Source organism: Suncus etruscus, chromosome 11 (genome assembly GCF_024139225.1).
Source record: "Suncus etruscus isolate mSunEtr1 chromosome 11, mSunEtr1.pri.cur, whole genome shotgun sequence".
In the NCBI taxonomy this organism is placed as follows: Eukaryota; Metazoa; Chordata; class Mammalia; order Eulipotyphla; family Soricidae; genus Suncus; species Suncus etruscus.
Genome location: NC_064858.1, coordinates 85,880,098 through 86,023,840, shown reverse-complemented (window position 1 = coordinate 86,023,840; position 143,743 = coordinate 85,880,098). Strand labels below are relative to the sequence as shown.

The 143,743-nt window shown below is 40.7% G+C and overlaps 4 protein-coding genes, 2 non-coding genes and 1 pseudogene across 7 annotated transcripts in view; 3 read left to right on the top strand and 4 right to left on the bottom strand.

The window, feature by feature from the left end:
• Positions 1-27,861: 27,861 nt before the first annotated feature.
• On the top strand, positions 27,862-31,783 carry LOC126023019 (retinol dehydrogenase 7-like). The gene is made up of 4 exons (XM_049784063.1): positions 27,862-28,174; positions 29,193-29,451; positions 30,614-30,777; positions 31,566-31,783. The coding sequence occupies exons 1-4, from the start codon at positions 27,862-27,864 to the stop codon at positions 31,781-31,783; spliced, it is 954 nt and encodes a 317-aa protein (XP_049640020.1).
• Positions 31,784-52,765: 20,982 nt separating this feature from the next.
• LOC126023009 (retinol dehydrogenase 16-like) lies at positions 52,766-69,796 on the bottom strand. Its single transcript, XM_049784052.1, has 4 exons — positions 69,484-69,796; positions 67,852-68,110; positions 53,673-53,842; positions 52,766-52,977 (listed from the first exon to the last, which is right to left on the bottom strand). Exons 1-4 carry the CDS (start codon positions 69,794-69,796, stop codon positions 52,766-52,768), a joined length of 954 nt encoding a protein of 317 aa, XP_049640009.1.
• LOC126023010 (myeloid-associated differentiation marker-like) lies at positions 64,832-66,102 on the top strand (annotated as a pseudogene).
• Positions 69,797-77,141: 7,345 nt separating the features above from the next.
• On the bottom strand, positions 77,142-77,248 carry LOC126023509 (U6 spliceosomal RNA). The gene has a single exon (XR_007500626.1). It is a non-coding gene; the product is annotated as a U6 spliceosomal RNA (small nuclear RNA).
• Positions 77,249-84,986: 7,738 nt separating this feature from the next.
• Positions 84,987-85,093, bottom strand: LOC126023688 (U6 spliceosomal RNA). Its single transcript, XR_007500781.1, has one exon. It is a non-coding gene; the product is annotated as a U6 spliceosomal RNA (small nuclear RNA).
• A 20,768-nt stretch (positions 85,094-105,861) lies between these two features.
• On the top strand, positions 105,862-110,916 carry LOC126023020 (retinol dehydrogenase 16-like). 2 transcript variants are annotated; one of them, XM_049784066.1, is made up of 4 exons: positions 105,862-106,174; positions 107,522-107,780; positions 109,920-110,083; positions 110,708-110,916. In XM_049784066.1, exons 1-4 carry the CDS (start codon positions 105,862-105,864, stop codon positions 110,914-110,916), a joined length of 945 nt encoding a protein of 314 aa, XP_049640023.1. The 2 variants fall into 2 exon arrangements, with proteins under 2 accessions (XP_049640023.1, XP_049640021.1); XM_049784064.1 differs by having other exon boundaries at positions 110,699-110,916.
• A 27,299-nt stretch (positions 110,917-138,215) lies between these two features.
• Positions 138,216-143,743, bottom strand: part of LOC126022162 (frizzled-6-like) — a 21,392-nt gene continuing 15,864 nt past the window's right edge. Inside the window, 2 exon segments of the mRNA XM_049783008.1 lie at positions 138,216-138,258; positions 139,062-139,186. Of these exon segments, the coding sequence (XP_049638965.1) occupies positions 138,216-138,258; positions 139,062-139,186 (168 nt within the window).

Genomic DNA, 143,743 nt, shown 5'->3' with positions numbered 1-143,743 from the left:
TGGGTATAGTATTCTGGGTGAAGCATTCATTTCATTCAGTCTTGTCACAATATCCCACCACTTCTTTCTGGCATTGAGCGTTTCTGGTGACAGGTCTGCTGTAAATCTCAGGGAAGCTTGCTTGAACATGATTTCCCCTTTTGATCTTGCTGTTTTCAGAATTCTGTCTCTATCTGTGGGATTTGTCATTGTGACTAGGATGTGTCTTGGGGTGGTTTTTCTGGGGTCTCTTTTGGTTGGTACTCTTCGGGCATGCAGGATTTGATCACATATATTCTTTAGCTCTGGAAGTTTCTCTTTAATGATGTTCTTGACCATTGATTCTTCCTGGAAATTTTCTTCCTGGGTCTCTGGGACTCCAATGATTCTTAAGTTGTTTCTGTTGATCTTATCATAGACTTCTATTTTCATCTGTTCCCATTCTTTGACTAATTTTTCCATTGTCTGCTCATTTGCTTTAAGTTTTTTGTCCAATCTCTCCTGCTGTATGGAATTGTTATGTATCTCATCTTCCACAGCACCAAGTCTATTCTCAGCTTCTGATACCCTGTCCCAGAGCTTATCCATTTTGTCATTCACTTCGTTTACTGACTTTTTCAGTCCTGTTAGTTGACATGTTATTTCAGTTTGGAGTTTTGTCATTTCTGCCTTCATATTTTCTTGGTTCTTATTAGTGTTCTGTTCAACTCGATCCATGGTTTCTTGGAGTCTGTTGAGCACCTTCCATATTGCTAGTCTAAAGTCCTTCTCTGAGAGGTTGATTAGTTGTTCAGTCATTATCTGGTTCTCAGAATTGTCATCTTCATTCTCTATGTCTGATGCTGGCCTGCGTTGTTTCCCCATTGTCACACTTGTATTGTGGGTTTTTCTACGTGTTGTGGTGGTATTCATTGTCTATATGATGTAGGCAGCACACTCCTCTGGCTCCTCCCTTTCTGGATGGGCTGACTTGCCTCTAAGGGAGGGGAGTCCTCCGTGGATGAAGCCTCACACTGGGTCAAATCTTAGGCCCGAGCATGCAACAGAGAAGAGAGTCCAGAGAGAAATGTTTGCTTCTGTGATATAGCGCCGTTCATAGTGTGATTTTTCCTTCTTGTTGCAATGGAGTTCTTTCCTTAGAAAGAGTGCACGGCCGCGTAGCGAAGCGGAGCGGCCGTGCTCCTCTGAGCCTCTTTTTGCCCCACTCGCAAGAGTTTCACGCAAGAGGACAGTAGACAGACATAGACAGGTCACACTCACAGTCTTTCACAGCTGAGCCCCACTGGGCTGGTGTACTTTCGCGGATTTTCCCCACCTGGTGTCACACACAGGGAGCCAGCTTTTGCAAAGGATAGCCGGTTTTTATGCTCTGAAGTCCCTCCCTGAAAATGGCGTCTGGGCGAGCGAGGTTTCTGGAGGCTCTTTTTGCCCCACTCGCAAGAGTTTCACGCAAGAGGACAGTAGACAGACATAGACAGGTCACACTCACAGTCTTTCACAGCTGAGCCCCACTGGGCTGGTGTACTTTCGCGGATTTTCCCCGCCTGGTGTCACACACAGGGAGCCAGCTTTTGCAAAGGATAGCCGGTTTTTATGCTCTGAAGTCCCTCCCTGAAAATGGCGTCTGGGCGAGCGAGGTTTCTGGAGGCTCTTTTTGCCCCACTCGCAAGAGTTTCACGCAAGAGGACAGTAGACAGACATAGACAGGTCACACTCACAGTCTTTCACAGCTGAGCCCCACTGGGCTGGTGTACTTTCGCGGATTTTCCCCGCCTGGTGTCACACACAGGGAGCCAGCTTTTGCAAAGGATAGCCGGTTTTTATGCTCTGAAGTCCCTCCCTGAAAATGGCGTCTGGGCGAGCGAGGTTTCTGGAGGCTCTTTTTGCCCCACTCGCAAGAGTTTCACGCAAGAGGACAGTAGACAGACATAGACAGGTCACACTCACAGTCTTTCACAGCTGAGCCCCACTGGGCTGGTGTACTTTCGCGGATTTTCCCCGCCTGGTGTCACACACAGGGAGCCAGCTTTTGCAAAGGATAGCCGGTTTTTATGCTCTGAAGTCCCTCCCTGAAAATGGCGTCTGGGCGAGCGAGGTTTCTGGAGGCTCTTTTTGCCCCACTCGCAAGAGTTTCACGCAAGAGGACAGTAGACAGACATAGACAGGTCACACTCACAGTCTTTCACAGCTGAGCCCCACTGGGCTGGTGTACTTTCGCGGATTGTCCCCGCCTGGTGTCACACACAGGGAGCCAGCTTTTGCAAAGGATAGCCGGTTTTTATGCTCTGAAGTCCCTCCCTGAAAATGGCGTCTGGGCGAGCGAGGTTTCTGGAGGCTCTTTTTGCCCCACTCGCAAGAGTTTCACGCAAGAGGACAGTAGACAGACATAGACAGGTCACACTCACAGTCTTTCACAGCTGAGCCCCACTGGGCTGGTGTACTTTCGCGGATTTTCCCCGCCTGGTGTCACACACAGGGAGCCAGCTTTTGCAAAGGATAGCCGGTTTTTATGCTCTGAAGTCCCTCCCTGAAAATGGCGTCTGGGCGAGCGAGGTTTCTGGAGGCTCTTTTTGCCCCACTCGCAAGAGTTTCACGCAAGAGGACAGTAGACAGACATAGACAGGTCACACTCACAGTCTTTTACAGCTGAGCCCCACTGGCTGGTGTACTTTCGCGGATTTTCCCCGCCTGGTGTCACACACAGGGAGCCAGCTTTTGCAAAGGATAGCCGGTTTTTATGCTCTGAAGTCCCTCCCTGAAAATGGCGTCTGGGCGAGCGAGGTTTCTGGAGGCTCTTTTTGCCCCACTCGCAAGAGTTTCACGCAAGAGGACAGTAGACAGACATAGACAGGTCACACTCACAGTCTTTCACAGCTGAGCCCCACTGGGCTGGTGTACTTTCGCGGATTTTCCCCGCCTGGTGTCACACACAGGGAGCCAGCTTTTGCAAAGGATAGCTGGTTTTTATGCTCTGAAGTCCCTCCCTGAAAATGGCGTCTGGGCGAGCGAGGTTTCTGGAGGCTCTTTTTGCCCCACTCGCAAGAGTTTCACGCAAGAGGACAGTAGACAGACATAGACAGGTCACACTCACAGTCTTTCACAGCTGAGCCCCACTGGGCTGGTGTACTTTCGCGGATTTTCCCCGCCTGGTGTCACACACAGGGAGCCCGGTCCTCATTTTTTTATATTTCTTATTTCATCGCCCGTTTGTGCAACTCACTCTCCCTGAAGTGAATTCATTGAAGTCCAGCTGGTGCTGCTGACAAAAGCCACCGACAACAGTCAATGTATCCAGTCATGACCATTTAGCAAGATGATCTTCACAGTTACTTGGCCTTTTCTGTATTTACTAGTATTGTTTCAGGTTGACTTCTCTGAACCATGGACTGATAGGCCAGGTTTATCTCCAATATACCAATTGCCTCGTGTGCTACAGAAATGACAATTCCCAGTAATTTTCTCAGGAATTTCCAACTGTGACCTAGGGATAATTCGTACCCATATCTTTATGCCACAATAGGTATAGGACAAAACACAACTATTTTGGACTCTTTTTACTAGGTGTTCTCTAATGAAGCCTGAGATTAAGTTTGGTCCATTCAGTTTGAGTGCACTTCCTTTGACTCTGAGTTGGCCGCTACTATAAGCCTGACAGCTGGAATCAACTTTAAGGGCAGGAGACAGACCTGAGGGTCTGAACTTGTTGAGGTTGGCTAATATTGTAAGGCTACATTGGTGGAGATGTGTCTAAGAATTAATGCTGAGTGGTACTTACTCCAGAATAGCCCTAATACTATTTGTTTGGCTTAAAGATTCCCAAGTTTCTGAAGTTCCTTATATCCAATAAAAATGTGTAAAAATTTTAATTAATTAGCAGAAATATCTCTCTCTCTCTCTCTCTCTCTCTCTCTCTCTGTCTCTCTCTGGTGTTGTGTATGGGGGGGATTGAGACTGGGTTTTCAGCTCAGAGGAATGTTGGGGTGGAGCCATTAATGCAATCAAACTGAGCCTGGCTCACCTAGGAAATCTCTTACAGAGGAGCAGCACACAGTCTTGTGCCATGGACACCAGATTCCAGGCCAGTCTGTTTCCAACTTAGAAAGTGCTATATAAAATTGAGATTCTGAAAAGTCCACTGTTCATAGTCCTTCTGTGCTATTTGTTATATTTTGTAAGGCAATGGGATTGTGGTCCCTTTTCTTTTTTCACACTTTCTCCTCCATCCACCAGGGGTCACACTCCTAGCTCTGAATTTCTGTATTCTGCCTTCCACGAGTTAAATCTCTTAAATGTGAAGACAGTTTTCTAAAGTGTATTTTCTCAGCATCAGTAACAACTCTCACTTGATACTGTGTTCATTTTTTATGATGCTTTGTGTTGATATTATAGATATAGTCATGAAGACCCGCCTGGCGTGTTGGTCATAGTTGTTTGTGTAGGCATGAGCTGGGGACCGAGAGGGTGTCATTCAATGAGGAGCTGGATGGTGGTGTTGGGGCAGAAGGTCAGTCTTGGTGTCTACCAAATTAGGAACTAAGGATAAGGAGGGTTGAATAAGGGAAAGATAATGGTTCAGGGTTTGGGTATGAGTAGGTAGGAGAGACAAAGGGGTGAGGGGAGAGGCAATACATAAAAGACTAAATAATAAAGGTCAATTTGAGTGTTTTGTCAGACGCTTGAGCATCCTGATTCTATTCCTAGGAACAGTCTAGGATCAGGAATGTTTTTGGATAATGATTAAAAAAGTATATTTGAAAAATAATATTACTAGCAAGCAAAACAGGGGTCCAATATACATAGAGGAGGGGTTTTCCTCCTCCGACCGCCCCCCAGGGCCCGAGTTGCCAGGGCTGGCCATGAAGACCCGCCTGGCGTTGGGGGTCCCAGTCTCCTGGAGCAAGTGTTCAGCCCAGGAGATCTGTGGCCCGCTGTCCGACCAGCGACCCTAACATACCAGAAAAAAAAACTTTAATATAATTTTTATTTTGATCATAGTGACTTACATATTGTTGACAATAATATTTTAGGTACATATTTACATAAAATCAGGAGGGATTCTCATCACCAATTTGTCCTCTCTACACCTCCGTTTTTGTCCTACCTCCCATATCCTCTTCCCTCACCCCCAGGGCTGCTAGAATATGTGGTCCCCTCTGTACCTAGCCTACTACTTAGTAGTCTTGCACCTGTTTGGTCTTGGTGCCTCCCTTATTTCCCCCTCTAACTGCGAGGCAGGATTAGCTAGTTCAAGTTCCGTGGTTTTGTTTGAAGAAGAGAAAAGTAATAAACTGGGGTAAAAGTCTAATACACCAAAAATGGGCGGAATCCTTCTAGAGGCTCTCATCATCGGTTTGAGAGATGAAGGAGAAAAAGAAGGTGAAACACTCCACCAGTACAAAAAGAAGTGTCAAATATCCAGTGAGGACTCTAACAATAACGATAAGCACCACAAAAAACAAACAAACAAACAAACAAACAAAAAACCCGCCATGGTCTTGAGATAAGAAACATGGCATAGCACATAAAGAAAGAAAAGAAAAGAAGAGAAAAAAAATAAGTATAACTGGGGACAACAACAACTTCAATAACCACACCCAAACAAAGAAATCAACCAAAATAGATAGGTAAATAAAAAAACAATAATAAATGAAGATAAAAAATAATATATAAAAAATAAACAATGTTTTGTGCTTTTTGCTTTTTTTTTTTTCCCCTCCTGCCCTGGCACAGTAAATATTGGGGTCATTTGAAAAGGAATTCACTTGGCCTAAGAGATATGGGATTTCTCCGTCCTTGGAGTATATTGTCATGGGATTAACTATAGACTTTGTTCAGGGTCATTTACTCTCCCGGTGGGAGAAGCTCTGTTCTTAAGATATTATGCCTTGCATGCACTAGCCTAGGATGGATCGTGGTTTGATTCCCTCCTTGTCCCATATGGTCCCCCAAGCAGGAGCGATTTCTGAGCACATAGCCAGGAGTAACCCCTGAGTGTCACCTGGTGTGGCTCCAAAACAAACAAACAAAAATAAATAAATAAATAAAAAGATGTTATGAGCCAGTCCCTAAAACAACTATGTTTAAGAATGTAAAAATGCTGAAGAAAAATGTTCACACAGAATTGACATTAAAAGGAAAATCAAGGGGCCAGAGAGATAGCACAGCTATGGGCATTTGCCTTGGAGGCAGGCAATTCAGGTTCGAATCCCTGCATCCGATATGATCCCAGATGCCTGCCAGGAGTGATTTCTGAGCTCAGAGCCAGGAATAATCCCTGAGCTCTGCCAAGTGTGACCCCAAAACCAAAAATAAATAAATAAATAAATAAAAGGAAAATCAGAAGAACATGCAGATTCACACACATAAAGATTTCTATATTTATACTCTAAGGAGTTTTAGAAACTTGTGTGAGGATTTAAGTTCTGGACACAATGATGAGTTCTCATTAGGAACAGAGTTTTGATGACAAGTACCTGTGACCTAAAACTTGAGCTATGCTCAAGGAGCCAAACTTGCCCTTCCTTTCTTCTTCCCTCCCTCTTGTCCTTCCTCTTTCCTTCCTTCCTTCCTTCCTTCCTTCCTTCCTTCCTTCCTTCCTTCCTTCCTTCCTTCCTTCCTTCCTTCCTTCCTTCCTCCCTCCCTCCCTCCCTCCCTCCCTCCCTTTCTGCCTCCCTCCCTCCCTTCCTTCCTTCCTTCCTTCCTTCCTTCCTTCCTTCCTTCCTTCCTTCCTTCCTTCCTTCCTTCCTTCCTTCCTTCCTTCCTTCCTTCCTTCCTTCCTTCCTCCCTTTTATTCTCTTTATCTCTCTTCCTCTTGCTTTTGTTTCCCAGAGGGGTTAATGGGCCAGTTCTGCCTGCCCTGAATTGCTGAGATTGAGTGCAGCCAAAGTTGTGGGGGGAAATAGAAGAGTTGGAGAGGGAGATGGTGGGGTGAAGGAGTTCTGTCAATGGCCTGGAATGTCTGGTGGCTGCCACATTAGGCAGCTTGTCTAGGTTCACTGCAAAAGTCTGCCAAATGTGAGCCCTGGACCATGGCATTCTTCCCTCAGAAGAGCCAGTCTCCTGTGATAACTCTACCAACATGTTATAGATGGCTTTGTAAGCCATGATGGTCAATATGAGCACATAGTTCAGGACCTGAAAAACAGGCAGCATAGTTTGCAGCAAGACTTAAGGCCAGCTGAGCAGCTGAGGGGAGCACTGGGTCTTGTACAGAAGTGCATCTAGAAGTACCTTGAGTCTTGTAGCAGAGCATAAGACAGAAAGAACATCACCCCGAGAGCCAGGATCATGGCAAGGTGCTGTGGATCACTAGTCATGCAAACAGCTAGCTTACCTAAAGTTGGTTAAATAAAATAAATAAATAATAAAAAAAAGAAAAGAATATGTGCTCTGGGGCCCGGAGAGATAGCACAGTGGCATTTGCCTTGCAAGCAGCCGATCCAGGACCAAAGTTGGTTGGTTAGAATCCCGGTGTCCCATATGGTCCCCCGTGCCTGCCAGGAGCTATTTCTGAGCAGACAGCCAGGAGTAAGCCCTGAGCAACGCCAGGTGTGGCCCAAACACCCTCCCCCACCAAAAAAAGAAAAAAAAGAATATGTGCTCTTATAAAACTAACTCATGATAAGGGAAAGGCACAAGTTGTGTATCCAGTCTGACATTTTTTCAAAACAGGATTAGCCAATAGCACCAACCCTTAGAAAAACAAGACCTGCAAGCCCAGCTGACATTGTCCTTTTATGAAATGATCCCTTTTGGCCAGCTTTGGCAACCTGAAGTCCATATAAACCCCTGTCTTTCAATAAATAGGGACTGCTCTGACAGAATCCCCCTGCAGTGTCTGTGTGCATGGTCTTTCACACCACGGCTGAGGAATTTTCCATCCTCCTAATCTCTGTTAGGAGTAGTGTCGCTGAAGAGGCTTCTGAGCCCCATGAGTTCCAGATCCTCCCTTGCTGGCCAAGTTAGTGTTGGGACTCTCTAGGAGGGTAGCAGACATTTTGGCATCTAAATGGGGTAAAAGTCACCTCCGGCCCACCCACAATGGAAGCGGCTAAGTATCATGGGAAGCTAATCTGTGGCTTTTCGTGAAAGATTTTCAGTGTCACTAAGGACACTATTGCAGAATTTTATTTCTCAAGTGTACCTACCATGTGGGAAGTTCTTATCATTATCCCTGGCTGGTTTTTTTTTTTTTTTTTTTTTGGTTTTTGGGTCACACCCAGCAGTGCTCAGGGGTTACTCATGGCTCTATACTCAGAAATCTCTCCTGGCAGGCTTGGAGATCATATGGGATGCCGGGATTCGAACCACCGTCCTTCTGCATGCAAGGCAAATGCCTTACCTCCATGCTATCTCTCCTGCCCATCCCTGTTTGTTTTATTAGTGCTTCACTTTTACTGCTTGTTTACTTTATTGACATATTCTTTCACTCTGCCTCTGCCTCCATATTCAGCTTATTTTTTTTCTCTTCCTAATCTGCAGACTTTGAACTTATTTCCACCACCTTCTTCACTTTCTCCCCTTCTTAATTTTTCAGAATGACTGAGTCCTAAAAAAGCCTTATGGGCAATTAAAAGCCATTAAGGCATAGGCCAGTGGAAGAAACAGTGACAGGATGAGGGAGTCGCAGCAGCCCGAGTCTCCCAGATAGACTTGTCCATCTCAGAAGAAAATCTGTGCACTGGTCAGGCACACTAAAATAAATAAAAAAAGGCAAAACATTTCCCTGTGATTTAGTAGGACTCTGTTGGTCTCTTTTACTTTCACTATTATGGGCAACTCGGTCGCCCAAAGTGGACCGTGCTACTCTTAAGGCTCTCTGCTATCTGCTAAAGCTGTGGCGCAGGTGGTAGGGCATTTTCCTTGCAAGCGCTAACGTAGGAGGTACCACGGTTCGATTCCCCGGCATCCCTTATGGTCCCCAAGCCAGGAGTGATTTCTGAGCGCCTAGCCAGGAGTGACCCCTGAGCGTCACCATGTCTGGCTTCCAAACAGAAAACAAGCAGGATAACAGGCTTATTATGACTGACGCTAAGGTTGTTAAGATTTGGAATGCAGTCCTGCAAGAGGCTACCTGGGTCCCTACCGAAGACCTCTTTACTGGAGACACATGGCATAGGGTGGAGCGTTTGTTTTGTGATAGAGAGAGAGAAAAGGGCATTAGCCTCCCCCCCCATATAATTTTGTCAGTGCTTAAGTCGTGTTTTCCCCCAGGGAGGTTCTGATGATGAAGGGGCTTGAGGCCCTACCTGGTGGTAAAGAACAATGGCCCACAAAGGAGTTAGAAAAGCCTAAGAGTCTCTTTGAAGGTGACCTGCCCTTTTCAGGACCTAGAACAGGTTTCCCAAGACATTTTTGGAGGAGGAGGTGCGCCCCAGCCAATGGCCCTGTCTCTGCAAATGGCTAACTTGGCCGGTGCTGACATCCCAGAAGGCAGGTCAAGGCTGGTCCTGCTGGCCCCAGGACAAGCTTGCTTCCATTTTCCTTTTAAATTCCCTTGGGCTGATACTATCCTATAGGCAGGGTTTGGCACACCAGCCATGAACCATCTCAAATTGGAAGTCTATGTGCAACGCTGTTCTATCTAATAACCTCTATATCAAGTGGTGTGTCCTCTTCTAGGAGAAATGTCACACACAGGCAGTAAAACATCTGGTGCAAATATGTAACACATATGTGATATATATATTATATATTGATTCAACAACTAGAAATTCAAAGAAATAAATAAAATGCTTCTATTTTTATATTCTTTTTATTCTTCAAAGCTATTAGGTAATATTAATTAAAACCAGCTGAAATTCTTTTAAAAGGTTTTTCCTTTTTGCTGATAAAATGCCAGCAAAAGAAGTTTTACTGGCTGGGAATTTGGAGGCATCCAGATTTCCCATATTTTTCATCTTTCTTTTTTTTATAATAAGAATATGAATATCATTTTATTCTAAGTAATTTGCCATTAACATTTTGCTTAGGATACAAATTTTTTCCCCTAGACTTTATATCACTCATAAGAAACTCCATGGGATTCTACAGAAGTGCAGAGATTAGTTATGATTACACACTGAAGATTCTTTATTTTTAAATTTATTTAAACACCTTAATTACATACATGATTGTGTTTGGGTTTCAGTCATGTAAAGAACACCACCCATCACCAGTGCAACATTCCCATCACCAATGCCCCAAGTCTCCCTTCGCCCCGCCCGACCCCTGCCTGTACTCTAGACAGGCTCTCCATTTTCCTCAGACATTCTCGTTATTAGGACAGTTCAAAATGTAGTTATTTCCCTAACTAAACTCATTACTCTTTGTGGTGAGCTTCTTGAGGTGAGCTGGAACTTCCAGCTATTTTCTCTTTTGTGTCTGAAAATTATTATTACAAGGGTGTCTTTCATTTTTCTTAAAACCCATAGATGAGTGAGACCATTCTGCATTTTTCTCTCTCTCTCTGACTTATTTCACTCAGCATAATAGATTCCGTGTACATCCATGTATAGGAAAATTTCATGACTTCATCTCTCCTGACAGCTGCATAATATTCCATTGTGTATATGTACCACAGTTTCTTTAGCCATTCGTCTGTTGAAGGGCATCTTGGTTGTTTCCAGAGTCTTGCTATGGTAAATAGTGCTGCAATGAATATAGGTGTAAGGAAGGGGTTTTTGTATTGTATTTTTGTGTTCCTAGGGTATATTCCTAGGAGTGGTATAGCTGGATCGTATAGGAGCTCAATTTCCAGTTTTTGGAGGAATCTCCATATCGCTTTCCATAAAGGTTGAACTAGACGGCATTCCCACCAGCAGTGGATAAGAGTTCCTTTCTCTCCACATCCCCGCCAACACTTTTTATTCTCATTCTTTGTGATGTGTGCCATTCTCTGGGGTGTGAGGTGGTATCTCATCATTGTTTTTTTTTTAATGCATAATTTTTTTTATTTAAACACCTTGATTACATACATGATTGTGTTTGGGTTTCAGTCATAAAAGGAACACCACCCATCACCAGTGCAACATTCCCATCACCCAAGTCCCAAATCTCCCTCCTCCCCACCCAACCCCCGCCTGTACCCTAAACAGGCTCTACATTTCCCTCATACATTCTCAATATTAGGACAGTTCAAAATGTAGTTATTTCTCTAACTAAACTCATCACTCTTTGTGGTGAGCTTCCTGAGGTGAGCTGGAACTTCCAGCTCTTTTCTCTTTTGTGTCTGAAAATTATTATTACAAGGGTGTCTTTCATTTTTCTTAAAACCCATAGATGAGTGAGACCATTCTGCGTTTTTCTCTCTCTCTCTGACTTATTTCACTCAGCATAATAGATTCCATGTACATCCATGTATAGAAAAATTTCATGACTTCATCTCTCCTGACAGCTGCATAATATTCCATTGTGTATATGTACCACAGTTTCTTTAGCCATTCGTCTGTTGAAGGGCATCTTGGTTGTTTCCAGAGTCTTGCTATGGTAAATAGAGCTGCAATGAATATAGGTGTAAGGAAGGGGTTTTTGTATTGTATTTTTGTGTTCCTAGGGTATATTCCTAGGAGTGGTATAGCTGGATCGTATGGGAGCTCGATTTCCAGTTTTTGGAGGAATCTCCATATTGCTTTCCATAAAGGTTGAACTAGACGGCATTCCCACCAGCAGTGGATAAGAGTTCCTTTCTCTCTACATCCCCGCCAACACTTTTTATTCTCATTCTTTGTGATGTGTGCCATTCTCTGGGGTGTGAGGTGGTATCTCATCATTGTTTTGATTTGCATCTCCCTGATGATTAGTGATGTGGAACATTTTTTCATGTGTCTTTTGGCCATTTGTATTTCTTCTTTGTCAAAGTGTCTGTTCATTTCTTCTCCCCATTTTTTGATGGGGTTAGATGTTTTTTTCTTGTAAAGTTCTGTCAGTGCCTTGTATATTTTGGAGATTAGCCCCTTATCTGATGGGTATTGGGTGAATAGATTCTCCCACTCAGTGGGTGGCTCTTGTATCCTGGGCACTATTTCCTTTGAGGTGCAGAAGCTTCTCAGCTTAATATATTCCCATCTGTTAATCTCTGCTTTCACTTGCTTGGAGAGTGCAGTTTCCTCCTTGAAGATGCCTGTAATGTCCTGGAGTGATTTGCCTATGTGCTGTTCTATATATCTTATGTTTTGGGGGCTGATATCGAAGTCTTTAATCCATTTGGATTTTACCTTCGTACATGATGTTAGCTGGGGGTCTAAGTTCAATTTTTTGCAAGTGGCTATCCAATTGTGCCAACACCACTTGTTGAAGAGGCTTTCCCTGCTCCATTTAGGATTTCCTGCTCCTTTATCAAAAATTACGTGGTTGTATGTCTGGGGAACATTTTCTGAGTATTCAAGCCTATTCCACTGATCTGAGGACCTGTCCTTATTCCAATACCACGCTGATTTGATAACTATTGCTTTGTAGTACAATTTAAAGTTGGGGAAAGTAATTCCTCCCATATTCTTTTTCCCAATGATTGCTTTAGCTATTCGAGGGTGTTTATTGTTCCAAATGAATTTCAAAAGTGTCTGATCCACTTCTTTGAAGAATGTCATGGGTATCTTTAGAGGGATGGCATTAAATCTGTATAATGCCTTGGGGAGTATTGCCATTTTGATGATGTTAATCCTGCCAATCCATGAGCAGGGTATGCGTTTCCATTTCCGTGTGTCCTCTCTTATTTCTTGGAGCAGAGTTTTATAGTTTTCCTTGTATAGGTCCTTCACATATTTAGTCAAGTTGATTCCAAGATATTTGTGTTTGTGTGGCACTATTGTGAATGGGGTTGTTTTCTTAATGTCCATTTCTTCCTTATATCTATTGGTGTATAGAAAGGCCATTGATTTTTGTGTGTTAATTTTGTAGCCTGCCACCTTGCTATATGAGTCTATTGTTTCTAGAAGCTTTTTGATAGAGTCTTTAGGGTTTTCTAAGTAGAGTATCATGTCATCTGCAAACAGTGAGAGCTTGACTTCTTCCTTTCCTATCTGGATTCCCTTGATATCCTTTTCTTGCCTAATCACTATAGAAAGTACTTCCAGTGCTATGTTGAATAGGAGAGGTGAGAGAGGACAGCGTTGTCTTGTGCCAGAATTTAGAGGGAAGGCTTTTAGTTTTTCTCCATTGAGGATAATATTTGCCACTGGCTTGTGGTAGATGGCCTTCACTATATTGAGAAATGTTCCCTCCATTCCCATCTTGCTGAGAGTTTTGATCAAGAATGGGTGTTGGACTTTATCAACTGCTTTCACTGCATCTATTGATATGATCATGTGGTTTTTATTTTTCTTGTTATTGATGTTGTGTATTATGTTGATAGATTTACAGATGTTAAACCAGCCTTGCATTCCTGGGATGAAACCTACTTGATCGTAGTGGATGATCTTTTTAACGAGGCATTGAATCCTATTTGCCAGGATTTTGTTGAGGATCTTTGCATCTGCATTCATCAGTAATATTGGTCTGTAATTTTCTTTTTTGGTAGCATCTCTGTCTGGTTTAGGTATCAAGGTGATGTTGGCTTCATAAAAGCTATTTGGAATTGTTTCTGTTTGTTCAATTTTATGAAAGAGTCTTGCCAAGATTGGCAGTAGTTCCTCTTGGAAAGTTTGATAGAATTCATTAGTGAATCCATCTGGACCTGGGCTTTTGTTTTTTGGCAGGCATTTGATTACTGGTTTAATTTCATCAATGGTGATGGGGGTGTTTAGATATGCTACATCCTCTTCCTTCAACCCAACCGTGGAAGATTATAAGAGTCCAAGAATTTATCCATTTCTTCCAGGTTCTCATTTTTAGTGGCGTAGAGTTTTTCAAAGTAGTTTCTGATTACCCTTTGAATCTCTGTCATATCAGTAGTGATCTCTCTTTTTTCATTCCTGATACAAGTTATCAAGTTTCTCTCTCTCTCTTTCTTTGTTAGGTTTGCCAGTGGTCTATCAATCTTGTTTATTTTTTCAAAGAACCAACTTCTGCTTTCGTTGATCTTTCGGATTGTTTTTTGAGTTTCCACTTCGTTGATTTCTGCTCTCAGCTTTGTTATTTCCTTCTGTCTTCCTATTCTTGGGTCCTTTTGTTGAGCATTTTCTAGTTCTATTAGCTGTGTCATTAAGCTACTCAGGTAAGCTCCTTCTTCCTTGCTGATGTGTGCTTGCAAAGCTATAAATTTTCCTCTCAGTACTGCTTTTGCTGTGTCCCATAAGTTCTGATAGTTTGTGTCTTTATTGTCATTTGTTTCCAGGAACCTTTTGATTTCCTCCTTGATTTCATCTCTGACCCACTGGTTATTGAGCATGAGGCTGTTTAACTTCCAGGTGTTAAAGTGTTTCTTCTGAGTCCCTTTGGAGTTCACAAATAATTTCAGAGCCTTGTGGTCAGCGAAGGTAGTCTGCAAAATTTCTATCCTCTTGATCTTATGGAGGTATGTTTTATGTGCCAGCATGTAGTCTATCCTGGAGAATGTCCCATGTACATTGGAGAAGAATGTGTATCCAGGTTTCTGGGGATGGAGTGTCCTATATATATCCACTAGGCCTATTTCTTCCATTTTTCTTCTCAGGTCTAGTATATTCTTGTTGGGTTTCAGTCTGGTTGACCTATCCAGTGTTGACAAAGCCGTGTTAAGCTCCCCCACAATTATTGTGTTTTTGTTGATATTATTTTTCAGATTTGTCAACAGTTGTATTAAATATTTTGCTGGCCCCTCATTCGGTGCATATATGTTTAGGAGAGTGAATTCTTCCTGCTCTACGTACCCCTTGATTAATATAAAATGTCCGTCTTTGTCCCTTACAACCTTCCTGAGTATAAAGTTTGCATTATCTGATATTAGTATGGCCACTCCAGCTTTTTTATGGGTGTTGTTTGCTTGGATAATTTTTCTCCAGCCTTTTATTTTGAGTCTATGTTTGTTCTGACTATTCAGGTGCGTTTCTTGTAGGCAGCAGAAGGTTCGATTGAGTTTTTTGATCCATTTAGCCACTCTGTGTCTCTTAACTGCTGCATTTAGTCCATTGACGTTGAGAGAAAGAATTGTCCTGGAATTTAACGCCATCTTTATTTCGAAATTTGGTGTGTCTTTTGGGTAGTCTTGTCTTAGATTAGGTCTTTCAGTTTTTCTCTTAAGACTGGTTTTGTGTCTGTGAAGTTTCTGAGCTGTTTTTTCTTTGTGAAACCATGTATTCTTCCGTCAAACCGGAAAGTGAGTTTTGCTGGGTATAGTATTCTGGGTGAAGCGTTCATTTCATTCAGTCTTGTCACAATATCCCACCACTGCTTTCTGACATTGAGTGTTTCTGGTGACAGGCCTGCTGTAAATCTCAGGGAAGCTTGCTTGAACGTGATTTCCCCTTTTGATCTTGCTGTTTTCAGAATTCTGTCTCTATCTGTGGGATTTGTCATTGTGACTAGGATGTGTCCTGGGGTGGTTTTTCTGGGGTCTCTTTTGGTTGGTACTCTTCGGGCATGCAGGATTTGATCACATATATTCTTTAGCTCTGGAAGTTTCTCTTTAATGATGTTATTGACCATTGATTCTTCCTGGGAATTTTCTTTCTGGGTCTCTGGGACTCCAATGATTCTTAAGTTGTTTCTGTTGATCTTATCATAGACTTCTATTTTCATCTGTTCCCATTCTTTGACTAATTTTTCCATTGTCTGCTCATTTACTTTAAGTTTTTTGTCCAATCTCTCCTGCTGTATGGAATTGTTATGTATCTCATCTTCCACAGCACCAAGTCTATTCTCAGCTTCTGATACCCTCTCCCAGCGCTTATCCATTTTGTCATTCACTTCGTTTACTGACTTTTTCAGTCCTGTTAGTTGACATGTTATTTCAGTCTGGAGTTTTGTGTTTTCTGTCTTCATATTTTCTTTGTTCTTATTAGTGTTCTGTTCAACTCGATCCATGGTTTCTTGGAGATCTTTGAGCATCTTCCATATTGATAGTCTAAAGTCCTTATCTGAGAGGTTGATTAGTTGGTTGGTCATTATATGGTCCTCAGAATTGTCATCTTCATTCTCTATGTCTGATGCTGGCCTGCATTGTTTCCCCATTGTCACACTTGTATTGTGGGTTTTTCTACGTGTTGTGGTGGTATTCATTGCCTATATGATGCAGGCAGCACATTCCTCTGGCTCCTCCCTTTCTGGATGGGCTGACTTGCCTCTAAGGGAGGGGAGTCCTCCGTGGATGAAGCCTCACACTGGGTCAAATCTTAGGCCCGAGCATGCAACAGAGAAGACAGTCCGGAGAGAAATGTTTGCTTCTGTGATATAGCGACGTCCTTAGTGTGATTTTTCTTTCTTGTAGCAATGGTGTTCTTTCCTTAGAAAGAGTGCACGGCCGCGTAGCGAAGCGGAGCGGCGCTGCTCCGCTGGAGCCTCTTTTTGCCCCACTCGCAAGAGTTTCACGCAAGAGGACAGTAGACAGACATAGACAGGTCACACTCACAGTTTTTCACAGTTGGGCCCCACTGGGCCGGTGTACTTTCGCGGATTTTCCCTGCCTGGTGTCACACACAGGGAGCCGGCTTTTGCAAAGCCTTGCTGGTTTTCTTTCTTTTTTTTTTTTTTTGGTTTTTGGGCCACACCCGGTGACACTCAGGGGTTACTCCTGGCTATGCGCTCAGAAGTCGCTCCTGGCTTGGGGGACCATATGGGACGCCGGGGGATCGAACCGCGGTCCGTCTCCTAGGCTAGCGCAGGTAAGGCAGGCACCTTACCTTCAGCGCCACCGCCCGGCCCCCCCTTGCCGGTTTTCATGCTCATTTTTTCATCTTTCTTCTACCTTTTTGTCTGTTATTTTTGTTTGTTTGTTTGTTTTTATTTTTTGGTCATACCCAGCAGCACTCAGGTGTTACTCCTGGCTCTATGCTCAGAAATCACTCCTGGCAGGCTCGGCGGACCATATGGGATGCCGGGATTCGAACCACCGTCCTTCTGCATGTAAGGCAAACGCCCTACCTCCATGTTATCTCTCCAGCCCCGGTTATTTTTCTGTTGTTGTTCTTGTTTGTCAGTTGTGTTCTGTGTTAATCTGGAATTTTGTTTAAATTTTGTGCTGGAATTGTGTTGTGCTTTTTGCTATGTTTATGATTAAGTGTTGTGTGGATATTCCAGATAACATGGAGAGAAATTCTAGGAAAAATGTCACCCTTTCTTAGGGTTGGTGGAATTTGTTTTGAGTTTAGCAGAAATTGTGTATTGTGTTGGTTTGTGTGTCTTTGTGTAACTTGATTTGTAATTCTGATATTTCACTATTAGAGACAGGGTAGGACTAGCAGGGAGGGTTATAAACTCCACTTTTCTCAATGGCCATCAGTACATAAATTTGTCCTGGAGAAAATCTGGTCTTTGTGACCATCTCAGCCACTTTCCTGCTATACTTAGTTGAGGGCAGAGGAAGATGAGGTTATCTGCATGTGAAAATAGAGAGGGAAGGGTAAAATCATAATAGATCATGGATGTTAAATTTGCCTTGCCAATTTTTAGGTTAAAAATTGGCTGGAGAGAGAAAAGAAAAAAAAAAGTGGTTGTTTTTAAAAACCAAGCAGCATAGAACTTCCTTGCTATCTGACAAGGGAAATCACCCTAGGAAGCTTATTATCTGTATGCTTATAGGTAAACTGACTAATTAGGGAAAGAAAAAATTTGGGCTTTTAAAAATTTATACTGAAAATAAAGAGCTGGAGTAGTGACGTGGAGCGATAAGGCGCCTGCCTTGCTTATGCTAGCCTACAGCAGACCCTATCCCTCTGCATCCCATATGGTCCCCCAAGCCAGGAGTGATTTATGAGAGCGTAGCCAGGAGTAACCTCTGAGTGTCACTGAATGTGGCCCAAAAACCAAAAACCAAAACAAACAAACAAAAAAACAAAAAAGAGAAAAGTTTCTGATTTTAGACATTTCTAAAAATAATTGGGTGACTACTGTTGCAAATTATTGTGGTTAACCTTTTTAGATAATATTGTTAACTTTGTGAGTGCATGATATTGTTGAGATAACTCAATTTCATGACAGTTTTAAAGTTTAATGTTGGTCATAAGATAGCTTTATAAAGCATAAAAATATCAATGAGTTCATGTGGCGCTAGGCAGGTGCCCAGAGTGTAATCAAACAGAGATCAATTTACAAGTATGCTGGTTTGGGAAGGCATGAAAGTGAACACCGCCTGGAAAGTGCAGTTCTAAATGACTGCAGCATGACTAGATGGGTCTGTGCTACTAGAGACATAGGGACACCACAGCAGCAGAGCCAGGTGCTGGCCTCCGCCATTCAGTCTCAAAATGAGACTGGCAGAAACTCTTGCTGGAGCTTTGCAGTCCCAAGTGGAAACTAGGTCACAAACTTTGTTAGAAGCTTTTGCCACTTTTGGCATGGCTTTGGGAAAGGGCTCCTCCAACTCCATCAAGAAGGAAGGCACCCCAATTAGTGCTTTGCGTGCTGAGGGACAAACCATTTCAGTTAAAAATGTCCAAACCAGCAAGTTGGGGGCCAATGGAAAGGCTCTCTCCACTCCATGCTTAGGTGCAAAAAGGGGTTTCACTGGTGGGCTGACTGTAAATCTAAGTTTGATAAGGATTGGAAGCCTTTAAAATAGTTTGGGGCATCCCTCAGTCCTGTCATCCCAAGGAGGTAGTACTAAAAAGGCTGCTCCTAAGGATAAACCAGAGGCTTATCCTCAAATCTCTTGAAACAGGATATCCTAGATCAATTAGAGGCTTATATTCTGCAAAAAAAAAAAAAAAAAAACCAAAACAAAAAGAAAAGTAAACAAAACAAAAAACCTAAAGGTGGTGGCGAGGCCCATCTCAATAGTAGAGGCTACTGCTCCTCAGATCATGTTAAAATCCTGGTGACTGGGAAAATCAGTGGAGCAGTGGTCACTCTCTCAAATAAAATTGGATGCTTTAAAATTGATAGTAACTGAGCAGTTTCAACTGGGACACATTAGACCAAGGGTCTCAAACTCACGTCCCGCGGGCCATTTTCGGCCCTCTGTACAACATTTTGTGGCCTGCAACCTGCCTTCAAATATTGCAGTATTTGCAATTTTCGCTTACCAAATACTCTCAATAAAAATCGCATTATAAGAAAAAAATCGCATTAAACATTCGCATACCTTGAGCAGTTCTGTTTGAGGTATGCAAATGTTTAATGCGATTTTTTGCGATTTTTTCTTACTAATGCGATTTTTATTGTGAATATTCGGTAAGCGAATAATTGCGAATACTTTGCACCTAGTGCAGACGTCATTTCTGCTGCTCCTGTCCGCTGTCCCTTGCATTATCGGAGGCCTAAGGGAAAGAAGGGAGAGACGTTTATTAAAGAATTAGATTTTGTCATACCTTCATCATGACTTCATCAAGCCTGTAGTAAAGAGAAAGATTGATGACGAGCACAGACAATTTCAGGAAAAGTGGGAGATGCAGTATTTCTTTGTTAAGTACAGGGGCATCCCCACATGTCTTATTTGCTCAGAGAAAGTTGCAGTACACAAGGAATACAACTTGAAACGCCATTATTCAACTAAACATGCTGAAGAATGTGCAAAATATCAAGGAAATGAGAGAGTCAAGCTGGTTGCCAGTCTTAAAGCATGTCTAATGAGGCAACACAATTTCTTCAAGAAAGCAACCAAAGAGAATGTTGCATCAGTTGAAGCTAGTTACATGGTTAGTGAGATGATTGCTAAGGCAGGGAAACTATTCCCAGAAGGAGAGTTTGTTAAAAAATGCACGTTACAGGCTGCAAGTATTATCTGTCCAGAAAAGAAAGGTCAGTTTAGCAAAATCAGCCTTTCTGCCAACACTGTGGCAGAGCACATTTCTGACATGTCAAGTACCATCTATCATCAACTGTGTGAGAAAGCCAAATGCTTTGATGCATACTCAATTGTTCTTGATGAGGGCACAGATTTAACAGACACTACTGCACAGCTCACAATTTATGTCCGTGGTGTTGATTGCAATTTTGAATTGACAGAGGTGCTGCTCACAATAATTCCAATGCATGGCCAGACCACCGCTAATGAGATATTTCGGCATCTATGTGATGCCATTAAGAATGCAGGTTTGCCATGGAAGAGGTTTGTTGGAATAATAACTGATAGAGCTCCATCAATGACAGGGAGGAAAAATAGACTGGTGGCACTTTGTTCAAAAAAATACTTGAAGAGGAGGGTGTAGAGAAGGCCATTGCTCTTCAATGCATTGTTTATCAGCAGGCCCTTTGCAAAAATGCCTGCCATGTGACAATGTGATATCTGTTGTTGTGAAATGCATCAACCAAGTCAGATCCAGGGGCTTAAAGCACAGGAGGTTCCGTGCTTTTTTTGAGGAAATGGAGTCAGAATATGGAGATATGCTCTATTTCACCGAGGTATGTTGGCTCAGCAGGGGAAATGTCCTGAAAAGATTTTTTGAGTTGAGAGAAGAAGTGAAAGCCTTCATGGAGAAGGATGGGAATGCTGTTTCTGAGTTGAGTGATCACAAATGGCTCATGGACTTAGCTTTTCTTGTTGACATCACTCATAAGCTGAATGTATTAAACAAGATGTTACAAGGCCTGGGGCAGCTTATCAGTGCTGCCTATGACAAGGTAAGAGCATTCTCCACAAAACTTGTGTTATGAAAATCCCAGCTCTCTCAGACAAACCTTTGCCATTTCCCAGCATGCAAGGAACTTGTGGATGCAGGCATACCATTCAGTGGTGAGAAATATGTTGATGCTATTTTTAAGCTAGAGAAGGAATTTGATCAGAGATTTGCAGACTTCAAAAAGCACAGAGCCACTTTCCAAATTTTTGTGGACCCCTTTTCCTTTGATGTGCAAGATACCCCTCCTGTGCTTTAAATGGAGCTCATTGACCTGCAATGCAACTCTGATCTCAAAGCCACGTTCAGGGAGATTAGTGGAAAAGCAGACATGCATGGGCAATTTTTGAGAGAATTGCCCCCCAGCTTCCCTGAGCTTTCCCGAATGTTCAAGTGCAGCATGTGCCTTTTTGGAAGCACATATTTGTGTGAAAAGTTATTCTCCACATTGGACTTCAATAAGTCAAAGTACAGGTCTAGACTTAATGATGATCATCTTCAAGCCATACTGAGGATCTCAACTGCTTCCTCTCTAAAGCCAAATGTGGTTCAGATTTGGGAGAAGAAGCACTGTCAAGTCTCTAGCAGCAAGAAATAAGCAAAAGATGTCATGCTCATAAGAACTGTTCATTATCTTCACTCAATGTTCTATTCATGTTCAGAAGAAATAATTAAAACTGTTAATAATGACATTTGAGGACTTTTTTTTTTTTGTGCAATCCCTCATGTGGCCCTGCCTCACCCTGACTTTGCCTCCTGCAGCCCCAGGTAAATTGAGTTTGAGACCCCTGCATTAGACCTTCCTCCAGTTCCTGGAATGCCCCTGTGTTTGTCATAAAAAAGGGGTCGGGTAAATGGAGGACTTAAGAAAGATTAATGAAAGGATGATCATCCAAGGGACCTCCTTAAGGAGATTGCCATGTTTGACATCCTTAATTCCCACTAATTTATATTTTTATTGACATTAAGGATTGGTTTTTCTCCATTCTCCTCCAATTTGAGGACTGTGAAAAACGTGCTTTTTAGGTACTAGTCTTAAATTATTAAGGTCCAATAAAAGGTATAAATGGACTGTCCTTCCTGAAGGGGTGGCTAACAGCCTCTCCTTTTGCAAAGAAAAAATTTGTCTATCAATTATTAGAGCCTATTTGTGCTCTCCCTGGGATTACAATTATGTGTATATGAATAATATTATTTTTTAGTGCCCTTAGCCAGAGAGTAAACAACCTCTGTATAAAACAATAGGTTTTATACAGCTTAAGGAAATCTTAACAATTTCCCCAGAAAAAGTGCAAAAAGTTTTTCCCTTTAAGATACTGGGAACCTGCCAGACTTTGGATAAGGTAAATTCTCTTAAGCCACAACTCTCCATACAGAAGAAATACCTACTTCCAGGATTACAAAGGCTTTTGGGTGAAATTAATTGGGTAAGGACCTGGATACCCTTTACAACCAGTCAATTGACCCCTCTGTTTTTCCTCCTGTGAGATCCAGACCCTGCAGATATTATTTTTTAAATTAATTTATTTAAAGAAAATGCATTACACATTTGACATAACTGATAATAATACATTTTTAGGAACACCAAAAGCATGATTTCTTTTGTAAAAATATAGAAAATTGAAAGAAAACTAAAAAGATGTAAGAGAAAGGAAAGAATATTTTTGAAAATTATTGACTCAATGAATTCATTGAAGCACCAGCAGAAAGCTCTTCTTCTTCTTCTTCTTCTTCTTCTTCTTCTTCTTCTTCTTCTTCTTCTTCTTCTCCTCCTCCTCTTCTCCTCCTCTTCCTCCTCCTCTTCTTCTTTTTTAAAAAAGGATAAAAGTTAAAAAATATGTAATAATGGTGTCAGAGTGGCAATTGTTGTTGTTTGCATAGGCTCAGCAAAATATGGGTAAAATGTAGAGAAAAAAAAGCCTTGGTTTAAATACAAGGAGACCTTATTCCTGAAGTCTTCTGGCATAAGACTGACTCTGGGTTCCAGGCATACTAGGCTGTCCATCCCTTGAGTCATTTTCTGTGGTCATGGTGAAAATTTTTTCACACATTATTTGTTGTTGGTGTCTGGTGAGACCCTGTAGATATTATTAAGCTTGATATTTCCCAACAAAAGCTCTGGCTTGAGTACAAGATAAACTTGATAAGGCCACTTAATTCGGTATGACTCCACCCTCCCTTCAATTTATGGGTGATAGCCAGTCAATAGACCTTTGTGGCTGCCGCGGTGCAAGAAGGGATGCCTCTCCAGTGGACACATCTCCTTAAGAGGCTGACCCCTCCCCTCACCCCTCCACTTTACTCAAACCAGAAACAACTGGCAGACTTGATACAAAAGGGAAGGGAAACAGCTCTTAGACATTATGGAAAAGAACCTGATCAGATTGTAGTTTTCTACAGATTAAGTGATTTGGAGTGGCTCAAGAGAAATAATTCCCTGGTTGTGTTGGCTTTGGAAGGGTATTTGGGAAACATAAATTGCCATTTTATGGCTTGGACCAAGTAAATGGGCCACCTCCTTTGGTCAGCTAGAAAGAAAGACCCCATCCCTTTTCTCATCTACCCCAATACCAGAGGGAATAAATGTGTTTAGTGATGGAGGCAAAAAAGGGGCATCTTATAATATTTAAGGAAAATGTTGTGCATTTTAAAAATAAACGTGTGGGTTTTGCTCAGTTTAAAAAAATTATTTGCTGATGGGAATGTTGTACTGGTGAAGAGGGGTATTCTTTACATGACTGAAACCCAACCACAATTATGTTTGTAATCAAGGTATTTAAATAAAAATTTAATAAAAAATCAAAATAAATTATTTGCAGTCACCATGTATCTTACTCTTGTTGAGTCACCTATGAATTTGTTCTCGGATTCTTTCTATGTTACCAACCTTTTACCTGGTTTGCCTTTTTCATACATTCTGCTGAATAATAACCCTATCACCCCCCTCCTTAATAATTCAAGCTAGAGCAGAATTGCAGGGGCAAGAGTCTCTTGATTGTTCACCATTAAAGGGGACATCAAGACTTGTCAGGCTTCCTTTTAGAAAGCAATGCCTTTACAGACCAGGTGGCTTCCTGGGCAGTACAAGAGGAACCAGGAGGCCTTAAAAGGGCTCAAAATCTACCTAACCTAACACATCTAAATTGGAGGGGATTGCATGCTAAATACTCCTTTATGCCTATAAAGAAACTTAAGAAAATTGTTAGAACTTGTAAATTATGCCTGCCTTTTCTTCAGAAACCACCTTTGCAAACTACTGGGGTTAACCCCAGGGGCCTTAAGCCTGAGGTATTGTGGAAAACTAAATGACAAAATCAAACATTAAAAAATCAGCTTTAAGAAAGGTGGAGGGGGGAACCAGTCTACACCAGCAGTTAGGTATGGCTCTTTTCACACTAAATATTTTAAATTTTTTAAAAAATGATGGGCTCTTGCCATTCCACAAACATTGGGCAAGTCTCACACCCAAACCAGAGGTCCTGGTGCAATGGAAGGACCCTATGATAGGTGCCCAGAGAGGGCCTGATCCCTGACTAACAGTAGGGAGAGGTTTTGGATGTGTGTTTCTTGCCAATGAGCACAATATGAGTCCCAGGTAGATCTCTCAAATATGCATTAATCTCTTGTCCCAGGAAGCTGGAAAGCAGCCCTGAGGAGTACAGTTTGTGTTTTATTCCAGAATGCTGCTATTAATCCTGATCCTGCTTGGATCAGAAATTCTAGATGTTGCCATCCCATCTAAAGAACACCCCCCCTCCCCCCCGGCTGGCTGGAACTGCGATGAAAGCTGCCACCTTATGGACTGAGCATATTGCCCTCCAGAATCTCTGTGGAGCCATTGACAAAGATCTAAGAAAAGTAGAAGCCTCTCGTCCTATATAAAAGATTCCCTGCAGGCTCTAAGACTCTCTTTTTTATATTTTATTTAAACACCTTTATAACATACATGTTTGTATTTGGGTTTCAGTCATGTAAAGAACACCACCCATCACCAGTGCAACATTCCCATCACCAATGTCCCAAATCTCCCTCCTCCCCACCCGACCCCCGCCTGTGCTCTAGACAGGCTTTCTATTTCCCTCATACATTTTCATTATTAGGATAGTTCAAAATGTAGTTATTTCTCTAACTAAACTCATCCCTGTTTGTGGTGAGCTTCATGAGATGAGCTGTAACTTCCAGCCCCTCTCTCTTTTGTGTCTAAAAATTATTATTGCAAGAATGTCTTTCATTTTTCTTAAAACCCATAGATGAGTGAGACCATTCTGCATTTTTTCTCTCTCTTTCTGATTTATTTCACTCAGCATAATAGATTCCATATACATCCCTGTATAGGAAAATTTTATGACTTCATCTCTCCTGACAGCTTCATAATATTCTATTGTGTATATGTACCATAGTTTCTTTAGCCATTCGTCTGTTGAAGGGCATCTTGGTTGTTTCCAGAGTCTTGCTATGGTACATAGTGCTGCAATGAATATAGGTGTAAGGGAGGGATTTTTGTATTGTATTTTTGTGTTCCTACGGTATATTTCTAGGTGTGGTCTAAGACTCTCTTAACAAACCCTGAGACTCTGGGAATCTGAGATGGGTTGGAAAAAAGACAAAGGGAACGGGAGGAGAGAAGAACTTGGTTTCATAATTGGCTTGATTTATTTCCTTGGCTTACTACCTTGTCATCTGCACTAGGAGGGCCTTAAGTATTGCTCATGCTTTTCCTTACCCTTGACCCTAGTATTATTAATAGATTAGAAAGTATGATTTAAACTAGGTTTGGTGCAGTTGTCATGCTCTCGCATGCCATTGAGGAGTTGACTGATAAAAAAGACCATGAGCTGGATTGGGTGAGAGTGGCTATGGAAGAGATTCACAAGAAAGATGACATCTGCTTGACCCTGGGCTTAACTGGCAGTCAATGATGAATAAACTCCTTGGTGAAGGACAACCTAAGACAGACACAGGTCTGGGACCCATAGACATGGGGCAGCCAAAGATGGGAAAGACTCCTAGATAGGGGCAACCTAAGACAGGCACCAGTCCCTTTAGCCTCCTATACAACAAATAGGGGATGTTATACCCTCAGCTTTACAGCCCCAGTTCTCACCCCTGCAAAGCAAAGAGATGTGATGCCAGTCTTGCACCTCCTGCCCCCACCCTTGCTCAATAAGAGAATGTGCTCTGATAAAACTTGATAAATCAGGATAAGGGAAAGGTACAAGTTGTGTATCTGGTCTGACTTTTCTTTTTTTAAAACAGGATTAGCCAATGGCACCAACCCTTAGAAAAACAAGAGCACGCTGCAAGTCCAGCTGACATTGTCCTTTTATGAAATGATCCCTTTTGGCCAGCTTTGGCAACCTGTACTCCATATAAACCCCTGTTTCTTTCAATAAAGTTGGGACTACTCTGACAAAATCTTCTCTCACACCACAGCCAAGGAACTTTCCATCCTTCCAATCTCTTTTAGGAGCAGCATTGCTGGAGAGGCTTATGAGCCCCCTGAGTTCCTGATCCTCCTTTGATGGCTGAGTTGGTGTAGGGACTCTCGAGTGTAGCTGACATCACTTGAGACTCAATAGAGGCCCATTCCTCCTGGATCCAGAATAGGGATCTTGGGCAGGGAAATGTGATGGATCAGAGCAGGGACTGAAATATGTCAATAGAGAGTCCAAGGGATAACACTGGGAAGGTGTATTCACCCCTTGTTCTGCTGCCCTGAACCTTTCTGAGGAGCCTGCTATCTCAAATCTTACCCTGTGCAAAAGCCATGCCTTGTACCTGAAGATAGGACTAGAGATTTTTGGGCGCTCTTCAGTTTGTGTGGACTGCATCTCTATGTACACAAAGACTCTTGCACAGTTAACTCACACATGCACTTTCTACTACTCCTGTCTTTCTCTGTTGGCTTCTTCAGAGGAGCTTGCCTATTGAGAAAGAAAAGCAAAGATGGGGACAATATGTGCTTCCAGATTGTTTCCAGTTGTTGTACCAGAGCATATCTGCTATTAATACATAGTTTCAACAGAGGCCAGTAGCTTCAAATCCAGCAGGCACCTGGCTCACCATTTACAGTTAAAGTCGGCTCAGGCAATGGTATAATGATAATATCTGTCAGCACTCCACAGAGACTTACAGAGACCTCCCTTGACACCTCAGAGCTGTCTCAGAAGTCCCGAGAGATCCCAGGTGAGTGAACCCTCTGTGTTTACTTCTGTGGGAGAAGGTTTGCAGCATTGAGCACTATGTTTGCAGAACCCTCTCCCCTTTCTACCCACTCTGCCCCCACAACTTTCTTCCTTGAGAGCATAGAGATGTGCGGATAGAGAGGAGATGTCTTGTATAGATGATTCACTCCTGGGATGGTTCCTGCCTCATGCCAGCATGGTTGTGTTTCCTTTCAGAACCTGTCCTTCCTCAGCTGATCCCACCCCAGGGACAGATGTCTGAGGGTCGAGGGTCAAGTTCTAGTCTATTCTTAGAGACCTGAGGATACAGCCCTTTCCTCCTTTCCTTCACCTGATACGAACTTAAATCACTTCCCTTTGGGATATAGCTCTCCCTTTTTTGGTGAAGTTTAAAAATCCCATCACTGCTTCTTACTTTCCTTCAAATGCTGACAGTGACACCTTTCTTTCAGGGGCATTGTGTGCTGAGTCAGATGGAAAATCCATATGCATGGGGAGCCTCCTTCAGTGCCACACAGTAATAGTAGTTTGACTGCATGTATTTGTTCAATGTTAGACTCTTAATTGTAATAGAGTCTTTGTTCCCTATGATGAGGAAAAAGCTGAGAATTTTCTCAACATCAGAACTGGAAATAGGCTTTAATATATATGTGCTTATATGGAGTTTCAGTTGTAGAGAAGAGATAAAGTGAGAGGATCTGAGGGTTTTGAAATAGCCTCAGAATTCTTGTGAAAATAGCTTGCACTATTGAGAAATGGTCTCATAGAGGGTCCAGAGAGATAATACAGTGAGTAAGAATCTTGCCCTGCATTAGTAAATACAGGCTCAATCCCTGGTACAACATATGATCTCAATTGCAGAGCCAGGAGTCAATCTGAGCACTGCCAGGTATGCCCCCAAACAAAAACTAAAATAAAAGAAATAACCTCATATAGCATAGAGGGGTATCCCAGAATATACTAAAGTGAGAAGCACTTGCTGGAGAATCTGCAGTGTGGCCCAAGGAAAACACCTTCATGTTTATCTTAGTTTTTCCTGTACATAGGCTTGACTTGGTCTCAACTGGTCTGTCTATCTGTCTCTACACATCATGTGGTTGTACCTGGTGGCCCTGGTGGGCATGTACCACCTTGTGCGCTGGTACCGGGAGAGGCAGGTTGTCGACCAGCTGCAGGACAAGTATGTCTTCATCACGGGCTGTGACACAGGCTTCGGGAACCTGCTGGCCAAGCAGCTGGATATGAAGGGCTTTAGGGTGCTGGCTGCGTGCCTGACTGAGAATGGGGCCGAGACACTGAAGACACAGACTTCAGAGAGGCTGGACACAGTGATCCTGGATGTCACCAAGTCAGAGAGCATTGCTGCTGCCACTCAGTGGGTGAAGGAACACACAGGTGACAGAGGTACGCTGAGCCGTTCATGTTTATTTCTATGTCTGAAGAGGAGACCCCAAGTATTCTCTGTGAATAACATCCTGGGACTTTTAGAACTGATTCCCATGAATTTTTCTTAGACAAGAGCTCTCAAAATGAGTCTTTCTTCCTTGTGCTGTCCCCCAATCCTTGTGTTTTGGGTGCTGGGAAGACTTTTTCATCATGAGCTGTGTTGTTCTCAAGCTCTTGCCTATATGTGTCTTCTCTCAAAAGGGGTTCTACTTTCTTTATGATGATATTTGGGTTTCTCAGGGTGCTTCTGAGGGGATATAGGACAGAGATCCGACTTGGAGGTTTTTGCATGTAGAGCTGGGGTCAGTGCTGGGACTTGAACTGCATTTTTTTATTTTTTTACTTTCTTACTTTCAACTGACTTTTTTAAGACTTCTGCAATTTTGGGAGTAATTCTAAACCCTCCCAAAATTGTGTTTTTGTTTTTTGTTTTCTTTTTTTGTTTGTTTGTTTTTGGGCTCAGCGGTTACTCCTGGCTATGCGCTCAGAAATTGCTCCTGGCTTGAGGGACCATATGGGATGCCGGGGGATCAAACTTCAGTTCGTCTTAGGCTAGAATGAACAAGGCAGATATCTTACTCCCTATGCCAGCTCAGGTCCCCAATCGTGTTTCTTAATTCATTGAGTTTATCTTCCTCTTTTTCTTTGCCTTATCTCATTCTCACTTTAATGGATAGTTTCTTTGCTGGGACTATGCAAACACTGGGGAATTTAGAAGAATATTTATAATGCTGCAGCCCCTGCATTAGGGTGTGAGAGATTCAAAAGTCAGGCCCACAATTCCTCCAGCATTTGACAATTATCTGACAAACATTTGACAAGCATTTGAGTTGCTTGTCTTGCAGGTGGCATATTGGTTTTTATTTTGCTCATTTTCATGCAACCTCTTCATGTCTTGGGGAATGGTCTGGTGATTACAGCAGTGACCTCCATCTAAGACATACCACACTCTTGCTCTCCCATTCTTTGTGTCCAGGTCTCTGGGGCCTGGTGAACAATGCTGGCATCTCAGGGCTCATGGCTCCCAATGAGTGGCTGACCAGACAGGATTTCATGGAGGTACTGGATGTGAACCTGCTAGGGGTGATTGACGTAACTCTGAGTCTGCTACCCCTGCTGAGGAAAGCCCAGGGCCGGGTGGTCAATGTTTCCAGCATTGTTGGTCGTATTCCCCTGGTTGCTGGTGGCTACTGCATCTCCAAGTTTGGTGTGGAGGCCTTCTCAGATTCCCTCAGGTAAGGGCCAAAGGAGATGTTCCCATGGGGCTCCTGCAGCTGTGCATCTAAGGACCCTTTTCTGGGAATAGTTGTCATTCCATCACCCACTTTCAGGCTATTTCTTCTTGATATCTCTGAATTCTTAGCACCACTTTCATAGGAAGTATCTTTCTATATTCTGGTCATAGGGATAGAACACAGGCCTGTAGACTCTAATTCCACATCGCTTCTCTGAAGGAGGCCTCAAACCACAGGGTCTGGAGAGAACTGGAAATGGAAATGGAACAATTTGACTCTGAGTCCCAGGTCATCAGCCTCCTAATATTCAGACTCAGGAAAATTTTTGTTTGTTTGTTTGTTTTTGGGCCACACCCGGTGACACTCAGGGGTTACTCCTCGCTATGCGCTTAGAAATCACTTCTGGCTTGGGGGATCATATGGGATGCCAGGGATTGAACCAGGTCTGTACTGGGTCAGCTGCATACAAGGTAAACACCCTACTACTGTGCTATCACACCAGCCCGAGACTCAGGAAAATTTTAGACAGCTTTGGGCCTTTGATTGTAGATGGATATTTGTAGGAACTTTTTAAAGTACGACTAAGTATATGAAAAAGGATATATTTATTTATTTTTAACTGTTTTGTTTCCTTTATTGTTTCACACCACACTGATATTCTGGGGTCACTTCTGGCTCTGCACTCAAGAATAATACACAGGGTGGGATCAGGGAACCAAATGGGATATTGGGAATAAAATCCCAACTGGCTTCTTGTAAGACAAGCACCTTATGCACAATAGTATCTCTCAGGCCACTAAATATGTTTTTTTTAAAGGATTGTTTCATGGCACAGAACATAGGTGACCAGAGATTGATTAGAGCAGAAGGGAGGGACGATTGGAAAGATGAATTTGGAGGACCAGTGATGGTATAGATAGGGGTCAAAGTAGCAGGAGATAACATCAAGTATGTTGCATTTAGAAGCACTTAGACATAATGTGTTTGTATACATTAGATATTTGGAGAAATGTTCAAGCTTTTTTTAGAGACTTTATCAGCACTATTCAGGCTTTCAAATTTATCCTGTATCAGTCCTTTATCAAGTAATTGGCTTATGTAACTTGCATTCTTTGTGTGTGCTTTGTTTCCTAAGATATCTAAGTTTACTTTTTATTTTCAGGAGGGAGCTCTCTTTCTTTGGAGGGAAGGTGGCTATAATTGAGCCTGGTTTCTTCAAAACTTCTATGAGCAATACTGAGAAGCTTGGTCAGAATTTCAAAAATGCATGGGATCAGGCCAGCCCAGAAGTCAAAAGCACCTACGGGAAAAATTTCCTGAAATCCGGTGAGTGAGGTCTGGAATAGAGAGAGGGAAAGAAAACCATTATAAGAATTTGGGTCCATTCTTTGTGCTACGATATTTTTTTGGTTTTGGGTCACACTTGATGGTGCTCAGGGGTTATTCTTTGCTCTGCTCTCAGAAATCGCTCCAGGAAAGCTCAGGGAACCATATGAGATGCCAGGAATCAAACCTGGGTCGGCCTACGTGCAAGGCAAAAGCTCTACTGCTTGGCTATCACTCTGCACCCCCTGTGCTACCATAGTCTAAGTCCACGTTCAGGTTGCATTAACCACAACATATTATTCCTAATTACACATGGCTACAGTAAGCAAAAAAAAAAATTCAGGCTGTTTATTTTTCTACCAGTGTTTCAGCAGAGTCCATCATTAATGGGGAGATCTGGAGCTAGAGATGGAGACCAACCTTGACTCATAGCAACCTTTCCTAGGGAGCTATATTTGTGGACACCTACTGTGTGAAATATTCTTTGAAATGGAGCCACTATGGGTCTCATGTGAAGAGTGTTGCTTGGATAAACTTTAGCAAACACTCAGATAAAATTTATAAACATCACTCGAGCACATATTAAGAATAACTTTATAATTATCATCATATTTTGAAATTATTTTATTAAATATGTAAATTTATAAAATATATTATTAAAATAGTATATTCTTGTTACTGTATTTTCTTGAAATTTAATTACCTTTTTGAAAATTGTATAATATTTTCTAGTAAGTGATTCAATGGGAAGAAAGAGTCTGTTTCATTAAGTTTTTCTTTCTCAACAGTTATAAAAATACTTCAAATCTTACAACCAATGATGTCTGAGGATCTGTCTTTAGTGGTAGGCTGCATGGAGCATGCTCTGACCTCCTGTCATCCTCGGACCCGGTATTCAGCTGGTTGGGAAGCTAAACTGATTCTCCTCCCCTTGAGCTACATGCCCACCTTTCTGGTGGATGCCATCCTCAGCTGGAACATGTTAAAGCCTGCCAAGGCCCTGTGAAGCCTAGATGGACATCATTGTGTGGGGTTGTACATTAAGTGAGTTAAGGGAAGTAAACAGGAAAGGTGGGAGCTACATGTACATTGGAGAAGAATGTATATCCAGGTTTCTGGGGATGGAGTGTCCTATATATATCTACTAGTCCTCTTTCTTTCTTTTCTCTTTTTGGGGCTAGTATATATTTGTTGGGTTTCAGTCTGGTGGACCTATCAAGTGTTGACAGGGCCGTGTTGAGGTCTCCCACAATTGTTGTGTTATTATTGATATCTTCTTTCAAATTGGTCAATAATTGTATTAAATAATTTGCTGGTCTTTCATTGGGTGCATATATGTTTAGTAGTGTGATTCTTCCTGTTGCACATATCCCTTGAATAGTATGAAGTGTCCATCTTTGTCCCTTACAACTTTTCTGAGTCTAAAGTTAATGATATTAATATGGCCATCCCATCTTTTTTAAGTGTGTTGTTTGCTTGGATGATTTTCATCCAGCCTTTGGTTTTGAGTCTATGTTTGTTCTGACTATTCAGGTATGTTTCTTGTAGGCAGCAGAAGGTTGGGTTCATCTTTTGGATCTATTTCGCCACTCTGTCTCTTAATTGGTGTATTTAGTTCATTGACATTGAAGGAGATGATTGTCATAGGATTTAATGTCATCTTTGTGTATAAGTTTGGTGTGTTTGTTGGTTTGTCTTGTCTTAAAGTAGACCTTCTGTTTTTCCTTTAAGGCTGGTTTTGCATCTCTGAAGTTTCAGAGCAGTTGCTTATCCGTGAAGCTCTGTATCCTTCCTTCAAACCTGAATGTGAGTCGGGCTGGGTGCAACATTCTAGGTGAAGCCTCCATTTCATTCAGTCTTGTCACAATATCCCACCATTGTCTTCTGGCCTTGAGGGTTTCTTGTGACATGTCTGCTGTTAGTCTTAAGGATGCTCCTTTGAATGTAATTTTCCTTTTTTGATCTTGCTGCTTTCAGTATTCTATCTCTATCTTTGGGATTCGTCATTGTAACAAGGATGTGTCTTGGGGTGTTTTTCTTTGGGTCTCTTCGAACTGGTACTCTTCAGGCATGCAGGATTTGATTGCATGCAATCTTTAGCTCTGGGAGTTTCTCTGTGATGATGTCTTTGACTGTTGATTTTTCCTGGGGATCTCCTTCCTCTGGGACTCCATGATTTTTATGTTTTCTTCTGTTGAGTTTATCAAAGACTTCTATTTTCATCTGTTCACATTCTTTGAGTACTTTTCCCATTGTCTGATTGTTTGCCTTAAGGTTCTTTTCCAATCTATTATGCTGTATGGATTTGTTCTGCATTTAATCTTCCAGTTCACTGATTCTGTCCTCAGCTGCTTTTACCATGTTGGAGAGGCTTTCCATTGAGTTTTTCAGTTGAGCTACTGTGTTTTTCAGATCTGTTATTTCTGATTTCTGTCTTTGTGTTCTGTTCAGCTAGAGCTATGTTTTCTTTGATTTTCATGAGGATCTTTCATATTTCTATTCTAAACTTCTTATCTGAGAGGTTAATTAGTTGGTTGGTATTTTTTGGGTCATTAGAGCTATCATCTTTATTCTCTGTGCATGGTGTTTGCCTGTGAGGTTTTCCTAATGTCACGCTTGTAGTGTGATTTTTTTCTGCATGTTGTGGTGGGGTTCATTAGTTAGAAAGAGCACATGGCCATGAAGCGGAGCAGCCATGCTGTTCTGGGGCCTCCAGGAAAGAGTTTTATTTGGGGCCTTTCCTAGCCCTCTGAGGAGAGCTTCAGGAGATCAGAGAAGAGAAACACGCAAAGCCAACAGGTTCCCTCAGCTTCTCCCTGTCAGCAATCACACAGCAGGGCGGACTTCTCCACAGACAAAAGAGTGCGCTCTCTGCCTGTGTACCTGATTGCCTGTTTTCACTCTGTCTTTCTTGGCCTTTCTGCCTGAGTGGCTCCAGGAGGCAGTTTTTTTTTGGGGGGGGGATGCTCTTCCTAGCCCTCAGAGGAGAACTTCAGGAGATCAGAGAAGAGAAATAAGCAAAGCCAACAGGACCCCTCAGCTTCTCCCAGTCAGCAATCACACAGCAGGGCTGACTTCTCCACAGACAAAGGCAAGTAGTAACATTTCTTACCTCATAATACATAATTAAAGGTACTATATATATTCTGAAAAAATAAGCTCACTTTAGTAAGAATTATATATCTTGTTTACTTTCTCACTACAAAACATGAATTAAATAATTTAAAATGATCTTAGGTGGAAGTTAAAATATTCAATTATAAGAATATTAATATGAGCACTATGATTTGTAGTATATTTAATTTTCTTCTCTCCTTTATATTTTATTGTTTTCTGTAGTTTTGCAGAGCAAGTATAAAACAATCTATTTTTCTTTAGAAATTTGATATAGACTCTCGAATATGATTGAAAAACTTAAATTAATACTTGAATATTTTAGTTCCATCATTTTATACCAGATGTGTATTTAGTTAAGATTAAGATAAAATATTTTGCTTTTTCTATGTCCATAAGTGAAAGGCCATGAGACACACACAATTGAGTTATTAGTAAAAGATGTGTAGAGTGCACATGGCTCCATTCTTTCTTCCAGGATAATTTTGGCAGTGAACAATTATACAATCACAGAAAGAAATTATGCATATAATGCCATATTTCTTTTTTTTAAATAAGAAAGTATTACCATTCTAAACTCAAACACATTCAATGCTTAGTATAGTACATCAAAGGTATATCTTTCTCTTTAAGTTCTCTGAAAACATTATAACATAATGACAGGATACACACAAAATTAAATATATCAGCATGATGCAACTATCCAGTACTGTAAGTTCTCTGAAAACATTATAACATAATGACAGGATACATACAAAATTAAATATATCAGCATGATGCAACTATCCAGTACTGCATACAGTGCATTATTTATAAGACACCACAAGGACACAATTCTTATAAATTAACATGGATTATTGTTCTCAGGTTTGTGCTATTTATACCTGTTAGTGATAGTGACCATCAACTTTTTTTAAGGTTTGGAGTCAAAGGAGCACTGTAAAAACAATGTTACTGTGGCAATTATCGTTTGCATGGGCCCACCAAAGTATGGGAGTCATGGAAAGAAAAAACTTTGGCCTAAGTACAAGGAGACCCTACCACTGAAGTTTCCTGACAGAAGACCATTTCTAGGCTCCAGGCAAACTAGTTTGTCCAATCCCGGTCATTGTCTGCAGTGCCCATACAGTTATATCTTTCACAGTCTCTGTTGTTGATCTCACACCTCTGCATTAAAGGTCCTGGAATCTGTACATCCCACATTGAAGTCAGGATGGTGGTGGAGCGGCCTCTAATTTTATCTCACAATTAACGAGCAATGCAGAAAGCCCTATCCAGTACGCAAGTCATTGTTGTTTAAATCTTTTCATCTTTAAGGGAAGACTCTTTTGAGTAAATCAATGTCAGAGCAGCAGTAGGGTAGATCCCTGGTAGAGGATTGCTTCCAGGTGGTGTCATAAACAATGTTGAATATTTTATAGATGGCTTTCCTGGTTCAGGGGTGACTGGAAAATGCCCAAACTTTTGAGGCCTGTGCCAGGTTATCATGTCAATGTTCAGGGTTTGTAAGGTTCCATTGCACCACAAGATTAGTGTGTTCCCATCTCTATTAGATAAGAACTTATCTATAGATAAGAACTTGTTTGTATGTATAGTATTTTCCATTTTAATGTGCCCATGAAAACAAGGAATAATGCCACCTGGCATTATCAGCACATAAAGGGGCTGCAAGAATAAGTCCAACAATCCCCGTGACCTGGTTCAAACATAAGCATTAAACTGAGGGACTCTTTCACCAAAATTTCTTATTGAACAGTTCCCAGCAAGATTGGTGCCTATGGAGATGCTAGAACAAGTCCAATAATCTAATTGATTTGGTTCTTATATATACATTAAATGGAGGGACACTTCTACAAACTTTCTTATTTAACAATGAGCCAGGTCTTTAAGACAATGTTCAGGGTGTAAGGTCCTACTGCATTACAAGATTTGTGTGTTACCATCTGTATAAGATAAGAATGTGTTTGAATATAATTTCCCATTTTAATGTGCCTATGCAAAGGAAGAACAGTATCACATGGCGAAATTGGTGCCAATGGGAATATTAGAACAAGTCCAACAATCGAATTGACTTGGCTCTTATATAAACTTTAAATGGAGGGACACTTCTACTAACTTCCTTATTTAACAAATAACAAAGGGATAAAAAGTGGGGAAAATAAACAATCTAACTTAAGACAATAGTCACCGTATGTGGGAACTAATCAGAAACCTAGTATGGTAGCAAACACAGTTACACAGTGAAGAAAGGAAGAGGCCAAGAAGCCGCTGAGAGTGAACAAGTAGAAAAAGAGTACTGGCCTCTTCCCAGCCTGAGAGTCCATCTCATTTTTATTTTGAATATATATGGTACCCCACACAAAGTGGTCTCCTCCCAGCCTGAGAGTCCATCCTCCCATTTTTATTTTGAATATATATGGTACCCACAGCAGGCCACCTGAGGTGGCACTCAGGCCAAGCCTAGAGTCCAGGGGGGAAATAGGGGAACTGCTGGAGGCCTGCCAAGCCTCCCAGCACCACCCCCCAAGCTAGGGAGAATGCCATCCGGCATGAGGCATCCCCTAACCCTAATACCTGGGAAGAGCTGGCCTCCAGGATCAAGGCACTGGAAGCCAGCTATCTGCCAGGCCCCTCCCTTTGCTCCTCCTCCCTAGAGTAGGGAAGGGGGGGGAAGCCTGGGGACCCCTAATAGAGTCCACTTGGAACCCATAGCAGGTCACCTGAGGTGGCACTCAGGCCAAGCCTAGAGTTCAGGGGAGAAATAGGGGAATGGCTGGAGGCCTGCCAAGCCTCCCAGCACCCCCCAAGCTAGGGAGAATGCCATCCAGCATGGGGTGTCCCCTCGCCCCAATACCTGGGAAGAGCTGGCCTCCAGGATCAAGGCACCAGAAGCCAGCTATCTGCCCGGCCCCTCCCTTTGCTCCTCCTCCCTAGAGTAGGGAAGGGGGGAAGCCTGGGGACCCCTAATAGAGTCCACCTGGAACCCACAGCAGGTCACCTGAGGTGGAAGATATTATGCCATATTTCTTCAGCAAGTCAAACTAGCATTTATTGCTAAAGAGAGTAGGAAGAGGTGGCAAATACACAAGAAGGAAAGTGGAAGTAGTCTACCAAATATTTTGGACAGTGTTTTGCTTTAAACACTAGCATCAAGGAATGAATTTTCTTCTGTAGGGGGACAGGCTTTATCTGGAGAGACCTGTTTATGATCCCTTATCCTGTCATGGGAGACTTTATGGCCACAGTCCCAGAGAACTTTATTTGGCGGTTCCATGCCTGAGGGGATATTCCAATTGCTTCCACTGGAGGAGAGGAATTGAGAGGCACAGCAGCTAAACGGAGAGCTGAACGGAGAGCCAGAAATGAAGGCTATGCAGGAAAATAAAGTTCCCTTGGCAATAGTTTTATCCTATTGGTCATTTTGTGAGGGTGTGGCTGACTAAGAGGCCTTGTATATGAAACAATTATGCAACAGAAAACATATTATAAAAGCTAAAAAGCTGTGTGAATTTTTATTCTACTCTTATTTTATGCTTCTTTTTTTGCCCTGTTCCACAGGGCCAAAAGCATTTCTTTATGCTAAACATTATCAGAGCACCTACATCATCTGGAACTGCTTTACACTTAAAACACCCTTAGGTCCAAGGGCAGGCATTCCAGCCTGTGGGTCTTCATCCTAGGGTAGGGTTCTAAAGCTACAGGCCTGAAAATAACTTAATCTTTATCTCTAAATCCAGTTACTTGCTTGCTATGGCCACCCTGCCCAATAATTTGTTTATTTCACTGGTAACTGTTTGCGCCTGTCAAGATTGACCTTTGGTAATTAGAATACTTAAGCAAACTCAAGCAGAATCCAAAGCCTAGTTAGTTCTCACATAAAAACAAAAAATTATTACATTATTCAAAGGAAAAACTTAATCATGGGTATAAGTAATAATATTTTTAAAATATTATTTTTAAAATATTAATTACATAAAGATGACCATAATAATACCATTTATATTATATTTGATAGTTGATTATTACTTATCATTGGATAATAACAACTAGTAATTACATACTGGTTAATATTAATATTATCATTTATTATGCATCAGACATAATAAAAAGTATTATGTCCTGAAATAAATAAGCTCGCTAAAATAAGAGTTATATACCTTGTCTTCTATCTCACTACCCAAACCTAAATTTATTAAATTAAAGTGGTCCTAGATGGATGATAAAATATTTATTCATGATAATACTAATAGTAGGAGCACTACTCATAGTAGTAAATTTTCTTCTTTTCTCTCCTTTATTTTTTATTGTTTTCTTTGTTTTGCAGAGCATTGCCTAAAAAAATCTTTTACATTTTTAGGAAATTAATATATGCTAACTGTCAAAGATGATTGAAAATTTTAAATTAATTCTTGAATATTTTAATTTCATCGTTTCACCAGATGTGTAATTAGTCTAAATTAGGCTAAAATAAAATGATTTGCTGTCGCTCCACTCTCATCTTTTGCCTAATAGTAAGACCTGCCCATTTCTGGGAGGGGTCTTTGGGAGGTAACAAAAAGTTTACTCGAGGGGCAGGAAGAAGAGTTGGAGGATTAAGAGAGACAGAAGAAGAAGAAGAAGAAGAAGAAGAAGAAGAAGAAGAAGAAGAAGAAGAAGAAGAAGAAGAAGAAGAAGAAGAAGAAGAAGAAGAAGAAGAAGAAGAAGAAGAAGGAGGAGGAGAAGAAGGAGGAGGAGGAGGAGGAGGAAGAGGAGGAGGAAGAGGAAGAAGAAGAGAAGAAGATGAAGAAGAAGAAAAGAAGAAGAAGAAGAAGGAGGAGGAGGAGGAGGAGGAGGAGGAGAGATGGTTGAAAGAGGTTGAGATGTCAGGGTTGACTATGGACCCAGAGTAAAAGGTTTAAGCTTAGAGACCACATATGTTGGCCAGGGCCTGAATAAAGCTGATGTCTCCTGAAGCCTGACTGCTGTGGATGATTTCCTCTCCGATATCCTGAATCCTCAGACCCACCGGCCAGAGAGAGTTGCAGGTGCATGGTCCGAGGTGGAGGAGAAAGGCCCCTCCATTCATCCCATCTTCATCTAGCTCCATTCAGGGCTGATTTATTACAACTGGCACTCGAATGTTGATTTGAACCCTGGACCAAGACAGCATGGTGAGATTCCTATTCTTGTGTTTGGTTTTGGCTCTTTTCAGATGGAGTGAGCCCAAAACCTTGGGCCACGTGGAGCCATTTTTAAAGATGGAGGCGTTCTCTTCTGGGGACAGAGAGGCCAGTGAAAGAGCGGATGTAAAAGTTTGGATCACCCCATATGAGGCCCAGGACTGCAACTTTGCTACAAAACGTTCTTTTTCCAAAGATCTCAGCCTCCTCAGAGACTGATGGGGAGCCCTGATTGGAAAAGGAAGAGGAAAAAAAAGACTTTATTGAGGGTAGACTGATTTCTGAGTATGACCTTCAGTATGAATTTCGACTGTGGAAACTTTGGACTTTGGACTCAGATGACCTTAATTGCTTAGAACACCCAAAGCCATTCCAAATACTGCCCGGAGGGGCGGAGAGCTGCTGAAGCATCGGTAACAGCTGCAGAGGCAGCGAACATCACCCTCAATGAAAAGCACTGGACTGCTCCCTCCCTGATAAGGGACAAATGGGCTGTGCTTCCGAGGCTGCAGCAGAGGCAGGGGAGTGCCCTTGCTGCGAGAAGTGCAGCGGAAAGCTCCCGATCAAGGCAGAGGTGGCAGGTGGTGCAGCCCACCTGGACCCACCTGCGGGGGGCCTGTAACTCCATGGAAATGAAGCCACTTGGTGAGCGGCTTGGGAGAGCCCACAGACTTTTCACGTCTGGATAATTTGGTGATGGGATAAATTCCACAGTGTATTCACATTTGGACAATTTGGTGGAGGTATAAAAATTAAAAAAGGGAGAAAAACAGCAAAGCCCAACTGGAAATTTGATTTTAAACCACCTGCATCTAACTTTGTTTCAGGTGTATCCCTTGATCTAAGTCATTTTCTTGCTGATTTAAATGTGCTTAATAGTTTTCCACAATTAATGTTCCCAATTGCATAATGTTTTACTGTGTATTTTAATGTAGTAGCCTGTTTTCAAGATGTATTTTTTGTATAAATGTTCTTGTACTTGTGTTTAGGGAAAGGTTAAATAGAAACAAGAAAGTTCCATAGAAAAATGCTTGATTAAATAGCATTAAGAAGAATAGGAACAAGGAAGTTCCAGGACAGTGCTTGGTAAATAAGCATTAAGAAAATTTAAGTTACAGGTCTAGTTTGCAGAAAAGTTATGTTTATGGAAAAGGCTGATATTTTAATTGTACACTTTAAATTTTGTTGCTAAGGGACTATTAGGTTCCCACCTTTGACTAAAGGCGGAAATCGGGAATGCAAAAGCTTATTACCCTTCATTAATATTCAGAGTGGGGGAGATGTCACCTCACCCCCATCTTCTGCCTGATAGTAAGACCTGCTCATTTCTTTTTTTTTTTGTTTGTTTTTTGGGCCACACCCGACAGTGCTCAGGGGTTACTCCTGGCTGTCTGCTCAGAAATAGCTCCTGGCAGGCACGGGGGACCATATGGGACACCGGGATTCGAACCAACCACCTTTGCTCCTGGATCGGCTGCTTGCAAGGCAAACACCGCTGTGCTATCTCTCCGGGCCCAGACCTGCTCATTTCTGGGAGGGGTCTTTGGGAGGTAACAAAAGGTTTACCTGAGGGGCAGGAAGAGGATTTGGAGGATGAAGAGAGATGGAAGAAGCAGCAGGAGGAGAGATGGCTGAAAGAGGTTGAGATGTCAGGGCTGACTATGGATCCAGGGTAAAAGGTTTAAGCTTAGAGGCCACACATGATGGCCAGGGCCTGAATAAAGCTGATGTCTCCTGAAGCCTGACTGCTGTGGATGATTTCCTCGCTGATATCCTGAACCCTCAGACCCACTGGCTGGAGAAAGTTGCAGTTGCATGGTCCCAGGTGGAGGAGAAAGGACCCTCCATCCACCCCACCATCATCCAGCCCCATCCAGGGCTGATTTACTACAATTTGCCTTACCTCTGTGTCCCTAATCGAGAGGCCACGTGACACACACATTTGAGTTATTAGTCAAAGATGTGGACAGTGCACATGGCATCATTCCTTCTTCCAGGATTATTGTGGCAGTGAACAATTATATAATCTCACAAGGAAATTATATGTATTATGTCATATTTAATCTGCAAGTAAAACTAGCTTTCAATGTGAAAGAGTTAGAGTAGCCAGAGTCGGCAGAAACACAAGAAGGAAAGTGGAAGCAATCTGCCAAATATTTGGGAACAGTGTTTTGCTTTAACCAATGTGTGCCTAGCATTGATGCATGAATTTTTTCTGTGGGGGACTGGCCTTTATCTGGAGAGACCTGTTTGTGAACCCTCTACCCTCCCCTTATCCTGTCCTGGGAATCTTTATGGCTGCTGTCCTAGATATCTTTATTTGGTGGTCCCATGCTCGACAGGATATTCAAACTACTGCAACCAAGAGGAATTGAGAGGCATAGCAGTTAAGTTCTAGCTGAACAGAGAGATAGTGCAGCGGTCGCATGTTTGCCTTGCATGCAGCTGACTCAGGACAGACCTCAGTTTGACTCTTGGCATCCCATATTGTCTCCCAAGACAGGAGCAATAGCTGAGGCATAGTCAGGAGTAACCCTAAGCATCACTGGGTTGGCCTGAAAACATAAACAAAAAGAGAGAGAGAGAGAGAGAGAGAGAGAGAGAGAGAGAGAGAGAGAGAGAGAGAGAGAGAGAGAGAGAGAGAGAGAGAGAGAGAGAGAGAGAGACGCAGGAAAATAAAATTTCCTTCACAAGTTTTTCCTGTTGGACATCGTGTGAGAATATGGCTAACCAAGAGGCCTGGCCTCTTAGACAATTATGCTACAGCATATATAAAAACTAAATAGAGGTGTGAATTATTTTTCTACTCTTATTTTATGCTTCTTATTTTGCCCTGTTCCACAGTAAAAGCATCTCTTTATGCTAAACAATTTCAGAGCACATACATCATCTGGACCTGCTTTACACTTATATCACACTTAGGTCCAAGTTCTGGCATTCCAGCCTGAGAGATAGTGGGGTCTTTATCTTAGGATAGGGCATCAATAGCTACAGACCTGGGCATAACTTAATTTTTATCTCTAAATCTAAATACTTGGTTGCCAGGCTCACCCTGCCAAATAATTTGTGTCTTTAACTGGTAACAGTTTTAGCCTGTCAAGATTGGCCTTTGGTGTTCTGACCTGCAGGACACTTTCAACATAGTATTCCTGGGGGGTGGGGGGAGTGTGCAAGTTGAGACAAACAAACACAGAACAAACAGACACAGAGACAGAAAGAAACTGGGAGAAGAGTCTGCTCTTTATTGGAAGAAATTCAGCTTATAAACACTTCTGAAAAGTGAGATTATCTTCCGACTGCAGAATTTTGAACTCAAGTAGGCAGGGCATACAGATTCATTGAGCAGGCAGAAATGCCTAGACAACAGGGGCCATCTCAGGCTGGTAGGAATGTACAGGTAATGGGGACTTTAGATAATGTTAGACTCAGTTTCCTGGGTTCACAATTTTATGTTCTCATTGTCTTTGTACAAAACTTAAATGGTTACATATAAGCTTACTTTTCTAGGCTCCCTGCTTCTTACAAAGCTCCCTACTTTTCACAGTGCTCCCTGCTCTCCTCCCTTATTCTAATAAAAAGCAAGATTAAAAAACTAATTTCCTAACTATAGTTGTGAAGTATATTACTACATAACTATCCTATATCCTAAATAATTTTTAGTCCTATTGAGTTGGTTAGCCATCCTGTTCCCAAGCATTTTACAAGGTCTTACATAGTCTTTGCCAAGTTTTTTGGTACTTTTTGCAGGGCTGGAAAGCTTCACAACTCACCACATCTATCCAGCTCATTTTTCTTTCTAGTTTTATAAAAATGCAGCATGCTCAACAAAGAGAAATAGAGGTCTGTTCCTCATGTGCAATGGTCCTGTTTTGCTGGGGAGAGGGGCATATAAACTTGCTTGTGGAGAATATGCTTTTCTCAAAGTTAAAAATCGGTTAGTGTTTCCATTGTCTCAGGATATTACTCAAGGCCATATGGTTAAATAGAACCTTGCTTTTGTGAATTTTGCTTTTGGCAGGTTCCTCACCACAGTGGCACCAGATCAGCCTGATCGTCCCACTGGGACTTTTCTCCCCTGTTCAATATAAGATTAGCTTGAGGGGATGGCGATGAAGCCACTGACTACAGAGCTTAACTCACGGGGCCACAGGGCATCTTCCCCTTTGTATATAATAATAGCAGAAGGAAGTCAATGTTCCCCAGGCAATAATACTTCATAAAAACCTCCCAAACATAGGAATATAGCCAACAAGTTATTGCTTAACAGAGAAGTCCAGGTGTCTAGTTAATGTTAGCCCATTTTGTATAGTAAACACTGGGTCATCCCATTTAATCTGTTCGGACTAGCTATAGCACCTTGTTATGCAGAGGTCTGGCAGTGTGAGAGCTATGTTTATAGTTTATAAGGAGTTTTACAGAGGTTTGTTTCCTATAGAATCCCACTGGCTATGAACAGTATCCCTGATAAACAGTCCCCTGATAAATCACTGTGCTTTACACCAGTGCATAGGTTCAGCCAGCATGGATAATGTTTAGTGCTGCAAATCCAAATCTCTGGGTCTGACTGTGCCTTTCCACAGTTAATTGGGCCCCATAGCCCTGAGATTCCAGCGGGGCCAGTGAGTGGCCCTACCATAGGATCCCGGGATGGAGGTGGGCAGCATTGTTAAACAACACGTGAAAAAAAATCTCTTTTTTGGTACTCCTCTACATTGCCTTTCTCATTGACTCGACCTTGCTACTCTTGGCCCACAGGCCATGCAGTGTTCCTTGGCATGCCATTTTTAAGGGCCCAAGCTGGAATTAGATATCATGCCAGGATGTTTCCATGGTTGTTCCTGTGTATGGCCTAATATATAATGCATACTGGTATCTTATTGCAGACAAAATAAAGTAAGGTTAAGGCCTTTGGATAAAGAAATCCATTAATTCTGTCCAAAGGGAACAGGGTGGCAAAACAGAAGTATATTGTCTCATCATAACCATAAGCATCAACAGAATCATGGAAAATACACAATTAATGTTTTCATCTTTAGGGTCAGTGTCCTCTGCAGTCTTTTTGAAGGGTAGTCTCCTTTATTCTGTGCTCTCTGGGAATGCCTGTTCCTTGGTGCTGTCATCTGGAGCTATTTCGTCCCCTGGGTGTCCTCTTTGGCATGAGTGATCTTGGTCTTCGTGTTCTTTGTGTTCTGTGGAAGGAACAGAGGGGGAACTCTCAGGGTTTGTTGTGGCCCTGGAGACAGTTTGATTAGTTTGTTTTATGTCTTCCCAGGAGCCAGCATGCAGCTTCTTTTTTTATGTCAAATATACACACAAATCAATGGTCCCAGATAAGTACTGGGTCTTGCCCTTGGCTACTTAAAGGATCTTTCCATAGTGCCAGGGCATACTGATTTTTAGTTAAAGTATGCCACTACTGAGTGAACAGACTGATCAAGCTCTAAAAAAAATTAATGACCAATAAGGCATGTACCAGCACATTTTTTGGCGAGCCTTTTATGGCAGATAATTGTTTCTTAATCATGTAAGGTTTTTAAATGAGAAATATTTAGTTGAGTTTAAAACTGAAATTTCAGGGGCTGGAGAGATAGCATGGAGTTAAGGCATTTGCCTGGCATACAGAAGGTCAGTGGATCAAATCCTGACCTCCCATATGGTCCCCTGAGCCTTCCAGGAGCGATTTCTGAGCTTAGAGTCAGGAGTAACCCCTGAGCGCTGCTGGGTGTCCCAAACACCAAAACAAATAAACAAACAAAAAATAAAACAAAACCAAAAAACAAACAAACAAAAAATCCCCACAAAACCATAAACAAACCAAAAAACCAAAAAAAAAGCCTGAAATTCCAAAAATGAATAAGGCCCTGAAAATTGTATTTTATCGGAAAGGTAGAGAAGCCAAATAGACATTTCAAACAAAACATAACAGTACTGAGCATAACGTTTCACAAAAGTGGCCAACACATTTACATTCAAACACACACATAAACAGACAAAAGGATCAATCTAAAGCTTACAATAGAAAAATTGACCCAGGTGAAATGGGACAAGTGCTTTTAAATATAGATCCAGCATGTTTGTAGAAAAACTCTTGTTTGTAGAAAAACTTTTCCAGCTTCTAAAAGTACTTGATGTAGATGGAGTGGAAATTTGCTGAAAATAAAAGCTTCAAGGTTTATCTTTAGCAGAAAAAATTTCAAAACTATCCTAATTTTGAAATTTAAAATATTAAGTAAAATGGTTAGTGAGCACTGCAGAAGGAGTCTTCACCTTGAAGTATGGTATCATCCACTTTAAATAAACAGGTTCTTCTCTAACCTTTTCTTTTTTGTTTACAACATACACTTTGAAATATTTTACACTTTGAAATATTTTCACAGTAGAACAGTAAGAAATCTGTAGTAAATTGTCAAATTTCCAATTATCAAACAAAAACTTAAATTATGACTATTTAAAGTATGAAAAACTGACTCGGAAAATCTACAAAACTAAGCCTGCCCAATGGGGCCTGACTGAAAAATTGTGAGTGCTGCCTTTGTGTGTCTGTCTACTGTCCTGTTGCATGAACCTCTTTGGAGTGGGCCGAAAAGAGGCTCCAGAAAACTTGCTCTCCCAGAGGCCGATTCTAGGGCGGGAACGTCAAGGAACTGCGCCATAACGTGAAAACCGGCTATAAGCAGTACTTTGCAGAAGCCAGGTCCCCTGTTTGTGACGTCAGGCTGGGAAAATCTATGAAACTACGCCTACCCAGTGGGGCCCAACTGTGAAAAATTGTGAGTGGTGGCGCAGAGACACGAACTACTGAGGCCAGATTTTGGAGGCCGCCCACGCCATTGGCTGAGAATTTAATTCTGGAGTATGAGCAGGAACCAGTTAAGTATATTCATTGTCCAACCCCCACTGGTTTGAAAGAAGACTCCAAATTCTTGGCAAGTGAATCTGTTGTTCTGTGGCCCCACTGAGCAGCACGTTGCGGCAGCAGAGGTGGCAACACAGCAAAACCCGGTGGCGTGGGTCCAGCTCATGCGGTGGGCGGCGAGGACCTTTGCTGAAGGAGGTAATGCTGGATGCTGTCGGCATCTCGCTTTAGCCAAGCAGCATTCAGCAGGATATTTTCACAACATTGCTGGATGGTCCGCTTGGTGGAGGGTGCTGGGTGGCTCTTGAAGAAAGCCTGGTGAGATCAAAGAACCCAGAAGCCGAGTTATTACAGCGAGAGGTAGCTGGTCAATCACAGAACAAGAAAAAAATCCTCTCATCCATGATAATTTACTACTGCTACTGCCAAGTAAAAACTATAAGCATGCAACACTCAGGACTTCACGTAGATTTTCTTTCCTAGATACCATATAGATAGATGCTTAAAGCCTGATTGAGAGGCTGGGAAAATCTAGGAAACTACGCCTGCCCAGTGGGGACCGAATGTGAAAAATTGTGAGTGCTTCCTCTGTGTGTCTATCTCCTGTCATGTCGCGTGAAACTCTTGGGAGTGGGCCGAAAAGAGGCTTTAGAAGAGCACTGCTGCTCTGCTTTGCTATGCGGCCGTGCGCTCTTTCTAAGGAAAGAACACCATTGCAACAAGATAAAATCACACTAAGAACTGTGCTGGATCACTGAAGCCCAACATTTCTCTCTGAACTGTCTTCTATGCTGCATGCTCAGCCCTAAGATTTGATCCTGTGAGAGGCCTCATCCACAAAGGACTCCCTTCCCTTGGAGGCAAGTTGTCCCACCCAGAAAGGGTGGAGCTAGAGGAGTGTGGCTGCGTACATCATTTAGCCAATGAATACCACCACAACACGTAGAAAAACCCACAATACAAGTGTGACAATGGGGAAACAACGCAGGCCAGCATCAGACATAAAGAATGAAGATGACAATTCTGATGACCAGATAATGACCAACCAACTAATCAACATCTCAGATAAGGACTTTAGACAAGCAATATGGAAGATATTCAAAGAATTCAAAGAAACTATAGATTGTGTTGAATAACACACTAACAAGAACCAAGAAAATATGAAGATAGAAATCACAAAACTCCAAACTGAAATAACATGTCAACTAACAGGCCTGAAAAACTCAGTAAACGAAGTGAATGACAAAATGGATAAGTTCTGGGACAGGGTAACAAAAGCTGAGAATAGAATTGGTGCTGTGGAAGAGGAGATAAATAACAATTCCATACAGCGAGAGAGATTGGAAAAAAAAACTTAAAGAAAATGAACAGACAATGGAAAAATTAGTGAAAAAATGGAAACAGATGAAAATAGAAGCTCAACAGAAACAACTTAAGAATCATTGGAGTCCCAGAAACCCAGGAAAAAAAATTTCCAGGAAGCATCAATGGTCAAGAACATCATTAAAGAGAAACTTCCAGAGCTAAAGAATATATGTGATCAAATCCTGCAGGCTCGAAGAGTACCAACCAAAAGCGACCCCAGAAAAACCACCCCAAGACACATCCTAGTCACAATGACGAATCCCACAGATAGTGACAGAATTCTGAAAACAGCAAGATCAAAAAGGGAAATTACATTCAAGGGAGCATCCTTGAGATTACAGCAGACCTGTCATCAGAAACACTCAAGGCCAGAAAGCAGTGGTGGGATATTGTGACAAGACTGAATAAAATGAATGCTTCACCTAGAATACTATACCCAGCAAAACTTACTTTCTGGTTTGATGGAAGAATACATGGTTTAACAGACAAAAAACAGCTCAGAAACTTTACAGACTCAAAACCAGTCTTAAGAGAAAAACCGAAAGACCTAATTTAAGACAAGACTAACCAAAAGACACACCAAATTTTGATACAAAGATGGCATTAAATCCCAGTACAATTCTTTCTCTCAATGTCAATGAACTAAATGCACCAGTTAAGAAACACAGAGTGGGGCCCGGAGAGATAGCACAGCGGTGTTTGCCTTGCAAGCAGCCGATCCAGGACCAAAGGTGGTTGGTTCGAATCCCGGTGTCCCATATGGTCCCCCGTGCCTGCCAGGAGCAATTTCTGAGCAGACAGCCAGGAGTAACCCCTGAGCAATGCCGGGTGTGGCCCAAAAAAAAAAAAAAAAAAAAAAAAAAAAAAGAAACACAGAGTGGCTAAATGGATCAAAAAAAAAAAAAAAAAAACTCAATCCAACCTTCCGCTGCCTACAAGAAATGCACCTGAATAGTCAGAACAAACATAGACTCAAAATAAAAGGCTAGAGAAAAATTATCCAAGCAAACAACACCCATAAAAAATTGGAGTGGCCATACTAATATCAGATAATGCAAACTTTATACTCAGGAAGGTTGTAAGGGACAAAGATGGACATTTTATATTAATCAAGTGGTATGTAGAGCAGGAAGAATTCACTCTCCTAAACATATATGCACTGAATGAGGGTCCAGCAAAATATTTAATACAATTGTTGACAAATCTGAAAAATAATATCAATAACAACAAAATAATTGTGGGGGGCCTCAACATGGCTTTGTCAGCACTGGATAGGTCAACCAGACAGAAACCCAACAAGAATATACTAGACCTGAGGAAAGAAATGAAAGAAAAGGGCCTAGTGGATATATATTGGACACTTTATCCCCAGAAACCTGGATACACATTCTTCTCCAATGTACATGGGACATTCTCCAGGATAGACTACATGCTGGCACATAAAACATATCTCCATAATATCAAGAGGATAGAAATTTTGCAGACTACCTTCACTGACCACAAGGCTCTGAAATTATATGTGAACTACAAAGGGACACAGAAGAAAAACTTTAACACCTGGAAGTTAAACAGCCTCATACTGAATAACCAGTGGGTCTGAGATGAAATCAAGGAGGAAATCAAAAGGTTCCTGGAAACAAATGACAATAAAGACACAAACTATCAGAACTTATGGGACACAGCAAAAGCAGTACTGAGAGGAAAATTTATAGCTTTGCAAGCACACATCAGGAAGGAAGAAGGGACTTACCTGAGTAGCTTAATGACACAGCTCATAGAACTAGAAAGTGCTCAACAGAAGGACCCAAAAATAGGGAGACAAAAGAAAATAACAAAGCTGAGAGCAGAAATCAACGAAGTGGAAACCCAAAGAGCAATACGAAAGATCAATGAGAGCAGAAGTTGGTTCTTTGAAAAAAAATAAACAAGATTGATAGACCACTGGCAAAACTAACAAAGAGAGAGAAACTTGATAACTCGTATTAGGAATGAAAAAAGGAGAGATCATTACTGATATGGCAGAGATTCAAAGGATAATCAGAAACTACTTTGAGAAACTCTACACCACTAAAAATGAGAACCTGGAAGAAATGGATAAATATTTGGACTCTTATAATCTTCCACAGTTGAAGGAAGAGGATGTAGCATATCTAAACACCCCCATCACCATTGATGAAATTAAAACGGTAATCAAATGTCTGCCCAAAAACAAAAGCCCAGGCCCAGATGGATTCACTAATGAATTCTTTCAAACTTTCTAAGAGGAACTACTACCAATCCTGGCAAGACTCTTTCATGAAATTAAACAAACGAAAACACTTCCAAATAGCTTTTATGAAGCCAACATCACCTTGATACCTAAACCAGACAGAGATGCTACGAAAAAGAAAATTACAGACCAATATTGCTGATGAATGCAGATGCGAAGATCCTCAATAAAATCTTGGCAAATAAGATTTAATGCCTCATTAAGAAGATTATCCACTACTATCAAGTAGGTTTCATCCCAGGAATGCAAGGATGGTTTAACATCCATAAATCTATCAACATGGTACACAGCGTCAACAGCAAGAAAAATAAAAATCACATGATTATATCAATAGGTGCAGAGAAAGCATTTGATAAGGTCCAACACCCATTCTTGATCAGAACTCTCAGCAAGATGTGAATGGAAGGAACCTTTCTCAATATAGTTAAGGCCATCTACCACATGCCAGTGGCAAATATTATCCACAATGGAGGAAAACTAAAAGCCTTCCCTATAAATTCTGGCACAAGATAAGGCTGTCCTCTTTCACCACTCCTATTCAACATAGCACTGGAAGTACTTGCTATAGCAATTAGGCAAGAAAAAGAAATCAAGGGAGTTCAGATAGGAAAGAAAGAAGTCAAGCTCTCACTGTTTGCAGATGACATGATACTCTACTTAGAAAACCCTAAAGACTACCAAAAAGCTTCTAGAAACAATAGACTCATATAGCAAGGTGGCAGGCTACAAAATTAACACACAAAAAATCAATGGCCTTTCTATACACCAATAGTAATAAGGAAGAAATGGACATTAAGAAAACAATCCAATTAACAATAGTGCCACAGAAACTAAAATATCTTGGAATCAACTTGACTAAAAAATATGAAGGACCTATAAAAAGAAAACTATAAAACTCTGCTCCAAGAAATAAGAGGACACACAGAAATGGAAACACATACCCTGCTCATGGATTGGTAGGATTTCCATCATCAAAATTGCAATACTCCTGAAGGCATTACACAGATTTAATGCAATCCCTAAAGATACCCATGACATTCTTCAAAGAAGTGGATCAGGCACTTTTGAAATTTGTTTGGAACAATAAACATCCTAGAATAGCTAAAGCAATCATTGGGAAAAAGTATATGGGAGGAATTTCTTTCCCCAACTTTAAACTGTACTACAAAGCAATAGTTATCAAAACAGTATGGTATTGGAATAAGGACAGGCCCTCAGATCAGTGGAATAGGCTTGAATACTCAGAAAATGTTCCCCAGACATACAAATACCTAATTTTTGATAAAGGAGGAAGAACTCCTAAATGGAGCAAAGAAAGCCTCTTCAACAAGTGGTGTTGGCACAACTGGCTAGCCACTTGCAAAAAATTGAACTTAGACCCCCAGCTAACATCATGTACGAAGGTTAAATCCAAATGAATTAAAGACCTCAATATCAGACACGAAAGTTTAAAATATATAGAACAACACATAGGCAAAACACTCCAGGACATTGAGACTACAGGCATATTCAAGGAGGAAACTGCACTCTCCAAGCAAGTGAAAGCAAAGATTAATAGATGGAAATATATTAAACTTAGAAGCTTCTGCACCTCAAAGAAAATTGCGCTCAGGATACAAGAGCCACCCACTGAGGTGGAGAAACTATTCACCCAATACCCATCAGATAAGGGGCTGATCTCCAAAATATACAAGGCACTGACAGAAATTTACAAGAAAAAAATCTAATTCCATCAAAAAATGGGGAGAAGAAATGGACAGACACTTTGACAAACAAGAAATACAAATGTAACTTGTATTGTGTTGTGGTGGTATTCATTGTCTAAATGATGCAGGCAGCACACTCCTCTGGCTCTGCCCTTTCTGGATGGGCCAACTTGCTTCCAAGGGAGGGGAGTTCTCCGTGGATGAAGCCTCACACAGGATCAAATCTTAGGCCCAAGCACGCAGCAGAGAAGACAGTCCGAAGAGAAATGCTTGCTTCTGTGATCCAGCAGAGTTCTTAGTGTGGTTTTTTTCTTCTTGTTGTGATGGTGTTCTTTTCTTAGAAAGATTCCACAGCCATGTAGCTCTGCTGGAGACTCTTTTTGGCCCACTCCCAAGAGGTTCATGCAACAGGATAGTAGACAGACACACACAGGCAGTACTCACAGTTTTTCAGTCGGGCCCCACTGGGCAGGCATAGTTTCATGGATTTTCCCAGCCCAACATCACAAACAGGGGACCCGGCTTCTGCAGAGCATAGCCGGTTTTTATGTTATGGAGTCCCGCCCTGGAATTGGCCTCTGGGAGAGTGAGTTTTCTGGAGCCACTTTTAGGCCCACTCCCAAGAGGTTTACGCAAAGGATAGTAGACAGACACACACAGGCAGCACTCACAGTTTTTCACAGTCGGGCCCCACTGGGCAGGCATAGTTTCGTGGATTTTCTCCATTCATTTCTATCGTGATAAGAGTTTTCATAACGAAAGTGTGTTGGACCTTATCAAATGCTTTCTCTGCATTTATTTATATGATCGTCTGCTTTTTATTTTTTGTTTTGTTGATATGGTGCATTATGTTGACTGATTTATGGATGTTAAACCATTCTTGCATTGCTGAGATGAACCCTACTTGGTCGTGGTGAATGACCATCTTGATGAGGTGGTGGATCCTGTTTGCCAGAATTTTGTTGAGAATCTTTGCATCTGTGTTCATCAGGGACATTGGTATGTAGTTTTCTTTTTTGCAGCGTCTCTGTTTGGTATTGATATAAAGGAGATGTTATCTTCACAAAAACTATTTAGAAGTGTTCCTGTTTCTTTAGTACAGAAGAATATTTGTATCTTCCAAGTCACTTCTATCTATTTTGATTCTTGCACAGAGATAAAACAGAGAAGACAGTCCATATATATCAGCAATGGCTGAGCCCCCATAAGCTATTCATATGCCTCCAAATGGGGATTGCCCCTGGGAAGGAGGATCACGATGCTCAAGTACTGTACTGAACACTCAAAGAATAAGTAGGAGATGTTCATTAGTGGGTCTCTATACTTCAGGGACAAAATGTAGATTTTTTTAAATATAGTAGAATAGTGTGTATTCCACTGAGGAATTGGAGGAGGGAAAAGAAGAAAATGTATTGGTTTTCTGAAGACAAGAAATTCCTCTTTAATCTATTACCCTTTTGATGCTTCTATTTTCTCACATGACACACAACCCTGTCCTATGATGCATCTTATCTAGGCTTCACATTGCCTTGGCAGGCCTTGCCGAGTTCCATTTTAAGAAGGCATCCACCAGAAAGGTGGGCATGTAGCTCAGGGGAATGTAGATAAATTTGGCATCCCAGCCAGCTGAATATCGTGTGCGAGGGTGACAGGAGATAAGGGCATGTTCCATGCAGTCTGTCACCAATTTCAGATCCAACTTTGCCTTGTATAATTGAAGACTTTGTATCACTGTGCAGAAGGAAAGACCATTGAAATATAATATTTCTTTTCAACCTCCCAAATTCTTCATAGCTTAAGAAACCATTAATTTATTAATAATTTAAATTATTATAATTTCATCTTAGGTTTTATGCCAGGTGCCAAATCTAAAATCATGCCTTTAATAACTCATATATTTCCTTTAAGAGTTCTCATTTATTTACACAGCAATACTTTCTTCATAAGGACCACCATGTCTTCCTCTGTAGAATCTAGAGCTATTGTTGTAAGCCTAGGAGAGTCCTAACTCTAGCTCCAGTTTACCTAATTTAAAGGGTGGTTCAAGGACAAATAGACCTGGATTCTTTTTATTGTTTGTTTGTTTATTTTGGGAGGCATACTCGGCTGTGCTCAGGAGTTACTCCTTGCTATATGCCCATAGATCGCTTCTGGAAGGCATGGGGGACCATATGGGATGCTGGAATTCAAACCATCTTTGGTTCTTAGTCAGCCACTTTCAAGGCAAATGCCCTACCGCTGTGCTATCTCTCAGGTCCCTAGATCTGGATTTTTATCTTTTTTGTTCTAACCACATTGAACCAGGATGTTCTAGGGCCCTAGTTGTGATGATTACAACCTGGGCATGGACATAAACTGTCGGAAGAACAGATGAAAGGCCTAGATTTTCAAGAATTGTTTTCTTCTCTCCCCCAAATTCAGTGCACACTTACTGTCTGTCAGAAACTTGTCTCCATAGATCTCCTTGACCTCTGGGCTGGCTTTATTCCATGCAATTTGGAGGTTCTGAGAAATAGTCATACTATGGCTTATTTCAGTCTTGAAAGCACCAGGCTCAATCACAGCCACCTTCACTCCAAAGAAGGAGAGTTCTCTCCTGAAAATATACAGAAGAGAGATTGTTCTTAATGTCTTGATAAAAAATGATGAAAATGGAGATCCCTTGCAAGAACAACTACTAACAAATCTATGAGGATGACATAGTCTTTGCATACAGAAGGCTTCTACATTTTTCCAAATATTTAACATATACAAAGTAGCTCTAAATTCTTCTACTTCTGCTTACTGGTACATTCAGATAGTCCCACAACCACCCATTCTATCACCAACATTTCTCTTTTTATCTGTACCACATCAACATTTTGTCCCTCCTTACACCTGCTCTTGTCATTATCTATGATTTTGTGTTTCTTCTCTAAGAAAGAGCTCTTGGTATAGAAGGTAGCTACAGGGCAAATACATGCCTTTGGGCAAAAATAAAGAGTTAAATCTGTGGTAATACTCTACTACATGGAGTACTTTTCATCCTTTGTATCCTTGAAACCACAGTCAAAGCTAAGTGTGAAAGCACCACAAAGAAAGGTGCTAGTATGGGCCTTCCAATAATAGCTAAGGAAAGGAAAGGGTATATCTCATGGTAGGGATCATTCCTCAAATTTTATTCATCTAGGCTCTAAAGTAATTTGGGTCTATAAATAATTGAATATTACTTTCCCTGTTGATTTTGTGCCATGAGTTCTGCTGCCATAGTAAAAAGGGTCACTTCCGGGGCCGGTGAGGTGGTGCTAGAGGTAAGGTGTCTGCCTTGCAAGCACTAGCCAAGGAAGGACAACGGTTTGATCCCCCAGCATCCCATATGGTCCCCCCAAGCCAAGGGCAATTTCTGACAGCTTAGCCAGGAGTAACCCCTGAGCATCAAATGGGTATGGCAGAAAATAAAAGAAAGAAAGGTCACTTCTTCCAGGAATCACATTCCTCTAGAGTTCACCAAATTCCACTACAAGCTTTCCTTTAATAATCGACTAGGCCATTATTGTGGGTGTCGCCATATGGATGCCTCAGCCTAGGCAGCCCTGGGAGGCTTTGTGTTGGGGAAGCGAGTACAAAAGGTCCAGAGGCAGCACATGGGGTGCCATCTTGCTGCCTCAGTCTAGGCAGCCCTGGGAGACCATGAGTCGGGGGACCTGTGACTAGAGGGGCACCATGCTTGCCCAGGAAGGCAAGAAGGAAGTGCAGGCTGGCTCCCAGGTGGGGAAATGGGGAGAGTAAATGACAGACCTGGATTCAGGGTGCAGCAGCGCTGGCTCCAAGGTGGGGGGGGGGCGACTGATCTAGGCACAATTGGGCATTCTACCATTGTGGTTAGGAGCTGAAGTGCACTGGCTGGCAGGAAGAGAGGCAGGGGTGATTGTCCCATGCTAGACTGAAGAACATGAGAGGGGCCACACTTCAGCGACCTCAGCCAACAGACTCACCGAGAGCCACACTTCAGCAAAGAGACCCAGTCCCACCCTACTGGTGGCAAAAGTGAGCTGAAATCTGAAGGCACTGCACTCCAAACCAAACCATTAAATGCAAAGAAATATGGGTAAACTAAGGAATAAATGAACAACTAGGAATATGGAGAAAAACCCTGCCAAGTTTCCAAGTCCACCAAAACGCACAGACCCAATAGATCAGGACCCAAAAACAGACATGACAAAAGAAATGCAAACCATGGTAAAAGAAATGAAAGAATCACTAGCCAGAAAGTAAAAGAAATCCATAGATGAACGAATCAATCAACTAAAAGAAGAACATTTACAGAACATAAGAGATTTCATACAAATGGAATTAAAGGAAATAAAAGAAAAAGTCTTAGAAAGCCAAAATAGCAGAATCACAGTTGGAGAATTGCAAGATGAACTTGAAGAAAAACTGCAAAAAATGACAAAGAAGCTAACAAGGAAATAAAAGGTAAAGCACTGGAAGAAAAAGTTTAGTATTTAATGAACAAAGAAAAAAGATAATAATCTAAGAATTGTAGGTACACCAGAAGGGGAGGTAATAGGGAAAGGGGAAGAACAAGTAGTCAAAGAAATAATAGCAGAAAACTTTCCCACCATCTTGAAAGAGGCTTCGGTGCAAATCCAGGAGGTGAAAAGAGTCCCTAATAAAATAGACCTTAATAAACCAGCACCAAGACATATAGTAATGCAAAAGGCAAAAAAAAAAAAAAGAGAAAGATAAAATCATTAAATCAATGAAACAGAAAAAACCCTCAAGTACAAAGGAAAGGACATAAGAATCAAACTAGATCTCTTATTTGAAACAATTCAAGCAAGAATACAGTGGAATGACATATTGAAATGATTAAATGAAAGAAATCTACCACCTAAAGTCCACTACCCAGCAAAACTCTCATTCATATGGGAGGGAAGACTAAAAACATTCTCAAACAAAAACACACTTGCATTATTTGCGCAATGACCTACTCAGAGACGAATTGAACAGTCAAAACTGCCGATTGTAACAACAACCACTCTACACAATACAATGCACAACAGCCCTCTTTGTCAATAATCTCCTTAAATTTCAAGGGACTAAACTCTCCCATTAAAAGACACATAATAGAGAGCTGGATTAGAAAACATAAACCTAAAGGAAGAAGTCAAGCTCTCGCTGTTTGCAGATGACATACTCTACCTAGAAAACCCTAAGGTCTCTACAAAAAAGCTTCTAGAAACAATAGACTCATATAGCAAGGTGGAAGGCTACAAAATTAACACACTAAAATCAATGGCCTTTCTATACACCAATAGTAATAAGGAAGAAATAGACATTAAGAAAACAACCACATTCACAATAGTGCCACACAAACTCAAATATCTTGGAATCAACTTGACTAAATATGTGAAGGACCTATACAAAGAAAACCTATTAAACTGCTCCAAGAAATAAGAGAGGACACACAGAAATGGAAGCACATACGCTGCTCATGGATTGGCAGGATTAACATCATTAAAATGGCAATACTCCCCAAAGCATTGTACAGATTTAATGCAATCCCTCTAAAGATACCCATGACATTCTTCAAAGAAGTGGATCAGGCAATTTTCAAATTCATTTGGAACAATACACACCCTAGAATAGCTAAAGCAATCATTGGGGAAAAGAATATGGGAGGAATTACTTTCCCCAACTTTAAACTGTACTACAAAGCAATTGTTATCAAAACAGCATGGTATTGGAATAAAGACAGGCCCTCAGATCAGTGGAATAGGCTTGAATACTCAGAAAATGTTCCCCAGACATACAACCACCTAATTTTTGATAAAGGAGCAGGAAATCCTAAATGGAGCAGGGAAAGCCTCTTCAACAAGTGGTGTTGGCACAACTGGCTAGCCACTTGCAAAAAATTGAACTTAAACCCCCAGCTAACATCATGTACGAAGGTTAAATACAAATGAATGAAAGACCTCAAATCAAACCCGAAACCATAAGATATATAGAACAACACGTAGGTAAAACACTCCAGGACATTGAGACTAAAGGCATCTTCAAAGAGGAAACTGCACTCTCCAAGCAAGTGAAAGCAGAGATTAACAGATGGGAATATATTAAACTGAGAAGCTTCTGCACCTCAAAAGAAATAGCGCCCAGGATACAAGAGCCCCCACTGAGTGGTGTTGCATGAAATAATTAAGGATGGGGCCAAAAGACACATGAAAAAATGCTCCACATCACTAATCATCAGGGAGACACAAATGAAAACAACTATGAGGTACCACCTCACACCACAGAGAATGGCACACATTACAAAGAATGAGAACAAGCAGTGTTGGCGGGGATGTGGAGAGAAAGGAACTCTTATCCACTTATGATGGGAATTCCGTCTAGTTCTACCTTTATGGAAAGCGATATGGAGATTCCTGGAAATCGAGCTCCCATACGACCCAGCTATACCACTCCTAGGAATATACCCTAGGAACATAAAAATACAATAAAAAACTCCTTCCGTACACCTATATTCATTTCAGTACAATTTACCATAGCAAGAATCTGGAAACAGCCAAGATACCCTTTAACAGATGAATGGCTAAAGAAACTGTGGTACATAAACACAATGGAATATTATGCAGCTGTCAGGAGAGATGAAGTCATGAAATTTTCCTATACATGGATGTACATGGAATCTATTATGCTGAGTGAAATAAGTCAGAGAGAGAGAAAAAGACACAGAATGGTCTCACTCATCTATGGGTTTTAAAAAAATGAAAGACATTCTTGCAATAATATCTTTCAGACACGAAAGAGAAAAGAGCTGGAAGTTCCAGCTCACTTCATGAAGCTGACCACAAACAGGGATGAGTTTAGTTAGAGAAATAACTACGTTTTGAACTATCCTAATAATGAGAATGTATGAGGGAAATAGAAAACCTGTCTAGAGTACAGGCGGGGATTGGGTGGGGAGGAGGGAGATTTGGGACATTGGTGATGGGAATGTTGCACTGGTGATGGGTGATGTTCTTTACAGGACTAAAACCTAAACAAAATCATGTATGTAATAAAGTTGTTTAAATAAAAAATTAAAAAATAAATGAATATGAAAGAAAATTATTTGGACTAAATCATAAATAAATAAAATATTTGCTTAAGAATGTCAAAAAAAGAAAAGAAAACATAAACCAGATTTCTGCTGCTTGCAAGAAACACACCTACAAGTACAGGATAAGCATAGGCTTAGAATAAAAGGATGGAAATCAATTATTCAAGCCAATGGAAAACAAAAAAGGCAGGAATGGTCATTCTTATATCAGACCAAATTGCATTCAACCTCAGGAAAATGATCAGAGACAAAGAGGGTCACTGTTTACTAATCAGGGGAACACTAGATCAAGAAGTACTAACCCTGGTTAATATTTATGCACCAAATGCAAAGCCAGCAAAATATGTAAGGCAGTTACTCGTAAACCTGGAGAAACACATGAAGGAATATGTGATCGTAGTAGGAGATCTCAATACTCCACTATCACCACTGGGCATATCCACCAGACAGATAATTTCAAAGAAATAAGAGCCCTAATTGAAAAATTAGAAGAACTAGGACTAATATAGGGCCCTCCACTCCTCAGAAAGAATACACATTCTTCTCAAGCCCACATGGAACCTGCCTTAAAATATAAATCTATCTTGTATAAAATGACAAATATAAGGATAACTAGAAGCACCCTATGAAATCACTATGCAACAGAGGTCAAAATTGACTGCAAGAAGAAGTAATGGAGAAAATTCAACACCTGGAGATTAAACAACATGCTACTCAACAATAGCTGGATCAAAGAGGAACTCAAGGAAGAAATAAAAATATTCCTTGAGACAAACAATAATGGAGAAACAACTTGTTCAAATCTGTGGGACACAGCAAAAGCAATAATTAGGGGGAGGCTCATAGCAATATAGGCCTATGTCAGGAAAGAGGAAAATGACAAAATCAGCAGTTTAAAGGGACATCTTAAGGAGCTGTAACAACAGCAGCAAAGAAACCCAATCACAACCAGAAGACAAGAAATAATAAAAACCTGAGCATAAATAAACAACATAAAATTAATAAAACAATACAGAAAATCAATAAGATCAGGAGTTGATTTTTCCAGAGAATAAACAATATAGACAAAACACTGGCAATACTGACCAAGAAAAAAAAGGGAAAACACCAAAATAAGTAGGATCATGCGGGTGTCCTGCAAGTCCCCCGAGGGGGCCCGACCAGCGGAGAGTAGATGAGAGGCTTACGGACAGCCGCACCTTTATTTTACGTAGCTCAGATCAAAACCGCACCTGTAAAAATCTAAGAGGTTAGTAAAGAATGGCCCAAGACATGAAAATTTTTGTTCAAAGGCCCTTTAATATGAGTCTGCACTCTCTTATATAGACAAGGTAAAGGGGGGCAGGCAAAAGGCAATGTCAATCATTCGTTTGGCGCGCAAACTGCTTCATTATTCCAAATAAGGTATAAGCCCAGTATAGATTAGGAGAAACAAAGGAAGTAAATCATTTTCCAGAAGGGAGGGGGGCAGTGAGACAATCTTGCAAGCCCTGCTAGATCAGCAGCTTTCAAGGAATTTCCCTATGACCCTGAGTAGGGTCTGCAGACCACTTTCCGGGACTCTCAGCAGGTTTTATGGTGGGGCAAGCTTTGTTGCATAGGGCAATGGGGTTTAGCTATTAACTCAGGAATGTAAGCTATGGGGAGACTTGGCTCCATGGTATCAGGCTGTGTCTTCCTCCCCTAGGCTGAGAAGTTACTTTATTACTTTGATGGTTGCCTTTTTCCTGTTGGCTTATGGGCTTATAGCAGACAGCACTTAGCACTGAAAAAATGGCAGGGAGTTTTGCAAAAGTAACCACTGAGTCAGGTCACGGTAGCCAACAGGATCACAAATGAAAGGGGAGAGATTACAACAGAACCCCGAGAAATACAACACATCACGAGGACTTATTATGAACAACTATACTGTTAGGCTAGAGAATCCAGAAGAAATCGACAAATTGTTGGTAAAATACCATCTTCCAAGACTGGAAAAGAAGGATTTAGAAAGCCTAAACAGGCCAATCCCTTCAAAGGAATTGAAGCAGTAATTTAAAAACTCCCCAAGAACAAAAGTCCAGGTCGAAATGGTTTTACAGGTGAATTCTATCAAACATTCCAAGAAGAATTATTACCACTAATCCACAGACTCTTCCAAACCATTGAAAAGACAGGGATCCTCCCCAATTCCTTTTATGAGGCTAATATCACACACATTCCCAAAGATGGCAAAGACACCACCAAGATAGAAAACTATAGACCAATCTCACTAATGAACATAGATGCAAACATCCTCAATAAAATCTTAGCAAACCGAATACAGCACGACATCAAAAAGATAATACAACATGACCAAGTGGGTTTCATCCCAGGGATGCAAGGTTGGTTCAACATAGACAAATCAATCAGCATCAGACACCACATCAACAACAAGAAAGACAAAAATCACATGATTATATCAATCGATGCAGAGAAGGCATTCGAAAAAAATCCAACAACATTCATGATGAAAACACTCAGCAAAATAGGACTGGGAGGAACCTTCCTCAAGATAGTTACAGCTATCTATGTAGAGCCCACAGCCAACATTATCCTTGATGGTGAAAAACTGAAAGCATTTCCACTAAGTCAGGAACTAGGCAAGGATGTCCACTCTCTCCATTTTTATTCAATATAATCTTAGAAGTCCTAGCAATAGCAATCAGACAAGAGAAGGGAATCAAAGGAACCCAAATAGGGAAAGGGAACTCAAACTATCTCTTTTTGCAGATGAAATGATGATATACATAGAAAACCCTAAAGAGTCCACAGTAAAACTCCTAGAAACAATTAACAAATGCAGCAAAGTGTCTGGCTTTAAAGTCAATACACAAAAAACAGTAGCATTCCTCTATACAAATAACAAAGTAGAAGAGAAAGAAATTAAGGAGATAATCCAATTTAAAATAGTATCAAAAATACCAAGTACCTAAGAATCAACCTTCCAAGGGAAGTGAATACCTAGACCATGAAAACTTCAAAAACACTTCAGAAAGAAATTGAAGAGGATCTAAAGAAATGGAAGAACATCTCATGCACATGGGTAGGTAGAATCAACATAGTCAAAAGGACTATCTTACCTAAACTTTTATATAAACTTAATGCAATCTCTATTCAAATTCAGACTTAAATTTTTAAAGACTTAGAACAATCAATCCTAAAATTCATCTGGAACCACAAAAGACCCAGGATAGCCAAATACATACTGAAAAACAAGAAGCTGTGGCATCTCTTTACCTAACCTGAAGCTATACTATAAAGCCATAGTTATCAAAACATCATGGAACTGGAACAAAGACAGAGCCTCAGACCAGTGGATTAGAACAGAATATCCTAAGATAAGCCCCCAAATATACAGTCAACTTATTTAGACAAAAGAGCCAAGAACTTGAAATGGAACAAAGACAGTCTCTTCAACAAATGGTGTTGATACCATTGGAAAGCTACTTGGAAGAAATTGAAAATTCATCCATACCTCACTCCTTATACAAAAGTCAACTCAAAATGGATTAAGGATTTTGAAATGAGACCCGAATCTATAAAGTTTATTGAGGAAAAAATAGTCAGTATACTCAAAGACCTATATATCAAACATGTTTTTGCAGATAGAATGCCAATGGCCAGAAATTTAGCATCAAGCCTAAACAAATTGGACTATATCAAACTAAAAAGTTTCTGAATGGTGAAAGAAACCCTACTTAACACAGAAGACAGTTAACGGAATGGAAAAAAAGTTTTGCGCTCAACACGTCAGATAAAGGGCTGATATCTTGAATATACAAAGCACTCAAAAAACCGAGCCCACCATAAAGAGTGATGAGTGCTGTTAGAGAATAACTACATTGAGAATTATCCTAACAATGTGAATGAATGAGGGAAGTAGAAAGCCTGTCTCGAGTACAGGTGTGGGTGGGTGGGGAGGAGAGAGATTTGGGACTTTAGTGGTGGGAATGTTGTACTGGCGAAGGGGGTTGTTCTTTATATGACTGAAATCATACAACTACAATCATATTTGCAATCACGGTGTTTAAATAAAGAAATTAAAAAGCCAAGCCCCCCAAAATCTAATAAAGCCTAGACTACACTTTATACCATAAAGAAACCAGCAACAGCAGATACAACAGAGTAAAGAGAAAATAGGCATATAAACAGCCTTTTACTACAAAGGCCTATAATAATATCTTAGGGATCTTATACAGGATTACAGGTAAAGAATATGATGGGAAGTCAGTGACTCCAGAGAAAGCATTTCATAAAAATGTTTTAATGCCTTAATCTTACTATATAAAAAATAACCTCTCAACTTTTCTTTCCACAGTGGTTCTTGGATACAAAGGGCAGACAACCCAAGTTGACACCTTGGTGCTCAGTAACACTAGAGACCATACTCAGTTTGCATTATGAAAATGTCTTGATAAAACACTTCATTATTCCCTTTATCTCTGGGTTATGGCCTCTATTAGGAGCTGAAGCATGTGATCAGCCAGACCACTAAAGTAGTCAACTGTGACCAACAGACTTATATTATAGGACCTATTCATCAAACATGTTTAGGCAATTAACATTTCTTTTCTTTTTTCTTCTCTCTTCTCATTACTTCATTTTTTCTCCCCTTTCTTCTACCTTTTCTTCCTCATTGTCATCAATTTAATCTAGGTCAAATAAAACCCACACTGTTACTTTCTCTTTAGGAAAGGAAATTTGATACATAAGATGCAGCAGACAACACTACATAGGGTAACCACCTACAGAGATAGGCCTCACTAACACATTGTTTAGTACTCGAGATGCGAAAACTATGTGTATCCTACATTGCTCTAGACATCAACTAATCATGAAACCCTCATTCAGGAAGGCCCAACCACATCACTAACAAAATTCCTAGAAATTGAGAAAACCTCCCAACTTCGACACACCAGCCCAATCTCTCTTAGTTTATTTATTGGTTTCTTTACCTTACTTTTACTATATTTACCTATTTTTCTGTTCTCTTATTTATTGCTCTCTCCTCCTCTTTTTCTTAAACTATACCTAAGCTAATTATTGTATGTTTCTATGTGGGCATGAGCACATAGAGAGTGGACTCCTCCATGAGAGCCAAATCTAAATCGTACACAACCCATGCCTATAGTGTATATAGCCCCTTCTATGTACTATCCCCTCTCCCCCTCAGAATCCTACTATACCTTCACCCCCAATACCAACCTGATATCCCGCTTTATTAAAGCTCTTTACCCTCAGTTCTTAACCCACTAGTTATCAAGATCGACCTCCTACCCCAATAAGTCATAACTCAGCACCCAAGCGAAGGAACACCCACTCAGACCCACACCTCATCCCCACAAAGAAATTATCACCAACACCCCTGCTGACTCATGCTGTGTGGCCCTCCTTCTCACCTCTCCCAAATGTGGACTGTTGTTTGATATCGGACTCAGCTCCAGAAGGATCCCCAGCACAAGAACTCTACCTGAGACCTCTCTGCTGCAAATCTTTTCTCAATTTCAAGAACACCAGGTGTGTGATGAAAATGTGCCCTGGATCCCACACCCCACAAGAAAATGTCAAAAGACAATGGGGAGGTCTATAATTCATTGATAAATTAAAAACATATATAATACTACTTCTTAATCTGTTTGTCCCCAAATGTAAGGTAGTCTCCTGCATTGCCTTATTTCCTTAATTTTTTAAACTTATTTTCCATTTTCCTTTATATATATGTGAGTTCGTATATATATTTATATAGATAGATTTTTTGGCCTTGTTTCTGTTTTCTTTTCGGTCTTGTTTCTGTTTTCTTTTCTTCCTTAACTCCATCTGTATTGGTTCTGTTTGATATGAAAACCTACAAGAAAAAGTCTTGCCTGAGATAATAGCTCAGGTCAATACCAGGGCACAGAGGTGATGGAGCTTAACACTCTCACCCCCAAATGCACCAGCAATATAATATATAGCACCATGTCATCTTGCAGAGGCATACTAAAGAAGGGGAAATTGTAAGTATAGAAACTCGCTCTTATTTACTAAGGATAAGAACTCATGCACTTTACAATACAGGAGCACCTTTCACCTTGAGCATATGTCATGTGGACCCAACTTAGATTCCAGGTATTTAGATAGTGACTGTTCAATCCCGAACCCAAGATCTCAGACATAGCACCGATATAGCTTTCTTCAACAGCTCCAATCTCCCTCTGGGACATTCCTAATACTGCTCTGACACAACATATACCAGTTTTGATATGACATCCTGACAACGAGGAAATGGCAACAGCTTGGTCTAAGGCAGGTAGTCTTACCTCACCTCCTAACGATAAGATAAAATCAAAAGACATGAGGGTGAGAGGGTGGAAGGGAGCAAGGCTGCTGCGGGCAGAGGCCGGGCCCAGCCAGATGCTGACGTTTCCTGTCGCCCGGTGACCTCCTCCACCACCGCACCTTCCTCCTTTATCGGCTGGCCTGGACCTCGCTGCAGCCATGCCGGTGACCGTCACCAGCACCACTGTCACCACACCACCACTTTGTCCTCTGGCCTGGGCTCGCCCACCATCCTGGGGTCCCCGCAGGCTCTGACACAGCCTCTGGGCCTCCTGTGGCTGCTGCAGCTGCTATGCACCTGCATCGCCTTCTTTTGTGAACGCCTGGACGGGGTTCATGGGCAACTGGTGCATGTTCACCTGGTGCTTCTGCTTCTCCAGGACGCTGGTCATTCTCCTGGTGGAACTCTCTGGGTTGCAGGCCCGCTTCTCACTGTCCTGGCATAACCTCCCCATCACCTATGCCTGCTACACTGCCCTCTTCTGCCTCTCAGCCTCCATCATCTACTCCACCACCTACACCCAGTTCCTGCAGCATGGCTGCACCCGGGACCATGCCGTCGCCACCACCGCCTTCTCCTGCATCGCATTCCTGGCCTACGCCACTGAGGTGGCCTGGATTCGCCCGGTCCAGTGGGATGTGCCCGGGATGCTGAAGGTGATGGAGACCTTCGTGGCCTGCATCATCTTTGCCTTCATCAGTGAACCCAGCTTGTACCAGTGACACCTGCCCCTGGAGTGGTGCATGGCCGTTTATGCCATCTGTTTCATCTTGGCTGCAGTGGCCATCCTGCTGAACCTGGGCAAGTGCACCAACGCTCTGCCCATCCCTTTTCCCACCTTCCTTCGGGGCTTGCCCTGCTCTCCGTGCTCCTCTATGCCACCACCCTGGTCATCTGGCTGCTCTACCAGTTCGATGAGAAATATGGGGGCATGCCACAGGGAGCCTATGACCCTTACTGTGCCGCAGCCACAGCACGGCTCTGTGCAACTGGGATGGCGCCATGGCCATCCTCACGGCCATCAACTTTCTGGCCTACCTGGGCAATCTGGTGTATTCCTCCTGCCTGGTCTTTGTGTGGGTCTGAGTTTTCCAAAGCCACACCCTCTTCCCGCCACCCACGGGTGCTTACTCCCCACGCCCCCTCTGCTCTGTTGCCTCACTCATCCCCACCACTGGCTTTCTCCCCTGCCCCGACACTTCCAGCACTTCCTTCTTTTGGCCTCTCCCACACCCCCACTTTCAAAGGTGCTGAGTTCTTTTCCCCCCAAAATACACATACCCTCTTTCCTGCCCCCTATTCATACATACCCTCTGCCCCCATCTGGGGGGGGGGCGTCATTGCCAAAGCATGCCTGCCCCGCCTTGGCTGTGCCTTAGTCTGTGCGGATGTGAATTTGGGGCTGGGGTGGGGTGCGTAGCTAGGGGTTGCCCCCCCCTTTTTTTTACTAGAGAAGAGAGGGCGTACAGCCTTACTTCCCCTTTAAAACAATGTTTCATGGGAACCAGAGCCATGGCACAGTAGGGAGGGTGTTTGCTTTGCACATGGCCAATCTGGGTTTGATTCACAGTACCCCATGGGGTCCCCCAGGCCTGCCAGGAGTAAATTCTGAGCACAAAGCCAGCAGTAAGCCTTGAACACCACTGGGTGTGGCCTAAAAACCAAAAGAACAAATATGAGGGCCGAAGCAGTAGTATAGCGGGGGGTGGGGTGGTATTTGCCTTGCATGTGGCTCACCCAGGTTCGATCTCTGGTACCCATAGCATCACAGAGACACCCCTGAGCAATGCCAGGTGTGGCCCCCCAAAAAGAGTTTGGAGGGTGACATGGAGAATCCCCATTGTGCACGACTCACCCCTGATCTGGGTGCTGCCTAAAAGCCCCCTCACCTACAATCCCTCCCCCCAAAATCTGAAGGAGGTTAAATTGCAGGAGGCGGGAGGCAGCCAGCATAGACCCAGATCCCTGTCTGACCTGTCACTAGCAGTGGCTGGTGGGAATTGGGGAAAAAGTCATGGCCCATACAACAAAAGGAGCTAGCCAAGAATCTTGAAGATAATGTTTAGAAAATGAAGGATTTATGAAGGGCTACAAGGTGGCCCTGAACCACCTCCTGGGTGCCCCAAATAGTGACAATCATATCCACCGACTGGACAAGAGGGACATAGCCACTGCCAGCCTTAAAGGCGACACCCACCCATTCTTGCCTGAGTCCAGAAGAGATATTAACACGGGCCCCCTTGAAGGGGAAGATTTTTGTTTTGAGTGTTTTGGGTTTTTTTGGTTTGTTTTTTATATTTGCTTGTTTGTTTTTGGGTCACACCCGGCAGTGCTCAGGGGTTACTCGTGGCTCTATGCTCAGAAATTGCTCCTGGCAGGCTCAGGGGACCATATGGGATGCTGGGACTTGAACCACTGACCTTCTGCATGCAAGGAAGACGCCTTACCTCCATGCTATCTCTCCAGCCCCATGGTGTGTGTGTGTGTGTGTGTGTGTGTGTGTGTGTGTGTTTATTTTTGCCTTTGGTTGGGCTGGGGTGGGTGGGTTCACCCTAGAGGGAGAATCGTCTCCCTTGTGTGCCTGTGTGTGTCAGAGCTGCTTCTTCCTGCTGCATCCTGCTTCCCAAAGACTCATGCATCATGTGACAGATAGAAATGCATAAATATATATTTCATTTTTTTTATAGTCCCTGGTACTTCCCAGCAGACCCGGCTGTCACTCAGAGATGGAAGTGTGTTCCTTCTCTCAACCCCACACCCATCATGTTCAAGACTTTTTTTTAAATTAAGCCTCAATATAAAGTAAAAAGAAAGAAAAAATATCAAAAGACATGTCATCCTTTGATTTGTACAAAAGCCAAGTTCGCTATCTACGGAAGACTAACTGATAATCATGATGGGGCAGACCTTATTTTGGGACCAATAAAAAAGGACCATAATCTAGGCCCTGACCTATGACATGTACAACAACCAAGATCTCTAATTTCAGAGATTTGACTGAAACAACCACAACTGAGCAGATCAGCGGGATGCACACTGGGACTCACAGTGCAAGTGGCACTAAGGAGTCAGAGGGCTAATAAGGAAGAGTCTCAGGTAGGTGATGGAATGACCACCAGGAAATGCTTCCTGGAAGACAGCAGCAGAGGTCCCAAATGTAAGCCTCCTTTGGCCTTACCTGAGGGAGTCAGAGAAGGACTCAATGCCAAACTTGGAGATGCTGTAGCCACCAGCACCAAAGGCCAAGCGTCCAGCTACGCTGGAGACATTGACCACACGGCCCTGGGCTTTCCTCAGCAGGGGCAGCAGACTCAGAGTCACATCAATCACCCCCAGCAGGTTCACGTCCAGTACCTTCATGAAATCCTGTCTGGTCTGCCACTCATTGGGACCGAAGACCCCTAAGATGCCAGCATTGTTCACCAGTCCCCAAAGTCCTAAACACAGAGATTGGGAATAAGAGTGTTTTGTGACTTGACAGAAATCACAGCTTTGGTCCCCATAACTAACTCTCCCACTGGAAGATATTGAGAGTTTGCATGGAAGTGGGCAGAACAGAAACAAATGAGCTTAATTCTTTCATCTCTTGAAGGACAAATTGTGCCTAAGTCAATGGTCTCACAAACCTATGTTGATGCTGAAGTATTTTAGATATTCCCTTTCATTTCCATGTGCCTCCAGAGCATCATAAGTTGTTGCACAAAACTATTTGATAAAATTGGTCAAAAGGTTGACCAAAGAGGCAGAGAGAAGACATAGAAGGTAGAGAAATAGAGGAAGATAGACAATGAAAGGCAACAGCTCTTACATAGTTTGACTTTGCACAGGAAAATTTTTGTTTTCATTTTATTTTATGTTTTTGTGTTTTTTGGGCACCCTATGCTATGTGTCGCATTTACTCTTAGCTTTACACACAGGGATCTTTCCTGGAAAGGCTTTTGTAACCACATGGGATACCAGGGATAGAACCTGGGTTGGCCACTTGCAAGGCAAGAGCTCTATCCGCTGTACTACTATGTTGGTCCAGTATACTTGGAAAGTGCAGAAGACTCAGGATGCCAGTTGCAAGTGAAGGTATAAGATCTGTTGGACATCTGGGGGACACCAGTAATATCAGAGAATGTGAGAGAGAAACTGGAGTGATAGAAATGCAGGTAAAGTGCTTGACTTGCACTCAGCAACCAGGGTTGATCACTGTCATCTTCTATAGTCCTTCAAGCACCATTAGAAATAATTCCTGAGTGCAAAGCCAGGAATAAACCTTAAACATCACTGTGACTTTCCAAAATAATTATTTTTTAATTTTAGTAAAGTACTGCAGAAAACTTAAGTTCTAGTTTAGTACTTACCGAAGCTTTGTACGAAACCTACACTCTAACATCTTCCTTTCACACCCTCAAATTGCAGACTGTTTGGACCCCAACATCGGCATCAATAAAAAATAACTACCTTTTTGCTCCAACATCCCAGATGAGGATTGCCTATGGATGTCATCATATGAACATTCCAGGAGAGGAAGCAGGGTCCTAAGTTCCCTGCTGGATCTCATTAGTCTCCACACTGAAACAGTGCCATATTAAGAGCCCTCTCCCTCCCTCCCCAAAGGAAAACCAATCTCCTGCTAAGAGAGGACATGACAAAGATAAGAATTCTGAAAGAACACATCAGAACCCCAGGGAAAAGGGACTGTGCAGGGCACAGAATGTGGAGCCTGAGAGCTGGTGACTGAGAGCTCATGGGACTCAAGTCTAGGCAACACACCCAGAGTCCCACCTCCAGACACAGACATAAACACGAACAGCTTAGGTACCTCTGTCTCCTGTGTGATCCTTCACCCACCGGGTGGCAGCAGCGATGCTCTCCGTCTTTGTGACGTCCAGGATCACTGTGTCCAGCCTGTCTGAAGTCTGCGCCCTCAACTTCTCAGCTCCATTCTCAGTCAGACATGCAGCCAGTACTCTCAAGCCCTTCTGGTCCAGCTGCCTAGCCAGCAGGTTTCCAAAGCCTGAATCACAGCCCGTGATGAAGACGTACTTGTCCTGCAGCTGGTCGACCACCTGCCTCTCCCAGTACCAACACAAAAGGTGATATAGGCCCACCAGGGACACTAGGTATAGCCACATAGTGTGTAGAGGTGAACAGACAGATCCAGGTTAGACCAAGTCAAGCCTGTGTGCAGAAAAGCTAAGATGAAGTTTTCCTTGGACCAGCCCAGTCAGTGCTCCTTTATTTTCCTGTTCCAAATTTAGTAAATTCTGGGATATCCTCTTTGCGATATGAGACTATATGAGACTTTCAGTTTTGCTTTTTTTTTTTTTTTGGTGGCATACCTGGAAGTTCATGGTCTGACTCCTAGCTCTGCACACTGAGTCCATATATTGTACCAGGGATCAAACCTGGGTTGACTGTATGCAATGCAAGCTTATTACCCATAATATTATCTATCTGGTCATTATTCACCAGTAACAGCCAATTTCTTAAGAATTCTGAAGGAATTTCCCAGCCTACTTTCTGATCCTCCACTCCTATCTCTTCTTTTCAACTGAAACTCCACAATAAACACATACATATTGAAGCCTATATTCACTTCTGATTTTGAGAACATTCTCAATTTTCTCCTCATCAAATGAAACAGACTTTCCACGGCAATTAAGAGTCTAACCTTGAAAAATTACATGTAGTCAAACAGCTAGTATTGTGTGACACTGAAAGGGGCTGTCCATGTACCTGGGTTTCCCATATGACTCAGCACCCAAATGGCCCTGGGAGAAAGGAGTCACTGTCAATATTTGGAGGAAAAGCAATAAATAATAATGGGATTTTTAAAGTTCACCAAAATAGGGATATCAATACCCTAAAGGGAAGTGATTTAAGTTCATATCAGATGAAAGGAAAGGTGAAGGGGGCTGTATCCTCAGGAGACAAAGAATAGACTAGAATTTGATCCTCAGATATCTGTACTTGGGGTGGGATCAGCTGAGGAAGGACAGATTGTTAAAGGAAGCACAGCCATGCTAGCAGGAGGCAGGAACCATCCCAGGAGTGAGTCATCCACTCAAGACATCTCCTCTCTAATTCACAATTCTCTATGTTTGCAGAGAAGCAGGAAGAGCATGTGGGGGAGGTAAAGAAGGTAGAGGGTCCCACAGATATAGTGGTCAATGCCCAGATCTTCCCTGATAGAAGCAAACACAGAGGATTCACTCACCTGGGATCTCTCGGGACTTCCGAAACAACTCTGAGGTGGCAAGTGTATTTTCTCCAAATCTCTGTGGAGTACAGACAGATATTAGCATTACGCATTTGCCTGGGCAAGCATTAATTGTAAATGGTGAGCCAGGTGTCTGCTGGAGCTGAAGCTACTGTCCTCTGTTGGTATTCAGTAACAGCAGATACGGCTCTGTTACAACAGTTGGGGACAATCTTGAAGTACAGATTGTCCTTATCCAGTCCTTTGCTTTTCCTTTACCTACAGACAAGCTCCTCTGAAGAGGCCAATCAAGAAAGACAGGGGCGCAGAAAGAGCAAGTGTGACAGTTAATTGTGCAAGTGTCTTTGTGTACACAGAGGTGCAGCCCAAGCTAATTGAAGAGTGCCCAAAATCTCTGGTCTATCTTCAGGTGCGAAGGCATGACTTTTGCACAGGATGAGATTTGAGATAGCAGGCTTCTCAGAAAGATTCAGGGCAGCAGAAGGGGTGAATACACCTTCTTGGTGGTATTCATTGGATTCTCTGTTGTTAGATATCAGTTCCTGCTCTGAGCCATAACATTTCCCTGCCCAAGATCTCTATCCTGGAACCAGGAGGAATGGGCCTCTATGAGCCTCATATGAGAGAATTGACCTGGTTTACAGTGGGCTCTTTCAACACCATCGTTTCTCCACTTTGAAAAGCTGGTGCCTTAAGATCACTCACACCTCAACTTCAAGTCTAAATTAATTGCCTACCTGCTTGTAGAACACAACCTGGTGTCTGGTGCTATGTGTCAGATGCACTATCACAAGGGGGTGGCCACTAGCCTTTCCCACCATACAGCCCAACAATGCCCCAATAACATTCCACATCTCCACCTCTTAGGTCCCTTAGCACCTTGCACTCTACTGCAGCAGACACAAAACAACCATGATGAATCTCATCACCTTCCACTTTGGCAATCAGAACGCAGAGCTGTTATTTGCAGACTTAGTGATCAAGAGCACCTTGCCATGATCCTGACTCTTTGGGTGATGTTCTTCTGCTACAAAGGTCTCATGGTAGCTAGTGAGGAAATTTGGTACAGGTCCCAGAGCTCCCTATAGCTGCTCAGTTGACCTTAAGTCCTGATGACTGTGCTGCAAGCTCTCTAGGTCATGAGCTACATGTACATCTGACTTATGGTTTACAAAGCCATGTATATCATGGATGAGTTGGCAGAGCCAGCCCAGGAGACTTGCACTTCTTCTGGTGGAATAATGCCATGGTCAAGGATTCACACTTGTCAGAATCGCCACTCACTTGGGCAAGCTGCCTAGTGTGTCAGCCACTAGAGTTTCCAGGACATAGACAACTCCTCTACCTCACGTACTCCCTCTCAGTTTCTTTTTTTCCCCAGCAACCTGGACTTCACTTAGCCTCAGTAATTCAGTAGAGGCTGAGCTGGCCCCCTCTTCCCTCTTGGAAAGAAGAATAGGAAGAAAGAGAAAGAGAGTAAAATGGAGGGAAAATGGAAGGAAGAAAATAAAAGTTAGAGGGCTGGAGTTAGGGAGGGAAAAATGAGGACAAGGTTAGAATCCTTGAGCATACTCCTGACTTTGAGCTACAGCTATTTGTCACCAAAACCTGTTCCTTTGGAGGATATATATGGTGCCCAAACTTAACTCCTCACTGTTTTCTGAAATTATTTATAGTATAAATGTAGGAATCTGTATGCTTGTGAATGTGAATGTTTTTTTTTTCTAATTTTTAATGTCAACTCATTATGAACCTTTTTCTTCATTATTTTTGCATTCTTATACATACATTTTTAGGGACTGACTCGTTGTTAGGTATATGGAGGTCTTTATAGTATTTCTCTTTAATATCAGTTTTACTGCCAGCTTTCCCACCTATGACTTTCCAGGTGGAGGGCACTGTAGAGATCCTAATAAATAGGTGTGGGACAAGGAGGTCTGAGTTTTTTGGGCAGTGAGCTGGAGGGCTCTGATTTTTTTTTTTGGAGCTGCTAGAAGACTGACAAAGGATTCTGCATCAGATCTTCTCACCTTTTCACCCTCCTGTCTGTGTGGATTATTTGCCTCAGATAAATATTACCAGGATCGCTTCCCTTCCTAGGGGATAGGGGAATGGGAATCTCTTTCCCTCTCTGGGAGCTCTTCGAGGATCCATCATCAACCAGTCTAGGAGAAAATATAACCCTACAACTCATAACATATTCAGAACAGAAATTCTCTTCTTAGTAGAAGCCCCGACCAGAATCTAAGGATTTTATGATTAGTTACACACCAGATTTTCACAGTACAGGTGCTGTGTGTGAACAAAAATGAATCTTTTCTGAATTTGGATAAATGGAATTTGCTTTAGAGGGGCTGGAGAGATAGCATAGTGAGTAGGGCACTTACCTTGCTTGCTGCTGACCTGAGTTCAGTCTCTGACATCCCATATAGTAGCCTGAATCTGCCAAGAGTGATTTCTGAATGCAGAGCCAGAAATATCACCAGCAAACCACCAAGTATAGCCCCAAATCAGAATACATAAACTTACTTTAGAGTTTCCCAGGTGCTCTTGTTACTATGAGTATAAGAAAGGAATTAAGGAAAAGGACCAGTGCCACATGTTATAATTAGAAGCAGTACCTTTAACATGATCAGGGGTCAGCAGAACCTTGGAAATATTTTACTTTCCACAGACATAACATTGTAATTAAGAAAGATGGGTTAAGTAGTATAAAAATTATCCTATGATTATATCTATGATATCAACACAAAGCATCATAAAAAAACAAGGAAATAGTATCAAGTGAGAGTTGTATTTTCTGTGAAAATACACTGCAGAAAACTCCTTCACATACAGGAGATTTAACTCATGGAAGGCAAAATACAGAAATTCAGAGCTAAGCAGTGTGACTCCTGATGCTTGGAGAGAAAAAGACAGAGTGCAAAAAGAAAAGGGACCACAATTCCAGTGCCTCACAGAATATAATAGCTAGCACAGAGGGAGCCATGCATAATGAACTGCTAGAGCCTCAGTTATTTAACACTGCAGTAGCCCCCAGCCTACAGGCATAATGGCTGGATTCCAACAAAATTCCTGTGGTGAAGGCTCAGACTTTACCCTGAAAAAGGGGATGAAATCCTGATAGACACTCCTGAGAAAAGGCCAGTTGTGCCTTAGGGTAGCACTTGGCAGGATAGTAACCATGAACTTACTAAACATTAATATATGATGAGTATTAACAATGTTGAGTGCCGAGTACATAAAAAAATTCAAACCTTGTGACTTTATTTCTTGCATTAAAATAAGAATTGCTGGAACATACCTTACTTCCTCTATGTTGATGGAAAAAACTACAATAATTCCACCAAGCTGGTGGAATCAGTAATAATTTAGTATTTTGTATGCTACAGTTTTGTTTGGTCTTTTAATTACATCTGCTCTTTCTTTCTTTCTTTCTTTTTTCTTTCTTTTTTCTTTCTTTCTTTCTTTCTTTCTTTCTTTCTTTCTTCTTTCTTTCTTTCTTTCTTCTTTCTTTCTTCTTTCTTTCTTTCTTTTCTTTTCTTTCTTTCTTTCTTTCTTTCTTTCTTTCTCTCTTTCTCTCTCTCTTTCTTTCTTTCTCTCTCTCTCTTTCTTTCTCTCTCTCTCCTCCCTCCCTCCCTCCCTCCCTCCCTCCCTCCCTCCTTTTCTCCCTCTCTCTCTTTCTTTCTTTCTTTCTTTCTTTTTCTTCTTTCTTCTTCTTTCTTTCTTTCTCTTTCTTTCTTTCATTCTTTCTCTCTTTTTCTTTCTTTCTTTTGCTTTTTTCTTTCTTTCTTTCTTTCTTTCTTTTTCTCTCTCTGTCTCTTTCTTTTTCTTTCTTTCTTTACTTCTTTCCTTACTTTCTTCTATCTTTATATCTTTCTTTCTTTCTCTCTTTCTTTCTTTCTTTCTTTCTTTCTTTCTTTCTTTCTTTCTTTCTTTCTTTCTTTCTTTCTTTCTCTTTTTGGTTTTTGGGCTACACCCGGCGGTGCTCAGGGGTTACTCCTGGCTATCTGCTCAGAAATAGCTCCTGGCAGGCACGGGGGACCATATGGGACACCGGGATTCTAACCAACCACCTTTGTCCTAGATCGGCTGCTTGCAAGGCATACGCCACTGTGCTATCTCTCCAGGCCCACACCTGCTCTTTCTTTACAATAGCTCTTTGGTATAACATTAAATGGACAAATCGACTTTGTTGATTAATAGTTGACTAGCAAGAATCATATCCAAGAAGAAAAAATGAGTATTTTTCTGATTTATGTTGACTACAAAGAATTATATCCAAAAGGAAATAATAGCTACTTTTTTGATGCCTGGTTATGTTAAAGAAACTGATTACAAAGAAGTTACAATATACTTATAACATTTAGATGATTTGTCTAATGATTGTACTAACACATAATCTTATTTCTATAGCAAAAAATGTTCACTTGATCTACTCAAGTTCCTACTATTGATAACTTTTTGCTTAAATATGAAGCAGAACTCCCAATAAATCAGACTTAGTTCCAACTACTCTTGAGTATGTCTGGTCTCTGAGTACCCACTCTTTGCTGACTCCTTCCTCTCATCCTCCTATCGAATAACCCTGAAGCCCCTTTCAGTGCTGCACGACTCAGCTAGCCTGCAACATAGTACTTATTCAATTGGAAACAGACTAGCCTGTAGTCGGATGTCCATGACACAAGACTGTGTTGTTGATTTGAGAAGAGATCCACAATTCCCTAGATGAGCCAGGTCCAGTTTGATAGCACTATTGGCTCACCCCAACATTCATCTGAACTGAAAACTTAGTCTCAATCCCCACCCCCACCACCACACACAGATTCCTGCCAATCAATTAAAAATTTGACACATTTTTATTGGATATAAGGAACTTCAGAAACTTTAGAATATTTAAGCCAAATAAATAGTATGAGGGCAGTACTGTGTGTGTGGGGTGAGTACCACTCAGCATTAAGTTTTAGACACAGCTCCACCAATGAAGCCTTATGATATTAACCAGACCCAACAAGTTTAGACCCTCAGCTCTGTCTTCTCTCCTTAAAGTTGATTTCAGTGGCAGGCTTATAGTAGCAGACAACTCAGAGTCAAAGGAAGTTTCCTCAAACTGAGTGTACCAAAATTAATCTCCAGGCAACATTAGGGAACATCTAATAAAGAGTCAAAAATAGTTGCATGTTGTGCCTATATCCATTGTCTCATAAAGATATAAATACAATTATCCTTAGGTCACAGTCGGGAATATCTCAGAAAATGACAGGTAGCTGTCATTCCTGGAGCATACCAGGCAGTTGATGCAGTGAAGGTAAATCTTTCCCATCAGTCCATGGTTCAGAGAAGCCAATCCAAAACATTACTAGTAAATATAGAAAAAGGCCAAGTAACTGTGTAGATCAGCTTGCCAAACGGTCATGACTGGATACATGTGACCAGATCCTCAGTTACCACCCACGTCAATTGGACTCTAATACTACCACGAAGGTCAGGTATCAGAAACTATGAAACATGGCCAGTTAGTGCTACCTACTATAAAGCTACAGGGAATGGAATGCCACAAATTCTGTTTTCACCCAGAATTAAATCAGATTTATAAGCACCAGAATGATTTGGTAAGCATTTAAAAAATCTTCATGAGGCATTTTTGATCAACAGAAATCAGTAGATTTATGAGCATGAGTCTGATATTGTGAATAGGAGCACTGTGTCACTTTCCACAATACCTAGATTTCAGAGAGCATATTACACATTTTATTTCCCAGAGCAGTGAGAAATTCTTGCACGAACAGATTAGAGCAGAAAGTTAGCAAAGTTCTCTCTGCAGATATTTCAGTGTTGCCTCTTAACCTTAATCTTACTTAGGAATATGGGGATAAAATTCAATAAGTTAAAAAATTAAATGTAAAAAAATTAAAATTACTGAAACACAAATAATTAAGAATACAGTAGCAGGATTCATCAGCAGAATGAAGTAAAAAACTAAATTATGACCTTGATGAAAACTTACATGATATCTCTCTAAAAAAATAAGGAAAGAAGGGGCAAGAGTGGTGGCGCTAGAGGTAAGGCATCTGCCTTGCAAGCCCTAGCCTAGGACAGACTGTGGTTCGACCCCCTGATGTCTCATATGGTACCCCCATGCCAGGAGCGATTTCTGAGCACGTAGCTAGGAGTAACCCCTGAATGTCAATGGATGTGGCCCAAACATTAAACAAAAAAATAAAGAAAGAAGTATCAATATTTTTTCTTTCTTTTTAAAAATTATGGAACACTTCATGAATTTGCGTGTCATCCTTGCACAGGGGCCATGCTAATCTTCTCTGTATCATTCTAATTTTAGTATATATGCTGCCGAAGTGAGCACAGAAGTATCAATATTTTTAAATATAAACATCCTACCTAAACTATTATATAGATTTTGCAAGGAAAACCAATTGCTAGAGACTGCCACTAGTCCAGTAATCTATTCTCAAAATCTGGAGAAGAGGCCAACCCATAAGATCAGGACAGATGTTATAATTGTGGTAAACTACTGCATTTTAGTAGAAAATGCAGGATTCCACCTGGACCTGTCTTCTCAAGACACAATGACACAATCATTCTTTCTCAGGAAATTAAGAAATATGCCAACATCAGGTCCCACAGAATCAGAAAACATTTTTTTTCTGCATCCCCCTCACAGAGCCATAAATCAATAGATTTTTCTGCAAACTGATACCTCAGGAAATTGTGCCTTGAATATCCCTTGCGCAGACACACTGTAATCATAGCACTGGTCCAATGCACCTAGAAATATTATTTTGACACAAAGGGGCTGTTTCTGTCAGGTGCCTCAGACCTGCTCCTGGGAAAAAGCAGTCTGACTTTAAGGGAAGTACTTCATGTAGGAGTAATAGAGTGTGATCATGTTGGAGAAATAGTAATTGTCATTTTCATGTCAATTGTTTGGACTTCTGTTCCTTCCTTTTGGGAGCCTGAACATGCTGATCACTCTAGGATTGGAGGCTTCAGTAACACCAACTTCCTATCAGCCTCTCCTGATCCTCTGGTTGACTTTACTTCTAATATTACAAAAGCCGAGTTTCTACTTATAACCCTTGACATTCATGGGGAGAAATTTAAAGGTATGCTTGACATAGGTGTGATGTTTCATTATTTCTTCACAATACCGGTTCCATAACTAGGCAATCAGTAGACACCTTATGGCTTGTGATGAGAAAGTTCATTGACCTCTTCCTTTGTCTGACAAAATGGCAGATGGCCCAAAAGCATTGGTCCAAAGGACAGGTGGCCACTTTCCAACCATCTGTAACTTCCCTACCACTGAATATATAGGGTCAAGATCTACATAAACAGTGGTGTGCTGATTACAATATTCTTCTTCAGCTTCTTTTCTGTCTCCAAATCTAGAGACATGCCTTTTTAGTTGAAGTCGCTGTCATTCAGCACCTGCCACCTCTGCATTCAGTGGAAATCTCATGATCCTGTATGGCCACTCTGCAGTGGCCCTTAAATAATGTAAAATTAAAGCCACTGATCTGGTAGAGGAACAGATTAAGCTGGATTATATTAAAACCTTATTTTCAGAATGGAATTCTCCTTTTTCTTAATACAGAAGAATTTGGGTAAATGGCGATTGTTAATTGACCCAAGGAATGTTCCTTCTACCATGTTTCTTATGGCTACTTGCAACCAGGCCACTGAACCCTGGCAGTTATTCCTAAAGAATGGCTGCTGTTTGTAATAGACATAATACTGTTTCTTATAAAATAATTATACACCCAGAAGTCTGTAACACTTTGTAATACTATATTCCTTCTTTTAACAACCAAGCAACTTTACATAGATTTCTGTAGAATGTTTTGTCTCAAGGAATGACCAACTCACCTATTATGTGTCAATATGTTGCTGATGTGGTTTTATACCTTAATCATGCAAGATTTACCAATGCTTATATTATTCACTATATAGATAATATCTTGCTTGCATATTATAATGACAGGGAGCTTAAGAGGTTATATGAGGATGTTCTGACTTGCTTGCTGGTGGCTTGTTTACAGATTGCCACAGAGAAAATTCAGTGTCTGAATTTTATGCTTCCCCATAAAATTTCCATCCACTAGAAAGATCTCATAACTCACTACTATAAATGATTTTCAAAAACTGCTGGAAGACATTAATTGGATCTGCCCCTCCCTTGAGAATTCCAACTCTGAGCTCAGCAACCAATTTTCTCCCTTGAAATGGAATCCATTCTGCATAGTCCAAGTCAGTTAACATCTGGAGCTCAAAAGGAAATATAATCTCTTATGGACCAGTTCCAAAAGTTTTATATTTCTAGGTTCACCCCTGGAGATAAATATAGTTACTGCTCTTTTATTTGCCCCATTCACCAACCACGTCTATAGCCAAATATATAGCCCATTAGAATGACTCTTTACACAATAAAAAGCCTCACACTCTAGTGCCATATTTGGAGTTAATAGCTGCTCTGATAATTAAAGATTGTGGTCACATGTATTAATGTGCTATGACCCCACATCATTGCCCTGCCTATTTCATAAAAGGAAATTGAATCCATTCTTCTCCTCAGTGAGTCTCTTCAAAGAACTATATCTGCTTTCTCAGGGGAATTTTTCTTCCATTATCTGTTTGGAAAAGCCTGAGTTTTTTTTTTTTCAGAAGGATGCCTTTTGTAATTTCTTTCATACTCCATTATTATCCAGTTCCTAATGCTCTGGTATTTTACATAGATGGCTCTTAATCAGGGAAACGTGTCCCTTCACTGACCATAACAGTCGCTACGAATTATAAGCCCACCCAGCAAGTGGAACTCACCACATTGATTTGCTTAATTTTTCTGAGTCTGTCCCATGTAATGTAGTGAGTGACTCAGCATACATAGTTGGTTTCTTCCCTGGAATTCTCAGAGTCTCTAAATGCCTTTAAGCATGTATTTCAGGATTTTCTTCAGCAATTACAAGCTCTTTTGCAAATGCAACCTAAAGCTATTTTTCTTATTTTTAGTTAATATTTTTATTTAAACGCCTTGATTACAAACATGATTGTGGTTGGGTTTCAGTCATGTAAAGAACACTCCCCTTCACCAATGCAACATTTCCATCTCCAATGCCCCAAATCTTCCTCCTCCCAGCCCCACTCCCGCCTGTATTCTAGACAGGCATTTTACTTCCCTCATTCATTCACATTGTGATGATAGTTCTCAATGTAGTTATTTCTCTAACTGCAGTCATCATTCTTTGTGGTGAGCTTCATGTCGAGAGCTGGACCTTCCTCTCTTTTGTCTCTGAGAATTATTACAATATATCTTTTATTTTTCTTAAAACCCATAGATGAGTGAGACTATTCTATGTCTATCTCTCTCCCTCTGACTTATTTCACTCAGCACAATAGATTCCATCCATATACACAATGGAATATTATGCAGGAGAGATGAAGTCATGAAATTTTCCTATACATGGATGTACACGGAATCTATTATGCTGAGTGAAATAAGTCAGAGAGATAGAGAAAAATGCAGAATGGTTTCACTCATCTATGGGTTTTAAGAAAAATGAAAGGCATTCTTACAATAATAATTTTCGGACACAAAAGAGAAAAGAGCTGGAAGTTCCAGCTCACCTCAGGAAGCTCACCACAAAGAGTGATGGGTTTAGTTAGAGAAATAACTACATTTTGAACTTTCCTAATAATGAGAATGTATGAGGGAAATGGAAAGCCTGTTTAGAGTACAGGAGGGGATCGGGTGGGGAGGAGGGAGATTTGGGACATTGGTGATGGGAATGTTGCACTGGTGATGGGTGGTGTTCTTTACATGACTGAAACCCAAACACAATCATGTATGTAATCAAGGTGTTTAAATAAAATTTTTAAAAAAGGCCATTGATTTCTGTGTTAACTGTGTAGCCTGCCACATTGCTATATGACTCTATTGTTTCTAGAAGCTTTTTGGCAGAGTCTTTAGGGTTTTCTAAGTAGAGTATCATGCCATCTGCAAACAATGAGAGCTTGACTTCTGCTTTTCCTATCTGGATTCCCTTGATATATTTTTCTTGCCTAATTGCTATAGCAAGTACTTCCAGTGCTATGTTGAGTAGGAGTGGTGAGAGAGGACAGCCTTGGCTTGTACTAGAATTTAGAAGAAAGGCTTATCAAATGCTTTCTCTGCATCTATTGATATGATCATGTGGTTTTTATTTTTTTCTCCAGCCCCACCCGATTTTTATTTTTCTTGTTGATGTTGTGTATTATGTTAATAAATTTATGGATGTTAAACCATCCTTGCATTCCTGGGATGAAACCTACTTGATCATAGTGAATGATCTTCCTGATGAGGCATTGGATTCTATTTACTAGGAAGGTTACAAGAGTCTTTCCTCTCTCTCTCTCTCCTCTCTCTCATTTACTCAGCACCTCCTCAATTGAAATCTAGTTGTAACCAAAACTGCTATTCTTCCCCAAATAGCCAATCAATCTCTAGGGTGCTGATAGTATCACTTACTTGGGAGAGACTCTCTTAGAACTTCTGTTATTTTCTTTCTTCACTTCTTCTCTCTTTTTCTCCTCTCCTCTCTTCTCTTCTCCTCCCCCTCTCTTAAAAGAGGGAAAGAAAAAAATAATGGTAAATCCAACATGTCACTTGTTTCCATTATAACCTTCAGGTCAAAGCATCAAATATGCTCACAGAAGACTCAAAACTCAATTATTAAACATACAGAAAGGTAGATATGACACCACTTAACTCTTATTCTTATAATTATTTTTACTAAACTTCTTAAATTTGCCCCACGGAGAGTCCCATATGCCTTCTGAAAGACACGTTTGAGAAAATTTACAGGCTCAAAAATCAGATAACTCACCTATTTGGTAAAAATCAACAAAGAATAGAGAGCAGGTAATCTCACTAGAGAAAAAGGATATGCTTATATTTCTACAATAATTTCTGTAATATTTCTTGGCAGCACCACCAAGAAATTCTGGGTCTCAATATGACTTGTCAGAAGCAGAATTCTTACAAAGGATGAATTAAGCCAGAGATACCTATTAAGAGTGATCAGATATCCTCAAACTGAAGTGTTACGCTCCCCCCCCCCCAATCTAACATAGTCTAGTCAAGAGGAAGAATAAAAGAAACCAGCAAAAACTCTAACAGGTAATTGGGATAACAAGCCAACATGCACCCTAAAGCAGAGATTACAAGGCTTAGGAGTAATAAGATTCAGAATTTTAGTCCTGTTTTGTTCCGCTCTCACTGGACTTCATAACTTAGGAAAAACTTGTTACATAAACAATATTTTAGTGCCAGTGTAATGTTCCATGTTTGGTTAATTATGTTAACAGAAACCATTACCAGGATAATATAAGCAAGTTCAATCACTTGTGGTATAAAGGTAAAGTGGCTGAAGAAGTCTATCCAATTATTAAATTCTTATGGAAAGGACAGTACAGGAATATCAGCCCAAAAGACTTTAAGATAACCATTGGGAAGATCAATGACTAATTTTGCAGAATACAGCCAACAAGGTTTGTATGAATCACTACTTTTCTGATGAATGGTCTTCATGAGACCCGAAAAAAAGCAGATAATCAGAAAAGACATAAATAGGAAATTAATAATCATCTCAATGACTTAAAGCTGCAGAGAATGCTGGGCAGAAACACAAGCAGCTGAATGAGTCTATTATTGTTACACTTTTTCAGGGTCAGATCAATTCCACAATCCAGTTCCTCACCTGCCACAAAAAGACTCAAACATTTGTGACTTTGATATATCTATTTCTGCCACTGGCATGTACAAGTAAAAGTACGCTCCAGGATTGCCTCAGGTTATTTCTCCAAAAAAGAAAAACTGACAGATAACAGCAGGTGTTATTGCAGTCACTGAAGAGCTCAGTGGAATTCTCTAAAAAGGACAAAAAATTGGATGTTACTACCTGTGCTTTTAATATATCAGAATTGAATTTCCTACAATGGCAGGCAAAAGCTAAAACCAGACATACGTGGCCTTCCCTCTAGAAAAATTCTGATATCTCACAGCATCTATTGATTCAAAGAACAACTTAAAAAAAAAACCTATTTTCTGTTTGTAATCACTATAGTAAAACAGACAGAGGCCATTACACTACCTATTGTAAAAATTGTAATAAGACAGCACTGGTTTATCTTCAATGATCACAAAGCTTCTGATCCCCCCACATCTTTGATGAAATACTCAGCAGCTTCTGCCCTCTTTTATACTTCAATGGGACCAAGAGCAATGGATGTATTTGCATAAGTTAAAGCTTGCTATCAGCTAATTTCTTTCCAAAGATGTCTTCAATGATGTTCTAATGTCTTAGCCCACAGAAATCTATAGAGAATGAATTGGGATGCCATTAACTCCCATTATAGTGTACATTACAAGAATGTTTTAGTAATTTATTTTCAAATTAAGTATGTCTAAACTCAAGTTCTAAAATTTTTGCTCACAAAAGTTTATGGAGAAAGAAGTTGGGTTTCCTGGAGTAGCATTATAGTGTCCAGCATTCTAACCCTCATTGTGTACTAATTATAAGAATGTTTTAGCAATCTATTTTCAATTTAAAAATACCTGCAAAAACGCTCTAATATTTTTGTTTACAGAAGTACATAGGAAATGAATTGAATGCTCTGAACTTGTGCTACAGTGCTTAATGCTCTTAAATCTTAATACAGTGTTCATTATAAGGATACTTACCAATTTATGAGAAAAGTTTTTGTAATATTCTTAAGACAGGATATCAGAAAGTCAATTGGTTTGAGAATGATGTATGTATAATCTAACCCATGACACCTTTACTGCCAAGTCTACCCTCAGTAGCAGTGATTCCAAGGAGCTATTATAGTAATTGACTTAAAATTTCCTCACTGCTATGGGGGCAGGAGAGATAGCATGGAGGTAGGGAGTTTGCCTTGCATACAGAAGGACAGTGATTTAAATCCCAGCATTTTCCTCACTACTTTACCTACTGGCTTTATATTTATGAAGTGCTTTGACTCCTTCCCATTTACCACCCTAGATGGGTCCGTTTTACAGTTGTAGCATATTGATGTATCAACTATGTATATGTGAGCATGTGTGTATGCATGGTAGTCACCTTTATGTTAGTCTAATGTCAGTCTGTATTATATATAATGTCCGTCTGTATTGTACATAGCCCTTCTACATCTTCCCTCCCCTGTTTGCCACTCAGCAAAATTTTTCTATTGTTTCCCTATGCTCACTTATCTTTGATTTTCTGCTTTCCCTATTAAGCTTTGACCCTATTTCTCAACATCCCTTGTGCTCTGGAGTACCATCTCACCCCATCACACCCCATACTGTTTCTACCCCTCATCACTGTGACCACTGCTCAAAACCAGAATTGTCTTCTTCAGTGGACCCTGACTCAAGAACTGATCTCTAGCCTGTAACTCCACCCAGCAGCTGCAGAACATTTTCAATGCCTTCCTGACTGATATTAGCAGACAGATAACCTCATTAGTTGAAGCAGTAATCCATATTCTACCCACTTTGGATTTAATTAACAGACTGGGGGTTATATGAGTATTTCTATATATATTCTATATATTTCTATATTGGGGATATATTATTGATACTTTGGATTCATTCAGTAGAAAAATAAGGGAAATGTGTGTTTCTTTATATGTATTCCCTGGGGAACAGTGTTAATATATTTCTGTACCAGGAATTATAAAGTATGAAATTTCTGAGGGAATGATACTACAACCAGCCCTTAGTCCTCTAGAGACCAAATATTACCTTGTGGCAAAATTCTTTTTTTTTAATCTTTTTTGAAAAACAAAACAAAAGAAACAACCACAAAATAATAAAATGGGGGAAATCTTTTTGTTTGTTTGTTTGTTTTGTTTTTGGGTCACACCAGCAGCATTCAGGATTTACTCTTGGTTCTATGCTCAGAAATCTCTCTTAGCAGGTTTGGGGGACCATATGAGATGTTGGGATTTGAGCCACCGTCCTTCTGCATGCAAGGCAAACACCCTACCTCCATGCTATATCTCAGGCTTCCCCCCAAATATAAAACACTTAATATTATAATATGATATATATTATAATATAATATAATTTTCATATTATCCTTGAGCAGGGGCCATGCTAATCTTCTCTGTATTATTCAAATTTTAGTATATGTATTGTTGAAGTGAGTACAATGGGGGAAATCTTATGTTGAAGAGGAGTTCCATCTATTAAAGATAGTAACTCTAAAATTTATATGTTGCAGTTGGACTTTTAGCCCTGGACATTTGTCATACTTCACACTAAACAAAGATGGATTCCTTTTTATATGTCAATGACCCACCTAGGCAGGACAAATTTCTAGGTTTATTTACTTTTCTTTCACTCCCAGCCCATGAGGTTTTCTTAATCTCCTGATAAATTATGTGATCTCTTCCTTTTGCCTTTTTGCCTCATTGTTCCATGAGATAGAAAGGTCCCCACACACACATTTCACCCTCATCATTGTGGTTTCTATTATTTTCTGTGGTAGCCCCTGCTCCAGAACTCTTCCTCTGGCATGGGATTAGAGTTTGATAAACTTTTACATAATTTGGTGAGGATTGTACCTTGGAGGGAGGATTCTGATCCCAGGGCATATCAAGGCTATTAACATCCCCTATAGATAGTATGAACAAACTATGTGAGCCTTGAACTAATATTGACAGGGAAAATAGCAGCCACTGGCCCATCTGCCCCCTGAATTTACCTACCATGAATTTCATCAATGGATTCTTAACTAAATCACTGAAAAGAACTGGTCTGTTTGGAGGACTTGAGATGTCACACATTCTATGGCAAAGGTAGTGAAGGATAATTAATTGGCTCTTGAGTGTGTTAACCACTGAAGTGCAGTCATTAATAAAACTTACCACACATATGCTTCAGGATAATATCTGTCAGCTTGAGGATAATATCAAATTTGTGAATCTGCCAAGTGGTTACATTGATAAAAACCAGAAAGGATGGCATTCTGCATATATTTATTTATTCTCAGGACTAACTTCACTGTTAACTTCTTTTAGAAATTTTGCATCCACTACACTACTTTTAATATTTAGCCTCTCTTGATTGAATTTATGGGGCCATTTTTCTATTTTTCCTTCAAGATATTTTTGTATACATGATCCTAAAACAGGGACACCAATAGGTCTGCTATGATAAAAAGCTTCATGACATGGATCTCACTCCAGATTCAAGGGGCCAGGAATTTTAGGCACATTACAGTCACCCACTCACCTACCCTACCTGTCAGAGAGCAAGGATTTTATGAACCCAAGGAAAGAATGTAATTCTCAATCTGAAGCAGTGGCTCCAAAACCTACTGTCCTATATGGTTCCCTGAGCCTGCCAGGAGTAATTTCTGAGTGCAGAGCCAGGAATTATCATTGATCTTCACTGGGGATCCCCCCCCAAAAAAGGAAAGTGTTGATGAAAAATAGGGTAAAATTTGATAGAGAAAACATATTTTCCATAAAAATAAAAATGACTTACTACAACTGAATCAGATCTAACAAATGATCAGGCAATGCCATCTTACTCTTTTGCTTGCTTCTGCCTTCTATCAAGGTTAGAGTTTTCTATCGAGTTTAGTTTGGAAACTAATAAATCTATGCTAAATGAGAAGATAAAAAAAACGTGTGCTCATATCTCTCTTTAGAAAAGGAGGCAAACTCCTCTTCACTCTGGTTTTCATTCCTGGAGGATGTCCTTATGCTTTAGGAGCTTTCTTGCTGCTTTACTTTTATTTTCCAATAAAATCTGTTTGTATTTGACATTTTTATTTAGTCCTTTTCTCTTTCTCCTCCTTTTTTTTTTTTTTTTTTTTTTGGTTTTGGGGCTACATCTGGGGATGCTCAGGCCTTTTCCTGGCTCTACACTCAGGGTTCACCTGAGGTGCTGGAAGGATCATAGGAGTTACAGGTACTGAAATTGGGTCAACCCTGAGCAAGGCAAATGCCCTATCCACTGTGTTATCATATGATCTCCGAGACTGCCAGAAGCAATTTCTGAGCCCAGAGCCAGTAACTAACCCCTGAGCACCACTGGGAGTGGCCAGAAAAAGCAAAGAACATCCCTCAGTACCACTGGAGGCCCTTTTTTTTTTAAACCTGGAGCTAAACGGTTTTCCCAGGACTATTTGTTAAAAGATGTCCTTTTTCATAACATGTATCCATTATTTTTATAATATTTTGGTGGTCTAAAATGAAACTATTATCTGGGGCAAGAGAGATGGTACATCAGGTAAGGTGCTTGCTTGGCACATGATTCACCTGGGTTCTATCCCTGGTGCCCCATCTGGCTCTCTAAACACCATCATGAGTGACGCCTGAACACAGCAAGGGGTCAGGCCTTAACACCTTCTTGTGTATCTCCAAACATATATATGTTTTTTATGTATGTATATAATACATATAAGTATACATAAAGTGAATCTGTTCTCAATTTTTCTTTAGTCTGCTCTTAAGCAAATTTGGTTTCTCAAATTGTTTACACTTAAGGCCTGTGAGGTCTTATGCTATGCAGTTGTTAAATAGAAAGTGAAAGGTGTGATATGCTTTATACTTCAATTTCAGGCATTTCTTTAATTATTTTCTGAGGGAAACACCCCTCAAGTTCTTTGGTGTTGATGATTCAATCAGGGGATTATAATTGTCCTGACCAGAGTGGTTTACAACAGTTGTTTTTTTGGGAGTATTCTTGGACTGACATCTTCTCACAAAGAAGATAAAAATTGTCACTCTGTTCCAGTACACATTTTTCTTAAAAAAAAAAAAAAAACCAAAGAAATAAAATACAATAAAAAGGGCATGACTATTCTAGCAGCCCCTGGGGGGAAGAGTGGAGGATATGGGAGGCAGGATGGGAGTGGTTGTGGGAGGACAATTCGGTGGTGGGAATTCCCCTGATTCAATGTAAATATGTATCTGGAATATTACTGTGAACGATATGTAAGCCACTACAATTAAAAAAAAATTATGTTAAAAAAAGATATATGGCCTCTAAATAAAGCAATTTATATATGTAAAAAAAAAAAAAGGGCATGACTCAGAAGTGAGATTCAATATTGAGGGAACTCTCTACTCCAGACACTGTGGTAGCATTTTCAATAGGAGATGGGGAATTTCTATGGGCCCCATGATATTTTAAATGAGGCCTGGGATCAGGAAAAAATTTAGAGGGCAGCAGTAATAAGGCAAGCCTGCTTCTTATTTCTCTTTCTCTCAACCTTTCTTTGAATTCTGGTCTCTCTCATCCATTTGTTAAAATAATTTTTAAAAACTTTATTTAAACACAATGGTTCACAAAATTATTCATAGTACAGTTGTTTCGGGCATTCAATGTTTCAACACCAACCCCACCACCAGTGATCCTCCCTTTATTATTCTCCCCAGTTTCCCACTTATGCCATGAGTCTGCCCCTTTAGCAGGCACAAAATAATTTATCTTATATTGCCTGTTTCAACAAAATGACTAATAGAATTATCAAAAAATGCTTTGTAGAATAAAATTTGTGAAAATTTGTCTCATAATGGTCAATAAAGTGAGTGAAGGTTTATTAAGCTGTTTGTTACTAGTTGACCTTTCTCTTATTCTTGTTTTGTTTATTGAGCTTAGTTGGCTTCTATCGTACTTTCCCATCTAATTTGGTGTTCTATTCTTGAACTGTCAATATTGTGTAATTTGGATTACACCTGGCAGGGTTATTTTAGGTTAGGTCTATCTAAACTTGAAGAAGAAAGAAGATATTATTCAAGTTTGAAAGTTTATAATTTTTCCAACTGTTTACTTCCATCTATCTGATAGCTATCTAGGACTGTAGTTACCATAGAAGTCTTGCTTCCCACCAATAATTGGTTATTTTAAAATTAATTTAATTTATTTATATTTATTATGATTTAGGGAACATAGTTCCAATGGTCTTGAGGTTTATGGTTTTCAAATACACACTTGCTGTTCCCCCTCAAAAGTGTCCTTGACCCATTCTTTCTCTACTCATGATCCCCCATTATGTTTATTAATCAGGTTTCTAATACATAGCTATGGATTGGCTGTTGTTCATTTCTGTTGGTTCACTTGTTTTGCCTTTCTATTACACAGTGAATGAGATAATTTAGTATTTGTCCTTCCTATGACTTAGTTAGCTGAACCTGTTCCATATACATTGCAGTAACTTACATTTATTGTTAATTACTTTATTTAAACACCATGGCTATAAGATTGTTCATAATACATTTGTTGTTTTTTTCCATAAAGTCATACAATATACAATACCCTTTACCAGTGCACATTTCCCATCACTGATGTCTCCAATTTTCCTCCTATCCTCCTTTATGCCTTCTCCCCTGCCTGTTTATGGGACACACATTTTTTCTTTTCTCTCCTCTCCTCCACTACACTACTCTCTCCTCTCCTCTTCACCCTCTTTTTCCTCCCTCTCCCCCATTAGAATGCCTGGACTAACTTTAACTAAATTGAATCATCCAGAGGAAATAAACATAGTTTTAGAATCTCACAGCCATTCAAGACTTAATGGAACAAATAGCAAAAACAAACAAAACAAAACAAAAACAAAAGACATATTCAAGAATGGAAATTGAAACTAAACAAAAACAAAAGTGCAGTTCCAGATGGTTTTACAAGTGGTTTCTTAAAGGTTTGGAGTCAAAGGAGCACTGTAAAAACAGTGTTAGAGTGGCAATTATCATTTGCATAGGCCCACCAAACTATGGGGGACATGGAAAAGAAAAACATTGGCCTAAATACAAGGAGACCTTACCCCTGAAGTTTCCTGACATAAGTTCAATTCTAGGCTCCAGGCAAACTAGTTTGTCCAATCCAGGTCATTGTCTGTAGTGCCAATACAGTTTTATTTTTCACACAATCTCTGTTGTTGGTATCATGTTTCTGTATTGAAGATCCTGGAATTTATATATCCTACATTTAAGTCAGGATGGTGCGGTGCGGCATCTAATTTCAACTCATAATTAAAGGGCAATGCAGAAAACCCTGTCCAGTATGCAGGTCATTGTTGTTGTTGTTGTTGTTGTTGTTGTTGTTGTTGTTTAATTCTTCTCAGTGTTAAGGGAAGATTCTTTTGAGTAAATCGATGTCAGAGCAGCAGTAGGGTCTTCCCTGGTAGAGGATTGCTTCCAGGTGATGTCATAGACAACTTTGGATGTTTCATAAATAGCTTCCCTGGTTCAGGGGTGAATGGGGAATGCCCAAACCTCTGAGGCCTGTGCCAGATCATCATGTCAATGTTCAGGGTGTAAGGTCCCATTGCACCACAGGATTTGTGTGTTCCTATCTCTATTAGATAAGAACTTATTTGTATATATAGTATTTTCCATTTTAATGTGCCCATGCAAACAAGGAATAATGCCACCTGGCGTTATCAGTGCATAAGGGGAGTAAACTTACATTTTTAAATATTCTCTTGCAGTTCCATAGCATAGTATTGCATTGAGTCTATGTATCAAAAATTCTATATTTTTTCATCTGTGTTGCTTAGGCTGTTTCATATTCTGGCTATTGTACTAAGCACTACAATGAACATATATAGGGCATATATCTTTTCAAATTAATGTTTTTGTGAAGTGGGGATAGTTGAAAAGAAGTGAAATCACTGGGTCATATGAGTGCTATTCTTTTTCTTGGGGGGAGAGAGTAATCCTTATATTATTTTCCTTAAAAGCTGAAGCAGACAACATTGCTACTGATAGTGATGAGGGTCTGTTTTTCACCACATCCCCAGCAATACTGATTGTTTCCCATAATTTTTAATTAGGTCATTCTCATTGGTATTTTTCTTATCTCACACTTAACTTATAAGTGATGATTTTATTTTTAATATTATTTCCTTAGGAAAGTGTCTTTTCATCTCTCCTCATTTCTGGTGGAAACATTGGGGTTTTTTTGTTCTTATATATTGGATATTAGCTCGTTACATGATGTATAGTGGTGTGCAAATATTTTCTTTCATTCCGTGTATGTTTTAGCTAGCTACTTTGTAGTTTTGGTTAATTACTTCTGTTTTTTTTGTATGCAATTGATTTTATTTTATTTTTTTATTTAAACAACTTTATTACATATATGATTGTGTTTGGGTTTCAGTCATGTAAAGAACACCACCCATCACCAGTGCAACAATCCCATCACCAATGTCCCAAATCTCCCCCCTCCCCAACGGAAAGTGAGTTTTGCTGGGTACAGTATACTAGGTGAAGCATTCATTTCATTCAGTCTTGTCACAATATTCCACCATTGCTTTCTGGCATTGAGTGTTTCTGGTGACAGGTCTGCTGTAAATCTCAAGGATGCTCACTTGAATGTAATTTCTTTTTTAGATCTTGCTGTTTTCAGAATTCTGTCTCTATCTGTGGGATTCGTCATTGTGACTAGGATGTGTCTTGGGGTATTTTTTCTGAGGTCTCATTTGGTTGGTACTCTTCGAGCATGCAGGATTTGATCACATAAATTTTAACTCTGGAAGTTTCTCTTTAATGATGTTCTTGACCAGTGATTCTTCCTGGAAATTTTCTTCCTGGGTCTCTGGGACTCCAATGATTCTTACGTTGTTTCTTTTGAGCTTATTATAGACTTCTATTTTCATCTGCTCCCATTCTTTGACTAATTTTCCTACTGTCTGTTCATTTGCTTTAAGTTTTTTTCCAATCTCTCCTGCTGTATGGAATTGTTATTTACCTCATCTTCCACAGCACCAATTCTATTCTCAGCCTCTGTTACCCTGTCCCATAGCTTATCTATTTTGTCATTCACTTCGTTTAATGAGTTTTTCAGGCCTGTTAGTTGACATGTTATTTTAATTTGGAGTTTTGTGATTTCTGTCTTCATATTTTCTTGGTTCTTATTAGTGTTCTATTCAACTCGATCCATGGTTTCTTTGAGTTCTTTGAGCATCTTGCATATTGCTTGTGTAAAGTCCTTATCTGAGAGGTTGATTAGTTGGTTGGTCATTATCTGGTCATCAGAATTGTCATCTTCATTCTCTATGTCTGATGCTGGCCTGCGTTGTTTCCCCATTGTCACACTTGTATTATGGGTTTTTCTACATGTTGTGATGGTATTCATTTGCTAAATGATGTATGCAGCCACACTCCTCTGGCTCAACTCTTTCTGGGTGGGTCGATTTGCCTCCAAGGGAGGAGAGTCCTCCGTGGATGAAGCCTCTCACAGGATCAAATCTTAGGCCTGAGCACGCAGCAGAGAAGACAGTCTGGAGAGAAACACTGGGCTTCAGTGATCCAGCACAGTTTCTAGTGTGAGTTTTTCTTCTTGTTGTGATGGTGTTCTTTCCTTTGAAAGAGCGCACGGCCACGTAGCGAAGCCTCTTTTCGGCCCACTCCCAATAGTTTCATGCGACAGGACAGGAGACAGACACACACAGACAGCACTCACAATTTTTCACAGTCAGGCCCCACTGGGCAGGCATAGATTCGTAGATTTTTCCCAGCCTGATGTCAGAAACAGGGGACCTGGCTTCAGCAAAGTACTGCTTATAGCCGGTTTTCACATTATGAAGCAGTTCCTTGGCTTTCCCACCCTAGAATGAGCTTCTGGGAGAGTGAATTTTCTGGAGCCTCTTTTCGGCCCACTCCCAAGAGTTTCACGCGACAGGACAGGAGACAGACACACACAGGCAGCACTCACAATTTTTCACAGTTGGGCCCCCAATTACTTTGTTTTTTTAGTAGCTGTTAGAATTTTCTATATAGATGATGATGGTGATGATGATGATGATAATGTGATGATGATGATGGTGTTGGATTTGGGGCCACACCTGGTGTTGCTCAGGGATCACTTATGGTTGGCTAAGTGAACCATATGGTATGTCAGAGATTAAATCTGGATTAGCTGTGTGCAAAGTACTCACCATACCCTTGCTCTAGTTCCTAGATCTTCTATGCATATGTTATCTTATCAGGAAACAGTGAACATTTACCTTTCCAACTAGACTCAATTTTATTTCTTGTTCTTGCCTAATTGCTGTGTGAAGAATTTCAAAACTATACATGGAATAATAGTGCAGAAAGTGTGCATTGTGCTTTGTGTTTGACCTCATAGAGAAAGCTTTCAGCATTTTGTCAGTGAGAATGAAGTTGTTTATGAGGTTTTGGTAAATAGCTCTTACTGTCCTGAGGTACACTATTCATATTTTATTTTTGTTGAGTCTTTATATTTAACTTATGAATGTATTTTGAATCTTGCAAAAGCTTTCTTTTAAATAATTGATACTGTTAAATGATTTTGTTTGATTTGGGGGCTACATCCAGCAGTGCTCAGGGCTTATTCTTGACTCTTCTCCTCAATCATTTCTGATGGAACTTGCAACACCATATGAAGTGCCAGGGATCAAACCTGATCAGCTTTTGCAGTAAGGCAAACACTATACCTGTTAATATCAGCTGATCTACCTGCCCTGATCAGATGGTTTTTTATCTTTTATTTTATTGATAGTTGAACTACATTGATTCTTGACTATGTGTATGATTCTTTTAATATATTGTTGGATTCATTTTTTTTTGGTGAAGATATTTACATTGAAGTTTACTAGAATTTTCTGAGAAATTCCTAACTGTGACCTAGGGATAATTGTACTTATCTCTTTATGACACAATGGGTACAGGCTAAAACACAACTATTTTGGACCCTTTTATTAAGTGTTTTCATGCTTTTATCCACAGAAATGGGTGCAGAATACATTTGGAATCATTTGGACTCCCACCACAGTGCTCACTATAAGTAGTTTTAAAGTCTTAATTTTACTATGTCTATAATAACTTCTTGATCTTCTTGTCCACAGTGGTGCTTGAAGATATAGGTTGGTCACCCCAGCTACACATTGCAATGCAATATTATATTAAACTCAGAAGACAGGGCTCATTATCAAAATGTCATGACAAAAATTCTAATCTATTTATTTTCTTCTTGATTATGCCTGCTAATATAGTCTAATGTTTTTGTCCATGGATAGCAATGGAATATGCAACTGCATGCCATGAACTCCTGTTACAGAACTCATTCATTGAATATGTTATTGTAATCTGTTTTCAATTGTAGGTAGTTTACCATTATACCATAATTCAAATAATTTTAGATTGCTTTTTAGAAAAGGAAACTGGGAGCTCAAGACCTGCTAGACAATATTTCAGGGTATAGAATCCTCTTACAGTGTTCATTACCATATCACTTAGTTTTCTAAACTTGAAAATTATGATATATATTTTTTTATTTTTGGGCCACACCTGATGATGCTCAGGGATTATGTGTTCAGAACTTGCTCCTGGCTTGGGGGACCATATGGGACACCAGTGGGTCGATCCACAGTCCGTCCTAGACTAGCCCCATGCCAACGCTCTGGCCCCATGTTTTTAAGAATACACTATACGCTTTCCGACTACAGAGCATGAAAACCGGCAAGACTTTGCAAAAGCCGGCTCCCTGTGTATGACACCAGGCGGGGAAAATCCATGAAAGTACACTGGCCCAGTGGGGCCCAACTGTGAAAAACTGTGAGTTTGACCTGTCTATGTCTGTCTACTGTCCTCTTGCGTGAAACTCTTGCGAGTGGGGCAAAAAGAGGCTCCAGAAAACTCGCTCGCCCAGAGGCCATTTTCAGGGAGGGACTACAGAGCATGAAAACCGGCAAGACTTTGCAAAAGCCGGCTCCCTGTGTGTGACACCAGGCGGGGAAAATCCATGAAAGTACACCGGCCCAGTGGGGCCCAACTGTGAAAAACTGTGAGTTTGACCTGTATATGTCTGTCTACTGTCCTCTTGCGTGAAACTCTTGCGAGTGGGGCAAAAAGAGGCTCCAGCGGAGCGCGGCCGCTCCGCTTCGCTACGCGGCTGTGAACCCTTTCTAAGGAAAGAACACCATTGCAACAAGAAGGAAAAATTACACTAAAAACGGTGCTATATCACAGAAGCAAACATTTCTCTCTGGACTGTCTTCTCTGTTGCATGCTCGGGCCTAAGATTTGACCCAGTGTGAGGCTTCATCCACAGAAAACTCCCCTCCCTTAGAGGCAAGTCAGCCCATCCAGAAAGGGAGGAACCAGAGGAGTGTGCTGCCTGCATCATATAGACAATGAATACCACCACAACACGTAAAAAAACCCACAATACAAGTGTGACAATGGGGAAACAACGCAGGCCAGCATCAGACATAGAGAATGAAGACAATTCTGAGGACCAGATAATGACCAACCAACTAATCAACCTCTCAGATAAGGACTTTAGACTAGCAATATGGAAGATGCTCAACGGACTCCAAAAAACCATGGATCGAGTTGAACAGAACACTAATAAGAACAAAGAAAATATGAAGACAGAAACCACAAAACTCCAAACTGAAATAAAATGTCAACTAACAGGACTGAAAAAGTCAGTAAACGAAGTGAATGACAAAATGGATAAGCTCTGGGACAGGGTAGCAGAAGCTGAGAATAGAAATGGTGCTGTGGAAGATGAGATACATAACACTTCCATACAGCAGGAGAGATTGGACAAAAAACTTAAAGCAAATGAGCAGACAATGGAAAAATTAGTCAAAGAATGGGAACAGATGAAAATAGAAGTCTATGATAAGATCAACAGAAACAACTTAAGAATCATTGGAGTCCCAGAGACCCAGGAAGAAAATTTCCAGGAAGAATCAACGGTCAAGAACATCATTAAAGAGAAACTTCCAGAGCTAAAGAATATATGTGATCAAATCCTGCATGCCCGAAGAGTACCAACCAAAAGAGACCCCAGAAAAACCACCCCAAGACACATCCTAGTCACAATGACAAAACCCACAGATAGAGACAGAATTCTGAAAACAGCAAGATCAAAAGGGGAAATCACATTCAAGCAAGCTTCCCTGAGATTTACAGCAGACCTGTCACCAGAAACACTCAATGCCAGAAAGCAGTGGTGGGATATTGTGACAAGACTGAATGAAATAAATGCTTCATCCAGAATACTATACCCAGCAAAACTCACTTTCCGGTTTGACAGAAGAATACATGGTTTCACAGACAAAAAACAGCTCAGAAACTTTACAGACACAAAACCAGTCTTAAGAGAAAAACTGAAAGACCTAATCTAAGACAAGACTACCCAAAAGACACACCAAATTTCGAAATAAAGATGGCGTTAAATCCCAGGACAATTCTTTCTCTCAACGTCAATGAACTAAATGCACCAGTTAAGAGACACAGAGTGGCTAAATGGATCAAAAAGCTCAATCCAACCTTCTGCTGTCTACAAGAAATGCACCTGAATAGTCAGAACAAACATAGACTCAAAATAAAAGGCTGGAGAAAAATTATCCAAGCAAACAACACCCATAAAAAAGCTGGAGTGGCCATACTAATATCAGATAATGCAAACTTTATACTCAGGAAGGTTGTAAGGGACAAAGATGGACATTTTATATTAATCAAGGGGTACGTAGAGCAGAAAGAATTCACTCTCCTAAACATATATGCACCGAATGAGGGGCCAGCAAAATATTTAATACAATTGTTGACAAATCTGAAAAATAATATCAACAACAACACAATAATTGTGGGGGACCTTAACACGGCTTTGTCAACACTGGATAGGTCAACCAGACTGAAACCCAACAAGAATATACTAGACCTGAGGAGAGAAATGGAAGAAAGAGCCCTAGTGGATATATATAGGACACTCCATCCCCAGAAACCTGGATACACATTCTTCTCAAATGTACATGGGACATTCTCCAGGATAGACTACATGCTGGCACATAGAACATACCTCCATAAGATCAAGAGGATAGAAATTTTGCAGATTATCTTCACTGACCACAAGGCTCTGAAATTATTTGTGAATTCCAAGGAGACACAGAAGAAAAACTTTAACACCTGAAAGTTAAACAGCCTCATACTGAATAACCAGTGGGTCCGAGATGAAATCAAGGAGGAAATCAAAAGGTTCCTGGAAACAAATGACAATCAAGACACAAACTATCAGAACTTATGGGACACAGCAAAAGCAGTACTGAGAGGAAAATTTATAGCTTTGCAAGCACACATCAGGAAGGAAGAAGGAGCTTACCTGAGTAGCTTAATGACACAGCTAATAGAACTAGAAAATGCTCAACAAAAGGACCCAAGAATAGGAAGACAGAAGAAAATAACAAAGCTGAGAGCAGAAATCATCGAAGTGGAAACCCAAAAAACAATTCGAAAGATCAACGAAAGCAGAAGTTGGTTCTTTGAAAAAATAAACAAGATTGATAGACCACTGGCAAAACTAACAAAGAAAGAGACAGAGAGAAACTTGATAACTTGTATCAGGAATGAAAAAGGAGAGATCACTACTGATATGACAGAGATTCAAAGGGTAATCAGAGATTACTTTGAAAAACTCTACGCCACTAAAAATGAGAACCTGGAAGAAGTGGATAAATTCTTGGACTCATAATCTTTCACGGTTGAAGGAAGAGGATGTAGCATATCTAAACACCCCCATCACCATTGATGAAATTAAAACAGTAATCAAATGTCTGCCGAAAAACAAAAGCCCAGGCCCAGATGGATTCACTAATGAATTCTATCAAACTTTCCAAGAGGAACTACTGCCAATCTTGGCAAGACTCTTTCATGAAATTGAACAAGAAGAAACATTTCCAAATAGCTTTTATGAAGCCAACATCACCTTGATACCTAAACCAGACAGAGATGCTACCAAAAAAGAAAATTACAGACCAATATCGCTGATGAATGCAGATGCAAAGATCCTCAACAAAATCCTGGCAAATAGGATTCAATGCCTTGTTAAGAAGATCATCCATTACGATCAAGTAGGTTTCATCCCAGGAATGCAAGGATGGTTTAACATCCGTAAATCTATCAACATAATACACAACATCAATAACAAGAAAAATAAAAACCACATGATCATATCAATAGATGCAGAGAAAGCATTTGATAAGTTCCAACACCCATTCTTGATCAAAACTCTCAGCAAGATGGGAATGGAGCAAACATTTCTCAATATAGTGAAGGCAATCTACCACAAGCCAGTGGCAAATATTATCCTCAATGGAGAAAAACTAAAAGCCTTCCCTCTAAATTCTGGCACAAGACAAGGCTGTCCTCTCTCACCACTCCTATTCAACATAGCACTGGAAGTACTTGCTATAGCGATTAGGCAAGAAAAGGATATCAAGGGAATCCAGATAGGAAAGGAAGAATTCAAGCTCTCACTGTTTGCAGATGACATGATACTCTACTTAGAAAACCCTAAAGACTTTATCAAAAAGCTTCTAGAAACAATAGACTCATATAGCAAGGTGGCAGGCTACAAAATTAACACACAAAAATCAATGGCCTTTCTATACACCAATAGTAATAAGGATGAAATGGACATTAAGAAAACAACCCCATTCACAATAGTGCCACACAAACTCAAATATCTTGGAATCAACTTGACTAAATATGTGAAGGACCTATACAAGGAAAACTATAAAACTCTGCTCCAAGAAATAAGAGAGGACACACGGAAATGGAAACGCATACCCTGCTCATGGATTGGCAGGATTAACATCATCAAAATGGCAATACTCCCCAAGGCATTATACAGATTTAATGCCATCCCTCTAAAGATACCCATGACATTCTACAAAGAAGTGGATCAGACACTTTTGAAATTCATTTGGAACAATAAACACCCTCGAATAGCTAAAGCAATCATTGGGAAAAAGAATATGGGAGGAATTACTTTCCCCAACTTTAAACTGTACTACAAAGCAATAGTTATCAAAACAGCATGGTATTGGAATAAGGACAGTTCCTTAGATCAGTGGAATGGGCTTCAATACTCAGAAAATGTTCCCCAGACATACAATCACCTAATTTTTGATAAAGGAGCAGGAAATCCTAAATGGAGTAGGGCCTCTTCAACAAGTGGTGTTGGCACAATTGGATAGCCACTTGCAAAAAATTGAACTGAGACCCCTAGCTAACATCATGTACGAAAGTAAACTCCAAATGGATTAAAGACCTCGATATCAGCCCCCAAACCATAAGATATATAGAACAACACATAGGCAAAACACTCCAGGACATTACAGGCATTTTCAAGGAGGAAACTGCACTCTCCAAGCAAGTGAAAGCAGAGATTAACAGATGGGAATATATTAAGCTGAGAAGCTGCTGCACCTCAAAGGAAATAGTGCCCAGGATACAAGAGCCCCCCACTGAGTGGGAGAAACTATTCACCCAATACCCATCAGATAAGGGGCTAATCTCCAAAATATACAAGGCACTGACAGGACTTTACAAGAAAAAAACATCTAACCCCATCAAAAAATGGGGAGAAGAAATGAACAGACACTTTGACAAAGAAGAAATACACATGGCCAAAAGACACATGAAAAAATGTTCCACATCACTATTCATCAGGGAGATGCAAATCAAAACAACAATGAGATACCACCTCACACCCCAGAGAATGGCACACATCACAAAGAATGAGAATCAACAGTGTTGGCGGGGATGTAGAGAGAAAGGAACTCTTATCCACTGCTGGTGGGAATGCCGTCTAGTTCAACCTTTATGGAAAGCGATATGGAGATTCCTCCAAAAACTGGAAATCGAGCTCCCATACGATCCAGCTATACCACTCCTAGGAATATACCCTAGGAACACAAAAATACAATACAAAAACCCCTTCCTTACACCTATATTCATTGCAGCACTATTTACCATAGCAAGACTCTGGAAACAACCAAGATGCCCTTCAACAGACGAATGGCTAAAGAAACTGTGGTATATATACACAATGGAATATTATGCAGTTGTCAGGAGAGATGAAGTCATGAAATTTTCCTATACATGGATGTACACGGAATCTATTATGCTGAGTGAAATAAGTCAGAGAGAGAGAGAGAAAAATGCAGGATGGTCTCACTCATCTATGGGTTTTAAGAAAAATGAAAGACACCCTTGTAATAATAATTTTCAGACACAAAAGAGAAAAGAGCTGGAAGTTACAGCTCACCTCAGGAAGCTCACCACAAAGAGTGATGAGTTTAGTTAGGAAAATAACTACATTTTGAACTGTCCTAATAACGAGAATGTATGAGGAAAATGGAGAGCCTGTCTAGAGTACAGGCGGGGGTCGGGTGGGGCGAAGGGAGACTTGGGACATTGGTGATGGGAATGTTGCACTGGTGATGGGTGGTGTTCTTTACATGACTGAAACCCAAACACAATCATGTATGTAATTAAGGTGTTTAAATAAATTAAAAAAAGAATACACTATACACAATCTACACCATATTTTATTTTCTTATATACATATTTATTTCATATTTACATTCTCTTCAGGAAAGTTTACCCTCACCAATCAGATTGGCCTAGAAAATGGAAAACCTTTCCATCTTACTTGCTGGCTTTATATTATTTTTTATTCCCTCCCCCAGCTTTATATTTTTAAAACATACTGTCTCACTTCTCCTCGGTCAGCTTTTCAACTGTAATCCATGAATTAATACTCAGTGTCTATGTGTCCACATGAATGTATGTGTTGGCCATCTTAATGTCTGTCTATGTTCGTCAGTAATATATAATGTCTATGTTGCATATTGTCCTTTCCCCCTTTGTTTACTGCCTTACAAATTATTTTCTAGCCCTTCATTCTCTCACCCTCATCTGTTATTTCCCCCCACTTAACCTTTTTTACCTTCATTTCCTTTTTTTTAATTTTTATCATGGCTAAAGTGAATTACAAATCTTTCAAAGTAATATTTAAGGTACATAGTGACAATGAACAAAGGGCATTCCCACCACAATGTGTTGTCCTCCCTCCACCCCTGTTCATGGCATGCATTCTATATCTCCCTCCTTTACCCCCAGAATGCTAATGTGACTGGTCCCTATTTGTACAGCTTGTTTTAGATTGGGTATCGATTCTGTTGTCATTAGCTTTGGTTTGGTGTTCAAGTTTGATCATTGTTATTTTCACTAAATCAGGGGTCTCAAACTCACGGCCCGTGGGTCGTTTGCAGCCCTCCGTACAACATTTTGTGGCCCTGCCCTTGAGGAATCTTCTTTTGTTTTGTTTTTTTTAGTTGTTTGGCTCACACCCCCCAATGTTCAAGGCTTACTACTGACTTTGCACTCAAGGATCACTCCAACTTTGCCTCCTGCGGCCCCCAGGTAAATTGAGTTTGAGACCCCTGCACTAAATGTTCATTCGACTATCTGGTCCTGGTATCATCTATTTCCCCACCTCAATTTATGAGTCTGAATAAAATAATTCAAGTTATGTGGTTCTGTTGGAGATAAAAAGGAAAAGGAAAAGAACTGAGAGGAGTTTATCTAGGACAAGTGTTATAAATTTCAATTTAGTAGAAGGAAGGAAAAAAAGAAGAAAAAAGTAGCCAAACAAAACAAAACATAAAAACAACAACTAAGCAACATCAACAAGAAACAACAAAAGAACAAACAAAAAACCAAAACCAGCAACTACAAAAAACAAACAAGCAACACACACACACACACACACACACACACACACACAACCAGAACCAAAAAAATAAAACCCCCAAACCAAAAAACAAGCAGTCAAAAAACCCAAACCAGCAACTACAGTAAAAAGTTTGTGTTTCTTTTTTTTTTTTCAAAGGCACAGTAAGTATTGGGGAAATTAGAAAGGGAATTCCCTTGGCCTAAGAAATATGGGGTTTCTCCACCCCTGAAGCATACTGTCGTGGGACCAACTATCGGCTCTGTACACAATCCTTTCACATCTCAAGGTCTTTTTATGGTGCCAGGCAACTTTTCACTCAGTTGTTTTACCCTCATTTCTTAACTCCTCATGAAGCAGAACACCAGCAATCTGCCAACCAGCTTCCAAAGTGAAAAGATAGATTCTCAGCCTGAGAAGAAGCTGATACTTCACTGCTACTGATTTGCTCTTGGTAGCCCCTCATCCCCCACCTCTCTTCACTATGGACTTTTGCTTACTATCAGATTCAGTTTCTGAGAAGCCCCTGGCTGGAGAACATTTCCTAATATGTGACTGCTGGAGCCATTTAGACTCCAGAAGACCAAATCATAGGCTGAAGCTGTGCTCCAGATTTTAAACCCCCACTCCGACTATTTCAAAAGACTTAAAGAAAGCACATATACTTCCTTTGAATATTTATTTATATTTATTTCCTTAATAGCTATAATCTTTATTTATAGGTATAATTTAGGTATAATCTTCTTATGTAATATAGGTATAATTCCAGGTAGAATCTTATGTTGCTGCAATTTCCCCCATTTTGGGGGATCTGTTTAGTGGGAAATTCTAGTAGATAAGTAGAATTCTAGTAGATCATTTTCTCTAGTTGATAAGTTTCTCTAGTATTTAGAGTTTATGTTAGAACCCAGGTTATGGGGATTGTTGGGCTTGTTACCTCTGCCCCTATATATATGCACCAGGAATAACTTGTGGCATTGTTCCTTTTTGCAAATGTGCCAACAAGTTCTTAGCTAGTAGAGATAACATATAAATTTTATATGCAGTGGGGCATTACACCCTGAATATTTGTCATAGTGACTTGGCTTAGGCTCCAGAAGATCGACCATTGACCATCCACTTCTGAACATTGGATACTGTCTATGGAAACAACCACAGTTCCTATACCATCACCAGGAATCGAAGTTCTACCAGGGAAGGACCTACTGCTGCCCTGTTTTTGATTTATCCCAGAGAGAGTTCTTATGACACTGTGATGACTTGATAATGGCAGCAACCTGTTTTCAGGGCAGGGTTCTCTGCATTGCCACCTAATGGGGAGATGAAATGAGAAGACGCTCCACATTACCCTGCTTTGACATAGAAACCAGGATCTCTCACTACAGAAACTGGACAGCAACAACTGTGATTGTAAAGTGCTTTTACTGGGACCACAGAGAAAGACTTTGGGGTTGGACAATCTAGCATGCCTGGAGCCTGTAGTTGGTCTTATGCCAGAATACTTCAAGGGTAATGTATTCCTGTTTTTAGGCCAAAAGTTTTTCCTTTCTATTTCTCCCATATTTTACTATCTCTACGCAAACAACAACTTCCACACACAAATCTTTTTTTTTTAACATAATTTTTATTTTGATCATAGTGGCTTACATATTGTTGACAATAATATTTTAGGTACATATTTACATAAAATCAGGGGGGATTCCCATCACCGGTTTGTCTTCCCTACTCCTCCGTTTTTGTCCTACCTTCCATATCTTCTTCCCTCACCCCCAGGGCTGCTAGAATATGTGGTCCCCTCTGTACCTATCCTATTACTTCGTGGAAGAATTCTGCTTATTCCCGGCGTATTAGACTTTTACCCCAGTTTATTATTTTTCTCCTCTTCAAACAAAACCACATAACTTGAACTAGCTAGTCCTGCCCCCCAATTAGAGGGGGAAATAAAGGAGGCATCAGGACCAAACAGGTGTAAGACTACAAATCTTTTTTTTATTGTACTTTTTATCTCTTATCTTTAAAAAAAAAGAGTATACTGAATTGTTTGCTATTGTATTAATGACTTTATTGGAGATGCAATCATTTTCACAAATAAACATGCTACTGAACTTTTTCTTTTTTTCCTTCTCTTTTATTTTATTTTTTTTTTTAGTTTTCCATTCTATCTTCTTTTTATTTTTTAATAGCTTTGCTTTCTGTCATCTTGAAACAAATGTATTATGATCAGTTATGTCAACTATGTGATGCATTTCCTTTAAATCAAATAATTAAAAGAATTAAAAGGAAAACAAGAAGTACATATAGATTCATACACATGTTCATTCCTATATTAATACACTAAAGGTTTTTGAGAACCGTGAGGAATTAAGTCTTGGGCACCATGATGAGTCCTCCATAACAGCATTTTCAACCAATGTGACATGGCACACTAGAGTGTCGTGAGATATTGTCTAGTATGCTGTGGGAAAAATTCCAATTTCATCCATAACATGTGGCTTCGGCTCACAAATAGACCAATCATTAGCTTATTTCATAATAAAGTAATTATAAAATAATTTCTTTGTGTTTATTTGATTCCTATTTAAGAGAATTACTTTATATATAGTCAATATAGGCACAGAGTTAAATTTTTTTCAACAATTTCTAATGGTGATGTGCCTTGTGATTTTTTTTCCACGGGGAAAAAAAAGTACGTTAGCACAAAAAGGTTAAAAAACACTGTTCAAAGGAACAGGGTTATGGTGACAAGTATCTGTGACCCAAAGCCAGGGCTTGCTTTTCCTTTTTACCTCCTTCCTGCAGGGTTTCCCTCCCTCCTTCCCTCTGTATTTGGCTTCCTTACTCTGTCCCTAATTTCTCTGTCAATTTTCCCTCCTTCCCACCCTTTGTTCCTCCTCCCTATTTCTTTCCTTCCCTCCTTCCCAACTTCCCTTCCTCCCCCTTCCTCCCTTCCTTCTTTTCGTCCTTCCTTCCATCCACTATCTTTTCTCTTTTGCTCTCTTTATCTTACATTTTCTTTCCTATAGGGGAGAGAGAGACAGCTCACTCTGCACTGAACTGCTGTAGGTGAGAGCAGCACTAGTTGTTGAAACAGAAGAGATGGAAAGGAAATATAGGTGGGGTGGAGGAGTTCTGTCTATAGCCTGGAACCTCTGATGTCTGCCACACTAGGCTCACCATTTATAGTTAGTGCCCGCCCAGACAAAATGTGTAATACTAATATCTGGCAGAACTCCATAGAGACTTGCAGAGGCCTCCCTTGCCACCTCAGAGTTGTCTCGGAAGTCCTGAAAGATCCCAGGTGAGTGAAGCCTCTGTTTTTGTTTCTGTGGGAAAAGGTCTGGACCATTGACCATTATTTCTGCAGAACCCTCTCCTCTCTCTACCCCCCATATCCGCTTCCTCCTTCCCTGAGAGCAAAGAGAAGTGTGAATAGAGAGAAGTCTTGAGTGGATGATTCACTCCTGGGTTGGTTCCTGCCCTACACTAGCATGACTGTGCATCTTTGAACCTGTATTTCCTCAGCTGATCCCACCCCAGGCACAGACGTTGGAGGGTCAAGTTCTAGTCTATTCTTGGTCTCCTGAGAATATAGCCTCCTCACTTTCCTTTGGGGTATAGATCTCCCTATTTTGGTGAAGTTTAGATAGTACATTACTGCTTCTTATTTTTTCCTCCTAATCCTTTAAAAGCTGACAATGACTCCTTCCTCTCAGGGGCATTTGTGTGCTGAGACAGTTGGGAAACCCAGGTGCCTGGGGAGCCCCCATTAGTGTCACACAGTACCAGCAGTTTTAATCCATAATTTGTTCAATGTTAGACTTTTAATTACAATGGAGATTCTGTGTTCCTTATGATGAGGAGAAATTTAACATCAGAGCTGGATATAAGACTCAATGTGTATGTGTTCATTGCGGAGTTTCAGTTGCAGAGAGATATAGAGTGAGAGAGAGAGAAAGAGAAGGAGAAAAAGAGAGAGAGATATTGGAGTGGGAGGAATAGAAAAGCAGGTTGGATCATCCCCTCAGAATTCCTGTAAAATTGTCTTACATTGGTGATGAATGTTCTCATAGAAGTACCAGAGAGATAATATAGGTAAGGAGCTTGCCTTGCAAGCAGTCAACTTGGGTTTTTATCCCTGGTACACTGTATGGCCTCCATGTACAGTACAGAGCCACAGAGCCAGGAGTTAGCCCCAAAACTGCCAGGTGTGTCTCCTAATAAAAGCAAAATTGAAAGAAATGATAAAGCATAGCGTGATATCCCAGAATCTACGAGAGAGAGAAAAGGCAAATGTGAGGAGCACTTGCAGCCTGAAGGCTGGCCCAAGGAAAACACCCTCGTGTTCATTTGAGCTTTTCTTGTACCTAGGCTTGACTTTGTCTCACCTGGTCTGTCTGTTTCTACACATCATGTGGCTGTACCTGGTGGCCGTGGTAAGCATGTACCAACTTGTGCGCTGGTATCGGGAGAGGCAGGTTGTCGACCAGCTGCAGGACAAGTATGTCTTCATCACAGGCTGTGACTCAGGCTTTGGCAATCTGCTGGCCAGGCAGCTGGATGCGAAGGGCTTGAGGGTGCTGGCTGCATGCCAGACTGAGAAAGGAGCCAAGGAATTAAAAGCAGAGACTTCAGAGAGGCTGAACACAGTGATACTGGATGTCACCAAGTCAGAAAGCATCGCTGCTGCCACCCAGTGGGTGAAGGAACACACAGGAGACAGAGGTGTTTAAGCTGTTTATGCTTATTTCTGTGTCTGAAGAGGAGACCCCAAGTGTTCTCTGTGGGCAATCTCCTGGGGGCTTTCAAGACTGATTCCCATGAGTTTTTATTAGTCATCAGCTCTCAAACTGAGCCTCTGTCTCTTGTACTGACCCCCATTCTGGTATCTGGGGTGCTGGGAAGACTTTTCCATCATGAACTTCTCCAACTCGTGCTTATATGTGTCCTCTCTCAAAAGGGGTTCTACTTTCTTCATAATGATATTTGGATCCTTAGGGTATATGGGACAGAAATCCTGGCTTGGAGGTTTTTGCATGTAGAGCTGGAGTCAGTGCTGGGACTTGAACTAAATTTTTTTAATATAAAATCTTTATTTAAGGGCCGGGCGGTGGCGCTGGAGGTAAGGTGCCTGCCTTGCCTGCGCTAGCCTAGGACGGACCGCGGTTCGATCCCCCGGTGTCCCATATGGTCCCCCAAGAAGCCAGGAGCAACTTCTGAGCGCATAGCCAGGAGTAACCCCTGAGCATCACAGGGTGTGGCCCAAAAACCAAAAAAAAAAAAAAATCTTTATTTAAGCACCATGATTACAAGCATGATCGTAGTTGGGTTTTAGACATAAACAGAACACCACCCTTCACCAGTGCAACATTCCCACCATCAATGACCCCTCTCTCCTCCTCTATCCCTGCATGTATTTGAGACAGGCATTCTACTTCTCTCACTCATTAACATTGTCACATAGTTGTTAGTATAGTTATTTCCCTAACTACACCACTACTCTTTGTGGTGAGCTTCATGTTATGAGCCGGTCCTTCCAGCCTTCATCTCTATTGTCTCTGGGGATTATAACAATAATGCCCTTATTTTTTCTTAAAATCTTTCTATGTTTCTGCTGGTATCTCCAAGATGTCATTCAGATGGAGTATTCTCACTTTTGACTGAATTTTTCAAGACTCTGCAGTTTTCAGAATAATTCCAATCCTCCACCAATTGTGTTTCTTAATACATTGTGTTTAACTTCCTCTTTTCCTCTCCCTCTCTTATTTCCTGTTTTGTTTAATTGAAATAGTGGCCTACTGATTGGTGGGTCTTTTCAAACACAGGAAAATTCAGAGGAATATTTATATGCTACAGCCTTTGCATTGGGCTGTGAGAGATTCAAAAGTCAGGCCCACTCTTCCTCTAGTATTTGATAAGATTGAGCTGCTTGTCTTGCAGGTGGCATATTGGTTTTTATTCTACATATTTTCATGCAACCTCATCATGTCCTTCTGGGGAACGGTCTGGTGACTACAGCGGTGGCCTCCATCTAGACATACCACATTCTTGCTCTCCATTCCTTGTGCCCAGGTCTCTGGGGCCTGGTGAACAATGCTGGCATCTCAGGGATGATGGCTCCCATTGAGTGGCTGACCAGACAGAACTTTATGGAGGTACTGGACGTGAACCTGCTGGGGATGATTGATGTGACGCTGAATCTGCTACCCTTGCTGAGGAAGGCCCAGGGTCGTGTGGTCAATGTCTCCAGCGTCATTGGTCGTGTTCCGCTTGTTGCTGGTGGCTACTGCATCTCCAAGTTTGGTGTGGAGGCCTTCTCAGATTCCCTCAGGTAAGGGCCAAAGGAGACACTCCTCTGGGGTTCCTGTTGCTGTGTGTCTAGGGACCCTTTCCTAGGAATGGGCGTCATTCCATCATTCATTTTCAGTCCTTTCTTTTTGATCCCTATGAATTCTTAGCACCACTTTTATAGGAGCCACTTTCTATGTTCTGAGCATAAGAATAAGACTCAGGCCTATAGACTCTGTTTCCACGTCTATTTTCTGGAGGAGACCTCAACACAAAGGGTTTGAAGAGAACCAGAAATGGGACAATTTGATTGTTGAGTCCAGGACATAAGACTCGTGATATTAAAATTCAGAAAAATTTAATACAGATTTTGAGGCTTTGCCTATAGATAGTTGTAGAAACTTCTGAGAGTATTACTAAGTGTGAATACAAGGATTTTTTTTAAACAATGTCTTTGTTTTCTTTTGGAAGTCACACCTTGTGATACTCTGGGGTCACTAATGGCTCTGCATTCTAGAATCACTCTGGGTGGGTTTGGGGAACCAAATGGGATATTGGGGATCATATCCCAGCTGGCTGCATGCAAGACAAGTGCCTTATTTTAGTATCTCTCAGACCTCAAGATATGTTTCTTTAAAGGACTGTCTCATAGCACAGAGCACAAGTAACCAGAGAGTTCTTAGATCAGGAGAAGGGAGGGACTGTAGGAAAGATAAATTGGAAAGACCGGTAATGGTATAGATAGGGATGGAAATAGCAGGAGATAACATCCAGAATGTCTTATTGCATTTAAACCGAATGTGTTTGTAGATATTAGATATCTGGGGGAAAGTTCAAGCCTTCAGTAGAAACTAAGTCATCAGCACACTTCAAAATTTCAAATTTATATTTTATCAATCCTGTGTAAAATAAGTGGCTTCTGTAATTTGCCACTTTTTGTGTGTCACCTAAGATAACTAACCTTAATTTACTTTTTTTTAAAAATAATTTTTATCAATACCAAAGTGAATTACAAGTCTTTCACAACTATATTTAAGGTACATAGTGAGAGTGAATCAGGGTCATTCCCATCACCAATGCTGACCTCCCTCCTCCCCTGTTCCCAGCATGCTTCCCATACTTACACCTTTAGCCCCCTGGACTGCTAGTGTAACAGGTTCCTTTTGTGTATAGCTTGTAGTTTGGATCTCTTGATTCTGTTGTCATTGACTTTTCGTTGGGTATTTAGGTCTGATCACTTATTATTTCCACTCAGTGTTGGTGAGACTGCTTGTCCTGGTACCATCCACTTTTTTTTTCTTCCTTTGTCTTTTTTTTTCTCAATTTATGAGCTAGAACAAGATGATTCGTATTCTATAGCTCTTTTAAAAATATAGTGAAGCAGCCCCTGTTTAGAAGCTATAAATATGAGTTTAAAAAAATGAAAAAGAAAACCTAAACAAAATGAATTAAGAAAACAAAACAAAAACAAAAAAGAGAAAGAAGGGGGGCTAGTATGGCAAAGTTGTGGGGGGTTGTTTTTGTTTTTCTTTTCTTTTTTCTTTCCCTCTTTCTTTTTTTTTTTTTTTTGCATAGGTACAGTCAGTATTAGAGAAATTGGAAAGGTCTTGGCCTAAGAGATACAAGGTGACTCCATCCTAGAAGTATACTGTCAGAGGATCAACTACAGGTTCTGAGCATGTTCATTGTTGAAAACCCTGATTTTTTATGGTTACCTTTCTTTCTTTCTTTCTTTCTTTCTTTTTCTTTCTTTCTTTCTTTCTTTCTTTCTTTCTTTCTTTCTTTCTTTCTTTCTTTCTTTCTTTCTTTCTTTCTTTCTTTCTTTTTCTTCCTTCCTTCCTTCCTTCCTTTCTTCTTTCTTTCTTTTTCTTTATTTCTTTCTTTCTTTCTTTCTTTCTTTCTTTCTTTCTTTGTTTATATGTTTGTTTCTTTCTTTATTTGTTTCTTTCTTTCTTTCTTTCTTTCTTTCTTTCTTCCTTCCTTCCTTCCTTCCTTCCTTCCTTTCTTCTTTCCTTCTTTCCTTCTTTCTTTCTTTCTTTCTTTCTTTCTTTCTTTCTTTCTTTCTTTCTTTCTTTCTTTCTTTCTTTCTTTCTTTCTTTCTTTCTTTCTTTCTTTCTTTCTTTCTTTCTTTCTTTCTTTCTTTCTTTCTTTCTTTCTTCTTTCTTTTATTTTTTTTTTACAGGAGGGAGCTCTCCTTCTTTGGGATGAAGGTGGCTATAATTGAACCTGGCTACTTCAAAACTTCTATGGGCAATACTGAGAAATTTTGTCAGGATTTCCAAAATGCATGGAATCAGGCCAGCCCAGAGGCCAGAAACACCTATGGGGAAAAGTTCCTGACATCCAGTGAGTGACGTCTGAAATGTAGGGAGGGAAGAAAACCATTATAAAAATTTGGGTCCATCCTTTGTGCTACCATATTCTAAGTACATATCCAGGTAACATTAATTACAACTGAGGATATTCATACCTCACAATTACACATGAAAATAGTAAGCAAGGGGAAAAAATCCTGATTGTTTATTTTTGTACCAGTATTTTATCAGAATCCATCATTTTGAGGGAGAACTGGAGCCAGAGAGGGGGACCAATCTTGGCATATAGGGAGCTATATTTGTGGACAACTACTATGTGAAATATTCTTTGAAATGGAGCCACTGTGGATCTCACATGAAGAGTGTTGCTTGGATAAATTTAGCAAACATTCAGATAAAATTTATAAACATGACTTGAACACATAATAAGAATAAATTTATAATTATCATTCTTATTTTGAAATTAATTTTTATAAAAGATATAATATTTTTATAAATATATTGTTAAAACTGCATATTCTTGTTACTGTATTTTCATGAAATTGAAATAAATTTTTAAAAATTGAGTAGTATTTTCTAGTAAGTGATTAAAAGATGGCAGATGGGAAGAAAGAACGTGTTTTATTAAGATTTTCTTTCTGAACAGGCATGAAAGCACTTCAAATGGTAGAACCAAAGCTGTCCTCGAATCTGTCTTTGGTGACAGGCTGCATGGAGCATGCCCTGACCTCCTGTCATCCTCGCACCCGGTACTCAGCTGGTTGGGATGCTAAACTGATCTTCCTCCCCTTGAGCTACATGCCCACATTTCTGGTGGATGCCATCATCAGATGGAATATGTTAAGGCCTGCCAAGGCCCTGTGAAGCCTAGATGGACATCATAGTTATACATTGTGAGTGGCAGAAGTAAACTGGAAAAGATGGGGCTACATGCCTATAGGGGAACCTTTTCATATGATTCCCCTTTCATTCCTTCCATCAATTCCTCACTGAAATTGCACAGGATTATGGGATATTCAGAATAAAACCCCATGTTTTGTGATTGTGAAAAATAACCACTAGCACACATATATGACCTGTTTCTTGAGAGGCCACTGAAGTCTTTGAGTCTCATGGCCCTTCTTCGTCTTTGAGGAATCCTCAGAAGTAGATGTGAGGGCTGATGGGGCTCAGCCCTAGCTTCTCTGCCGTGTCTGTACCCTCTTCGGCCTGAGCAAGACTAGAAATGGATGGATGTGGTTTGGCAGACAAGAATATTCCTTTGCAGAGACCAAGACCAACACAAAATGATCCCTCGTATATGCAGGATAGGCAATAATACATTTCTGAATGCAGTAGAAACAAAGAACATGAGAATTAACTTCAATAGGATGCATGCATGGGGTTTAAGGAGGGAGAAAATGGGACAGGAAAGAGAACAATACAAAAATGTGGAGGAAAGTGGTCAATTTTTAAGAGCATGAGATGCTGAAAGGCATGCTGAAAATGTTACACATGAAATCCCAGATATGGAAATCTCAGATATGGTTTGAGAATGATGTATGCATAATCTAACCTATAAAGCTTTTACAACTAAGCCTACCCTCACTAGCAGTGATGCCTAGGAATTAGCTATTACAGTAACTGGCTTAAAATTTCCTCACCACCTTACTTGTTGGCTTTAAATTTATGAAGCTCTGTGACCCATTACATTTTCCACCCTTGATGGGTTAGTTTTACAACTGAAACATATTGTTTAATTAACTATGCATGTGTGTACATGTGTTTATTTGGTGGCCAACTTTATTTTAGTCTAATGTCTGCCTTGCTGTACATAATGTCTGTGATTATATAGCCTTTCTACATTTTCCCCTTCCCAGCCTGCCATTCAATAAAACCTTTTTAATTGTTCCCCTATGCTTACTTCTCCTTGATTTGTTCCTATCCTTATTAAATTCTTTTAACTCTCCAGCTCAATATCATTTGTGCCATGGAATTACACCCCACTCTCACATATCTGTGCCCTGCACCCTTGCACCCTTTTGACCTCTTGTGACCATGGACTGCTGCTTTCAATCAGAATTGACTTTTCAAGTGGGTCCTGGATCAAGAACAAATCTCAGTCTGTCCAGCAGCTGCAGTATTTATCTTTTGTTTTTTAATTTTTTTATTAAAACAATTGTAATCTACTATGCTTTATAGTTGAATTTCAAATATATAGTGAATCAAAGCCATTCCCACCACCAGTGTCAACCTCTCTCCACCAATGGCCCCAGAGTTCATCCTATACATTCACGTGTTGCCTCCTGACTTGCCATTATAACAGATATACTTTAAGTTTAGATTGTTAACTTTTAGGTCTTCTGATTCTATTTTCATTGACTTTGGCTTGGATATTTAGCTATGTCCTTATTTTTTCCCCACCATGCATCTAATACCACTTGGCCCCTGGACCCAGCCTTTCTTTATTTCTTTATTTTTATTTATTTTTATTTTTTATTTTATTTATTTTTTTTCTGTAGTAGTGCTAGCAGTGCTCAGGGGTTAATCCTGGTTCTGTGCTCAGAAATTGCTCCTGGTAGATTCGAGGGACCATATGGAATGCCAGAGCTTGAACTGGTGTCCATCCCAGGTTGTCCGCATGCAAGGCAAATGCCCTTTCACTGTGCTATCACTTCGTGTCTTTCTTTTTCATTTCATAAAAAAATGAGGAAATATGTGGTATAACAAAGTAATTGGTGTCCCAAGATTCTATGAAAAAGAGAGGATCCCCTATTTAAAAGATAAGATATAAAAAAAAAGTGGTGTGTCAGGCAAAAGATGGGGAAAATAGAAAGGAAAAATCTTTGACCTAAAAACATGGAGACCCTACCCACTGAATTATGCCCTCAGGTTCCAACACTAGAACAATGGAGAGAGGTGGGTCTGGAATAAGACTGCGGTCTGGAAAATATTTCACACACACGTATGTAATGAGAAAAGCCTTTTGAGGAGTTCCCCACATTACTCTTTGCTCTTAGCAAGCCAGCGCTTCAAGCTGCCAGCTCCCAGGGACTCCAGGAAATGTAAGGGCCCAACTTCCTTTACCTCCGAGTTTTTAATCAGAAGACTTGTCACAGCTGAAGGTGGGACCATCTGGTCTCAACACCAAATCCAAGGTGCTACATTTAAAGATAAATTAATCCAATGAGTAACAAGGCATATACCGAATGAGATAGAAACAGATCAATCCCATAATCCCACACTTACCCAAGAAGCATCCTGCCATAAGACCAACTACAGTCTTCAGGCAAACTAAATTGTCTAACCCTAATGTGTTTCTTTGTTGTTCTAATAAAAGTTTTTTTCAATCATGGTTGTTGCAGTCAGGTTTCTGTAGTTAGAGATCCTGGATTTTGTACAGATCTATGTCAAAGTCAGAGCGACACAGAGCATCTTCTGGTTTCATCTCAGTGTTAGGTGGCAACGCAGGCAACCCTGCCTTTAAAGCAATTTGTTGCTGTTACCAAGTCATCAGCGTGTCATTTGAACTGACTCTGGAGCAAGTCAGTGCCAGGGCAGCATTAGGGCTTTCCCTGATAAAAGTCCAGATGTGAATGGTTGTTTTCTGATCATCTAAAGCCTAAACCAAGTCACTATGACAAATGTTTAAGGTGAAAGCCCCTAAAATAAATTTTATTAGTTCCTATCCTTATTAGATAAGTACTTGTTTTCATATATAAAATTTCCCCATTTTAATGTGCCTATGCAAAAAGGAGCAATGCCACATGATACTACTGGAGCATATGGGGGTAAAATAACAAGCTAAACAATCACTATAACCTAGATCAAACGTAAACTCGAAATCCAGAAGAAACTTATCTGCTAAAATTTTCTACTAACAAATCCAAAAATAGGAATGGGGAAAATTACCTCTACATAAGGAAATAGACAATAAGAATTATACCTATTTAGGAAATATATCTAAATAGATATGTGAAGGAAATATACATATCCTTTTGAGTCTTTTGGAGTCGGGGGGGGGGGGGGGGAGGGTAGAAGGGAGAATAAAATCCAGAGCACAGTTTCAGCCTTTGATATGGTCTTGTGGAGTCTGAGAAACGGCTCCCAGGAGTCACATATTATGAAATGTCCTCAAGCTGAGGGTTTCTCAAAAATCAAATCTGGGAGCGAGCAACAGTCCACAGAGAAGGGAAGTGGAAGAAAAGAGGCTACTGCAAGCAAATCAGCAGCAACAGCAGTGGCAGCTTCTTGGGATGAGAAAAAGCAGGTTGGAAATCTGTCTTTTCACTTTGGAAGCTGATTGGCAGCTGGTTGGGGTGGGGGGAACATTCCTGTTCCTGAGGAGTTAAGGACTGATGGTAAAAAAGTTTAAAAAGAGGGAACTAACAGATTAAGGGCAAGAGGGTGAAGGGATAGAAAAGGATTTGTAACGTGGTATGTGTCAGGGGGAGGGGGAAAAGAAAGGGTTATATATTACAGGGGAAGGACAATATACAACATAAACAGACATGTATAGTACATATGAACATAGGTGGCCAACAAATACACTCATGCACATACATAGACAGACACTGAGGATTAATTCATAGGTTGCAGTTGAACAGCCAGCCCCTGTGGAATGGGTCAAAATGCTTAAAGAATATAAAGCCGGTAAGTCAGATGGAAAGGTTTTTTTCATTTTCTAGACAAACCTAAGCGTTGGTGAGGGTAAACTTTATTGAAGTAAGGCTTCCTGGGTTTTATTGTGTATAGAGCATTCTTAAAAGAATCATAATTTTCAAGTCTAGGGAACTAAGAAATATGGTAATGAGCACAGTAAGAGGAGTCTACACCATGAAGTAAAGTGTAGAGGGGTCTTGAACATCTAGGATTCTTTTATAAAAGCAAACTGAAATCATGAGCATTATGATGTAACAGTAAACTAAAATTGAAAATAAATTGCAATAATATACTCAATGAATGAGCACTGTAGCAGGAATTTATGGCATGCAGTTGCTTGTTCCATTATTGTCTGTGGACATAAACATTAGGCAGGCATAATCAAATGGAAAATGAATTGATTAGAATTCTTATCAAGACATTATCTTAATGAGTATGGTCTTTTGAGTCTAATATAATATAACATTACAATGCTAAACTAGGGTGGCCAACCTATATCTCGAAGTTCCACTGTGGACATAAGATTAAGGAGTTATTATAGACATACTAAAATTAAGATACTAAAACTTCTTGTAGTGAGCCCTGTAGTGGGAGTCCATGGCTTCCAAATGCATTCTGTACCTGATTCTATGAATAAAAGCATTAGAACATTATTATAGATATCTATAAAGAGAAGTTAATTGGACACCTTCTTAATCTAAAGAGAGGTATCATTGCTGAAAGTCTCTTTGAAGTATAGAAGAGAATATAAGATTTTGTGTTTCTCTTCTTTCCCTCGGTTACTTGTCTTCTTGCTATACTCTGGGGTTAATAGTGTTCATGATGACTACCATTTAGACCATTGTGTTGATTCATGCAGTTATTCTGCATACCTCACATAAGTGATATAATTATGTACTTATCCCTCTTTGTCTGACTTACTTTATTTACACAATATCTTCTAGTTCCATCCATGTTGCTGCAAATTGCATGATTGCATCATTCCTTACAGCTAGGTAGTATTCCATTGTATATATGTGTCACATCTTTATGAGCACTCATCTGTTGTTGGGCATCTAAGGTTGATTCCAAGTTTTACCTATTGTACTGAGTGCTGCAATGAATAGTCGTGTGCATACATTCTTTTGGATGAATGCTTTTCTGTCCTGGGGATAGATTCCTAAAAAAAGGATTGCTGGGTTATATGGAAGCTCAATTTTGAGTTTAATGAGAATACTCTTCAGAGATAAAATGTGGGTTTTTCTAATATTGTAGAATCTTGTATATTCCGCTGAGGAATTGGAAGAGGGCAAAGAAAGTGAGTCTGGTTGGGTGCACTATTCTAGGTGAAGCATTTATTTCATTGAGCTTTGTCATTATGTCCACCACTGCCTTCTGACCTTGAGAGTTTCTTGTGACAGGTCTGCTGTAAATCTCAACGATGCTCTCTTGAATGTAATTTCTCTTTTTGATCTGGCTGCTTTTAGTATTCTATCCTTATCTGTGGGATTTGTCATTGTGACTAAGATGTGTCTTGGGTTGCTTTTCCTTGGGTCTCTTTTTGCTGGTACTCTTTGGGCATGTAGGATTTGGTTGCATGCAGTCTTTAGCTCTGGTAGTTTCTCTGTAATTATCTCCTTGACTGTTGATTCTTCCTTGGGATTTTCATCCTGAGTCTCTGGGACTTCAATGATTCTTATGTTGTTTCTGTTGAGCTTATCAATGACTTCAATTTTCATCTGTTCACATTCTTTGAGTAATGTTTCCATTGTCTGACCATTTGCTTTAAGGCTTTTTTTTCCAATCTCTTTTGCTGTATGGAGTTGTTATGCATCTCATCTTCCAGCTCACTGATTCTATCCTCAGTTGCTGTTACCCTGTTGGAGAGACTTTCCTCTGCGGTTTTCAATTAGTCTACTGAGTTTTTCAGAACTGTTATTTCAGTTTGGAATTTTCTGATTTCTATCTTCATATCCTCTTGATTCTTATTAGTGTTCTGTTCAACTCAATCTATGATTTCTTTGAGTTCTGTGAACATTGTCCATCTTTCTTCTCTAAACTTCATATCTGAGAGACTAACTAGGTGGTTGACCATTTTGGGGACATCAGAGTTGCCAGCTTCATTCTCTATACCTGGTGTTGGCCTGCATTGTTTCCTCATTGTCACACTTGTATTGTGGATTTTTCTATGTGTTGTGGTGGTATTCATCACCTAGGTGGAGTGCACAGCAGCAAAGCAGAGCAGCCAAGTTCCTCTGGCTCCACCTTTTGTTGGTGGGACGACTCACTTGAGGAGAAGTCGAGTCCTCAGGAAAGTATGCCAGAGAGGATCAAATTTCCCAGGCCAAAGCAAGCAGAGAGGAGGCCCAAGATGTCTGCTGTGCTTCAGAGACATAGCAGAGTCAGTTAGTTCCACAGTCTCTGGGCAGGGAAGACACACCTCAGGAAAAAGCGAGCCCCAAGGTAAGGATGCTGGAGAGGATCAAAATTCCCAGGCTGAAGCAAGCATAGAGAAGGCCTAAGATGTCTGCCCTAGATTTTTTTCTTGTAAAGTAGAGAGGCCAAGATGTCTGCCTTAGATGTTTTTTCTTGTAAAGTTCTGTCAGTGCCTTGTATAATTTGGATATTAGCCCCTTATCTGATTGGTATTGGGTGAAAAATTTCTCCCATTCAGTGGGTGACTCTTGTATCCTAGGCATTATTTCCTTTGAGGTGCAGAAGCTTCTCAGCTTAATATATTCCCATCTGTTTATCTCTGCTTCCACTTGTTTGGAGAGTGCTATTTCCTCCTTGAAGATGCCTTTAGTCTCAATGTCATGGAGTGTTTTGCCTACATGTTGTTCTATATACCTTATGGTTTCAGGTCTGATATTCAGGTCTTTAATCCATTTGAATTTTACCTTCATACGTGGTGTTAACTGGGGGTCTGAGTTCACTTTTTTGCAAGTGGCTAAATAGTTGTGCCAACACCACTTGTTGAAGAGGCTTTCCTTAAGGAACGCAATTTCTAAGTAACACAAAAATTTACTCAGGGTGGAGGAGGAGGGAGATGGGAGCCATTGGTGGTGGGAATGTTGCACTGATGAAGGGGGTTTTCTTTTTATGACTAAAACCCAACTACAATCTGTTTGTAGTCATGGTGTTTTAAAAAAAGATGATTTTTAAAAGGATGACAGTGATGGGGAAAAAACACAAAAAATTTACATAGGGATCATTTCTAGCATGGCTTGGGTAACTACATGGAATGCCAGATATAGAACCTGTGTTGATCACTTTAAAGGCAAGAGCTATACCCACAGTACAATTTTGTTGGCCCAATCTTACTTGGAAAGTGTAGAAGACGCAAGAATAACAGTTGCAAATGAATAATAACTGGGGAATATTTGGGGGATACCAGTAGTATCAGAGAAAGTGAGAGAGAAGCTGGATTGATAGTACTCAGATAATCATAAAGATTACTCTCAAATAATCATTGTATTGAGCAATTTGGACATGGGAAGATTCCCTTAAAACCTGCTCTTTGCTTTTTGTGTCTATTGACTCCTTTAGACCACTGTGCAGTGCCAGGTATTTAGAGCCTTCTGGATAACAATTTCCCATAATTAGGCAACTGAGTCTTATGGATCAGACTGGAGAAGCTGCCATACCTTCACTACTGCCAACAGTCATCTTCAGTACAAAAGAATCTTCTTATTCTCCAAGTCACTTTCATTCATTTTGAGTCTTGAACAGTGTCAATACACAGGAGACAGGCAGTATATATCAACTATAGCTGAGCCCCATAAGCTACTCTTATGCCTCCAAATGGGGATGCCTCTGGGAATGAGGAACATTATGCTAAGGGATTTTACTGGACACTCAAAGAATAAGTAGTATGTGTGCATTAGTAGGCTTCTGTTCTTCAGGGACAAAATGTGGATTTTTTTTAATATTGTAGAATCTTTTATAATCCCACTGAGGAATTAGAGGAGAGCAAAGAAGTAAAATATTGGTTTCCTGAAGACAAGAAGTACCCTTGTCTCCAATCAATTTCCCTCTTGATGCCTTTATTTTCTCACAGAACACACTACTCTATCCTATGATTCACCTCATCTAGGCTTCACATGGCCTTGGCAGGCCTTGGATAGTTCCATGTGAATAAAGCATTCACCAGAAAGGTGGGCATGTAGCTCAAGGGGCTATAAAAGAGTTTGGCATCCCAGCCAGCTGAGTATCATGTGCGAGGGTGACAGGATATAAGGGCATGTTCCATGCAGTCTGTCACCAATGTCAGATTCAAATTTAGCTTGAATAACTGAAGATCTTTTTTTCACTGTTCAGAAAGACAAACCATTGAAATATAATCTTTTTTCTGATCTCCCATATTCTTCATTACTGACTGAAAACATTAATTCATTAATAATTTAAGTTAATATAATTTCATCAAGGGTTGCATGCTAGGCACCAAATCCAAAATCATGCCTTTATTAACTGCAATGGATATGTTATAATGTCTAGGTTGACCCCATCTGTCACTTAGGAACCTTCCTGCATTACTTTGTAGGGCAACAAGTTGCATCTTCAACCCAACCCTCTCTCCAATATACTCTGCAATGCAACTAGCTATAAGACCACCACAGCTAACTCAGTAGCCAACATCATAAGAGATGAACACAGCATTTCTGATCCTGTCCCTTTCTTGAGCCTCTCACACTGTTAGGTCAGGAAGAAATTGCTTTCTCCTTACAATTAGCTGTATTACAGGAGAATCCATCAAACACAGACAAAAGCTCTAGGCCTCATTCACAGTCTTCTGGGTAAAAAATATCATGGAGCAGAAGCATGGATACGTAACTAAAATGTCCCAGTTTAGTTCTATTTTAGAGCCAATTGCAGAGCCCTCATTCAGAGAGATATGGAACCATATCTACAAGTCAGGTTTTCATTCATAACCCAGACATAGAAAGGGACCTCCAGTGCAGTGTACTAAAGAGTCAGAAGGCTGATAAGAAGAATCTCAGGTAGGTGATGGAATGACCACCAGGAAATGCTTCCTGGAAGACAGCAGCAGGAACCCCATAAGTGAGCCTCCTTTCCCTTACCTGAGGGAGTCAGAGAAGGACTCAATGCCAAATTTGAAGATGGTGTAGCCACCAGTACCAAAGGCCAAGCGGCCAGAGATGCTGGAGACATTGACCACATGACCCTGGGCTTTCCTCAGCAGGGGCAGTAGACTCAAAGTCAGATCAATCACCCCCAGCAGGTTCACGCCCAGTACTTTCATGAAATCCTGTCTGGTCTGCCACTCATTGGGACTGAAGTTTCCTAAGATGCCAGCATTGTTCACCAGTCCCCAAAGTCCTAAACACAGAGGTTGAGGACTAACAATGTTCTGTGACTTGACAGAAATCACAGTTTAATCCCCAGACCTAACTCTCCCACTGGAAGACAATGAGAGATTTACAAAAGTAGGCAAAACAGAAACAAATGGACCATCCTCTGTACTGGAGCATAATCCTTTAATCTCCTATAGGACAAATTGGGCCTGATTCTTTGATTCTCACAAACCTATGCTGTGGCTGAAGCATTATATATTTTCTCATAAATTCCCTGTGCCTTCAGAGTTTTATAAGTCATCGCAGCACAACTCATTAACCTCTTTGGTCAAATGGTTGACCAATGAGGCAAAGAGAAAGTACAATGAAGGTAGATAAATAGAGGAAGATAGACATGATGAATAAAGACAACAGCTCTTAGTTTTATTTTGATCAGGAAAATTTTTGTTTGAATTTTATATTGTTTTTGTGTTTTTCTGGATAACATGCTATGTCTAGGGTTTACTTTTAGCTTTGCACATAGGAATTATTCCTGACATGGCTTGGGTAACCACATGAGATACCAGATATAGAACCTGTGTTGGCAACTTGCAAATCAAGAGCTATACCTATAGTACTATTATGTTGGCCCAATCTTACTTGGAAAGTGTAGAAGACTCAAGGATACCAGTTGTAAATAAAGAAATAAGGTCTCTGGAACATTTTGGGGGACATCAGTAATATCAGAGTAAGTAAGAGAGAAGCTGGAGTGATAGTACTGCAGGTAATGCTTGCCTTGCACTCAGCTAACCCAGGTTTGAACCCTGATATCTCCTGTAGTCCTCCATTCACATTCAGAAGTGATTCCTGAGTGCAGAGCAAGGAGTAACCCCTAAGCATCACTGTGACTCTCAAAAATGATTATTTTTATTTTTAGTAAAGTATGGCAGAAAACTTAAGTTCTAGTCCAGTACTTACCCAAGCACCTAGTGAAACTTACACTTCAACATCTTCTCACACTCTTAAATTGTAGCCTGTTCGAACCCCAACACTGGCATCAAGAAAAGAGAGCTACCTTTTTGCTCCAACATCCCAGATGAGGTTTTCCTGTGGCTGACATCATTGGAACATTCTAGAAGAGAAGGCAGAGTCCTAACTTGCCTGCTGGATCCCAGCAATTTTCAACCCAGATTGCCATTTAAGGTAAAAAGGAAAGAAAGAAAGGAAAAAACAATCTCCTGCCCAAAGAGAACCCTACAAAGACTGGAACTCTGGAAGGACACATCTCACAAGGAAAATGTCTCCCTGACCGAACAGACCCCCAGAGAGCAGAGACTGTGCAAGGAACAGAGGCTGGAGCTGAGAGCTGGTGCTTGAAAGCTCATGGGATTCAAGTGCCGAAAGCACTTGAAAGGATTTCTTTAGGAAGCACACCCAGAGTCCCACCTCCAGACACAGACACAAACAAGAACAGCTCAGGGTACCTCTGTCTCCTGTGTGATCCTTCACCCACTGGGTGGCAGCAGTGATGCTCTCTGACTTGGTGACATCCAGGATCAATGTGTCCAGCCTGTCTGAAGTCTGTGCCTTCAGCGTCTTGGCCCCATTCTCAGGCAGGCATGCAGCCAGCACCCTCAAGCCCTTCATATCCAGCTGCCTGGCCAGCAGGTTTCCAAAGCCCGAATCACAGCCCATGATGAAGACATACTTGTCCTGCAGCTCATTGACCATCTGCCTTTCCTGGTACCAATGAACAAAGTGATATAGGCCCACCAGGGCTACCAGGTAAAGCCACACGGTTTGTTGAGATGGACAAACAGACCCAGGTGAGACCAACTCAAGCCTATGTACAGAAAAGCTAAGTTGAAGAATCCAGCCAGTGCTCCTCTGTTTTCCTCTGTTTTCCTTTCTATGTTCCCAATTTAGTAGATTTTAGGATACCCTCTATGTTATATGAGACTATTTCTTTAATTTTTGCCTTTTTTGGTGGCTCTCCTGGCAGTTCATGAGCTGACTCCTGGCTCTGCACACAGAATCCACTCATTGTAGCAGGGATCAAACCTGGGTTGATCATATGCAAAGCAAGCTTTTTACCCACTATATTATCTCTCTGGCCATTATTCACCAGTGTCAGCCAATTTTATAAGAATTCTGAGGGAAGAGCTGGAGCTATAGCACAGTGGTAAGGTGTTTGCCTTGCAGGCAGCCAACACAGAACTGACCCTGGTTTGAATCCTGGCATTTCATATAGACTCCCAAGCCTGCCAGGAGTGACTTCTGAGTACAGAGCCAGGAGTAACCCTTGAGCATTACTGGTGTGACCCAAAAACCAAAAAAAAAAAAAAAAAAAAAAAAAAAGAATTCTGGAGGGATTTCTCAGCCCACTTTTCTGATCCTCCACTCCACTATCTTCTTTCCAACTGAAACTCCACAATAAACACATACATATTGAAAGCTATTTCCATTTCTGTGATTGAGAATATTCGCAACTTTCTTCACATTATATAGAACAGAGTCTCCATTGCAATTAAGAGTCTAACCTTAAATAATTACATGTGGTCAAACAGCTAGTATTGTGTATCACTAAAGGGGCTGCCCATGTACCTGGGTTTCCCTTCTGGCTCAGCACACAAATGGCCCTGAGAGAAAGGAGTCACTGTCAGCATTTGGAGAAAAAGCAATAAACAGTAATGGGATTTTTAAACTTCACCAAAAAAGGAGATTTCTAAGCCAAAGGGAAAGAATTTAAGTTCATATCAGGTGAGGGGCAAGGTAGAGGCAGTCATATCCTCAGGAGTTCAAGAATGGACAAGAATTTGTTACTCAGACATCTGTCCCTGGGGTGGGATTAGCTGAAGAAGGATGAGTTAGTTCTTCATGGAAGCCAAGCCATGCTGGCATGAGGCAGGAACCATCCTAGGAGTGAGACATCCACTCAAGACATCTACTCTCTATTCACACTTCTTTATGCTAGCAGAGAATCAGGATTAGCATGTGTTGGGGGGTGTAGAGAAGGGAGAGGGTCCTACAGACATCAATGCCTAAACCTTCTCTGATGAAAGCAAACACAGAGGGTTCACTCACCTGGCCTCTTTCAGGTATTACGCTACAACTCTGAGGCGACAAGGGAAGTTTCTGCAAGTCACTGGAGTATTGACAAATATTACCATCACACATTTGCATGGGCAGGCTCTCATTATAAATGGTGAGCCAGATCTCTACTGGGGCTGAGTTACTCTGTTGGAACTCAGCAGCAATAGCAGGTACTGCTCTGTTACAACAGTCCTTTTTTGCTTTCTTCTCTCAACAGGCAAGCTCCACTGAAGAGGCCAATCAAGAAAGACAGGAGTAGCAGAAAGAGCAGGTGTGACAGTTAACTATGCAAGTCTTTGTGCACACAGCGGTGAAACCCCCACTAACTGAAGAGAGCCCAAAAATCTGTTTCTATCTTCAGGTGCAAAGGCATGGCACAACACTCCACATCTTCACTTCTTAGGCCCGGTAGCACCTGGCATTCTACTGCGACAGATACAAAGCACCATGATGAATCTCAACACCTTCCACTTTGGCAATCAAAATGCAGAGCTGCTGTTTGCAGGCTTAGTGATCCACAGCACCTTGCCATGATCCTGGTTCTCCAGGTGATGTTCTGTCTTGTGTTCTGCTACAAAAAACTCAAGGTGGCTCTAGATGAATTTCTATACAGGGCCCACAGTTTCCCACAGCTGCTCAGCTAGTTTTAATTCCTGTAGACTATGCTGCCAGTTCTCCAGGTCCTGAGCTACATGCACATACTGACTTTCATGGCTTAAATGCCATGTACATCATGTCTGTGTAGGCAGAGCCAGCACAAGAGATTTGCTCTTCTGGGGGAAGAAAGACATGGTCCAGGACTTACACTTGGCAGAATCTTGCCACTAGCTTGATTCTGCTGGCAGGCACCAGAGCTTCCAGGACGTAGACAGAACTCCTCCATCCCACCTACTCCCTCACCCTCTCCCTTTCCCCAACAACTTGGCTTCACTTAGCAGCAGAAATTTAGTACAGGCTGAGCTGACTCCCCTTCCCCCTGGGAAAGAAAAAGAAAGAGGAAGAGAGAAAAGGAGTGAAATGGAGGGGAAAAGGAAGGAAGAAAAGAAAGGTTGGAAGACTGGAGGTAGGGAAGAAAAGATGAGGACAAGGTTAGATCCTTGAGCATACCCCTGGCCATGGGCTACTTCCCTTTGCCGTCAAAACCTGTTTCTTTGAACGATGCATCATGGAGCCCAGACTTACTCCTCACAGTTCTCTAAAGTTCTTTATATTATAAATGTAGGGATCTATATGCTTATGAATCTGTATGTTTTTTTGATATTTCTTTTAATGTTAGTTTATTATGAACCTTTTTCTTTATCAATTTGGCATTCTTATACATACATTTTTAGGGACTGACTCATAACATATATAACTCCCATACCCTGAATCAAGTTCTAGATAAACAGGGATGTACAATATTCTTCCCCAGATCCCTCTTTGGCTCCAAACTCAGAGCCATGCCTTTTTAGTTGAGGTCTCTGCCATTCAGTACCCACCACCTCTCAGCATTCAGTGGAAATCTCATGATCCTGTGTGAACTCTGCAGTGGCCCTTAAAAAACGTAAAATTAAAGCCCCTGATCTGGTAGAGGAACAGATTAAACTTAACATGTTGAAACCTCATTTGCAGAATAAAATTCTCCATTTTTATGCAGAATAATTTGAACAAATGGCAATTGTTAATTGACCTAAGAAATTTTAATTATATCATTTTTCCCATAGCTACTTGCAACCAAGCCTCACCCTGGCAGTTATTCCTAAAGAATGGCTGCTGGTTGTAATAGACTTAATACTCTGTGTGAGTTTGTGTGTGTGTGTGTGTGTGTGTGTGTGTTTGGGTTACACGTGGTGATGCTCAGGGGTTACTCCTGGCTACATGCTCAGAAATTGCTCCCAGGGCAGGTGCAGCAATAGAGTGATTGCCTTGCACATGGCTGACCCAGGACAGAAGTAAGGCATCTGCCTTGCTCGCACTAGCCTAGAACAGACTGCAGTTTGATATCCTGACATCCCATATGGTCCCCCAAGCCAGGAGTGATTTCTGAGTAGACAGCCAGGAGTAACTCCTGAGCATCACCAGGTGTGGTCCAAATTGAAGAAGAAGAAGAAGAAGAAGAAGAAGAAGAAGAAGAAGAAGAAGAAGAAGAAGAAGAAGAAGAAGAAGAAGAAGAAGAAGAAGAAGAAGAAGAAGAAGAAGAAGAAGAAGAAGAAGAAGAAGAAGAAGAAGAAACAAGTAAACAAAGAAGAAAAAAGAAAAAAAGGAAATTGCTCCTAATTCGGGGGACCATCTGGGAAGCCAGGGATTGAACACAGGTCCATCCTGGGTCAGCTGCATGTAAGGAAAAACCCTACCACTATGCTATCATTCTGGCTGCATTAATATTGTTTCTTTGTTTTTATTAAAATACTCATACACCCAGAAATCTGTAAAAATTTTGAATATTCCATTCCCTCTTTTAACAACCAAGCACTCTTAAATAGATTTCTGTGGAATGTTTTTTGTTTGTTTGTTTGTTTGGGTTTTTTGGGGGGGGGCCACACCCGGCGTTGCTCAGGGGTTACTCCTGGCTGTCTACTCAGAAATAGCTCCTGGCAGGCACGGGGGACCATATGGGACACCGGGATTCAAACCAAACACCTTTGGTCCTGGATCGGCTGCTTGCAAGGCAAACTCCGCTGTGCTATCTCTCCGGGCCCTCTGTCGAATGTTTTACCTCAGGAAATGAAGTACTCACCTATCATGTATAAATATTTTGCTGAAGTGGTTTAAATCTGGCTCGTGCAAGGTTTACCCATGCTTATATTATTCACTATATGGATAATATCTTGCTTGCATATTCTTTTTTTTAATCTTTCCTTTTTTTAATCTCTTTTTTTTTAACTTTTTTTTATTCTTTATTCACTTTATTTTTCTAGGATATATTGTTGTTTTACCATGCAAAACTTCTCACATGTTATAAATGTACAGAAGCACATTAAAAAATGAATAAAAAGGTAAATATAGGGGATGGCAGTATGAGACACATGTTTAAATTTCAGCATCTCATATAAAATATGATACTGTGTCCCAGAAAACCTTATTGAAGAGATTTTTCTGTTTTTTTTCTTTCTTTATTTGAACATCTTGATTACATAACTAATTGTGATTAGGTTTCAGTCATGTAAAGAACACCCCCCTTCACCAGTGCAACATTCCCACCACCAATGTCCCAAATCTCCCTCCATCCCACCCCACCCCCACCTTTACTCCAGACAGGCTTTCCAGTTCCCTCATTCATTCACATGATTATGGTAGTTCTCTGTGTAGTTATTTCTATAGCTGTACTCACCACTCTTTGTGATGAGCTTCATGGAGTGAGCTGGTGTTCCAGCCCTCCTCTCATTGTCTCTGAGGATTGTTACACAAATGACTTTTATTTTTCTTAAAACCCATAGATGAGTGAGACCATTCTGTGTCTTTTTCTCTCTCTCTGACTTATTTCACTCAGCATAATAGATTCCATGTACATCCATGTATAGGAAAATTTCATGACTTCACCTCTCCTGATGGCTGCATACTATTCCATTGTGTATATGTACCACAGTTTCTTTAGCCATTCGTCTGTTGAAGGGCATCTTGGTTGTTTCCAGAGCCTGGCTATTGTGAATAGTGCTGCAATAAATATAGGTGTGAGGAAGGGGTTTTTGTATTGTATTCTTGTGTTCTTAGGGTATATCCCTAGGAGTGAAATAGCTGGGTCAAATGGGAACTCGATTTCCAGTTCTTGGAGGAATCTCCATATCACTTTCCATAGAGGCTGTACTAGGGAGCATTCCCACCAGCAGTGGATAAGAGTTCCTTTCTCTCCACATCCCCGCCAGCACTGATTGTTCTCATTCTTTGTGATGTGCGCCAATCTCTGTGGTGTGAGGTGGTATCTCATCGTTGTTTTGATTTGCATCTCCCTGATGATTACTGATGAGGAGCATTTTTTCATGTCCCTTTTGACCATTTGTATTTCTTTTTTTTTTTTTTATCAAAGTGTCTGTTCATTTCTTCTCCCCATTTTTGGATGGGATTAGCTGTTTTTTTCTTGTAAAGTTCTTTCAGTGCCCTGTATATTTTGGATATTAGCCCCTTATCTGAAGGGTGTTGGGTGAATAGTTTCTCCCACTCAGTGGGTGACTGTTGCATCCTGGGCACTATTTCTTTTGAGGTGCAGAAGTTTCTCAGTTTAATATATTCCCATCTGTTGATCTCTGCTTTCACTTGTTTGGAAAGTGCAGTTTCCTCCTTGAAGATGCCTTTAGTCTCAATGTCATGGAGTGTTTTACCGCCGTGTTGTTCTATATACCTTATGGTATCTGGTTTGATATCAAGGTCTTTAATCCATTTGGATATTACCTTTGTACATGATGTTAACTGGGGGTCTATGTTCACTTTTTTGCAAGTGACTAACCAGTTCTGCCAGCACCACTTGTTGAAGAGATTTTCCCTGTTCCACTTAGGATTTCTTGCTCCTTTGTCAAAAATTAGGTAATTGTATGTCTGGGGAATGTTCTCTGAGGACTCAAGCCTATTCCACTGACCTGAGGGTCTGTCTTTATTCCAATACCATGCTGTTTTGATAACTATTGCTTTGTAGTACAGTTTAAAGTTGGGGAAAGTAATGCCCCATTATCACACTTGTATTGTGAGTTTTTCTACGTGTTGTGGTGGTATTCATTAGCTAAATGATGCAGGCAGCCACACTCCTCTAGCTCAGCCCTTTCTGGATGGGTAGACTTGCCTCCAAGGGAGGGGAGTCCTCCGTGGATGAATCCTCACACAGGAGCAAATCATAGGCCAGAGCACGCAGCAGAGAAGACAGTTCAGAGAGAAATTCCGGCTTCAGTTATCCAGCACAGTTCTTAGTGTGATTTTTTCTTCTTGTTGCGATGGTGTACTTTTCATAGAAAGAGCGCACGGCCGCGTAGCAAAGTGGAGCTAAGTGCTCTGCTGGAGCTTCTTTTTGGCCCACACAACAGGACAGTAGACACACACAGTCAGCACTCACAATTTTTCACATTCAGGCCCTACTGGGCAGGCGTATTTTCATGGATTTACCCAGCCTGACGTCACAAACAGGAGACCTGGCTTCTGCAAAATACTGCTTATAGCCGGTTTTCACTTTATGAAGCAGTTCCTTGGCATTCCCGCCCTAGAATTGGCCTCTGGGAGAGCAAGTTTTCTGGAGCCTCTTTTTGGCTCACTCCCAAGAGGTTCACGCAACAGGACAGTAGACAGACACACACAGGCAGCACTACAATTTTTCACAGTCGGGCCCCACTGGGCAGGCATCAGTATGTGATTTTCATGGTAAGGGACACTCCTGTGAGTGATTCCTGCCAGACTTGGGGAGGAAGTAGAATGAGTAGGAGCTGATGAAGAGGGTGAAATTCAGAGATGGAAGGAGGTTAACCTAAAGAAGTTTTTGTGCCTTATTTTGGGCATATTGACCTATGCCCAATATTTTCCATTTTTGGGGCCACACATGGTGGTTATCAGGACTCACACCTGGCTCTGCATTCAGGATTACACCTGATGGAGTTCAGGAGGACCGTATTTTGTTGTAAGTTGTCACTTGTGGGAGGCTTTTTAGTGACTTAGGCCTAAGGTAGTTGTCTAGTTTTTGTTCAGATGCTTCCTACTTAGTAGATACTATGCATTTTGCTGAGTTGATTTAAGAACCTAGGATTTGTCTCATGGGAACAGAAACTGCTGAGACCTCTTAGAGGAATACATACAGGGCGTTATCTCCCCATTGTGGCTGCATGAGAGATTTATGGCTTGTATCTATCAGTGGAGCCTATTCTGACTTCCTGCATCATGCTTGTGCCTGGGAATAAGGAATCTGTTACTTAATTTATAACGTTGTCACCTTTTAGCCAAACATGAAGGTTTTGCAGTTCAGTACTCATCACACACTCAGTCTGACACCGCCACAGGGTGTCAATAGGATATCCTAATGAATGGTGTACTCTTGTTCATCACATGACAGGGAGGGCACAAGAAAGTCCAGCTTTGTCATTCCATTCTTTCCTGGCTTGTATGATATCATGGTGAGTGCAGTAAGCCAGAAGAAGAAACACAAACACAGGATGATTTCACTTATCTGTGACATATAGAATTACCAGATAAACAAATGTCATGTAAATGAAGGATGCCTAGATCACCTTTACCCCAGAACTTGGGGAGGAGAAGGACAGAGAGGGAAAGAAATAAAGTGGAAAAGGAAGATGAGATGGGGAAGTAATATGTAACAGGGATCAGGATTTTGGTTATATTGCTGATAAGGTAAAGTTAGGTATAGCTAAAAATTCAAAGCACAGAATCAACACTACTGAAAATATGAGATTTAAATTGCAACCTCTGAACTTTTTTTCTTTTTTGTGTGCATATATATATATTTTAATTTTTATTGTGACCAAAGTGCATTACAAATCTTTCACTGCATCATTTATGGTACATAGTGACAATGAATGAGGGGCATTCTCACCACCAGTGCTGTCCACCCTCCACCCCTGTTCCCAGTATGCATCCCATATCTCCCTCCTTTACTTCCCAGAATGCTAGTGCAACTGGTCTCCACTTTACATCTTATAGATTGAGCATCCATTCCACTGTTATTAGAGATAAAAAGGATAAGAAAAAAGGGAGAAAAAATTTGGTGACAACTACCAAAAAAAGAAAGAAGAGAGAGAAAAAAATGGAAGCAAAAAGAAAAAAATGGACCCGGCAAATAAAAATAAAAATAAATCTCTAAATAATAACCGCAAGAGTGAAAAAGAAAGAGAAAAGTGGAAGAAAAACGAGAAGGAAAAAAAGTCAAAAACTAACAAATCAAAACAAAACAAGGAAAAATATGGGTGCTGGAATGGCAGGATTTGGCATTCCCCCCACTTTTTTTTTTTTTTTTTTTTTTTCCCTAACTGTACTCATTGCACTTTGTGGTGAGTTTTATATCTTGAGCTGGTCCCTTCCAGACCTCATCTCTGGAAATTATTTTAATATCTTTTATTTTTCTTTTTTTTTTTTTTTTATTTAAACACCTTGATTACATACATGATTGTGTTTGGGTTTCAGTCATAAAAGGAACACCACCCATCACCAGTGCAACATTCCCATCACCCAAGTCCCAAATCACCCTCCTCCCCACCCAACCCCCGCCTGTACCCTAAACAGGCTCTACATTTCCCTCATACATTCTCAATATTAGGACAGTTCAAAATGTAGTTATTTCTCTAACTAAACTCATCACTCTTTGTGGTGAGCTTCCTGAGGTGAGCTGGAACTTCCAGCTCTTTTCTCTTTTGTGTCTGAAAATTATTATTACAAGGGTGTCTTTCATTTTTCTTAAAACCCATAGATGAGTGAGACCATTCTGCGTTTTTTCTCTCTCTCTCTGACTTATTTCACTCAGCATAATAGATTCCATGTACATCCATGTATAGGAAAATTTCATGACTTCATCTCTCCTGACAGCTGCATAATATTCCATTGTGTATATGTACCACAGTTTCTTTAGCCATTCATCTGTTGAAGGGCATCTTGGTTGTTTCCAGAGTCTTGCTATGGTAAATAGAGCTGCAATGAATATAGGTGCAAGGAAGGGGTTTTTGTATTGTATTTTTGTGTTCCTAGGGTATATTCCTAGGAGTGGTATAGCTGGATCGTATGGGAGCTCGATTTCCAGTTTTTGGAGGAATCTCCATATCGCTTTCCATAAAGGTTGAACTAGACAGCATTCCCACCAGCAGTGGATAAGAGTTCCTTTCTCTCCACATCCCCGCCAACACTGTTTATTCTCATTCTTTGTGATGTGTGCCATTCTCTGGGGTGTGAGGTGGTATCTCATCGTTGTTTTGATTTGCATCTCCCTGATGATTAGTGATGTGGAACATTTTTTCATGTGTCTTTTGGCCATGCGTATTTCTTCTTTGTCAAAGTGTCTGTTCATTTCTTCTCCCCATTTTTTGATGGGGTTAGATGTTTTTTTCTTGTAAAGTTCTGTCAGTGCCTTGTATATTTTGGAGATTAGCCCCTTATCTGATGGGTATTGGGTGAATAGTTTCTCCCACTCAGTGGGTGGCTCTTGTATCCTGGGCACTATTTCCTTTGAGGTGCAGAAGCTTCTCAGCTTAATATATTCCCATCTGTTAATCTCTGCTTTCACTTGCTTGGAGAGTGCAGTTTCCTCCTTGAAGATGCCTGTAATGTCCTGTAGTGTTTTGCCTATGTGCTGTTCTATATATCTTATGGTTTTGGGGCTGATATCGAGGTCTTTAATCCATTTGGATTTTACCTTTGTACATGATGTTAGCTGGGGGTCTAAGTTTAATTTTTTGCAAGTGGCTATCCAATTGTGCCAACACCACTTGTTGAAGAGGCTTTCCCTGCTCCATTTAGGATTTCCTGCTCCTTTATCAAAAATTAGATGGTTGTATCTCTGGGGAACATTTTCTGAGTATTCAAGCCTATTCCACTGATCTGAGGACCTATCCTTATTCCAATACCATGCTGTTTTGATAACTGTTGCTTTGTAGTACAGTTTAAAGTTGGGAAAAGTAATTCCTCCCATATTCTTTTTCCCAATGATTGCTTTAGCTATTCGAGGGTGTTTATTGTTCCAAATGAATTTCAAAAGTGTCTGATCCACTTCTTTGAAGAATGTCATGGGTATCTTTAGAGGGATGGCATTAAATCTGTATAATGCCTTGGGGAGTATTGACATTTTGATGATGTTAATCCTGCCAATCCATGAGCAGGGTATGTGTTTCCATTTCCGTGTGTCCTCTCTTATTTCTTGGAGCAGAGTTTTATAGTTTTCTTTGTATAGGTCCTTCACATATTTAGTCAAGTTGATTCCAAGATATTTGAGTTTGTGTGGTACTATTGTGAATGGGGTTGTTTTCTTAATGTCCATTTCTTCTTTATTACTGTTGGTGTATAGAAAGGCCATTGATTTTTGTGTGTTAATTTTGTAGCCTGCCACCTTGCTATATGAGTCTATTGTTTCTAGAAGCTTTTTGATAGAGTCTTTAGGGTTTTCTAAGTAGAGTATCATGTCATCTGCAAACAGTGAGAGCTTGACTTCTTCCTTTCCTATCTGGATTCCCTTGATATCCTTTTCTTGCCTAATCGCTATAGCAAGTACTTCCAGTGCTATGTTGAATAGGAGTGGTGAGAGAGGACAGCCTTGTCTTGTGCCAGAATTTAGAGGGAAGGCTTTCAGTTTTTCTCCATTGAGGATAATATTTGCCACTGGCTTGTGGTAGATGGCCTTCACTATATTGAGAAAGGTTCCCTCCATTCCCATCTTGCTGAGAGTTTTGATCAAGAATGGGTGTTGGACCTTATCAAATGCTTTCTCTGCATCTATTGATATGATCATGTGGTTTTTATTTTTCTTGTTATTGATGTTGTGTATTATGTTGATAGATTTACGGATGTTAAACCAGCCTTGCATTCCTGGGATGAAACCTACTTGATCGTAGTGGATGATCTTCTTAATGAGGCATTGAATCCTATTTGCCAGGATTTTGTTGAGGATCTTTGCATCTGCATTCATCAGTGATATTGGTCTGTAATTTTCTTTTTTGGTAGCGTCTCTGTCTGGTTTAGGTATCAAGGTGATGTTGGCTTCATAAAAGCTATTTGGAAGTGTTTCTGTTTGTTCAATTTCATGAAAGAGTCTTGCCAAGATTGGCAGTAGTTCCTCTTGGAAAGTTTGATAGAATTCATTAGTGAATCCATCTGGACCTGGGCTTTTGTTTTTCGGCAGACATTTGATTACTGTTTTAATTTCATCAATGGTGATGGGGGTGTTTAGATATGCTACATCCTCTTCCTTCAACCGTGGAAGATTATAAGAGTCCAAGAATTTATCCATTTCTTCCAGGTTCTCATTTTTAGTGGCGTAGAGTTTTTCAAAGTAGTTTCTGATTACCCTTTGAATCTCTGTCATATCAGTAGTGATCTCTCCTTTTTCATTCCTGATACGAGTTATCAAGTTTCTCTCTCTCTCTCTTTCTTTGTTAGGTTTGCCAGTGGTCTATCAATCTTGTTTATTTTTTCAAAGAACCAACTTCTGCTTTCGTTGATCTTTCGGATTGTTTTTTGAGTTTCCACTTCGTTGATTTCTGCTCTCAGCTTTGTTATTTCCTTCTGTCTTCCTGTTCTTGGGTCCTTTTGTTGAGCATTTTCTAGTTCTATTAGCTGTGTCATTAAGCTACTCAGGTAAGCTCCTTCTTCCTTCCTGATGTGTGCTTGCAAAGCTATAAATTTTCCTCTCAGTACTGCTTTTGCTGTGTCCCATAAGTTCTGAGAGTTTGTGTCTTTATTGTCATTTGTTTCCAGGAACCTTTTTATTTCCTCCTTGATTTCATCTCGGACCCACTGGTTATTGAGCATGAGGCTGTTTAACTTCCAGGTGTTAAAGTGTTTCTTCTGAGTCCCTTTGGAGTTCACAAATAATTTCAGAGCCTTGTGGTCAGCGAAGGTAGTCTGCAAAATTTCTATCCTCTTGATCTTATGGAGGTATGTTTTATGTGCCAGCATGTAGTCTATCCTGGAGAATGTACCATGTACATTGGAGAAGAATGTGTATCCAGGTTTCTGGGGATGGAGTGTCCTATATATATCCACTAGGCCTCTTTCTTCCATTTCTCTCCTCAGGTCTAGTATATTCTTGTTGGGTTTCAGTCTGGTTGACCTGTCCAGTGTTGACAAAGCCGTGTTTAGGTCCCCCACAATTATTGTGTTGTTGTTGATATTATTTTTCAGATTTGTCAGCAGTTGTATTAAATATTTTGCTGGCCCCTCATTCGGTGCATATATGTTTAGGAGAGTGAATTCTTCCTGCTCTACGTACCCCTTGATTAATATAAAATGTCCGTCTTTGTCCCTTACAACCTTCCTGAGTATAAAGTTTGCATTATCTGATATTAGTATGGCCACTCCAGCTTTTTTATGGGTGTTGTTTGCTTGGATAACTTTTCTCCAGCCTTTTATTTTGAGTCTATGTTTGTTCTGACTATTCAGGTGCGTTTCTTGTAGGCAGCAGAAGGTTGGATTGAGTTTTTTGATCCATTTAGCCACTCTGTGTCTCTTAACTGGTGCATTTAGTCCATTGACGTTGAGAGAAAGAATTGTCCTGGGATTTAACGCCATCTTTATTTCAAAATTTGGTGTGTCTTTTGGGTAGTCTTGTCTTAGATTAGGTCTTTCAGTTTTTCTCTTAAGACTGGTTTTGTGTCTGTGAAGTTTCTGAGCTGTTTTTTGTCTGTGAAACCATGTATTCTTCCATCAAACCGGAAAGTGAGTTTTGCTGGGTATAGTATTCTGGGTGAAGCATTCATTTCATTCAGTCTTGTCACAATATCCCACCACTGCTTTCTGGCATTGAGCGTTTCTGGTGACAGGTCTGCTGTAAATCTCAGGGAAGCTTGCTTGAACATGATTTCCCCTTTTGATCTTGCTGTTTTCAGAATTCTGTCTCTATCTGTGGGATTTGTCATTGTGACTAGGATGTGTCTTGGGGTGGTTTTTCTGGGGTCTCTTTTGGTTGGTACTCTTCGGGCATGCAGGATTTGATCACATATATTCTTTAGCTCTGGAAGTTTCTCTTTAATGATGTTCTTGACCATTGATTCTTCCTGGAAATTTTCTTCCTGGGTCTCTGGGACTCCAATGATTCTTAAGTTGTTTCTGTTGATCTTATCATAGACTTCTATTTTCGTCTGTTCCCATTCTTTGACTAATTTTTCCATTGTCTGCTCATTTGCTTTAAGTTTTTTGTCCAATCTCTCCTGCTGTATGGAATTGTTATGTATCTCATCTTCCACAGCACCAAGTCTATTCTCAGCTTCTGATACCCTGTCCCAGAGCTTATCCATTTTGTCATTCACTTCGTTTACTGAGTTTTTCAGGCCTGTTAGTTGACATGTTATTTCAGTTTGGAGTTTTGTCATTTCTGCCTTCATATTTTCTTGGTTCTTATTAGTGTTCTGTTCAACTCGATCCATGGTTTCTTGGAGTCTGTTGAGCACCTTCCATATTGCTAGTCTAAAGTTCTTATCTGAGAGGTTGATTAGTTGTTCAGTCATTATCTGGTCCTCAGAATTGTCATCTTCATTCTCTATGTCTGATGCTGGCCTGCGCTGTTTCCCCATTGTCACATTTGTATTGTGGGTTTGTCTACGTGTTGTAGTGGTATTCATTGTCTATATGATGTAGGCAGCACACTCCTCTGACTCCTCCCTTTCTGGATGGGCTGACTTGCCTCTAAGGGAGGGGAGTCCTCCGTGGATGAAGCCTCACACTGGGTCAAATCTTAGGCCCGAGCATGTAAGAGAGAAGACAGTCCAGAGAGAAATGTTTGCTTCTGTGATATAGCGCCGTTCTTAGTGTGATTTTTCCTTCTTGTTGCAATGGAGTTCTTTCCTTAGAAAGAGTGCACGGCCGCGTAGCGAAGCGGAGCGGCCGTGCTCCTCTGAGCCTCTTTTTGCCCCACTCGCAAGAGTTTCACGCAAGAGGACAGTAGACAGACATAGACAGGTCACACTCACAGTCTTTCACAGCTGAGCCCCACTGGGCCGGTGTACTTTCGCGGATTTTCCCCGCCTGGTGTCACACACAGGGAGCCAGCTTTTGCAAAGGATAGCCGGTTTTTATGCTCTGAAGTCCCTCCCTGAAAATGGCGTCTGGGCGAGCGAGGTTTCTGGAGGCTCTTTTTGCCCCACTCGCAAGAGTTTCACGCAAGAGGACAGTAGACAGACATAGACAGGTCACACTCACAGTCTTTCACAGCTGAGCCCCACTGGGCCGGCGTACTTTCGCGGATTTTCCCCGCCTGGTGTCACACACAGGGAGCCAGCTTTTGCAAAGGATAGCCGGTTTTTATGCTCTGAAGTCCCTCCCTGAAAATGGCGTCTGGGCGAGCGAGGTTTCTGGAGGCTCTTTTTGCCCCACTCGCAAGAGTTTCACGCAAGAGGACAGTAGACAGACATAGACAGGTCACACTCACAGTCTTTCACAGCTGAGCCCCACTGGGCCGGCGTACTTTCGCGGATTTTCCCCGCCTGGTGTCACACACAGGGAGCCAGCTTTTGCAAAGGATAGCCGGTTTTTATGCTCTGAAGTCCCTCCCTGAAAATGGCGTCTGGGCGAGCGAGGTTTCTGGAGGCTCTTTTTGCCCCACTCGCAAGAGTTTCACGCAAGAGGACAGTAGACAGACATAGACAGGTCACACTCACAGTCTTTCACAGCTGAGCCCCACTGGGCCGGTGTACTTTCGCGGATTTTCCCCGCCTGGTGTCACACACAGGGAGCCAGCTTTTGCAAAGGATAGCCGGTTTTTATGCTCTGAAGTCCCTCCCACTTTTTTTTTTTTTGCATAGGCACAGTAAGCATTGGGGAAGAAAGGGAATTCCCATGGCTTAATAGATTCAGGGTTTTTCCATCCTTGAAGCATACCATCATGGGATCAACCCCTGGATCCATATATACTCATTACCCCATCCCAAAGGCTTTTTTGTGATGCCAGGAAAGTTTCCTCTTGGTTGTGTGTGAGAAAATCAAACCACTGTAGCTAGCAATCTTGGTATTTGCGCTGGTTATAGGTCAGGGTCTAGGATAGAGTCTCTAGGTTCTAGAGGTTCCTATCCATCGTTGTTGATGTGTTCAGTCTTCTGTAACACTTGCTCCTTGTTTTCATTCAGTCCCTAAGCCGAAGCCTAGGATATTATGGATCCAAAGGTTCTGCTCAGTCTTTGTTGTCCAAGTTGGACCTCTGCAATAAGACATCTTGTTGTTGTTGTTGTTTATGTGTCCTGGGATACACCTAGGGTAGGGTTTTCCTTATTAGTCCCAAGGTAGGTTCTGTTCAGTCACGGTTGTCAAAGTCAGTTTTCTGTTGTTGGTGCTCTTATTTTTCACAGTTCAAAGGACTTTCCATTTAGTGTTAGGTGATGTGATAGGACAGCCTTGTCTTAGGTCAAGTATTCCTTTCCTCGTTGTCATATCAAAACTGGCATAAGTTGGTGCCAGAGTAGTGTTATAAATCTCCCAATGGAGCTTAGTTCCTGGTGGTGTTGCCTGGAGCTATATCATTTTTACGTCAGACATTTGGGACTGTACTAACACTGTCCAATCTCCTGGGGACTGCGTTGTATCCACATGACACATGTTCAGGATGGGAGGCAATCTTCTGCTATAAAAAGTGAGTTCTTATTCCTAGAAGATAAGATCTTGTTTCTGTGTCTATGATTCCCCCCCCCCTTTTTTTTTTTTACTGTGCCCATACATGGTGTCATACTGTGTTGCTGGTGGTATTCTGGGTAAGGATGACAGGCTGCACACACAGTCTCTGTCATCTGGTTTTGTTCTGAACTTTTATCCCAGTCAAGGCTTTTTGTACCAAGCAGCACCAAAAATGGTAAGGATAGAGAAAAAATGTATATATTAAAATAGAACAAATAAATAAAACTGAGTTAAAAAGAAAAGTATTCAAATAAAACAAGTGGTTGGAAGAGGCTACCTGTATATTTAGGTACACATCTTAAAATGTATTGTTATACAGGTATTGAGCTTCCATAGGCAATATAAGACTCCTAATTAGGTCTTTTGATATATTCTTGTGGGGAGTAAAAGCCAAGATACTTTTTGATTCACAGGCCTTGGAATTGAGTTTGAGAGATGCTTTGCTGCATTACGAGACCATATAGTGTCTTTGAGCTGGGGGTTTTGCTGAGGCTGATTCCTGTATCGTGCAACAGTCCATGATTTGGTGGGGGTGAGTGGGGCCATCAAGCATGAGTCAGCAGACATGCTGGTTGTAGTTATTTGCCGAGGCATGAGAACGGGGACCCAGAGGGTATCTTTCACTAAGGAGCTGGAAGGTGGTCTGTTGGGGCAGGAGGTCTATCTTGGTGCCTACCGAGTTAGGAACTGAGGGTAAAGAGGGTTAAATTAGGGGAAGATAATGGATCAGGATTGGGAGATGAGGGGATAGAAGAGACTCAGGGGTAGGGGAGAGGCAATACATGACAGGGGCTATATATATATATATATGAATTGTTTGTTATTTCGGCTTGGAGTCAGTATGGAAAGTCACGTCCACAAAAAGACTGACTTTAAAGATCTATTTGAGTGTTATCATCCAAATCTTTGGCATTCGGTTTCCTTTACTAGGAACCATCTAGAATATTTTTAGATAATGCTTAAAAAGTATTTTTAGACAGACCAATCTTGGCAAAATCAGAAGACTTGTCACCTTTTGGTCTGTCCAAAAGCCAAGATTGCAATCAGATGACTGGCTGATGGAACCATGACCGGACTGTATGTATCCTGAGACCAATAAAAAAGCCCTAGTCTAGAGTTTGAGCTATGGCCTGCATAACAACCGTGATCTCCAGTTCCAAAGGTCTGTCTGAGACAATTGCAATGGAATGGGTCTTCTGGAAACATCGTAGGATCAATGCAAAGACCAAGACCATCAACCACAGAAGAAGGATTAAAATGACACTGAGGGAGCAGAACTTCTAGAACCACAAAGAAAGACTTCATCATAAATTCCACCCCTAGACTTGTATAGATACCGAGATCTTTAGATACAGAGGTCTGATTTTATCACCAGGATGAAGTAGAAGTCTTCCAAAAAGCACGAAAACACCAAGGGGAGAGTAAATGAACTTGTACGGAGTCTATAGTTAATCCCATGATAATATACTCTAAGGGTGGAGAAATTCTGTATCTATTAGACCAAGGAAACTCTTTTTCGAATGACTCCAATATTTACTGTGCCTATGCAGGAGGGGGAAAAAAAGCACAAAACAATTTTTCTCCTTTTTTTTTTTATTTATCTGTCTACTTTTTGTCGATTCCTTTGTTTTGGAGTGGTTTTTGAAGTTGTTGTCTCCATTTATATTTATATATTTATTTTCTTCCTTTCTTTTTTTTATTGTGTATGTAAATATTTTAGGGGATTATTATGTTACTGACCTCTCTGCAAACTCAGCTCGAGTCTCAGCCTCCTTTAGTTTGTTGGAAAGGGCCTTGATCTCTTCCTCATACTTGTCTTCTTTCTGTGAGTACTTGTCCTCAGCAGCCATTAATGCTTTCAAGGTCTGATCCATCAATCAAACACAACATGAAAGCATATGGCCATAGCTAAGGAGGAGGTGTTCACATGTTGTTTAACTCCAGTAAAGTCTGATCCAACATCTGATGCATGCTTCCTTGGCATGGACCACTTTCTCTTCTAACTCATCAATGCTTTTCTCCAGTTTAGTTACTGACCTCTCTTCTTTACAGATTGGTATTGGACTCTATAGAAATTTCACCTTTTGTATTTGTCTTATAATTGTAATTCTTTGAAGTATTTGGTACTACACTTCTTTTGACTATTGTAATTAATGTTTTTCTATTTTAGTTTTTAATCTTAGGAATTGATGTTGTATTACATTAGGGTTTTGCTTTCTTGACTTTAGGTTTGTGAGTTAGATATTGTTGTCTATAATTTCCTAAATGATATTTTTGTCTGTTCTCAGGCTTTTTTGCGTGGGCGCATCATAGGCAAAATACTAGGTTTATAGGAGGTTCCATCCATTTTGGATGGGCCCTCAAATTGTTTATTTACACAGGGAGGGTCTCTGCCTTAAACATTTTGTTTTGGTTTGTGACTTAAGCTCCCATCTATAAATAATCGACATCAATTGCAGACATCATATGGATTTCAGCCTGGATTAAGAACTTGGATTAAGTTCAGATACCTATTGATCATCATTGCTGTGGCTCCCCACTGTGCAGGGGGTTTATGTGCCTCTTCCTCCGAAATAAAGGCCTAGTTTAATGCCCTCAAAGATGGGCTTTCTGGTCTACCTGGACTTGAATGAAAATGGGGCCTGAGAGATTGCATGGAGGTAAGGCGTTTGCCTTTCATGCAGAAGATCATTGGTTCGAATGCCGGTATCTGCCAGGAGCAATTTCTGAGCGTGTAGCCAGGAGTAACTCCTGAGCACTGCCAGGTGTGACCCAAAAACCTAATACCAAAACCAACAACAACAAATAAAGAAAAGGTGCTTCTTCTTGCCTGCTACACAACCTTTCTGGTGTCTCTTCTGAAAGATTGCAGATCCAGAAACCTCATTGATAATAACCTAAGTAGAGGTTTCAACACAGTCCCCAGGAGGCAAATTGCCTGCTACCATTGTGGAAAACAGGGGCATATAAAAAGAAATTGCCATTTCCTTATCAATTCAGCTCCTCAAGAACACACATACAAGATGCAGGGAAATGCCCAAAGGGCCTCCCCCCAGGCCCTTCCAAATCAGGGGCAAAGCTCACAGACAATAATCCTTCCAAGCCCAGCCCAAGAAAATTTATCACAATAAGGGAATTAATTCACTCCATATCAGGGAGTGCCGATTAGACATATTATGCCCAGAGGACATTACAATTTACCCAGGAGCATGCCCTTACATGTTAGAAACTGGCATTGTGGGCCCGCCACCCCCAGATACTATGGTTTTGATTCTTGGCAGAAGTTCCCTCAACATAAAGGGTATATCAATAATCACTGGTGTCATTAACTCAGATTCTATGGGAGAAATCATTGTAGTTATTACTGTACCAGTTACATGGACCTTTAAAAAAGGAGAAGCGATTGCCCAGATAGTAATAGTGCCTTATGTCAAATTTGGGACTTCAGATAAGACTAGAATTGGAGGTTTTGGAAGCACAGATCCGGGTGCTGCTCAAAACCCAATCGTGGCTCTGGTTACTAAATGTAAAGATGAACAACCAATGATCAAACTTCACTTGGAAGGGCAACCCTTTGACGGAATGATAGATATGGGTGCTCAGGTTACCGTAATTTCTGATAAAGAATGGCCAGAAAATTGGCCTCTTCAGGAAATCCCGTATTCACTAGAAGGAATAGGAGGCCTGAGCTCCTGTCTATTGAGTATGAGGACTATGATATTTTACGGTCCAGAAAATAAAAAAGCAATAATCAGACCTCACGTGTGCCCATTTTCACTATCCCTGTGGGGCTGTGACCTACACAAACAGTGGAAAGCAGAATTTCACATCCCATTAGCTCCAGAAGAGCCCGAACCTTCTTTTGATTTAAAAACCCAAAAATTTTAGTAGGGGCCACTACCATAAAAACACCAGCACGAATAAAAATAAAATGGAAATCTGACGAACCAATTTGGACAGGTCAGTGGCCTTTAAACCTGATAAATTAAAGGTACTGACAGAATTAGTGGAGGAACAGCTAAGTTTAGGACATATTGAACCATTTCTCAATGGAATTCACCTATATTCACTATAAAAAAGAAATCCCGTAAATGGAGACTTTTGATGGATCTTAGAGCTGTAAATTTATCCATGATACCTATGGGCAAATTGCAGACAGGTTTACCATCACCTGTAGTTATTCCAGAGGAATGGCCACTAATTATAATTGATCTGAAAGACTGCTTCTACCATATTCCTATCCACCCTGATGATAAAAAACATTTTGCATTCTCAGTTCCTTCTCTCAATAATACCCATCCCTGCAGACATTTCCAATGGACTGTTCTCCCCGAAGGCATGCTGAATTCCCCAACCATGTGTCAGTGTTTTGTAGATAAGGTTTTGAGCTCTGCTCGTGATAAATTTTCTCAAGCCATGATATTTCATTATATAGATGATATCTTGCTCACAATGAACAATGAAACAGATTTACAAGACTTATACTCTTATGTTACTGACTGTTTACAAACATCAGGACTGAAAATAGCTTTAGAAAAAAATACAGATAATGCCACCATATCAATATTTGGGTTTTATTTTGGACCAGACATCTATATGTCCACAAAAAATTTATATCAAAAAAGAAAACCTCAGACACTTAATGATTTTCAGAGACTTTCAGGTGACGTAAATTGGCTCTGCCCTGCACTAGGAATCCCGAATGCAGAGTTATCTAATCTGTTTAAAACGTTGGAGGGTGACCCTGCTTTAGATAGCCCGAGAAACTTAACAACAGCTGCCAAAAATGAATTGGACATCTTCTTGAGCAGATTACAAAAATCGTTTCTCTTAAGAGTCATCCCAGGAGAAAAGGTATTTCTGTTAATCTTTCCTACTATAGAAACCCCCACAGGGGCCTTGATGCAACAGTCAGGACCTTTGGAATGGGTGTATTTACATAACAAACAGCCTCACTCAGTTGTCCCCTACTTGCAACTGATTTCAGAGATTATTATCAAGGCAAGACTCAGATCTATATCTTTACTAGGTTTTGACCCAGATATAATAGTTTTGCCAATACCAAAAAAGGAAATTGAATCAATATTGCCTCTTAATGAATCTCTACAAAGGGCCCTCTCAGATTTCACAGGAGAAATATCCTCCCATTATCCAGCAGGAAAAATTTGGGACTTTTAAAAGAAAACTCAGTTTGTTATTTCTTCAATTGTTCGGGATTCCCCTATTCCCAATGCCAAGGTTTTTTACATTGATGGATCCCAAAATGGAAAAGGAGGAATAACCGGAGACAACATTAATATGACCATAGATACCAAATATAAATCTGCACAGAAAGTTGAATTAGCAACGTTAATTTACCTATTAGAAAATGTATCTGAAGCCATGAATATAGTTTCTGATTCTTTGTATGTGGTAAATTTATGTCATGTGATAGCCACTGCTTCCCTTAATGCTAATAACCCGATCATAGAGAACTTATTTAAACGATTACAGCAGCTTCTTCAAAAACGACTGAGCCCATCTTCATCACGCATATTAGAGCCCACTCAGGTCTTCCAGGACCGATGGCTCAAGGAAATAAAACTGATGCCTTGGTAGCAATGGCTATATTTAAATCACCTGTAGAGGAACATTCAGCCCTACACACAAATGCTTACCATTTACGTGTGAATTACCAAATTCCATGGAGGCAAGCTAGAGAAATTGTAGAAAACTGCAACATATGTGCACCGTTAACAAAAAAGACTCACATAGCAGGAGCAAACCCAAGAGGCTTACAGTCTAACGAATTTTGGCAAATGGATATAACTCAAACAGATTTATTTCCAAGAAAACCTTATCTTTATGTTGTGGTAGACACTTATTCTTGTTTTATGTGGGCAATTCCCATCTCTTCTCAAAAATCTAAGGCTGCTTGTAGTTTTCTTTTACAATGTTTTTCTGTGATGGGTATTCCATATTCTATAAAAACTGATAATGGGCCAGCCTATGTTGGCTAGACAGGATAGCAGACGCGTGTCCAAGCTGAAGGGGAAAGACCTCATTCTCCATCCCTCCATCAGTCAACCTCTTCAGGGGCCGACTTGCAACACTTTATGTGCTCTGCCATGTTTTTATCCCAAGATCAAGGCTCTTATGTGGTGCTTACCTTTATTGTCGGAGTGCTCACTGGATATTTTATTTTATTTGACACTTCCTTTTGTACTGTTGGAGTGATTCACCTTTTTCCCCTTCGTCTCTCAAACGGATGATGAGAACCTCTAGAAGGACTCCGCCCATTTTCGGGTGTATTTGATTTTTACCCCAGGGTATTACTTTTCTTTTCTTCAAACAAAACTATGTAACTTGATCTATGTAGTCCCGACTCTCAGTTACAGGAGGAAATAAGGGAGCCATCAAGACCAAACAGGTGTAAGACCACT

Excerpts from the sequence above, each read along its gene's own strand:
- LOC126023009 (XM_049784052.1), bottom strand. The coding sequence starts at position 69,796 with ATGTGGCTATACCTAGTGTCCCTGGTGGGCCTATATCACCTTTTGTGT. Across the intron at positions 68,111-69,483 it reads GGATCACACAGGAGACAGAG|GACTTTGGGGACTGGTGAAC; the intron begins GTACCTAAGCTG and ends CTCTGTGTTTAG. Across the intron at positions 52,978-53,672 it reads GTTTCTGACAGACAGTAAGT|TGATACAAAGTCTTCAATTA; the intron begins GTGCACTGAATT and ends CCTTCTGCACAG.
- LOC126023019 (XM_049784063.1), top strand. The coding sequence starts at position 27,862 with ATGTGGTTGTACCTGGTGGCCCTGGTGGGCATGTACCACCTTGTGCGC. Across the intron at positions 29,452-30,613 it reads GCCTTCTCAGATTCCCTCAG|GAGGGAGCTCTCTTTCTTTG; the intron begins GTAAGGGCCAAA and ends TTTTATTTTCAG. Across the intron at positions 30,778-31,565 it reads GAAAAATTTCCTGAAATCCG|TTATAAAAATACTTCAAATC; the intron begins GTGAGTGAGGTC and ends CTTTCTCAACAG.
- LOC126023020 (XM_049784064.1), top strand. The coding sequence starts at position 105,862 with ATGTGGCTGTACCTGGTGGCCGTGGTAAGCATGTACCAACTTGTGCGC. Across the intron at positions 106,175-107,521 it reads GGAACACACAGGAGACAGAG|GTCTCTGGGGCCTGGTGAAC; the intron begins GTGTTTAAGCTG and ends CCTTGTGCCCAG. Across the intron at positions 110,084-110,698 it reads GGAAAAGTTCCTGACATCCA|GCATGAAAGCACTTCAAATG; the intron begins GTGAGTGACGTC and ends CTTTCTGAACAG.